Source organism: Echiichthys vipera (assembly GCF_963691815.1).
Source record: "Echiichthys vipera genome assembly, chromosome: 14".
NCBI lineage: Eukaryota > Metazoa > Chordata > Actinopteri > Perciformes > Trachinidae > Echiichthys > Echiichthys vipera.
The window spans coordinates 13,280,173-13,424,351 of record NC_139839.1 but is presented as its reverse complement, the minus strand read 5'-3'; the positions used below and the strand labels follow the sequence as shown (position 1 = coordinate 13,424,351).

General features: G+C 40.6%; 9 protein-coding genes across 12 annotated transcripts in view; 3 read left to right on the top strand and 6 right to left on the bottom strand.

Annotated features, from left to right (window-relative positions):
- Positions 1 to 5,827: 5,827 nt before the first annotated feature.
- On the bottom strand, positions 5,828 to 7,885 carry LOC310956899 (UDP-glucuronosyltransferase 2C1-like; the record flags this gene model as incomplete). The annotated part of the gene is made up of 4 exons (XM_083927274.1): positions 5,828 to 6,412; positions 6,573 to 7,286; positions 7,392 to 7,684; positions 7,882 to 7,885. 4 exons carry the CDS (start codon positions 7,883 to 7,885, stop codon positions 5,828 to 5,830), a joined length of 1,596 nt encoding a protein of 531 aa, XP_083783400.1.
- Positions 7,886 to 11,734: 3,849 nt separating this feature from the next.
- On the bottom strand, positions 11,735 to 14,231 carry LOC310956484 (UDP-glucuronosyltransferase 2C1-like; the record flags this gene model as incomplete). Its single annotated transcript, XM_083926714.1, has 3 exons — positions 13,950 to 14,231; positions 13,130 to 13,846; positions 11,735 to 12,319 (listed from the first exon to the last, which is right to left on the bottom strand). The coding sequence occupies exons 1-3, from the start codon at positions 14,118 to 14,120 to the stop codon at positions 11,735 to 11,737; spliced, it is 1,473 nt and encodes a 490-aa protein (XP_083782840.1). The 5' UTR covers positions 14,121 to 14,231.
- A 28,800-nt stretch (positions 14,232 to 43,031) lies between these two features.
- On the top strand, positions 43,032 to 57,796 carry supt20 (SPT20 homolog, SAGA complex component; the record flags this gene model as incomplete). 2 transcript variants are annotated; one of them, XM_083927479.1, is made up of 24 exons in its annotated part: positions 43,032 to 43,136; positions 43,651 to 43,746; positions 43,919 to 43,954; positions 44,077 to 44,202; positions 44,619 to 44,745; positions 44,855 to 44,958; positions 45,198 to 45,314; positions 45,487 to 45,540; positions 45,746 to 45,885; positions 46,092 to 46,248; positions 46,689 to 46,745; positions 46,885 to 46,962; positions 47,727 to 47,896; positions 47,993 to 48,025; positions 48,108 to 48,219; positions 48,633 to 48,738; positions 49,725 to 49,880; positions 50,447 to 50,759; positions 50,844 to 50,959; positions 53,775 to 53,830; positions 54,297 to 54,407; positions 55,427 to 55,517; positions 56,230 to 56,318; positions 57,650 to 57,796. In XM_083927479.1, exons 2-24 carry the CDS (start codon positions 43,744 to 43,746, stop codon positions 57,794 to 57,796), a joined length of 2,499 nt encoding a protein of 832 aa, XP_083783605.1. In that variant the 5' UTR covers positions 43,032 to 43,136; positions 43,651 to 43,743. The 2 variants fall into 2 exon arrangements, with proteins under 2 accessions (XP_083783605.1, XP_083783606.1); XM_083927480.1 differs by lacking the exon at positions 56,230 to 56,318 and having other exon boundaries at positions 57,650 to 57,793.
- Positions 57,797 to 58,706: 910 nt separating this feature from the next.
- On the bottom strand, positions 58,707 to 61,847 carry exosc8 (exosome component 8). Its single transcript, XM_083927489.1, has 11 exons — positions 61,828 to 61,847; positions 61,511 to 61,547; positions 61,041 to 61,104; positions 60,872 to 60,945; positions 60,737 to 60,782; positions 60,541 to 60,646; positions 60,420 to 60,465; positions 60,237 to 60,333; positions 59,892 to 60,012; positions 59,683 to 59,789; positions 58,707 to 58,848 (listed from the first exon to the last, which is right to left on the bottom strand). Exons 1-11 carry the CDS (start codon positions 61,842 to 61,844, stop codon positions 58,730 to 58,732), a joined length of 834 nt encoding a protein of 277 aa, XP_083783615.1. The 5' UTR covers positions 61,845 to 61,847; the 3' UTR covers positions 58,707 to 58,729.
- A 1,908-nt stretch (positions 61,848 to 63,755) lies between these two features.
- Positions 63,756 to 68,380, top strand: alg5 (ALG5 dolichyl-phosphate beta-glucosyltransferase). Its single transcript, XM_083927488.1, has 10 exons — positions 63,756 to 64,017; positions 64,742 to 64,910; positions 65,349 to 65,395; positions 65,627 to 65,695; positions 65,807 to 65,899; positions 65,998 to 66,111; positions 66,216 to 66,275; positions 66,369 to 66,520; positions 67,321 to 67,406; positions 67,775 to 68,380. The coding sequence occupies exons 1-10, from the start codon at positions 63,955 to 63,957 to the stop codon at positions 67,888 to 67,890; spliced, it is 969 nt and encodes a 322-aa protein (XP_083783614.1). The 5' UTR covers positions 63,756 to 63,954; the 3' UTR covers positions 67,891 to 68,380.
- A 4,690-nt stretch (positions 68,381 to 73,070) lies between these two features.
- smad9 (SMAD family member 9) lies at positions 73,071 to 80,163 on the top strand. Its single transcript, XM_083927487.1, has 8 exons — positions 73,071 to 73,191; positions 75,004 to 75,549; positions 76,463 to 76,678; positions 76,938 to 77,195; positions 77,365 to 77,475; positions 77,731 to 77,952; positions 79,113 to 79,369; positions 79,664 to 80,163. The coding sequence occupies exons 2-8, from the start codon at positions 75,354 to 75,356 to the stop codon at positions 79,805 to 79,807; spliced, it is 1,404 nt and encodes a 467-aa protein (XP_083783613.1). The 5' UTR covers positions 73,071 to 73,191; positions 75,004 to 75,353; the 3' UTR covers positions 79,808 to 80,163.
- A 445-nt stretch (positions 80,164 to 80,608) lies between these two features.
- rfxap (regulatory factor X-associated protein) lies at positions 80,609 to 83,960 on the bottom strand. The gene is made up of 3 exons (XM_083927491.1): positions 83,346 to 83,960; positions 82,640 to 82,750; positions 80,609 to 81,591 (listed from the first exon to the last, which is right to left on the bottom strand). Exons 1-3 carry the CDS (start codon positions 83,772 to 83,774, stop codon positions 81,487 to 81,489), a joined length of 645 nt encoding a protein of 214 aa, XP_083783617.1. The 5' UTR covers positions 83,775 to 83,960; the 3' UTR covers positions 80,609 to 81,486.
- Positions 83,961 to 88,724: 4,764 nt separating this feature from the next.
- On the bottom strand, positions 88,725 to 135,900 carry LOC310957060 (serine/threonine-protein kinase DCLK1-like; the record flags this gene model as incomplete). Of its 3 annotated transcripts, none has more annotated exons than XM_083927482.1 (16): positions 88,958 to 89,015; positions 90,630 to 90,703; positions 90,923 to 91,036; positions 91,128 to 91,208; positions 91,313 to 91,409; positions 91,575 to 91,652; positions 91,817 to 91,950; positions 92,643 to 92,789; positions 94,431 to 94,550; positions 95,025 to 95,197; positions 96,073 to 96,154; positions 104,539 to 104,633; positions 114,849 to 114,956; positions 118,875 to 118,986; positions 134,468 to 134,817; positions 135,540 to 135,900. In XM_083927482.1, the coding sequence occupies 16 exons, from the start codon at positions 135,898 to 135,900 to the stop codon at positions 88,958 to 88,960; spliced, it is 2,184 nt and encodes a 727-aa protein (XP_083783608.1). The 3 variants fall into 3 exon arrangements, with proteins under 3 accessions (XP_083783607.1, XP_083783608.1, XP_083783609.1); XM_083927483.1 differs by having other exon boundaries at positions 118,887 to 118,986; XM_083927481.1 differs by lacking the exon at positions 90,630 to 90,703 and having other exon boundaries at positions 88,725 to 89,015; positions 118,887 to 118,986.
- Positions 135,901 to 141,043: 5,143 nt separating this feature from the next.
- Positions 141,044 to 144,179, bottom strand: part of ccdc169 (coiled-coil domain containing 169) — a gene marked incomplete at its 3' end in the record, with an annotated part of 7,843 nt that continues 4,707 nt past the window's right edge. Inside the window, exons 5-8 of the mRNA XM_083927273.1 lie at positions 143,826 to 143,924; positions 143,229 to 143,282; positions 142,666 to 142,742; positions 141,044 to 141,233 (exon numbers count right to left, since the gene is read on the bottom strand). Coding sequence (XP_083783399.1) covers positions 141,044 to 141,233; positions 142,666 to 142,742; positions 143,229 to 143,282; positions 143,826 to 143,924 — 420 coding nt within the window. The remainder of the gene's footprint in view (positions 141,234 to 142,665; positions 142,743 to 143,228; positions 143,283 to 143,825; positions 143,925 to 144,179) is intronic.

Genomic DNA, 144,179 nt, shown 5'->3' with positions numbered 1-144,179 from the left:
ATACAAAAGACTTATTTACATTTATCGGTTTGGCTTGTTTCACCGTGTCATTAAAATGTGATTTACACTCAAGAAACAATTGCATCAATTCTTCCATTTTATTTCTCCATTCAGTCTTTTTTTTCCAAACGCTGTTTTAGGTACCATTATAGCAATATGCCACACAAAGTCCTTAGAGTATCAAACTCTCACTCCCCCCTAAAAGTCTGAAGTTGGCTGTTAAAAGTTTGTAATTTCCTTCTTGACAGTAAATAGCAGCTGTGGTCATCTTGAATCCATGTTAGTTACAGTGGAAAGAAAATAATCAAACGAACCCGCAGCTTAATAAATAAGTGTGAGTGCGAGTGTGAGTGCGTGTGCGTGTGCGTGTGCGTGTGTGTGCGTGTGTGTGTGTGTGTGTGTGTGTGTGTGTGTGAGTGAGTGAGTGAGTGAGTGTGTGTTATGAAATAAACCTCCAACTAAAGCATGATGGACTCTGCAGCAAGGTTAGCTCTTACACGTTCCAAAGTACACCAGCCCTTTAGCTCATAAAGGCAATACATTATGTAAGAATATGATTTAATTGAGAAGAAAATGAAAGACAATGAGGTATAGTCCCAGTCAACAGCACAGTGAACTGTTTATGCTACTGTACATTAGGTATGTAAACCGACACACACAATTCCTCTGTCTTGATTTCTTCACGTGTATAGCTTTTGAATGTTATATTTAATGTGGTTCCAGGCCTCATAAATCATCTCACTTGGCCTTCACACCTTGGAAAAATGTTCACCGCTTTGCTCCCCTCATCAGTAAGCTCAGGAGTCTCAAGATGGTATTCTGAAGGATAGGATAAAATGTATTTTTGCTTGTCGTTGGATTTACTAAGACAACCTCACTTATCTTATAAATCAAAAACATAAGAGCTTAGAGCTTTAATACCATCCACTGATTGCTTCAATGCATCTGATGTTGGGCTGTTTAGGAGAGAGAAATGGTTTAAATACAGTCTATTATATGAAATTATTGGATTTTCCAGTAATTCTTTAGGTTTGTCTTCTTACTGGCATTGATTTTAGTGTAAAAGATGATGTCATTTATGTGGATTGATATAAATACAAAGAACAACAAGCATGACATAATCTATCTTGAGGTCTGCCATTTAAAACGGATTGCCTCCCGTCCTGGTATAGTGATACAAACATATGTTTTTGATTTACTTGTGTTGTTTCCCATTCTAAACCATACACCACGGGCATCTCAAAGAAAACACTGCATAGTCTTTTGTAATGCATAACAGATCATGTTTATCTGAGCTTTCCCAATGTTTCAACATGCGCATCAGTGCTGCAACTTCCTGAAAGGATGGAATACAGTATGCTTTACCCTCTGGTCCAGTGGAGATTAGGCCTCATGGCTTTAGCAAGCAATGTCAGCTGGGATGTCTAGCATATAGTATCTGAATTGGTTTTAGTCAGAAAATCTTAAAGGGTTTTTGTTACATCTGAAATGGATGGCACCTATTTTAAAGATTGTGATCAGTGTCTGGACAGCGGGTCAATGGCTCCATACATCATCCTTACAGTGGATGTAAAATTACAGAATCATGTTGACAAGAAGATCTGACTAAAATTATTTGTGATCATCTGCATTTTCATAACTGCCCTCACTTCACTGGGTAGTTGGGGGCTGAGCCGCTTCCCTATGCAGACTGCTCCACCTGTCTGGCTCCATGAATGTGCTCCTCCAGAGGGAGCTCAGTAGCAGGTTCTAAATGTGACACTCTGAGACCGGGGGGGGCACCCCCGATGGGTCCAAAGGGTTTAAAATAAAGTCTATGCATTGTAAACAAGGGATAAAGATGACACACATAGCGCCAGAAAACATATGGTGCCTTCAGTATAGAAATTTCTCAAGCAAAAAGTTTAATTTTAATATCAAAAGAGATATCTAATCAACCTGCACACAATTGCTCAATTACACCAACATAAATAGACCTCAGAAAGAATCATACAGCAACAGAATAAGTGAACCTACCTGCTTAACCAGCCTTGGCAGACAGCTAAGCACCTGAAAGGAAGAAGGGGTTAACAAACAAATGCCGCAAACTTACTAAACAGGGACAGGGGAAACCACAGTCCTCAGGGACTCCAGGTACCTGCGCAGAAGTGACAGACTGACTGTTGGGGAGTCCTTAATATTATTGTGATACTTACTTGAGGTAAGTAAGGCAAAGAGTAGGAGGCATGTTCCCCCGAAATGCTAAACAAGCCAAACCTCCCTAGGTCAGCTGCATGACTTTGTTGTTTTGAGGATAGGTCGAAGGATGGCATTAAGGTGAAGACCGTGGTGACGGTCTGAGCGAGGTTAAAATAGATATCTAGAAGCGTCACATTCTGGTTAAAAATCCATCAAGGAATAATTGAAGCAGCAGGTGACTGGTTAGTCTGTTGCAATTGGGCTAGAGGAAACCAAATTTAAGTAATATATCTTCACATGAGATGGAGTAGTACCTAATGATGAGTTCTTGAGTCAACTTCCACACTTTTCTTGTGAAAGTGCAGGTCAAAGTATTGAGTCTGATATGACTTTGCCACCTGCGCAACAGGACACCACACACTCATAAACAAGCAACATGGAACATATGGAATTACTCATTTCCTGCCCTCGATCCAATATAAAGAAATTGCCAAATGCAATTGTGTCGAGTCTTTTGTTAAGCCCCCGTAGATAATCAGTTTCACCATATAACTCACAAAACATAAAGGCTTTCCCCTTATGATTTCAGAAGTCAGCTGGGTGAGGATGAAACCCACTGACAATTTCTTCCATGACAATTTCCATCATCTAGTGGTTTGCCGTTGGAGGAAATACTGTTTTAGGCAGTTTTCCAAGATCTCCCATACAGTAATAGCTGAAAGATGTTGTGACTATAACGGAAAAAGAAAAAAAACACTTATTACTTTTGCTTAAGCTGATTGAAGGATAAATTATTGTGTTCCGAACCATTAAAACACTAAAATATGGGACAACTTGACAGATGCAATCAACACCTCTGTCATTACAAATGACATGCTTTATAAGAATAAAATGATAGCTCAGAAATACTTTGTGTACACTGGTGTTTAACTTGGCCCCTAGGGCATTGAGCAGACATTACAGGAAACATCTCCCCATCAGCGTATATAGTTTGTGTTCCTTATTTTTCCAGGTGCTTCCTTTATTTTGGTGGTTGATTCTCTCCCCGGCTTTATCAAGGAAGGCAAACACACCCTGTACACCAGACCGTAACCTGTTACACAGTAAGTTTGACAGATGTAGTTAATCATCAGCTGTTAAATAATTCACATGAAGCAACTACTTCGAAAATGATTAACAGCTAAATTTAAACAATCAAAATAGCATTAAAGCACAAACCCACTCGCCTACAGAAGTCTGCCCAGTCATATATCTTATGTAACAGCGTAAGTCTGAATAAATAAAAGTTGCCATTACAGTATCAGAAAGTTTATTTTGTTACAGTCTGCTCAAGCCATTTTCATTTTTCAGTGGGGCTCTGGACAGGATAATGGCCATGTGGAAACCCAGGGATGTCTGAATCATGCATCAGTGAGGGGTCTCTGCAGCCCTGCACGTGAAGAATGAGAGAATGGCTTAAAACCAGCGAGCACTCAGATTATTAAAGCAGATGGACAAATGAATGAGAAATTTCTCACCTGCAGTTTGTTTATTCAGCAATTCTCACTTTATCTGAGTTTCAGTTTACCGCTCAGTCTTGCTCTCTATCTTGCATTGGCGAACTACAATTGTGTTTATGAAACCAGTTGGGAGAGTTGTTCAAAGTGATATTGATGAACAATTTGTGTAGTAAAGGTAAATGTAATTAGAAGAAGAATTACTTTATTAATCCCGCAACGGGAACATGCAATTAATGGAGAGATGTTAGAGCGAGGGAGCTGCCAGTGACCGGTGCCCCGAGCAGTTGGGGGTTCGGTGCCTTGCTCAACAGCACCCCGGCAGTGCCCAGGAGATGAACTGGCACCTCTCCAGCCACCAGTCCACGCTCCATTCATGGTCCACACAGGGACTCGAATTGGCGACCCACCTGTTCCCAGCCGAGCAATCTATGGACTGAGCTACTGCCGCCCAATTAGAATCTACCTACATTTTAAATGTATTGTTTGGCTGACAAATATTTAAGTACATTGAAAGGAACATTACATAAAACAACTGTCTATTTGGTCGTGATCTGAAATTTTGAAAAAAATCATGTAAATATTTTTTAATCTGTTTATATAATTGGCACTTTTTTCACAAATATGCTTCATGAATAAAAATTTAATCCAACTTACAAAAAATCACTACACACTGTTATAACAACAAATATATTTACATATCACCTTACAGCAGACAAAGTGATTAAAATATATAAATGTTGTATTCAACAAAATAAGCACACATTTCCCATATCACATAATTATATCACTTTAAACTGTTCAAATAAGATTAATTTCTTCCTGAAACAATGAATGTTGATCATGATTTTGAGATTGTTTAGCCACTGAACAAAAGCTGGATATTAGAGTGAGTGAATAAATGGAAGGGAACAGTAATGCTTCTCCAAAATGTTCTGATCGTAGGGCGAGGATTGGTGAACTCAAAGAACGGAGAGCAACTTTTTTCAGAAACCCCTTCTGAAAAGAACAAAAGCGCACAGAAGCTTACCTGCTTTCAAAGGCTTGGCAGGCAGAAAACTCTGCAGCTCAACAAGTAGAAAAGATGTACAACTTCAAGTGATGTTAAACTGGGATTTTTGCTAAGCATTCGAAATTTGTCAAATCCCACAGCTAAAGGCAAAAATTAATACCAGCAAATTAAGTAATCTAGACTCAAACGTGTAAGACTATTACTTGTAGAAATGTTGAAAACATTTTATCAGGTTTTGTAAGTCCTGTAAAAACGCTCTATGAAATGTAAACTAAATAAAAAGGTTAAATAACTGGTTACATAATTGTTGCTATTACAGATGTATTTCCAGTGAAACCTAGAATAGGCTATGAAAAACAAACTTTCGTTTTTTTTCTGTGTGACTTTAGAGAGTATAATGGACCTGGAATGACAAGAAACAACCCAAATTCTTGTTTCTGGGTTCAATCTGACCAAATGCAGGAGACGTGGCCGCAATGTCATTAGACGCTGAGCCACAATTGGCGCACCAGGCCAATGTAGAGGCAAAATGACAATGTGTGCTGCTATTTCTGAGAACAGAAGGAGCTCAGTTATTCCACACACCCTTTAACACCCAGCTTCTCCTAGCCATTCCAAATGCACTTTATGGCGACCTAATACCAGAGCACGAAAGAAGTTTCATAACACCAGAGTTGCCAAATTATGTCATTGTATGGAATAATGTCAGCTTCCACCGAGCCAACATTGTTAGGGAATAGCTTGCTGCTCATAAAAGGGAACAATTGAGTTCTTCCACCATTCTCCCCATTCTTGAACCCTATTCAGCAAAAAGAGAAAAAACATCTAAACATTTTCAAGACAACTTTTAATGTTGCAGCACTGACCAGTTTACTGGTACAATAAGCAGTACATATTTTGAAGCATGAATATCTTTTGGGTGAGTTACTGGCTTTTCCAGACATGCAAAACAGTTGTGATGTGAGATATTTCTGACAATTGCAGTTAACTTACAGTTAAGAGAATGTAAAGACTGGCTAAATGAATGGTCTTATTGTCATTTTACTCCATTAATAATAAATACATAGAGATATCTTAACATGTATGTTTTTGTCTAAATACAATGTTTTAGAAAACTCATTATAACAGATTTCAACCTTAATCAGTGTTGTTTGGTTTTGGTCGTCCTTCTACCTCTGCAGCATAGGAGCCTCAAAATGGCCAAAGTAGAGAACAGTAGTACAGCTGCTGCAGTCAGCAATAGTAGCAGTACATCTAAACAGTAGTACGAGTACCAGGGCATCTTATAGGCCTCTGTACGCAGATGAGGAGCCCCTTTATGGCGCATCACATATTCCACCCAGAAGGTGGCCTGATCCATTGGTGCCATCGGCTGATCTCTGTGCAAACGTGAAAGTCTTTGCATGTTCTGTCTGTAGCTGTCGTGATGAAGCACTTCATTAATACCTTGCTCAAAACTGTAGCCATTAACTTCAGCGAGCTGAATGATCTTTCCGGCCCCTCTCTCCTGCAGACGTAGAAGGTTGTCAAACTGGTCAAAGAACAAGGGTATGCCAAGCACCGGGACCCCGTGGTAAATGGCTTCCTGGACTCCGTTGGTTCCTCCATGAGCTACAAAGGCTTTGGTCTGCGGGTGGCCTAGGAGGTCCTTCTGTGGCATCCAGTCCACTATCAGGGTGTTGTTGCCCAAAGTAGAGGGACGCTTCCCTTTGTGCCTCCATATCACCTGATCAGAAAATGAAATCATCAGGAATTTACTGTACTTCAGCAGATGTGCAGTTGCTTTTCATTTAATGTATTTCACAATTGTTTAATTGCTGCCTACATAAATGCTACAAAAAGACTTTTAATGTCATCACAAAAGTGAATTAGGAATTATGTGTTACCTTCTGAGGCATCTTGGCAAAAACACTGGCGATTTCATCTGCAACCTCGTCGGGCAAAGCATTCACCAAAGTTCCCAGAGTCATGATGATGACTCCGTGCTCCCCAGCACTCTGAACAAAGTCCTCCAGGTCCGCTGGCAGAGGTTGGGCTGGTTTGCACTGAAACCCTCCTATGTAGATGACATTTGGCATTGTGGGCCGAGGGAAATCAAACACAAAATCTGACCTGAACAGCCAAATGTCTGCTTCCTGAAGAAGTGAGATGATGTCATATCCACCCTCAATGTATTTATCACAAATGGCATCGTAACTAGGCCCCACCATGAATTTCTGCTGGAACAATATAATGCCGTAGAAAAGCATGTTCTTGACCCTCTGGAAGAAATTAATTTTGTCTGTTAAGCCCGATCCTGGCACTGGGATATAGGAGATAGGTGAGGGGGCTATTGCAAAGTGGCCTTCTCCGCTGGTGATCCAGCGAACGTTGAGCACCACGGGCAGTTTGAGATACTTGGCTAGTACAACCCCTGGTGCTATAGCTGGGTCAGTTAGAACAAGATCATATTTGGCATCCTTTAACCTTTTGACCATATTTTCATCTTCAAATATTTGAGTGAGGGCATCAGCCCATAATGAATGAGCCTGAGAAATCATAGACATGAAATCCTTTGTGAGTTTGAGGAAAGTTAGTGCTGAAGCCCCCTCTTTCTGTGCCTGGAAAAAAACAGTTGAAAAGAAGTGGTGAAAAAGTGAACATGTTAATACTTGAATGACTAAATGACCCACGTGGAGCCTAATACACATTTCATAATGACATACCCTCATATGCTCCTGTAGGTACACATCAAAAAAGTTTTCAAAACCTTCATCCATTTCAATAGTGATGGATGTGTAGAGAGGAGACCTTTCTGGGATGTACCAGCTGGTGGAAGCTCTCATCACAGTGATGTTGTGTCCCTTTGCATGAAGCTCTTCCAGCAGGATCTTCATATTGATCCAATGGCTGCCGTCCACAGGGAACACCAGAATGTTTCCTCCATCACAAGGTGGAGTGAAGGATATCAGACATACACTGAGGAATACAAATATTCCACACACACGACGCACAGTTCCTAAAATATAAGAAAAAGATAACATGAGAGACCACAGTTTCAACAAATCATCATGGATTTATGGATTTTATCAGGTAAAACCAATATAAAGATACACTTTCAGGTGGTAAAGCAAGTGTGAATCTACAGGTTTTTACTGTTTACAAAATAATGTATGACACAACAACCACTTGATACTTTTCTTGAAATTGACTTACCCATGCTGAAGAGTGGCATTAGTAATCCTACTCACCCGCAGACTGACAGTTCTGTTTTTGAGTTCAAACTCCAGCCTCAGAGATGATCGGTCCTCGTAGGTAAATGAGTTACTTAACGTGGCATGTGTCACATGAGCATACGGCGCTGCCACAAATGCACTGCATATCACACACAATGAGATTATTTCTTCTTCGTCACATCATTATCTTTTGGTCAAACTGCTGTCAGTGTCCTGTAAAGTGTAGTTCTGTGAATGTGTTTCTCTCTTTCATTCAAGCTTGCAAACTTTGATCTCTTTCATAAGAGTTTTAGAGTGGGTTGTGTAATATAAACCCACAAGAGTTTAATGCATATTATTATAGAATAGTATGGTCCAAAGGTTTAAAGTTAAGGCTCTTATTACTACTCCTAACCTGGAGTGAGCCGACAAAGAAGGAATACAATTTGTGCAACTATAATAAGACATCATAATAGGTTATAAATGCATAAGGAGGAAAATAAATAGATAAAAATGTTTCTTTTTCCACAGGGGTTCCCATGTTGTTATATTAATATATTATATTATTGTCATACTTTCATTATTTTTACATCGTGTCAAACAAAGACATAGTTCACATGAAACTGAAAAAGTATTCAAAGGAGTTCAAATAGGAAACAGCAGAGGACCGTTTACATTTACACCTGAACCCTCATCACATTATTACTAAATATATACTAAATATTGTATAAAAGGATCTTTAATGTTTTTGAGAAGTCGTTGTTTTTCTTTATTAATGTATGTAATCTTTTCAAAAGGTATATTTATGGACAATTCTTTAATCCACTAATGAACTTCCGTTTGCTGATTTTCTCCAAAGAGAGTGAGAAAATTCTTTTGAAAAGCAGTAAACAAAGATTTAAGGCAACAATTTACATATGAGTTATATGCTGTTGATCAGGGACCTAAAGATTTAGGTCAAGTGTTAAATGTAAGCCGAGTATATTCTCCAAAGGTCGTTAAATTTCCCTCCAGAATTCTTTTACTATTTCACATTTCCAAACACAATGAATAAAAGGTCCCTTTCCCCTGTACACACCTAATACACACATCTGGGATAGCGTAATTATACTTGTTTCGTTTTTCTGGTGTCACACACACACACACACACACACACACACACACACACACACACATATATATATATATATATATATCAGCCAATTATATTGCATTGTACTTATGCTACCGCACATGCTGCTTCTCAGTCTACCAAAAGAACATCCTCTTGTACATCATTTCTCCAGGGCATTCAGTTTTAGAAAAGACTTGAAGGATTCCTCAACTAAAAGATTTTATATTTTTTAATTTCACGATGCCGATATCTACAGGATTTCATTAAACTTTAGAAGAATACTTTATCAACTTCTCTTATCAAATTCTTTATCAATTGCAATCTGAAAACTCTTGTTCTGATAAAACATTGACCACGAGACTCTGCAATTACAATAAAATATACACAGAAACAGCTTGGTTTTTGGGTATGCAATTTCACTACGAATATATATATATGCAAAGAATATATTAGGCTATAACATGGTATGACACACATTAAAAAAACACAGAAAATTAATGGATGGTGGCAATAACTATGATACTAAATAGAGCATGCTATTTCATCATACTTTTATTGAAAGGAAAAGTTTGATATCAAATGGCCAGTGTTCACCGGATATGCGTCATCATACCATACCATACAGTGGCACCTCACCATGATGACCAGCTGTGAAGAGGGATCCAGGAGGAAGGGGGGTCGTGTCTCACAGCTCCAGAACAGCTCCACGCAGACGTGCAGAACACCAGGTCTTTCCCCAGTTGCAGGCAGCAGAACCCTTTTGTCGAGGATTCGTTAGAGGCCAAACAGTAGTCCGGCTGTCAAACAGGGTGGCACTCGATCATTTCTTGAGAGGGGATGCTGATACAGCTCCCTTGGCAAAAGGATGTTCAGCTCCCAGACTTTTAATGGTCATTCCAGATAACCAAATCTTCAGCGTTTAGCCACAAAGAGTCTTTCTGGATTCCTCAGCAGGGACAGCTTTTCCAGTTAGGGGAATGAGAGTCAGTTGGGCTCTTTTTGCAAGCTCTTGGCGAATACTGGATTTTCATATAAACTTAGTAATCACAACTTTGCTCTATTGACTGAAGCTTAATTTCTCTGGCTGGAGTAAAAATAAGCTTGGATCAAAACACGAGGACTAAATTAAAAGGTCAAGGCTGATTCATAAAATATTATTAATCAAATAAAACACAGAACTTCTTCAAAACGAAAGTCCGGCAAACTTAGTTACACAGAGAAGGTTACTTGTAAAAGATAAAGATGAAACTAAAATAGATAGAGGAAACAAAAGACAAGAGAGGACTATACAAGATAGTAGACTGAAAACAAGAAGAAAACTGAACTTGCCGAAGACGATAAACTGAGCTTGGCAGCTTGGGTCTGCTATCTTTAAATTCAGTTTCTTCTTGCAGTCTCATCCACAGTTCAGTAACTGTAGTGGGTTTCTTAGCCATTACTTTGTCGCTAAGGATTTTCCAGAGATTCTCTATGGGGTTTAGATCTGGACTCTGGGCTGGACATTTCATTGTTTAAATTGTCTTAGCTTCATGGAACTGCCTAACCTTTTTTGCAGTGTGACAGGGGGCATGTCTTGCATGGAAATTGCAGCTGATTGGGAGACAATTACAGTGGAGGAATTGCATGTTGCCGAAGGAGGTTCATTAACATTTGCATTCACCCTAGCATGTAGCTGTATAAGAAGAGAACTCCTGCTGCAGAAAACATCCCCCAAACCAGGACACTTCCTCTTCCAAATTTAACCAACTTCTTTACACACTTTGAGTTCAGTTTTAAGGTGTGGCCTGAAGGATGAGATGCATTCATTTTTGCGCTTAAACTGGGAGCAAATCCCCTTTTTTTTGTTCTCAAAGAAGAGCATGAGTTTTCATAGCTTTTAATGTCTCTGTTTACTGAAGAGATATTTCTTAGTGATTAAAACTGAAATTAAATGAACATACAAGGACACATTCAGGAGAAAAGCAGACCTTCCAAGACCAAAAATGTGTTAAACAGTTAATAAGTACGGTATGTAAAACAAGGCTTCTTCTATTAAATAAATATTCTGTGGAGGTAATTGTCAGTGACATCAATAACATCAATACATTAATATAGAACAGGATTCAAAATACAGTCATTATTTTAGATTGTACCTTGCTTCATGTTTAAACATTAAAACATTCTGTAGTTTGTCGATATTTGTCGTAGGGAGATCAGAGAAGTTTCAAACAACACATATCTTTCTACAGATTAACAAAATTCACATCATTACACAGTTTATACTTAATTTAGCCGTTATATTAGATCATTCTTAAATGTGTCTCTTCTGTTTTCTCTCTAATCAGATAAGAAGTCACAGGTCTGCTGGAAGAAAGAATGCGGGAGTCTCCAGAGAGCAATAAAACTTGCCTCTCACTCGGGAGAGGAAGAGGATGGTTAATTTCACTTTTTGACAATGTCTGTTTATTCAGACACGTAAATGTTACTCTTTCCGTAAAGGAGTCTAACAAAATCTGTTGTTGACTACCTGAGCAGCCATCTTCTTCACTCTGTAATTAGTTCCAGTAAATTATGTGGGAATTTCCCATTTAACATTTAACAGTTTAGGGTCAAAGGGTCAAGGGAGTTAAGAAGCAGAGGAGGCCATAGCTGGGCCAAGGATATGGACATATGGACTATATGATATGGTAAATTATTTATTTTTGTCTAACTAGAAAAGAGAACTCATTGTAACATATTCCTAAAAAGATCTCAACCTTAATCAGTGTTGTTTGGTTTTGGTCGTCCTTCTACCTCTGCAGCATAGGAGCCTCAAAATGGCCAAAGTAGAGAACAGTAGTACAGCCGCTGCAGTCAGCAATAGTAGCAGTACATCTAAACAGTAGTACGAGTACCAGGGCATCTTATAGGCCTCTGTACGCAGATGAGGAGCCCCTTTATGGCGCATCACATATTCCACCCAGAAGGTGGCCTGATCCATTGGTGCCATCGGCTGATCTCTGTGCAAAAGTGAAAGTCTTTGCATGTTCTGTCTGTAGCTGTCGTGATGAAGCACTTCATTAATACCTTGCTCAAAACTGTAGCCATTAACTTCAGCGAGCTGAATGATCTTTCCGGCCCCTCTCTCCTGCAGACGTAGAAGGTTGTCAAACTGGTCAAAGAACAAGGGTATGCCAAGCACCGGGACCCCGTGGTAAATGGCCTCCTGGACTCCGTTGGTTCCTCCATGAGCTACAAAGGCTTTGGTCTGCGGGTGGCCTAGGAGGTCCTTCTGTGGCATCCAGTCCACTATCAGGGTGTTGTTGCCCAAAGTAGAGGGCCGCTTCCCTTTGTGTTTCCATATCACCTAATCAAAAAAATAAATCATCATGGATTTACTGGAAATGTATACACCAGCAGTCTAACGTTGCAATTGCCATTTTATTATTTACAATAATACGATTTTATATGGAAGCACTTTCCATGATACTTAAAGACACTTTAAATTAAAGAAGATTTAGCATAACTTGTTGAACTTTATGTAGTGTAGTGTAAAGTGTTGCACAAATGGAAACTACTTGGTTAGGTTTCTGGAAAATATAATGGTTTGGGTTAAAATAAGTATAATACGTAACTTAAGTTACATATAAGTTAAGTATGATAGGTGTGTGAGTGTGTAAGTTAAGTACTCTGCGTACATTAACTTGTTTAAGTTAAAATAAGCCTATGTTGACCTTTAGGTTACACACAGGACATGAACTGTCTGGAAGTCACATGTTTGTTTGACCCATCAACCTCCTCCCTACAAGAACTTTGACTGCACACTAGAAAACCATATTTGTGATATATAAAAAAAAAGTAACCCAGGACAAAAAACGTCTCCCACAAAATTTAATTGAGAATGAGGTTTAGTTATATGGGAACTTAATTTTTGAAGGAGCTGATCACAGGGTTATAAATCCCGTTTTGACATATTTCTTGTAGGACAGATTTTTAATTAATACCTCTGTCTGTGATAATAAATATTGCCTTTATTTTTATGTTGGATTGATGGATTAATTGCTGTCTTAATATCTGTTAGACTCTCAGGTTTTTTAACAATAAGCATTGAAGGGTACATTGCAGTCATTTCAACATTTCATGTCATTGCAAAAGTGAATTAGTGAGCTTGTGTTACCTTCTGAGGCATCTTGGCAAAAACACTGGCGATTTCATCTGCAACCTCGTCGGGCAAAGCGTTCACCAAAGTTCCCAGAGTCATGATGATGACTCCGTGCTCCCCAGCACTCTGAACAAAGTCCTCCAGGTCCGCTGGCAGAGGTTGGGCTGGTTTGCACTGAAACCCTCCTATGTAGATGACATTTGGCATTGTGGGCCGAGGGAAATCAAACACAAAATCTGACCTGAGCAGCCAAATGTCTGCTTCCTGAAGAAGTGAGATGATGTCACATCCACCCTCGATGTATTTATCACAAATGGCAACGTACTTTGGCCCCACCATGAATTTCTGCTGGAACAATATAATCCCGTAGAAAAGCATGTTCTTGACCCTCTGGAAGAAATTCATTTTGTCTGTTAAGCCCGATCCATGCACTGGGATATAGGAGATAGGTGAGGGGGCTATTGCAAAGTGGCCTTCTCCGCTGGTGATCCAGCGAACGTTGAGCACCACAGGCAGTTTGAGATACTTGGCTAGTACAACCCCTGGTGCTAAAGCTGGGTCAGTAAGAACAAGATCATAATTGGCATCCTTTAACCTTTTGACCATATTTTCATCTTCAAATATTTGAGTGAGGGCATCACCAGCCCACACTGAATGAGCCTGAGAAATCATAGACATGAAATCCTTGGTGAGTTTGAGGAAAGTAAGTGCTGAAGCCCCCTCTTTCTGTGCCTGAAAAAATGGTTGAGAAAAAGTGGTGAAAAAGTGAACATGTTAATACTTGAATGACTAAATGACCCACGTGGAGCCTAATACACAATCCATAATGACATACCCGCATATGGTCCTGTACGTATTCATCAAAAAAGCTCTCTAAATCTTCCTCAATTTTAATAGTGATGGATGTGTAGAGAGGAGACCTTTCTGGGATGTACCAGCTGGTGGAACCTCTCATCACAGTGATGTTGTGTCCCTTTGCATGAAGCTCTTCCAGCAGGATCTTCATATTGATCCAATGGCTGCCGTCCACAGGGAACACCAGAATGTTTCCCCCATCACAAGGTGGAGTGAAGGATATCAGACATACACTGAGGAATACAAATATTCCACTCACACGATGCAATGACACGGTGCCTAAAATGAAAGAGAGATATAACATGAGAGACCACTTCAGTTTCAACATATCGTCAAGGAGAAATGTGCTTAACAAGTTGATTTTATGTTTTATAAAGATTCAGTTTTTGCTGCTAAAGGAAATGTGAAACTTCATGTTATTTCATTTTTTAGAAACAAAATATAGAATCATGCAGCTACAGCAACTTGATACTTTTCCTGAGATTCACTTACCCATGCTGAAGAGTGGAAACAGTAGTGCTCCTCGCCCAGACTGACTGTTTGTTATAGGATAGGATTTGTTGTATATTTGAGTTCAAACTCCAGTCTCAGAGATGATAGGTCCTTTCACAGGCAACGTGTCACATATGGCCCTACAACCGATATTATACAGATTTTTAAAAAGTGATTATTTCTTCTTTGTCTTGTATTCATAATTTCAGTAATTCTTTAAGTGAGGCTGCAGTGTCCTGCATTTTGAACTTTTGTGAATGTGATTCTCTCTTTCACACAAGCTTGCATCAGAAGAACCTCTGACCTCTTTCATAAGAGCTGTGAAGTGGGTTGTGTAATGTTAACCAACATGTATTCAATGCATGTTGTGTTAAAAGTACAAATAAATACCTGGAGAAAATCCAAATGGGTTTTCTTAGATTACTGCTGCTAGTTATTTTTGCGGTTATTTTCTGTAGTCGGGGGAGGGGGGGCAGCCAAATATAGCTTCCAGTTGAATGTAGGTTGCAGGTCTGAGGACTGAACACAGTTGAAAAGTACAGTGCACTAGCAGAACATTATGCATGTCTTGTGTCTAACAAGAAAAAATGAGGAAGTGTTTTTGTTCCACATTAGAAGCACATATCATGCTTCTGTTTGAGTAATTTGAGTAGTGTGTTTCTACACTCTGCTGATATATTTTAAAATAAACTGCAGAGGCTGAGCGTGCTCTTTCTCAACTTGAGTTCACTCTTGATTCTTTGGTTCCACTGGTTATCTGAAACAAATCAATCACCCACTTTTCTCACCAGGAGAAAAAAAAAAAAACATATTGCACTCTGCTTGGTCGTAATGCCTGCCCTTTTCTACTGTATCTCATAGCAGGCACACGGTGCCCCCACCACAAAGCTACAAAGTACTTTCTGATAGGTTTAAGATAAATACATAGAAGCGACACATTCTAGCTAAAAATCCATCATTCTCTTACATTGAACAATTGAAGCAGCGCTTGATTGTTTAGTCTGTGTCAATGTGGTTGGTGTAAACCAAATTTTAACTATATATCTCCACATGAGGTCGAGTAGGTGTCCGTACTGCAGTCTGGTATGTGCAGTGCTTCACCAATAAACATTTCCTTAAATGTTAATTTAACCTACCAATGATTTATTGCATTGGTTGGGAGGCAGGAAGGGTTTTTGTAGACATCATCAATCTAAACATCAACACTTCTTGTTGTGAAAGTGCACAGCAAAACACCACACACACGTAAACAAGCCATATGGAACATCATTTCCTCCCCATCATACTCGACAACTTCTCACTCGGGGGGAGGGGGGGGTGAATAGGACAGAAGGGAAGGAGTGGGAGCCACTCACTGTGCAGTTATATAATAATCTACTCTTACATACCTGGAAACTTGCAATAACTTAATCCACCACTTAAGTGCTATGATTTAATGTTACTGCTCATTCCTGTCATATACAGTCATAAATATTTTTATCGTATCCGCTTTCTCTACACTTAACTTGTCTGATTTCATTTTCCATTAATTTTATTTGACCTGTATTCATATCTCTACTTTATATATTCAACTAAGAGTTTATTGCTTATCTTATACTGTATTTTTTTTATACCTCCCTTGTGTTTTTTTGTAAGCTGCTGGAAACTCAATTTCCTTGCGGGAGTCATCCCAAAGGAATCAATAAAGAGAAGTATAAGTCTAATTGGTTACTTCCAGTTAAATCTGGATTTTTTAAAAGTCCCAATAGAAAATCAGTGTCTCCATACAGCTTATTAAACTTTCTCCATTTATGATTTACGTAAGTGCTTGCATGTCAACTGGAAGAGGCTGAGACCCCAGGACAATTTCTGACACCCAAGTTATTCATTATCTGTTAAAAAAGATCACCTACCAAACTAAATGATTCATCATTGAATGGACTGTTGTCTATTTGTTTTATGACTGGGGGGGATACCTTTGGGGAAACTCCATTGGAAAATCACGTAGTGGCCCTTTAAAGTGCCCACTATGGATCACATAAACCTAGTTATAGTCACATTCCTCTGATTGAGAGGGAGCAGGTTTACACTTGCCAAATGACTCTCCCATTATGGTGACATCCTCTGTGTGTGTGTGTGTGTGTGTGTGTGTGTGTGTGTGTGTGTGTGTGTGTGTGTGTGTGTGTGTGTGTGTGTGTGTGTGTGTGTGTGTGTGTGTGTGTGTGTGTGTGTGTGTGTGTGTGTGTGTGTGTGTGTGTGTGTGTGTGTGTGTGTGTGTGTGTGTGTGCGTGCGTGCGTGCGTGCGTGCGTGCGTGCGTGCGTGCGTGCGTGGAATAGAGCCGTTCAAGTTTCCTTGGGGTGGAGATGATGATGATCTCAGTGCGTTATAGCAAGATCCTTCAGCTGACAGATGAAAACCTTAAAAAACAAACACAACTGCAAGAAACACCCTGATGAAGTGTCTCTCATGTGCTAACCTGCTCGAGGTAGAAATGTATCACACATGCAATCTCAGTGTGTAAGTGATGGATAGTTTCTCAGGAAAATATGTCAAATTCTTTGTCCTTTGTGAACAAAGACTCTCGTAGTAGATGACCTTGGTTTGGTTATTCATACAAGAGGACTTAGTTTGTTAGTCATATGCGTCCCTACAAATACACACAAGCAAATTGACCTTTCATTTTTCTAGCTTCCTATATAAAGCCTGAATTAAAGGACAGATAAGTCCTCAGAGACAAAATATAAAGCTGATTGCAGGCTCCATCTCAGCCAACTGCCTTTGATTTGTCCTCTCTTTGTTTTAGATGTTTATTTCAATTACACCTTGCAGGCTGACTTCACAGATACAACTTAAGAGTCTGTTTCATTATGAAATCACAAGGGATTACCCCAGCTAACCACATAGATTCAATGACATCTGTCACTGAACCTAAACAGACAATTTAGAAAATGTCATGAATTAGTTTTACAATGAGGTGCACAGCAAAAACTTTCCTCCTTAAGATTCAGCACTTTATTTCCAAATAGCATTCACAGAAGTCATTCGTCTTAGAAGATCCAGTCTTGAAAGCTAGATAGACAATGACAAGAGACAAGTGCTCTTAAATCAGCCTTTTTCATTGTTGTCATTGTTGCTGGATAATGAAGTTGCAAATAGGGATTGTTTTAAAAAAAATACTTTCTTCTTAAAGAGAGTGCAATATTTGAAAGTTATCCATCTAAAATTAACTCCAATACAAAGCTGAGATATTAGAAATCAATCCCAGAAGACAAAAAATAGACACACACAGACATCGTGAAAATAATTGATTTAATTTAATCTCTTGTATTTTTTAATGTTTTTTCCTGCAAGCCTTTTGTCACACCAACAGGAGCTTTTAAATACTCTTTAATTGTAGCTACGTAGCAGAATTTGGGAAGCAGGACTACACCTCAACTATGTTGTCGCCTTATGCATTTCCCATACCAGCCTAACCCACCCCTCCTGTTCTGCTTTCGTATTCTGCACGCCTCCCTAATAATTCTTCAAACACATCTTGTTGATGCGGTAGCCCTTGCTAGTGAATCTGATAAAGACAAACTTGTCTCACCCAGTCTACAATCTATGGTGCTAGCATCATTCACAAAAACGACAGTAAACAGTGTGAATCTTTAGACTGTTTATATATAAAGACCCCACACAGCAATGGAGCCTGTTGTATCATTTACAGTCTATGGGTTGTCACTAATGTGTGTAATTCACTGATAAAAAAGCAAGATCTGTGTTGTTTTTGGCTCACTTACATGTAGCATATTTGACTGATGCGTTTAAAGTGTATTTCAGTTGCAAATATTCACAGATAAGTGCAATGTTCAAGCAGTATTAGCATTAACTATGAAAACATAATGGCATCCACTCCATTTTCAACAAGGTCCAATGTTTAGCAGCCTTTGACGTTCATAGTTTTACTTTCTACACCGTGGAGTCAGTTCAATCATCTGGGAGAGATCAAAAACTCCTCAAGGTCCATGATTTCATCCTATTTGGCCATCTTCATCAACTGGACATGATTCAGCACAGGGCCCTATTACCAGCCCCTGCACGTGTGCACACAAATACATGAGTTGCATGCACGTGTGAATATGGTGATTATTTTCCCATCCATAACCCTCAATCTGTCTTCCCTTCTGGACATGGAGAGCGTCACTGTAGCACTGACAGCTCTCTGGAGAGGGCACTTGAGTAATGGCTCATGCATTCCAATTTATGATATCTGATTCTTATAATTCAACAGGTTCTTTATTTTTCTTGAGAAGCTAATTGGACAGAAGTTTTGTCTAGCATGTGCAGGTTGTTAGCTCCACACTGGGAAGTCCTGATCTCTCTCTTGAGTGAGAGGGTTGACTGAAAGAATAGTGTTCTTTTGAGTTACAACAGTATTTTGTATGGATATACCTCATTTTGCAAATTAAAAATGTGCATTCACTGAATATTTTTTTGTCACAGTGTTTGCACTAAGAGACAGAAATATAATATACGTTGATGAAAAGGACAACACAAAATAGTAAACGCCTAATGGTGGATTAACAAATGGTCTTTGTTCAAGGGAAGTCTGTTCATTGTGCTTTCTTATGCAAAGAAATAATGTTTCTGGGTGTGGTAGAAGTCAAACATTGACATTTTAAAAAACAACAAGGTTGTTGTAAGGCAATAAAACTTTAAAGCTGATCAGACAAACAGCCCTCACAATCCCATTCAAAGAAAAGGAATCTGGGCAGGTTGTTATTTTGTACCATAATCTTCACAGACAACATTGACCTCTGTGGCCAACATTGCTGGCTAACAAAGAGCATACACTGGTAGATGAAAGGGCATGTCTGCTGTGCGTCATTCCACATGGGAATAACTTTTGCTCTTACTGCTAAAATTCCACTTTGTTGAAACACTTTAATCACTTAACTGCATCCTTTTCTGAAAAACTGAAGGCCAAATTTGAAACTCTGCAGCGTTGCAGCTGTCAAACCTGTTTAAACCCTAAATGTTGCATTATGCATTGCGCCCAACGGTAAGTTGTGTGGGTTGTTATACCTCTACTGACTGCTGTGCTTTTAGCTCTTTTTTTCCACTGTTTGTGGATGAGGATTCTTGTGAAGTTGTCCTACTTCATCTCTACTATGCCATTATTTTATTCATGGGCTGTAAATGTGATGCAAAAGCTCTCTGAATGTGTTTCCTATGACATAACAGACTGTGTTCAGAGTTCGACCGAGTGTATGTGAGAGGGCATGCGCTCTTATCAAAGAGGGATAGCTGATATCCATTTCCTGAGCTTACAGCCTGAAGAAAGACTGATAGTATTTTGTTTACTGAATATAACATACACAGAAAGAAAGATTTATAGACCCATTAACAACCATTTAGGCACAAACCAAACAATACTGGCACCACATAGGACTTTACAACATGGGAATCTAACTGGCAAAAAAATCATATATGGTGTGTATGAGAAAAAAGGCACAAGAAGGTCAAGTCGGTTTACAAAATCCACAGTTATAGTCAGAAGTGTTTTGCATAAAACAGGCCTGTGTTTAGGTATGAGGACCTCGTGCAGAACACAGAATAGTTCAGTCACACCTAGTTCAAAGATCTACGTAACTTCCTAAGGCTTAACGTTTACACTGGAGAGTCTTTTGTAAATATCTATAAACAGTGAAAAGGTTAAAGTCACAACGTGATGTAAGCAGTGGAGGACTCAACTCACCATCACCACCACACACACACACACACAGACACACAAACTGCCACAACTACCCCACAATAGGCAGCAAAAAAATATATTTTAATTGCGGTGTTTCAAAAAGTGAAAATGTAATCAGTAATCAGTAAAAAAAAAATTAAAATCACTGTCAGCTCAACAACTAGATAGATTGCTATACAATTTGCCAAATACCTTCAAGTCCCCCTCAGGGTAAATTGTAATCACTTTGTTGACCCCTGACTTTTAATCTAGCACCACCATCAGGTCAAAATTTGCAATACCTCGGTTGAACACCAAATTCTTGCAAAAGTAATAATATTCCAATCAGCCTCAGCTGTTCTTTTTAGTGCCAATTAGCAAATGTTAGAATGCTAACAAAATAAACTGAGAGTGATGCTGATAATAATATAATTATACCAGCCTCTTTTTTATTTTCACTGCTGAAATGTTTGCATGTAGATGTAAGGGGACCGGGGAACATAGGACCCATTTTTAAGAAAAAGGTTTGATGTTCCCTGCTTCTCACAAAAGGGTCCTATTTTCCCCGGTCTGTTATTTTTCCACAATCAGTGCTGAATTCCCTGGCAAATAGGCCTATGTAGACCCTAACACTACCCCCTAACCCTGACCCTAACCGTAACCCCTAACCCTAACAAAATGCTGAATTAAATTAGCAAAGACATAGGCTTATGCGACCAGGGAACATCAGACCCTTTTGGTGAAAAAGGGGGACCTAGGAATGATGTGAGCATTTAGCTCAAACCACAGCCTCACTGCTGCTAGCATGGCTGTAGACACTTTTCACTGTATGGTACAGCTCGACTTCATCCTACTGTACTTGACTTGCTCTTTTTTGGTTTCCATTAGCCAAAGTTGTGTTTAGTGACAGTACCTTTTACTTTTTTGGTACCACCTTAGTCGAGGTTACAAGTGAGCTAAGCCGATACTAAAAGATGAAAGTTAAAACACTGTAGACTATGTGATTGATCACAAAGAATCTTCACTAGTGCAACATGGGACACCCTGCACAAACCCATCCTTTTTAAATAACAAAGCTACAGTCAGTAGCAACCATACATTTTCTCTCAACTCAACCCAAGGTTTTAAAAAAACTGGCAGCCCGCAAAACTACACTGTATACGACACTGTGCAATTGACATGTGCATACATTCCTTTGTTAGGTTGTCGATGAAAGGATTCAGCACATGTCGCATTGAAGATGAAGTCACATCAGTTTTACGTCGCGTCGCTATGGCAATCAGCAAAATGAAAAGAGACTGGTACCAGAAAAGTGAGTTAAGTTAAACAGAGCTGTACCACTGAGTTCATACAAATGAACTGCTGAGTAGTTTAACACAAAGCCAGTCTGAGAAACATATACTACACTACCTTTGCCCTGCATTCGCCCACCCTAAAATCCCACTCAGTTTATGTAATTACATCCCCAGGGCACAGACACAGACCTGGTCCTCCCACCCCCAGTGTCGTCCATAAAGTATCAAAGGCTGGACACCAGTCCAACGCCTTTTAACTTTCCAGCCCCAAAGTAGAGCCAAATATCTGTCTCCCACTCAAAAGGAGTCTCAACTCCTTCCTCAGAGTACTATACCTCCCCTGTAACCACAGACCTAATATGCCATATGGAATGTGCAAACAGAGATCAATGTATTCATTCTCAAATTATTTTCCAGACAGTCCGCACAACTTCCCACACTACAGAAACAGAAACCAGGGCAGAGGAGTTTCTTAAAGGCCATACATTTAATCTGGATTTTCACAACTTTGATATCAAACCTGGAGTCTTCATTATTTCAAAATAACTTAAAGCTCTTATGCAATCTTGTTTTTCAGGTGTTTCCTTTAAAAACGACAAGACAAGTCAAAGAAGTTCATCAGGATTGTGCACAACTGCTTTCAAATTGCTGGACTGTTTTTCTCCATCTCATAGAATAAAGCCTAAACCTAAACCTAAATTTGGAAGAAAAAACAATAGATGCTGGCCCGTCTCTCAAATACACAATGTGTAGCAAATTATTTAGTCCACATTTAGAAAAGAGCACTTCTGCCTTGTCTTCATCTTTGCTTCCACAGTCAGTTCCAGTTTTGATAAGATATTTCTTTTAATGGAAAAAAAGTTAGGAAAACTTGTATTAAAATGATTATACAACTCCCTGCCTTCCTCTGTATGTGTGTATGTGCAAGTAGTGGTGCATTCATTCATGGCAGCGTTTACTTCAACCACACATGGTCCAGTGTGTGATCATTATTTTTGCTCTCAGTACGTCAGTACGGAAAAGCAAAGAAAGGTAAATTCCAAAATCATGTCTACATCCATTCACTCATATTCAATAAAATTCATGTTGCGTCTCACACAGCTGGCTTTCATTTCTCTTTTGTCTTCTCTTTGGTCCCAGAGTTTGTTTTAAGAAGCCCACCTCACAGCTCAGGAAACCGAATAAAACCTGCTCACATAAGTGACCCACCACTAATAAAAATAGTCTGATGTGCCAATTCACGTTCAAACACATATGAAAATATGCATGCACACACTTTAATGTAAGAGCATCACGTACAATAATTATGAGATTTGAGGTCTGGTGTACAGACTCAATCATACAGACAAAGGGGTGAGCTGAATCTCTGTTTCCAGAGGGGAAGTGCTGTTTTTGTGGCTGTGATTGACACATTGGACTTTTTCCTTGACGCAGACCAGACTGAGGAAGTGACACCTTATCTCATCCACAGTGACTTCAAGTACTCTTACTCAACTTGAAACAACTAGCATCAACATTTCAAATAAGGGAGCACAGTTGTTCCTATCCCCGCGGCACTATTCTCTTTTTGTTGTCAATAAATGTCTTTTTCTAATAAAAACAAACCACCAGTCTCTTAAGTCTATGAGATTTCTCTCTCTCTCTGTCTCTCTCTCTCTCTCTCTTTCAATTAATGCCATGAAACAGGTTTGAATTATATCTTATATGCCATATAGAATGTGCAAACAGAGATCTGTGAAACGGTGGTTGGAAGTGGATCACAATGGTAAGGCAAAAAAAGGGTACAGTTTGGGTAGGGCATCAAAGTATCTTGGTAAGGGTTATTGAATATGTTGTGGTATGGCTTAGTTCTTCCAGGACACGAACAACACCAGAATACTGGTTCTGCAGGTGAACGTTTCTGTGTGTTTATGGGTCCGTTTTTCCAGCATCCCCTCTATTTTCAGTACAATACTTGAGTAAATGTACTTAGTTACTTGGCAACACTGCCTCTGACTCTGTCTACCAATTTGTCGCTATTTATCATTTGTCTTTAATAAGACAAATGTATTCTCTTCAGAAGGAGAGCCAGACATCAAATAGACCCATTGTTCTTATTCACTGGCATCCTTCGGTGCATGAATTCATTGAGGTTTCTAGTCATCTATCAAATAACCAAGGCTGGTTTATGTGGTCAGTCAGTCTGAATTAGCAGCCAACAGACTGAAAAACCCATGAAATCATCCTGACCTGCAGTTTTAGGAATATTATTCTGTCTGCAGACAGAATAATCAGACATCGACACTCCATTCGAACAGGCATCGTCAGTGATGTCATTGTACAGATGCACACCACGATAATGCACAACCCTCCCCTTGTTCTATCTTTTGTGACTTATCCTCTTTCTTAGTTTTTCCAGCATCCCATCTATTTGGCAGTTCTGTTGAGTGATTTCAAGGTAAGGAATTCACAATTAATCCAGCCATCATCAGTGTTGGGGTAGCAATAAAATCAACGGATTGACAGCTCTTTAGGTTCCTTCAGGGGGCTGGTTTGAAACGCTTGACACGCTGACGATTCAAAACCTGGCACCTGGTAAAAATCTTTAGAGTAGCGTCACTTTATACCCACACCCACACTCAGCACCATCCCCTGTGATAATACCAAAAGCAACAAGTTTTCCACCCATATGTCATGCTTCAGCTTATGGATACAGCAGCACAATGTATATACTGGTCGGGGCTCTTTAACAACCTTCACCTTTTTCATCACTGTACCATGTAACTGTCAAACCAACCCCTAGTGAGGTACCAACTGGCTACTGGCCAATGCATTGCATATCCCACCTCTGCTGTGTTGACAGACACATATGTATTTCCAGGACTTACAGAAGCAGTGACAGAATGTGCAAGTTTATTTTTACTGTGGAGGGTCGACGGCTGTAATGCGGCATGAATCCATCACTGTTTTTATTACTTTTCAAATCATATACTTTTCTACTGTTGAGTATTTTTTACAAGCCGGAAAGTTTGAATACAACTGTTTAATTCCTTGCATCCAAGGTACATTACAATACTCAATCCATTTAAAAATTCATTGGTTAATCTGAAAACAATGCATTGTCATAATGCTGCTAACAGTTTTTTTTATCTCATGAAAAGATGACATTTTACATGGTTTTCATAGGACAGTGACTTTTTTTTTTTGCTTTACTTTAATCATCTTTTTCATTATGGATGAACATCCCAACAAACTTAAAACATAAAAGGGATTCTCACATTTATATGACAGTAACATAATAAACTTTTAACCTATATATTATTACAGTTACTCATATAATAACACATAACACACGAAGGAATGACGGCGTTAATTATCAAACATACCAATGTAAACATATTAAACTCAAGTTCACTTATCATGAGCAGTGTTTATGATGTTCATGATAACTGTGTATGTTGAGGTATGTAATAAGTAGCCGTAGAGTTTGCGCTGAGAGACAGATTGACAGATGATGTCTCCATAACAAAATGAAAACATGACACGTGATGTTTGGGGCTGAGGAGCTTCCATCAGACACGCTACAGGCTGTTTTTATTATTTCTGTTATGTCAGTGTTGGATACTGTCTTGCGCAGTGGAGCAAGTTCTCAGCATGACAAACATTCTGTAAAAATCAGATGGAAAGATAGTGTAATAGTGAATTTTTTTGTTATGCACACTGAAAGAACATCTGCATAGATGGACTGTATATACTCAGATATGTTTACAAAACCCAACCAAGCGTTTTACAATGTACTGTAACTCCACACTCACTTGTTTGAGGGAGAAAAAACTTCTGATTGGAGATGCAATACACTTAATAATACACGGAATAAAAAGGGCCTGACTTTTGTTTTCAGCTGGCAGATAAATTAATGCCTTAAATTCTAATCTCATGTGCAGAAAAACACCAAGAGCAAAGTGGTCTCCAGTAAAATTACTTTGATTTTAAATGAAGTGTTGCTGAAATATACTGTGTGAACGAGTTTATTCAAGAAGACAGAGGCCAACTGTGAGAGTGAGAAGTGACAGTGACAAGGGGAACTGGCTGCTTTAACAAGAAGTGTATTCAGATAAATTTAATCACCGTTCTTATTTTCTTTTCTGACACAGAATTGTGGATTTGCATCCAAAAAACTATCTGTATTCATATTGTAATTTGATCAAATCAACTCTGTCAAATACCGAATTAAAAAATCCCCTTCAGACGTACAAAATACCTCAGGAATACGGCTTAAAATAATAATGTGGTATACATTTAATTTCTTCATTTTAAAAGAATCTTAAAATTGCATCTACGTATTCTACCTCATTGAAAAATCGTGAATTTATGTGAATATGCAAATATTGTTCATTTCAAAACTTAAACTGCTAGACTCAAGAAGTCTGCAACTTCATTAAAAGGTCCATTGTCAGTGTTTGTGCACAGGAGACTTCAAGTTTCCACATCACACTTGTTTAATTTTGCACGCTGGACGACTGGCTTCCAAACTCATGATGTCACAAACCCGGCTCGTATGTACACGTGTTAAACTCAGACTTGAGAAGAGTACAGAGAAACTTTGCCCCTTCAGCAGATGAATAAAACCAGTCTTCTGGTGGTTTGCTGCACATAATATCATTCTACACAGAGAAGGTCAAACATCAAAGTGAAGTAGCAAAAGCAAAACAAATTTCACAAAACTTGTGGTTTCAGCTGTGGCCAGTGGAGGGACCACTACTCTCGAGTGAATAACTTCTCAAATTGAGCAGCGTCCAAGCATCGAATTTAATAAAAATAAAAATAAACACTCCATTGTGGTGTGGTGGCTCCCGGCTAATATCTCAGGATACACTCTTTTCTTTCTTCCTCTCTTGAGAATCCGTTGGTCGATTGCTTACTGCCGTCCCCTGTTTTCTTTGTCAGTGGCTCTTAAACTGTGTGCCATGGCACACTGGTGTCCCTTGAAATTAGTCTTATTTATAATGATTTATATGGAATCATACGTAAACGTGTGCTCCAGAAATACTTCATAACTCACTCACTCTTCATAAATGGTGTGCATTGTGACAAGAACCACTGTTTTGTGTCTGTGGTCTGTTTTTGACTTGAAGACTGACTCCCATTGGATACATGGTTATGTAAGGCAAAGGGGCCACAGCACACAAGGCCAGAACAAACTGGCCAAGACCAAACTTCAACTGCTGGGCCCGCTTAGCATCATTACTCATTTATTCTGAATGATGAAGCAGAAAGGAGGAACCATAAGTTTACATCTGGAGAACAACCAAAGCATTTGGCCACATCTGATGTTACATTTTCAGCTTTCTTACCATACTGATTTAAGTATTCGGTTTTAAAACACAGTTGTACTAGGCTGACACCACTAATGATGGGAAGAATATCCACGTAAACCTTACCTCCGAGGGTAAAGTGACAAACGACTTTTAAATGATTCACATATTAAGCTTGAGACAGTGATTTAGTGGACGGTAATGTGTCTTAGTGTAAACCCTTAAATCTAGGTGAGGTATAATATGCACCGCAACATCGGCTCTGATTTAAGAGTGCTGATAAATTGCTTTTAAATGAGTCATAAATGACAGCTTTACAGACTTTAGGCGTTTAAGTAGGAACATGATATTGCTACAAACATTCAGAGGGGTATTAAAAGCTGATTAAATGGGTCATTGCACTATAATAACAGAGAAAAGTAATATTTTCTCACTAAACCCAGCCAGTTTCTAGAAATGCAGACAATTTCTGCTAAGGTTATGAGATTTCTGCTGCCGACCCAATATAGCCGAGGTTAATGGAATTTTGTTTGCGGTTGTCACAGCAATTGAAACATTTCTTGGTTAGGACAAAGGTCAGCGGCTCGCTGTATAACAATTTTCATTGGACTACCTTTCTTTCACTGCCGGCACTGAGGTCTGGGGTTTCTCCAAAATAACGAGGACATTGTTTGTGGAAAGAAACTTTACTGTTGAATTTTTAAAACTAGGGTTGACGTGGGTGAACTGACCCTTTTATCAATCCATGTTGAAGCTTAATGTCCCATTTCAAAATGACTTATTGGTGAACTACAGTTTATTCAGTACATTCATTGCCGTTTACATCTAACAACCTTGAACCAGCACAACACAAAGTTCATCCCTGTTTGAGCTCTGGGGTAATACCGGCTCTGACCAGCCAAACACTGAAAATGACACCTCATTTGCTTCATGAGCAAATATGCAAATGCCAGAAATCATACTCCATCCCTGTCACGCTGGGTTTTGTTGCAGGTAGTGTGGCTAAGATCATGGCATTTTTGGCCAGTGAGGTCATGTGACAGCAGCAGTAAAGTGTATATGAGGGAGTCAAGATTTATTTACTGTGAAAACAGAGCTTTCTCATTACTCGAGCATGTTTTCACTGTTTGATCTAGTGAGCTGCGCCACACACAAAGTAAACATATGTGTGACAAACACGTACACGCACACGCAGACGCACACACACTCACACACACACACACACACACACACATACACACACACACACACACACACACACACACACACACACACACACACACACAACACAGAAACCCCTCTGTTTTTTCTTAATTTATCAGCATACTGCTTTGATTGCTTTCTTGAATTCTTTTTTGTTTGTTTATTGCTTAGAGGTCTTTTATCTAGGCTATTCTATTTCTTTTTCCTCTGTGCCCACAAATATTTCTTTTTTTCCTTAATCAAAATGCCACCCCTGGTTAGAAAACTTATGATGAAATTAATGTGTTACGGTATAAGCACCGTGTGCAAAGTCCTCACGCCACCCAACCAAAGTTGAAAACTTCACAAAAGAGAGGCTCGTTGTGGTAAACCTAAACCTTAACATACACACGCACACACTCACACACACACACACACACACACACACACACACAGATGCAGACACCTGCATGTCTGAGCCTGCATGTCAAACACAAACCTGTGAGGATTTAAGTTTGGCAAAACTAGAGGAGAGATGTAATGTCAAGTCAAGATCATAATGTAGAGTCACTGAGTTCAAGTGATAAAGTGTGTGTGTGTGTGTGTGTGTGTGTGTGTGCGTGTGCGTGTTCGTGTGATAGCACATGTTTCTCAAATGAAAGCTGTGTCTAATTATGGCAATCAATGACACTATTAGCATTATCATCATTACTCCATATAATTAATTTTCACACCCCACAACAGCAACATCAAGCACCACATGGGGCTGTTTTACTGACTGCACTATACATGTGTGCCAGTTTTCTTTGTTTTTTATCTCCCAAATATAACCAAACCAGATGAGAAACAATTAAGTGTCTAACTGGGAAGAAGAAGGGTAAGGGAGATGCTGAGTATACGATGGGAAAAGCCTTGACGTCAGCTCATTGTAATGTTAAATTGCAACACCAGAGCTCTGGAGACAATCAAACACATCACTGCATTCAAGTCCATAATAGCTTTCTTGCCAAATTATTATTACTTTGTTGTAAGGTTCACATATAATAATAATAATTACTATCTCAACTGTGAATTTTGCTCCCACTTTAAATGCAGATCAAATCAATCAGTTCTGCCTTTAGCTCAGCATGGACTCACAATTACACTTTTTAGAACCTGGGATTTATCCAGACCAGTGGTGTGGTTTTGCAAAACCGACAGTCATTGTGAGGAAAAAGCCTCCATGCTAGCAGGCTGTCTATGAACAACAAAGAGTCTCTTTCCCAGCACTATTCTCTCCCATACCCTGATCTTTGTGGAGGGAGCAACCAAAAAAAAGACAAATTTCTCCCTTGGCGATTAGTGGAGCACCACAAAATCTAAGCTCCAGCAACATACAGCACCAAAGCATCCTGCTTTTCAATTTCAATAAGAAAATGCTTTGGATATGTACTTATGCACTAAGGTTTTTGCATCCCTGCTGTCACTCTCATCCTCTCTAAGGCACTGGAGCCCACTGGAGCCCACCAGAGCCCACTGGAGCCCACTGGAGCCCACTGTACGCGATTATGCAAGACAAGGGGAGCAATATAAACATGTCAGCCACTGAACACCAGAGTCAGTATAAGGTATCAGAATTGGTACTGGAAGAGAAAAACTTGGATCTGTGCATCTCCAGTCTCCACTCTTTATCTCTTGATTTTGACCTTTTATTTAAGCAATGGAGGGACAGCAGAGTCCAACAGAATCTCTGATTCATGCAAAATGGCAAAATCTCAGAAGTTAGAGGCTATTGGGAAATGTAGCGTATTGAGTGCATTGAGGTTTGCCAGATCAGCTAATCATTATTTTTTGAGACAGGGGGCATATTTTCCTCATTTTCAGCTTCATTGTTGTATTTTGGGTTTCTACTAAAACATGTTTACATGCTTTAATGTTGAAAAAACAAATCACGTTTCCTATACTGTCTTTCTAAATATACCTCTGTCTGAAATTTAGCTCTTTAAGCACCCTTACTGAAAAAGCCCAGTCTGCTCTGGTTGGTCAGCGTTTACAGCATCTGCCAAATGGTCCATTTAAACACTTTTGGTGTCTGTGCACCCTCACTACGGCCAGGGAATGACTATAACGGCGCTGTGACATCACAAATGTACAGTAGGCCTGATGGCTGGTTTAAAGGCTAATATTCTGAAATTTGTATAGCACCTTGACCTGCTCACTTTTTACAATATATGACCTAAATGAACTACACTACCATTGTGAGCTTACTGTTTGTTTTGAATGTAAACCCTTATTCTATAAATGTGCAGCATTTCCCACGCATTCCTGATTAACCCTTGTATGGTCTTCTCTCTTCTGTCAAATTGACCCAGAAGATATTGTGGTTTTAAGTCTGACACAAAATTTTACTTTATAAACAATAAACATATATTGTCTTTATCCCAACTTCAAACAATAGACATAACATGTATGTTTAATAATTGCAAGCAAGTTTCTACTACTACTACTACTAATACTACTACTATCTACTACTTCTATCTACTACTGTAAAATTGTCTTTATTCTCATCATCTCAGGAGGATGCCAAAGCTTGAACAAATACATATGAACAAGTGATACATCATGTATCTTTACGTCATTCAAACTATATGTGACCCTTACATGTGACACATGGCTCAGAGGTTAAGATATAACAGGCTCATTTACCCTTGAAATGTAATCATAATCTAGGAGATCTCACTGAAAGCTCTTTCCATTCTCCAGTTTCTGTTTCTTTCCCGCAAGTATTTAAAGGTATTTCATTGTTTATGCCAGTAAAATCACTTAATTTCCAAATCGCGAAGAGCTCTTTCCATGCAGGGTAGCAGTCAATTCATGACACTGGCGTGTGAGTGCAACTGTGGACAGACCATGAGACTGGGTCATCTCAGCATTTAAAAAAAAATTTCTGAGGTAGTAGTTATTATTGTGATGAGAGGAGTTCAACACCAAAACACATTTAACACACCGGCAATTTGGCTTCCACATTGCCATCACCACATCGTGAATAGAAATTATACCAAACCATAAAATAAAATGAGAGTATAATTGATTTATGGTCATGTACGACTTGGCTCAGTCTGGTTTTGACAGTGTGGTTCCATGATTGGCTGAGCTTTTACCCACATTAACTCTCAGGGTATTTTGTCTTGCATTGATTAATGGTATTAAGGTTAACATTTACATAACACAGTCCAAGCCAAAGGCAAATAGAGGGATTAAACATAGGATTTTCTTGTTTATTTCAAAAGAAAATCTAGTCTCAAATTCAAACTCAAATAACAGTTGGTCTGCTTCTAATAGTTTACAGCAAATTTTCCCTCTAAATGAATGTCATATTTAGTAACCAGATACCATAATAATATACGTATGTTTACCCTGATGTAATTCAACACAATGCTGTCAAAACTTACTGTACATGCTCCCTCTGATCCCCATCACAGAGCAGTAAATCAGTAGGTCGGCAGTATTCTTGGACAAGACATTAAAGCAACATTTTATGACTCGAGTGTCAAAGCAGTAATTTGACAGAGCAGAGAATTATGCAGTTTGGGTGGGAGGCAAGGCCTGGCTTCCATTCTCCACAGGCAGCTGTAGATCAGTCTCACAACAAGATCTGACCTATAAGGCAGACAGGCCGAGGAAACACTAAAATCTCCAGCTGTCTAGATGTTTGACAGGTATTGAAGTTCTTACCAGCTTTATCAAGAGTTTTTATTTAACCTTAAACCTTGAGCTGTTTGCAAAGACTCAGCCAAAATGCTCCACTGCATGATATATGAGTTTTGTTAGGTCAGTTTTTTTGTGAAACATCAACTGAATCACTGAAACCTCAACTAAGTTTAGTCATTGTTTTGTTTTCATCCAAGCATTTATTGCCAAGTATGCACATTTTGATTAAAATGTATCTATTTTGTGTGTGTGTGTGGGGGGGGGGCATAAATACTAACATCCATCCCGTCTCACATGCTGGACGTTAGCTAGGCCCCCTCTGTTCTGTCATCTCTGTTAGAAAAGGGCACTGTTGCTGCCTCGGGGCTTAGCGCCTCCTGAAACGATTGCGACAGGGTTAAAGAAACACGGAAAAGACCACAGCGTTTTTTCTTCGATCTAAGAAGGATAATCTGGTGAAGCAATGAGATCACAAATGAGAAGACTGGTTCTTTTAAATAACCCGCTATTTAAGATACAGTTCAGAGAACATTATAGATCCAAGGAAAAATTGGAGAAAATAGAGAAAAGGGTGTTATTCCAAATCTGCCTGCTACTTCAGCATTACGGACAGGGCCACGGATTGATCAGCGACTGATATATCAGAGCCATGGTTTGGGCCAGAGATTCTAACTTCAGTCAGATTAAGGATCAATGAGATAGGCAGACTAGACAAACATATTCAACTAAACAACCCCAACTAAGCAGTCTCTCTGCTATTGGGGGGTGGAGATGGGGAACAGCTGGTTAACAAGGAGCATGCATTTTCAGCATTTCAAGAGGGGAATGGCATCACTCCTCACTGCCCTCAAATCACCTACTGCCATAAAAACAACAACTTCAAACAAGTTGATAACAGGTAGCTTTCAATGTGCAAACACTGCTTCAGTAGAGTGCTGAGAAAAGTCCTGTATTTAATGCTACACAGTCACCACATTGACTACAGCAGATTATATTTTTTCTGCACCATGCGTGACTTTGTGGGGCAGGAAAGATGGAGACGAATGTACAAAGTGAATTGCAGTTTATTCAACATGCTGAAACAGGATATTAAAAGTTGATGTTGATTTTGAGTCACTTACTGTAAGACTGTCAACTTCTTTTACACAAGCAATGGAAACTGGCACATTCAGCATTGAGTAGGTCAGAGAGGATAAAACAGTACAAAGAAGTTCATACAAATTTGGAAGTCATGATTTGGCACAAACTGTGATTTAGCAGTTTAAAACAACATCTGAGGGTGAGGATAGCACTTGTTGCTACATGTATCTAATATATGTTTAAAGGGTAAATTTGTCTCTGACTAAAGAAGAGCACACTACATGTTTTTTATTCTCAGAAACCTTCTTAATCAAAGAGTTCCTACAGCATTGTGTCTAGATTCCTCAAAACAGTGTTAATTGTCAAACCATCAAAAGCTGGAATCACGTCAAAATTAATATTATAATATAATTACTTCGATAAACTCTTCAACTCTTCAACCTGTAGGCAACTAAATCGAATAAATCTAAATGTTTATTTTCTCCCAAATGTTGAAACATAAACTAAAATAAGTCTCGTCTGAAATAAAATAAGAAACGTCTGAAGTCGGCGGACCCAACTAATGTCAGTAGCTTTAACTGTATGGAGCCATTTAGTCTGTGTGTGTTTTGGCCAACCTCACACCACTTTTGCCAGCACTGATTGAATTATGAAAGACATTTAGAATAACACAACTCAACTATTGGTGCCATGAAATAGTTGTGCAGAAATGTACATGTTCTGCACAGGGGATCTGCATTTTCAGGCTGCTGTTCAGCTAAATCACTTCGTATAATCAATGAATATTTCACTTTATGGAGTCAAAATGCAACGCCATAGATTAGATGCACAGCTCTGAACCTGCGTCTTTAAAGGTGTTAATAATTATCTGAGCTTTCTGGACCATATTACAAGACCCTCTGTGAGGCATAATAGTCCTGCCCTCGTTTTTCTTTTAGTTACATGACAGCACTTTCCTTTAGTTGAATTCAAGGCAGTTGTTCTACAACTGTGTTTCCCGAATGTCCAGTTAATCTGCTCAGACAATTGTAGTAGGAAAGTGGGCAGAGTGGTAATGGAGTAAACTTGTCACTGCATTGGAAAATAGAGGACATGTGTTCACTTGTTGGCTTGCTGCGTGTTTTCCTTGGCCAAGACCTCATGCTGTGTTGTCCCATCAGGCCAGTCCTGTCTGAAATGATTCCTGGCTTTCTGTGTGTTTCTCTCTCTCTCTCTCTCTCTCTCTCTCTCTCTCTCTCTCTCTCTCTCTCTCTCTCTCTCTCTCTCTCTCTCTCTCTCTCTCTCTCTCTCATTCACACACACACTCACACACACACACACACACACACGTCCACACACAAACAAGTACATTATCAAACACAACACTGCTCTTTTTCCAGGCTTGTAATGCTACAATGTGTTGACACAAAATCTGAGATTTACCCTCACAGAGATACAATCAGTTATGGTGAAATTTCTAATTAAAATGCTCGCCTTATAAGTATTTACAGTACAGATAGAATTATAAACTATATTAGATATAAAAACATATAAAGTATCCGTGAGAACAGCGGACATGCAAAGAGATGTACCGTTCTGCCAAATGTTGACCTGAGGGGAACCAAGAACAAACCATTGAGTCATTTCCACAAGAGCACATTATAATAGTAATCAGCTCTCACATGAGAGTGACTCACTGATAACTAGCCAAGTCTGGCATTCACACATAAAGGCCTGCACACCTGTTTAGCTGTAATTTATTATAATAGCAATGCCTGAAACCTTTGAGACCTGTTCCAAACACTTTTTGATAGGATTTGAAGGGTGAAATATTGCTGTTGCCAGAGCTTGAGCTGGATTGATTTTCCTTCCCTAAGGTGAGAAACTACCTGGTTTGCCTAGACTTGTATTTACAGCTTTTACAGCATCTTTTTTTGATCATTTGTTTCATAAATCACTTCAGGATGTATTTATCATAATAGAACGTTATCACGACTCACATCTTGCGTTTCAGCACACTGCTGTTTTTGGTTGTGTGATGTATAACTACTTCATTAGATAATTCTCTCTAAGTCAGTTTTGGTTGGGAACAGCTAATAAATTGTAATAAATTGAAATAGTTTGTCATCCTCTTTTAACACTAAACAAACTTGTTTGTAATACACCGAGGAATTCCCCTACTCTCTCCTCTTTGACTCCTGTCACTCTTCATGTCCTCTCCACCTTTCACAGACACTGTACTGTAAATGACTCATCAGACTGATGCTAGGGAGAACTTTTTTTTCCCTCTGCAGCAGTTATTACACTGAGGTTATGGAAATCAAAAACATCATAAAAAGGCTGATGATGAGCAATTGTTGTTGACTTCTCTTGAATACTCACCAATTCCATTTCTCGTTGGCGTAGTTATTTTTGTGTCCATAACACTGAAATAAATAGAGACGGTGCTGTAAATGGAAGTAATTAGAAGCAAACGCAAGCTTTGCAAACAAGTTCTTTAAAAGTAAATGGTCATAAGGAGGTAACACTTGAAAGCAGCTGTTGCTGTTTTGGTCCACATCCGTTTTTGGTTGGATATGTGTCTTCACTTCATAATGATTGAAGGAATCCTATTAGATTGTATCATTCATTCAAAAAGTACAGTAATAATGAAGAAGTAACTAAATCACAGTTAAGTCTATTGAGCTACACCTATACCAGCGTAACTGTGTGTCCTTTAATGTGTTCCCACCATGGCCGGATGTTTATGCATGCATGTGAATCTTAGTTCAGTGGTGGCTTTCCAGTGGGATGCTGGGATGCTGGCGGGGTTAGAGGCCAGTTAATCCCTGCTCCAACCCAAACACCCATCCAGCTGCTTATCTGAGAGAAAAAAACAGGAGCTCTGAGTTCTGTTTGCACCCTACAAAGGGGAGAAAGAGTGAGTCATGCAGTTCCAGAGAAAGACAGTGACCCGTCGCTCTTTTGCCTGTGCATGCATTCACACATCCATGTGTCTGCAGGCAACATGTTGTCAGTTAAAACTGAACTGGACCACTCCTTACAAAGATAATTAACATACAGTTCTGTTATAGCAATAATGAGAGTGGAGAAAAAAATGTATCCGATCATTTCCTGGAGATGTCTTTGTGGGCAGTTAATTCTCTCTAGAGGTTTACTCAGTTCACCAGGGCTCATTTTTCATGTGAAGGGAGAGGAGCTGCCTACAGCTCAATTTCAACTTGTTGATTTGATCATTTGAATAAGAGGAAGACGTAGGTAGAAGTTCAGTCAGTGGTGCCAGGTTAGAAGTTTTCAACCATATGTTTCCTTCTCTCTCCATATAACACCATGTGTTTCAATATTTATAGTATTTCTGATTCACTAAAGTGTTCTCAACACCCTGTAGTTTCTCTCTAATCACAGATTCGGGAGTCTATAACTCTGAGAAATTAAAACCATCAGGATGATAAGTGGTGCGGTTAGACAACTCTGGATATCTTTTAATTGCAAAAAATATATACAGTGAGTGAAATAAACAAGGAAAAAAGAAAGGCCTGCTGCTCCTTTAGCCAGTGAAGTCCTCATTATGCAGTAAATAAATCAAGACTATTGTTTATAGCTCCACAGGGGAAATACATCCAATACTAATAACCACACTATGCTAACCTACTGAAAATGAGACCCACTGAAAGTGTTTGTTGGTTTGGACCGCCATATCCATTGCTCAACCCCTCCCCCTGGATCCTTCCTGCTGTTTTGGGATGATGTCCAACACTGACGTTCACTCTCACTCACTCAGCAGCCCTTGTGTCGCTTCCCTGGGAGTGGATCACCCCTTTTTTTGGCACAGAAACCACTCATCTCTGGTACACAAAGCTGCCATTAACCTCAGAGAGTGCCAAAGAGACACAAAAGGTCACATTATCGAAATGTAGACACACAGTCTGCTAAGAAGGAGGGCAGCTGCCAGCTCTTCGGGTCTTAAATCCAATTTTATTCTCTTTATAAAGAGTTAATCAGTGAAACTTCATATGGTTGTTCTTATCATTCCCAAAAATTCAGAGGTCAGGCCCTTAGCTCCCGCTCAGTCTCCAGCACCAGTACGACCCAAAGCCTCACAGATAAACACAAACACATCACCCACATAACTGTGTGAAAGAACAATTTGGGTCTTCCTTTTGTAGTCATCGGTTGATGTACAGTGTAATTGCTAGCATCAATCAGACTTATAGTGAACACGCCAACCGTTTAGCCAGATTATTTTAGTGTACAATTAAAGTGTCAGATTAAATCCCTAATTGTAATGGAAAATGGTGCGTGGTTTACAGTATATTTCTGTAAAGTTGCCTTTGTTTTCACCTCCATATAACCTGTTTCTTTTTGGTGCTATCTTCTTTACATGAACTTTATGCAGGATCTTTCATTAACCTCGAATTCTGATTCAAAAACATGTTTTTAGATTTAGTAAGTACAGGTTACAAGACAGGTCCAGCTGTGATCTCTCAGAGGGACTGAATCCTGACCATGACAACCTCCAAATATCCTGATTTTACCCCGAGCAAATGTAATACGGAGACCTTTGGAATTCTTGTGAGCCTTAAGGGAAGTGTAAGGCTGAATTTGAGCAAATTTTTCTCTCTCTGACCTTATGTCTCCCTCTCTCTCCTTCTTAGCACTGCCTCTTATTTGTGATGGATGATGTCATCTTAGACCTCACAGAAAGTAAGACTGCTGCTGCTGAAGAAAAACTGAATTTGCCTCTGTACGTGTTTAGAGAATGTCACAGGAACAGAGGCCTTTGTGCTGACGATCAATCGCATAATTGGAGACAGCCTTTAGAAAACCTGTTCTTTTCTCTGTTTCATCATATGGTAATTATAACTTACCAACACTACTTTCCTCGAGTCATACCAAATTTGCATGAATACACAATTTAAACAGTAGTGTGGAAACTGTCAACACATTCGTACTCTTGGTCAGGGCCCCTTGGCATCAGTTTTTTAAAGCTGCAGTTGGTAAAAAGCAAAAAAGAAATGTATGTTGCCAACTCATTCAATGAATCAATCAATCAACTAATCAATTAATCACATCAAGCTGCCGACTGCTTGACTCGTGCATGTGTGTGTGTGTGTTTGAGAGAGAGAGAGAGAGATATCATATACGAGATATTATATACGGTATATTTCATATATATATATATATATATATATATATATATTGGCAACAATAAATTATATAATTTAAACATTGTCTTAAGCCTGACTACAGCAGGACAAAATGACAGCAAATGATAGACTTAATACTTTTATTTCTCTGTCTGTAAGATCTGTAATGGCATCCATTTAGTTACTGCTTCTACAGTCATTTTATTGGACTGGCAGTTGGAGAGATTAAGAGGTGGTCCATCTGTACCTGCCAAGATTTGCTTCTGATGAGTCATAACACCTTTAATTAAAATCTTTGTAACAGTAAAAAAAAACAAAAGGCCATTGTTAACATTGTATATTAGTCATGAAAAGAAAACTCAGGGGGAAAAAGAATCAGATGACTTTCCAAATCCCTGACATGTGGCAGGCTTTCTAGACTGAGCTGTTGGAGGCTTTCAAATCCAAAAAAGTGTTGAGGCGAAAAAAAATCATTCACCATTTTTAAAAAAAAAACGTTCACAATAAAAGCCATGTTGTTTTGTTTGCGAAAGGATGAACAGGCTTTATCCAGATGCAGTCATTATTTTGCTGTGGTCACATTTTTTCCAGTCTTGGGTGAGTGAAATAAACACATGCACACAACATGACATAATTGAAACATTAGGATGTCTGTGTGGCATAGACAAACTTCCAGTGGGAATGGCAGGAAAAAGCTCTTCGACACAATGATGACATACAATTGGCAGAATCTTAGATATATTGTACCTACTCTTACTTCCATCCACTCTTCGCTTCTTTCACCTTGATGGATTTGAGACCTGGAAACAGTGGGAGAGAAGACTTTTCCATCTCTGTCTGTTTTTTCTCTTGACTGAAGAAATGAGGACGGCAGATGTGCGAGAGTTCACCTCAACCTCAAGTGAAGATGATGATTTTCCAAGTCCAAAACTTTCAAAAGCAGATTGTAAGGTAACATAATACTCTGGAGGATGTCACATTTCAAAGTATATGGTGCAAAAGTAAATGAACTAAAAATTTACAATGTGTCACTGACCCGTTAACAAAATAACCAAAATCCCCTCTTATCATAAATTATCTATCTCAATGCTATTTCATATTGAAGAGACTAAACTTTGACCAAATGTCATTCCACCTCTTTAACAGTGCACACAATACATATAGGGATAATATCTTCAGTCTGTCAGCCCATTCCACATGTTGTTATTGTGTGTGGTGTGAAAATCTGTGTTGAAGGCCACTACTTGCTATAGTTTATAGGGTCCAGTAGAGGTCTTGAGGGGATTAAAGCTGCATATCTGCACTGTGCACTATGAGCGTATGACTCAACTGTTGTTCCAAACAATGAGCTACTTTGCCGTGATTACAGTGCTGAAAAAAAAAATCTTGGGATTGCACATGGGGAGAGGAGCAAAAAGACCCACAGAGAGTTGGCCGGTAGCTGCAATGAGACAAATGGCCTTCTCTTTATATATCTGGTTGAAACACAGATTATATCTTATACGTGTGGTTAGAAAAACAGAACAGCAGTTTTAGTTCATTGTCTAACTTGATTTACAATGTTAAGCGGAAACCAGGCAAATCTGCAAGGTTGTATTTCATTTGCTCCGGCACATCCTCCCCCCTCCTGTTAAGACCGATTTCCAGCTGGCCAGGTCCTAAGCTGACCCAATCACAACCATTTTATTTCATATAGGGCAAGATGAGAGGAGCATCATGCTTGCATGTAGTTACCGATTGTAGTTACTGAACAGAACTGGCGTTCTCTGTGCAGCACAAAGCAATGGGCTCACACACAAAACAACAATGGTGGCTCCTGAAGAGGTTCTCTATTAACACATGCCCATACAAACTAAAATAGACATATCCAGTTCCCCTGAGGTCTTGACTCTGGATGTACTTATGAAAACCTGGAGGCATTTACATTGCAACCAAAATGCTGTTTACATGGATGTCTCAGACAGTAAGCCATCAGCACTGGCCACTTGCCGCCTCTACCTTTCTGGAGCTAAATAATTGCGTGCAGGTCCTAATTTGCACAAAAGCTTACTTTAAATCCTCAAATCCAGTATCTTTTTCCACATGGCTGCAATGCAGGATTTAAGGGTTTGTAACTCAACTGTGTGTATTTTTAATCTGTCAGAACAGCAGCATCAATATGGTATTACATCATTTGTCCAGATCACCTTCATTTTTACCCTTTGCTTTTTCAATAGTTGTCTTAAATGGTGCCATTTCTGTTGTTGATGAGGTTGTTAAATGAAGTTAAGGAATGACATTTTAAAAAATCAAAGGGAAATATAAATAAATGGCTGAATTTATAAAGCGCTTTTATCAAAAGCCACCCTCACACACTGATGGATACTGCCATGTACTTTATACTCACATAACCTTTCTCCATTATGGTTTTCTTTAATTCAATGCCCAATTCTCCAGCTGTTTAGTATTATATCCTTTATTCATTCCAAGTTCCAACCATGTACAATCTTCCCTGGTGAGGACATAAAGAATAAATGATTGGTCCGATGTATGTCAGTTCAACACCACAGAAGTTAAAAAGCAGCACAGATGGTGCTTAGTGGCCAACATGAAACTGACTTTTTTTGTTGTGATGTTTTCTTCTTTATTTATACACATAAATAGTCAAACACCCAGCAGCTTAATTATGGGATTTCTTTAAATCACTGAAGTGGTTGTGGTTGTAACCAACTTGGATTAAACCCGGTGATGACTCATTCCTGCTCAATTTGTCGCTTAATAAAGCACGTTCTGGGTTCTGAGTCAACTAAGAAAACTTGCAATAATGAGGAAATCCAAACCATTTTAGTTTGACAAATTCATTAGTAAGGACACAAGTGGATTCAAACTAACTGTGGTCACATGAAATCCTGTTCTATGTGCACAGAAGAAGCTCTTACATGCTCATATTTTGAAATGTGACTGACCCTAAGCAAGCCCTGTCATGCGTGTGAACTCTTAGCTCTTGAAAGAAAGGCTGTGTGTGTGTGTGTGTGTCCTCAAAGCAATTTCTGTTTGTGTGTGTGTGTGTGTGTGTGTGTGTGTGTGTGTGTGCGCAGCAGGTGAGGACTGGTCCTAACTGAGCCCCACCCAGAACCTTTCTGCCCTCATAATGGACCTGTTGAGACGACGTTGGTGTTGAAAGAGCACTTTTCAAGACAGACAGCAGCAAGAGAAAGCACAACTGCTCACTGATGCTTAAACCAACAATGGTTACAATACATCTGTAACTTGTAAATTTTCTTCGAAATCCACATGCTTATAATGGTCAGTGGTGTTTATTTTCCATGCTTTAGAGCAGATAAAAAGAGACGCCAGGGCTCTTAGTCTAAGCTAAGATTCTGAAATGTTTAAAGTGAGTAGCAAATGTTTTTAAGCTACACTTATTCTCTGCTCTGTGGATATATTATACAAACTTTTATGAGGGAAAATATTTATTTTCTCATCCCTATATGTGTAACTGTAAAGATTAAATAGTAAAACTACAGCTGTCCTTTACGTTGGGGCTTGTTTTACTGCTCCACTGTGGCATTCAGCCTAATGATTCTGCTATCCTGCTCTTCCCCCTACTGTACATTTATGGGATTTCAACCTACCAATATATGTATGTATATGTACTGAATATGTTTTGGGGCTGAAGTTTGATGTAAATAGTTTTAATTGGTGGTTTTCATCTTCTTTTAAACCTGCCAAAACTTGGAATATCCTCCACCATTCAGAAGAATAGTCTTGTTTTGATCTCAACTCAAATGGACAAACTTTTGAATAAGAAAACTTAGCCTACATATTGAAAAAATAGTAACACGTTGTAACAATGACTATCCCTGCTCACTCCTCAGTTACTTGTTTAGCTGACATGGTTACTTCAAGAAAGGGTAAGCATGGAGTCCAATTAGTCTCTAATTATTTGTACAATGATCATTATATATGGTCAACGGTGAATCCAGTATGTCAAACGAGAGAGCTTCCAAACAGAGTATTGTATTGTGTATTGTAGGCTACTTCCTCAAGCAAGCTACCTGATGTTTTGAATTCCAGTCGCTATTATTGTGTTTTAAGGTCAAGCATGAGCAGATTTCTGCAGCCCTGGGGCAACAGATAAACTGCTGGAGATCAATATGTATCTCGCACCTAGAATTGTTTTTAAATATTTTATTATTTTTAAAGGTTGAATATGGAGAATGAGCAGAACACCGCCATCTAGTGTCTCAAGATTGTCATCGCAACAACAGAAAATAATTCCACCACTCAGGTTGCCAGGTTCGTCAGACCCAGCCTAGTAGCCTACAGGAGACCAGAGTCTGTTTGAACCCATCCCCTCCGGCAAATCGCACCATAAAAACAAGTATTGCAGAGGAGTTTGACTGACAGTTCCTGTTAGCCGTTACAGCTCAGTAAACATGAAAGTTAGCTTACCAATCAAGGAGAAATGTAGCCATTTCTGCATGTGTTTTAATGCCGTTGGACTCCTTTATCTCACTCCATCCAGTGAATGCTTGGCCGTAATACCGTCTCCGGTCACTCAGCTGCTGGGACAAATAAGCAGCTGCAGGATTGGAAAACTCCATTTCACCCAGTGCCAGCCTACAGAAGCTGCTCCAAACAACGGACAACCCTGGCAACCCCGCAATGCTGGCCGCTATTGGCTGGTACAATGTAAAAAGAACGTGACAGAAAGTCATTGTCAAACCAGTAAAAAAAAATATATATATGTACTTATATTAATTCAGACTTAATATATTTTTTTATGGAAAAGCAATACTTTCATTCTGTACTCCCCAAAGCGATCCATGGGTGTGTTTTTTAAATATATAGCTTTTAATGAAGATTCTAAATATCCAACCTTTAAGACCATGTCATGTTTGAATATAATTTCTAAATTTTAAAATTCTATTTTAAATTGTTGTATTCAAGGTTTCTTTTTAGTCCATTTTAAAAGGTTCAAAATATACATTTTTTTTACAATTAAAGTCCTTTTTGTCATCAAAAAATAAAATAGCTCTTTTTCCTAATAATATATCTGAACCAGTAAATGTCTTAAAAAATATTCCCTGTCTAATAATCTAATGTGCAGAAAGTTGTCTATTTTGCAGCAAAAGAAAGCAGCAGTTGTAAAGTAAGCGCTTTGAGTTTGGCCCCGCCCACCGCTGACCAAACCGGAAGTTTAGCTGTTGTTGTCACACTGGAAGAAAATGGCTGCCGCTCCGACTTTTTTTCAATGAAGACACCGATATTTCAATTTAATTTCGTTTTCTCGCATTGGAGCTACAGTCGACCGCTATGCAATCTAGAAGGTAAGTCCACCCTGTCCGTTGAGATTGACGTCGCTTTACCGGTTTGTGTCTCAGACGACGTGACATCATTAGCGTAGCTTTGTAACTTACAGCTTTGCCCACTAGGAACAGGGCTAGCATGCTAACGTTAGCCGCGTTAGCCTCAACGGTCAGTCAGGCATCAACGAGCTTGTTGCTATTCAGCCACTCTGTTGACTGGGCTCACAGCCATGAGAGTTCACAAACCTGAGTTATTCTTTTTTATCGACTCTTGAGACATAACGTGCATGTATGTTTCTGTGCTGGAGCATTTTAAAGTGTATAACTAATATGAAACAGTTTCGTTCGTCCAGTCTTCTCTCTGTGGCATCCGATTGGGTGTCAGTCAGGTTATTTGGCATCGTTGACGTCACTGTCCTAATAAAACTGCCAGCCACATCGAGCGTAACGTTATACCTGTTTTAAATGCATCTATTATCTGCGTTTAGTTGACCGTGCTTCGCGCACAACGTCCCTATTCTGTGTTGCTGTGCAGGGTGTGAATGGTCACTTTAGGAAGGTGACAGTGTGGGGCAGAAAGGACAGCACCGTCTACCGTCACTCGCCTTGCAGCTGGCGGTGGACCACAATGGTAAGTGTCATCTCTCGTGTTATTTATCCTCTATATATTCAGTGGAAGATCCTCAATGATGTTTTATACCTAAAGCATCCCATCAGAAACCTCCATCAGGACATGCACACCTTGTTCTATTCTCTACTAATTTGTGACTGATCTATTCATTTTTACTCTTATTTCCCCAAAGCAACAAATTTTGGAATATGCATTGGATCGAGCTGAGGTAAGATAAATAGGTTACACTCACATGTATCCCTGTGCACCCGTTACATGCACTGTGTACTGCCCATGTTAGTCAGGCTTTCCCATCATTCATTAATAAGGTGTTTGTTATCTGTTATTCAGTACATTGTTGAAAGTGCTCGACAACGACCAGCCAAAAGAAGAATTTCATCCGGCGGGAGGAAGAGTTTGTATCAGAAGCTCTATGAGCTGTACATAGAGGAATGTGAGAAAGAGCCAGAACTAAGGGTTTGTATTATGCAACTTGACTTGACTAGATTATTATGGGCATGCATTTAACCACGCTCGTTCCAATCTGTAGGGAATGATGGAGAAAAAAAAATTGATTATTGAGACATTAAACTTTGTTGATAGTCATTTCTTAAGATGTATACCAGGTATGTCAATTGCTTGATAAGTGATAAATCATCATGCTACAAAATATCTACATTAGTAAACACATGTCATGTATCTAACATTATAAAAACTATACAGTTTCAGTCCTTCTTTTACAAAAGCATATACAACCACTTCTTAACCGCTTAGACTCGAGGAAAATGTGGGTGGAAAGCGATAACATTTTTTTTCACATTGATATAGCATGGTTATAACCTTGTGAGTATTTTGTGGCTAATGTGTGTATTTTGTTTGTTGTCTTTCTGAAGAATTTGAGGAGAAATGTGAATCTACTGGAGAAGCTGGTGTCTCAGGAGTCCGTATCATGTCTGGTGGTCAACTTGTACCCTGGGAATGAAGGCTATTCTTTAATGCTCAGGGGCAAAAATGGATCTGGTATGAAAAAGCCAATGGAGGAAATACCTAAGTCCATCCAGTTGTGTTTTTCTGATCTGTGCACCACAATCTTCTCATCTGTAATATTCATGTTTGTGTTGCTTTCTAGATTCTGAAACAATCCGTCTGCCATATGAAGAAGGAGAACTCCTGGAGTACCTAGATGCTGAGGAATTGCCTCCTATTCTGGTGGATCTGTTGGAGAAATCACAGGTTTGCACAAATGTACATAGCATTAAGTTAAAAATGACGTGAATGTGAGGTTACATTAATGTAGGTATTGGGAAGTACTCCAATACTCCAATGCTTCAAATATGGTTTATATTTATGTCTTAAATGTATAAAGAGACCCGAGCTAATCTGTATATCTTTTAATAGTTTCTTGTTGCTTCTGTCTCATTCATGTTGGTATCATCTGTTGGTTGACATCCACGGTGCGCAATTTGTCTCAGGTGAACATCTTCCACTGTGGCTGTGTAATAGTAGAGGTGAGAGACTACAGGCAGTCTGGTAATACCAAGATGCCCACCTATCAAAGCAGACACATCCTGCTGCGGCCGACAATGCAGGTAAACCAATAGAATACATGTTAATCTTCTCTCGCATATGCCAAAACAAACTGCAGAACAAATGCTCTAATACTGTTTGATTATGACCCTGAATGAGTGCAAAATAAAAAACTTACTATTAACCATTGACATAGAAAAACTGAATTGTTTATATTTGTCTTTTGCCCTGCAGACTCTGATCTGTGATGTCCATGCCATGACCAGTGACCACCACAAGTGGACACAGGTAAAGTGTCATGTTTACTATCTCAATGAGAAACAAACTCATCCTGTCTCAGCTGACACCTCACTGTCTTGATTTGCCCTTTGCCTAAGCTTATACATATGTACTTTACTATAATAGTAGGTAATCCTACCGTGTGTATTGAGTCTTTTAAGCATCAGCACATTGCACAGGTGTTTTCTGTAGCATCTATTTTTCTCTGCTTCAGGATGACAAATTACAGCTGGAGAGCCAGTTGATTTTGGCCACAGCTGAGCCTCTGTGCCTGGACCCCTCCATTTCTGTCACCTGCACAGCCAACCGCCTGCTCTACAATAAACAGAAAATGAACACTCGCTCCATGAAACGGTACTGTCTGCACTCACACACGCTCCAGCTCCCTTTTGAATTCAGTCACGCCAGGAAAGAAATAGGCTAATTTGTGAATGTTTTTCTTTTTGAAATGCAAGGCATACAAATATAAGATCTGTGATCTGTGAAAGGAAAAAGTCAGTAATTGAAGCAAAAGCCTCGATCATTTTAAGAGACACACTTTTCGTTCGACTGCATCATAGGTGTTTCAAGAGGCACTCTAGAGCTGCACTGAACAGGCAGCAGGAGCTTTCCCATCTGCCCATGCCACCACAGCTACGACTCTACGACTACCTGCAGAGGAGGAAGGAGAGGAAACCTGCTCCTGTCATAGATCTGAAGATCTCAAAGATCGGAAACGTATGTACTCAAAATATCCACTACTTGACAAGCATGTAAACACTGGGTACTTACACAGATAAGATGATGTTGAAGAAGGCTGTTTATGATTTGGTAGATCTTCTCCCACGTGATGAAGGTTACTACCTGATATTCCACCCACTAGTCTGTCTATCACAACACTAATCACATGTAAAGGAAACTTAAGGGAAATGTTGCTTCCCATGATTGTGGTTAGCCATGTTAATTCAACAATCTGTAATTTCCCAAGGGAGTCGCTAAAGTAATTGCTGGCAACAAGCTGATGTTTCAGTTCTGCCCCTCTTCTGTTTATTGTTTACTGCTGTTGAGAACATTCAGTTAGCCTACTTTAGCAATGGTCAATGCATTCTGTCATAGTGCTTTCTTAGGTTTTTTTTGCTCATACCTTTGTTTTTCTTTGCGGCTGTCATCATGTGCAGTGTGTTGACATGTGGAAACAGAGCAACTGCCAACTAACTGTACCGAAGGAAATTGATGTAAGTAGCTCAATGGTCCTCTTTATCACTGTCACTTACACATTTGAGCGAACACTACTTAAAAGCCACTAATCTCATAGTCGGGCAGTTATAATGTAGGACATAACAACCAGATGGGTGTGTTGGTGTGTTGCTCTAGGTGGAAAAGTATGCTGTGGTTGAGAAATCTCTACAACTGGAGGACTCTCAGCCTACTACGGTAATCTGGCCTGCTGAGGTAAGAAGAATTAACTCTCATTAACACATGGTACAGATCAATGCTGGCTGTTTGTTGTTAATAATAAGCAGGGAGTAGTTGTGCGTATAACATTGTGCGAAATTACCACACAGCCACTTGGTTTTGTACCCTAAAAGGCCTTTGTTTAGTGTAAACAATGACAAAAGTGTGAACTCAGAAATTATAGCTCCCGGGTGGGTGAACAACCTTACACAGAATCCTTTTTAATGAACCATAAAACGACCACAAAACGGCAGTAAATGTGGAACAGTTCTTTCACACATGCTTCTGCTATTCTGGAAAAATAAGGCTATACTGGACTGCAGTTAAACCATGTCAGAGACATCGTTTCTGTCCATAAATTGTGCTGGACTCTTTTTCAAATATTTCCAACATATTTGGCCTCTTATGTAAGTCATATTTTCTAGGTGCTGGCCCCTAAAACAGGTGATGCAAAGCAGAGGCAGAGTTGCTTGCCAGAATATACAATATTTGTGACTACACATCACATAGTTCACTTCTCTCTGTACAGTTACTATTTACCCTGCTTGTTTTTTCCCCCTTCTCTGCTTTCTGTTTTAAAATAGTGTCATTAATGTTAGATAAAGCCAAAAATATTCACAGAAACCAAGTCAACAATACTAAATCAAACATCTTTATTGTGCTCAGTCATCCCAGTCTCTCTTACTAGCACAGTTCTATAACATGTCCATGGCTCATACAAACCTTTTTTATTAAGTTGTCTGTCTGCTTTCTCTACACAGGAAGTTGTAGATGACTACACGTTTGAGTGTGAAGTTGGGGGCCAACCCCAGAGGACCAAAGTGTCTATCTTCCAGTCGATGGGCGACCCACTGGTGTATGGGAAGATCTACTGCGCTAAAGAACCAAAAGCAGAGGAGGACAGCACAGACCTAAAGCTCATACACCCCCCGTAAGGACAGTTTATGAGACAAATTCAGTATACATGACTGAATTTGAAATGCCACTCTGAATTCACTCATCTTCATGTTCTTTGTCTCACTCACAGCTTCCTCATAGGCTCCAAGATAGACGCAGACAGGTGAGTCACCATGTGAGCTTTGGTTGAGAAGCTATGCTGTCGGAAAGCATGGTATACATTTTGTGTTTTGTATGTTTCACAGGTTTCTTACTCAGTACAAAGGAGTGTATGAGAAAGATGTGAAGTGTCAGGTGAAGATGTCCCATAACTCAGGCAGCGTTGGACAGGGGCCTCCTTCCCCCAGCAAAGATGAGGTAAGTACATCTTTCTTGGATGCAGGAAAAAGTTTTAGGTTTGTGGAATTTACTCTTCCTTTTTAAATAGAGTTTGAAAGGAATTGACACCTCAAATGATTGAGCTAACAGGGGCTTCTTCTTACCTTATCTGGTGTGTTTTTTTTGTTGAATCAAGAACGATTATCTCATCTCATCTTCATCCGCTTATCCGGGGTCGGGTCGCGAAGAAAGATTATAATATTTCTTAATAATAAATTAATGAACTTTTATTTTTAGAGTAAAAACACTTGTATTTATGAAGTATATTGAGTCTAATGTGCACTCTGACTTAATGATTGCCTGTGCTGTAGTGATTTGCAGTTCGCATTGGTGAGAAAATGACTTTTGTGTAACTGTTGTGATGCACTGACTGGTTTAAATGTTATCTTCAGGGTGATGGTATTTCTCCATTGGTCCAGACGTCTGTTTTAGGAAAAGGGGTGAAGCACAGACCCCCACCCATCAAACTGCCTTCAGGATCAGGCAGCAGCTCCTCAGGTACATCTGCTAATTCTGACAAAGATAAAGCGCAAACATGTGCTGGCCCTACATAATTCTTAGAGCAGTGTGTGTTTATACTATGCCTCCGTGAGTACCGTAGGCTACACCACGGCTAACACAAGTACTATGCAAAGGCATCCGCAGCACCACCACAGCTCTCTGCTAAAATCAAGCACCCTGCAAAGGAAATACTGAAATTTTAAAATAGTGTTAAAATATTGACGCATCTCGTGGACTTTATATCGTTTATTGTCTCGTCACACCCCTTATTCTGATCTATTTTTTTTTTAATATTGTAGCTACTGTCATGACAGTGATTGTGCTGTCGGTTTACCTTCTATGTTTTCTATGTCTTCAAAGGTGCACAATAAAAATGTGAAACTGAATTTGAAACAGCACATTGTAATTTCTGCATCTATTATTGATTAACGGTGTATGCCCCTTAAAGTTCTGGTTGCACCCCTAAAATTTTCAGTAGGGGGCCACAGTGTTCCTAGTGAAAAAAGTTAGTCTGGAGCCCTGAAATAGTTCAGAATTGTACCGACCAAATCCATGCCCTATCCTGCGGGGTTAGCAGAATACAATTCTGGAAGTTGTATAAAATTAGAAACCAGAGTACACAAGACAGCTTGGTGGAAAAAGGTTGCAAGCAAACCTTAAATGGTAACAAACAAAAAAATCTGGATAGCATCAAGCATCATAGTTTTATGAACTGTAGCAGCACAGAAATGTCAGTGGTGGATTTTCTCTCATGGTTAGCATTAAGACTGCTGGGTGAAACTGAGGTCAGGTGTTAAAGGGGACTGACGCCTCTGATCAAGGGAAGCCCAAGGGAATACATTGTCTAATCTTTGCTTTTCACTTCACTGTGGAGCACAAAAAGCATAAATTCGAACTCAGACAAGACTATAAGGTTCTGAAATATAAAGTTACACAGTCATAAGGTTCTAAAGTTATATTCTCGATTCCTCTTATTTCCTCAGGTAATCCATATAGTTCACAAACCACCAGTGGTCAACTCAAGTGTCCTACGCCACCTCCAGCCAAAAGCCAGTCTCTGAACAGGAAACACTCCATGGAGCTGAGCCAGGTGGGCCTGCTGTCACCCGCCTCCCTCTCCCCGATGGGCTCTACACAGAGTGAGTACAGCCAAGTCTAAATCACTTTTTGGCTGCTTGCTTTCATCAGTCACAGTTGTGTGAATTAGTTGTGCTGAATGTCTTACATCAGCTCTTTTGAAGCCTCCCAAGTTTTCCTACGATGGATTGTTTTTTGACAAAATTATGAAAAATGAACTTGACAAGGTTCCAAGTGTTAACAATATATGGAAGAGCACAGAAAAGTGTAAAACTACAGGGACCCATCTGATACTTGCAAAGCACAAGGACTCTTGCATCAGTACACTCACTATAATAGGTTATTATATATTCTGACTAAAACCAGCTGCTAAGCAAATATACGGAAAAAAAAGAGGTGAAGTTTTAACATGAGTCTCATTATTTAAATGTAAATCTTCACCAGAAAGATTACATTCCATTTAGACAAGTGGTCATTGATGTTAAATTGCCAAAAAATAATAATATTAACAAGCACTGAATTGATTTGTATAATTTTATCATGTTAAACTCATGTTAAATTTATCACCTGCTGAAAATTATGCCAATCTGTCTCCATCATTGTTACATCTGTTTTGACCCACTTTTAGGATCGGGCACCCCCAAGCCATCCACCCCCACACCCACCAACACGCCTTGCTCGACCCCACACCCGACCGACTCCCTCTCTGCCCCTCTCTCGCTGACCCCTACCCCTTCAGACCCTCCCATGCTTCAGAGCCAGTCGCAGCCATCCCTCCTCACACCGTTTGCCCAGCAGCAACTGGCTCTAAGCCAGCCGCTGCCCGTCATGACCATTCCCCTGCCCACCATGGGTACATCCATCACCACGGGAACCACCTCGTCGCAGGTCATGGCCAACCCAGCAGGGCTCAATTTCATCAACGTAGTCAGCTCCGTCTGGTAGGAAATAAATAGTCTCTGATGCATCTCTGTCCCTCGCTAGTCACTGTCGCTTTTCATGACGACCCTGTACTGTTTGTGTAGTAGTCCTCAGACCTTGATGAGTGGCTCCAACCCCATGCTGGGTCCAGGCCTTAACCTAAGCGGAATCCTGCCACCTGGAGGGTTGATGCCCACCATGCAGTCTGCAGCACAGACGGGTAAGAGATTTCAATGCCACGTCCCCTTAAGTATAAGTAGAATGGATAATGAGCAGTCGACCTCCATAAGACCCGCAGACAAACACACTATGGTGGAGACAACGCTCAAAATGTACAGATCTCACTGTAGAGGGAAACCCTAGGACCCCACTTTACCAAACAGGATCACACAGCAATTTGCTACCAGGAAGAAATTATGATTTACTATTTTGTTCAAGGATATTTTTAGAGGGTTGAATTGACTGCTCTAGGTATTAAACAAGGTACTTCTATATATCAAGGCAGTCTACCACATATATCCTTTAAGTGTATCAGAAAGCATCACAGGGCCTAAACAACAAGACCCAGCCCACCTTCTTCAAGGAAAAATCATCCAAAAAGTCTTATTATATAAAAGAGCTATTGAAAGAAGCCTTGGAAGAAGTAATTCAAAGAGAAATCCCCCTTCATTGACTTGCAAAAGAGTCACAAGTGATGAACACGTCCAGAGATAATTCAATTCAATTCAATTCAATTCAATTTTATTTATAGTGTCAAATCATAACAAAAGTTATCTCAGGACACTTTACAGAGTAGGTAAAGACCACACTCAATGACTTATTTATGATTTACATAGACCCAACAATTCCTCTGTAGAGTACAGTGGCAACGAAAACCTTCCCTATAACAGGCAGGAACGTCAGACAGACCCAGCTCTGTGGAGGACGGCCATCTGTCTTGACCGGTTGGGGAGGAAGAAAAGGAGAGAGAAAGAGAGAAAAGACACACAGATGGACAGGGAGAGACAGACAGACACACTTCCAGAGATGCAAGCAAAGCCTAACAGTAACTATAATATTTATAGTAATGTGAATATGACGTATATGTTAAGGCAGTTAATACAACAGAATAGTAGAAACAAGCACAGCTAAAGTGACAGAATATGAAAATGATAATAATTATGGTGGCAAACATGATCAATGATGAGTAGTGGCAATAGCAGCTACAATACAGCTACAAATTTTATAGTTTATTAAACTAGTGATAGTATATATGAGTAACAGTGACAATAGCAGCAGGAAGCGTCATGTAGGACCACGGCAGCAAGCACCACCACGATCAGCAGGGACCTGCGAGACGACAAAGCACAAACAGCTCCGGGGAAGAAGCTGAATCAGTAACATGCATTGATGGGACATGAATGATTCAGACAGAGAGGAGAGAAGCTCAGAGTATCAGGAAAAGTATTATCCCCCGGCAAACTAGGCCTATAGCAGCATAATTAAGCAGAATAAAGTCTCATCGTAAGCCCTAGCTGTAAGCTTTATCAAAAAGGAAAGTTTTAAGTTTACTCTTAAATAAGGGGACAGTGTCTGCCTCCCGAATAACATTTGGGAGTTGGTTCCACAGGAGAGGAGCTTGGTAGCTGAAGGCTCTGCCTCCCATTCTACTTTTGGAGACTCTAGGAACGACGAGTAGCCCTGCATTCTCAGAGCGCAGAGATCTAGTTGGGTGATACGGTACTATGAGCTCTTTAAGATACGACGGAGCCTGACCAATAAGAGCTTTGTACGTAAGGAGAAGGATTTTAAATTCTATTCTAGATTTTACAGGTAGCCAGTGCAGAGAAGCTAATACAGGAGAAATATGTTCTCTTCTATTTGTTTTAGTTAGTACACGAGCTGCAGCATTTTGGACTAACTGGAGACTCTTAACAGACTTATTGGAGCAGCCTGATAATAAGGAATTGCAATAGTCCAGCCTAGAAGTAACAAATGCATGAACAAGTTTCTCTGCATCTTTCTGAGACACAATGTTCCTAATTTTTGCAATATTACGCAGGTGAAAATATGCAGTCCTTGTTGTTAGTTTTATGTGAGAATCGAAGGACATATCCTGATCAAAAATAACACCCAGATTCCTTACTGTGGTGCTGGAGGACAACACAACATCATCCAGAGTAACAATGTCTTTAGCTATTGAGTTTCGGAGGCCTTTGGGGCCAAGTACAATAATTTCAGTTTTGTCTGAGTTTAACATCAGGAAATTGCAGGTCATCCAGCTTTTTATTTCCTTAATGCACATTTGAAGTTTATCTAACTGATGGGTTTCTTCTGGTTTGATCGACAAATATAATTGTGTATCATCAGCATAACAATGAAAGTTAATGGAGTGCTTCCTTATAATATTTCCTAAGGGAAGCATATATAAGGTGAAAAGAATCGGTCCAAGGACAGAACCCTGTGGGACTCCGTGACTAACTTTAGTGTGCATGGAGGATTTGTCATTAACATGTACAAACTGAGATCTATCTGATAAATATGACTTAAACCAGCTCAGTGCGGTTCCTTTAATGCCGATCAGATGCTCTAGTCTGTGTAGCAGGATGTGATGGTCAATAGTGTCGAAGGCAGCACTAAGATCTAGTAAGACAAGTACAGAGACAAGTCCTTTGTCTGAAGCTATTAGAAGGTCGTTAGTAATTTTCACCAGTGCTGTCTCAGTGCTATGATTTGCTCTAAATCCTGACTGGAAATCCTCAAATAACTCATTATTATGTAAAAAGTCGCACAACTGATTGGCAACTAATTTCTCGAGGATCTTAGAGAGAAAAGGAAGGTTAGATATAGGTCTATAGTTGGCTAGTACCTCAGGATCAAGACTGGGCTTTTTAAGAAGAGGTTTAATTACAGCTACTTTAAAAGACTGTGGCACATAACCTGCTGATAAAGACATGTTAATCATATCTAATACAGGAGAGAGATAAGAAGATATAGGCAGGGTCCGACTGTCTGTACTGTTCTGTCTGGTGAATGTAGGTCTTATTTGTGTTCAGGGAGTCCTTTTGGCCTAAACAGCAGTGCCGGGTTGAGACCACTGAATCTGCTGCAGGTATGACTCAGTCTAACACTGTTAGTAGCATGCACTAAATATTTGTCGGACATTGCAACTGCCCTGATTTTGCACTTCTGTTACCACACCTGAAATAATGATGAGCTTTTTGTGTGAATCAAGAGTACGGCTCAATTCCCTCACACTTTTCCTGCACCTCACTGCATATGTCATGTAGTGAAACCCTTTATCAAACTGTTCTAGTTCTGATATTCTGATAGTGGTGATGGTCTAGTTACCCTGTGTTGTTTGATTGCTTTGTTAATTATCCCATTTCCCTCTGCTATTGTCCCTTTTTGCCTACATGTGCATCTTTTCCTTTCCCTCCGCCTCTCCTCTCTCCATCTCCATCCCTTCCTTCATCCTCATCTCCCCATTTGTTACTCCCCTACTTTTTGTGCGTGCGTGCGTGCCTGTCTCTCTGTCTGTCTGTCTGTCTGTGTGGGTGTGTGTTACACATCTCCAGATCCCCACTGGCCCTCTCATCTTTAACTCTCTGCAGCAGCAGCAGCTGTCTCAGTTCTCCCCACAGCAGAGTCAGTCCGCTACCTCCAGCCCTCAACAGCAGGGGGACACGGTAAGACACAGAGTTAAATTTGTATGCAATCAAAGAGACACGCACACGGTCAACACAACTGTATTAATTGCATAAATGGAATATTGCAAATTGTGTGTGAAAGATTTAGTGTCCATGTTTGCACACATTTAATCTGGGTACAACATTAATAGCATGTCAAACTAGAAACCTAGCTATGAAATGTTCATCAATTCAACAAAACTGAGCAGAGTGGCCAGAAGTCCAAAAGGAAGCTACTCCGAAAAGATAGAGGGGCAAGGGTGTATGGTCCAAGAAGACAATGACCAAAGTGTATTGATAGTTGTGACTGTAGAACAAGAATTTGAAAATGTGACCTAGCCGAAGCCCAGTCTTGAGTTATAACGGAAAATCTGTGGAATGACCTCATGACAGCTGTCCAGAGTTCGTAACAAACCTGCAAGGAATAATGGGAGAAAAGCCCAGAACCCAGCAGTGCCGAGGTGATACTGACATTATCAAGAAAATGCTGTAGGAGAAGCTGTAAGCACTGCCAAAACACCCCTTAATCACCAAATGAGTGGTGGTTCTGGACACTCAGGAGGACTATCAAAATCAATATCATCTTATAAAACTTTTGGATGTGTGTTATTTGTCTATGGCTTTCCTTTTGTTCTTTTAAACAATGTTTCAACAATATGTTGATGTGTAAAGTGCTCTGAAAATGTGAGTAAAACAGTATGTTGTGTTGTGCTCAAAGCGAATGTGAAATGTGCTCGTCCATATATAGGAGCAGGAAAAACGTGGAAGTTAGAATTTAAAGCGTTTTATTAAAACTTTTTCAGAACTTTGTTTTAAGAATTCTAAGTGAGTTTGTTTTTTTGTATTTTTCTATTTCAAAGTTCTATAAAAATACACTATAAAACAAGTGTTGTGGTGAGGCATTGTACACATACTGCTCAAGTCTTGCTAGTCCAATGGTTTTGTGACAGCTGTTAACAGGTTTTGGTTGCAATTGCAATAACCTCACTTTCTGTGTTACCTTTGACTGTTTTTTGCAGGGTGACCAGGGGCCAGATCAAAGTTTAGGAAACCAGCAAACAGCGGTCATCAACCTGGGAGTCGGAGGCTTCATGTCTCCACAGGCAGCAGGTATGTCCCACCATACAAACATTAAGAAAACACACACACACTGTCCTCTCAAACATTTCTCTTGTTCAGTCCATTAACCTGTTTCAAAACAAATCCACACCATGCCACTAACTAGTACTAATAAGATCCGATTTACTAATGTATTCATTATTGTAATTACTGTACATTAGGACTCAGTGTCTGTAACTAAACATGATCATTTTACTGGAGTTAGCCATTGTTCCTCTCAGATGAGCATGTAACAACTGACAGGAGAGACTCAACTTCCCCCTCTTCTCTGCTACATTCTCCTCCCTCACCCCCCACCCTTATTTCCTTCCCTCCTGCACTGTTGTCCCGTCCTCTTCCTTAACCTGCCCTGCTCGCTCACACCTTTCTGGCTCATCCCATTCTTGCTATTGTCCCATAATCCCCATAAAAATGTCCATGCACACTGTCATTTACAATTGCTGCCTACCTGCAACTTTCCCTCTTTTTGTCTTCGCTTTCTTTCATTTCTCATCTCTTTCCTCATGTGTGGTGATGCATTACTGACCCCCCAAACTCAACCCCATGTTGTCTGTATGTGCATTTTCTCTCTTCATACTTTACTCTATTCCTTCTCCTGCTTCTCTCCCTCTTGCCGTGACATCCTTTTCCTCTGGGGTTCCCTCTGGGGTTCCCTCTGGGGTTCCCTCTCTCCATCCTCCCCCCCACCCCCCACCCCCCTTAGTGCTGTCCCAGTTGGGCTGTGGGCTGGACGGGTCTGGGCCCCCGCTGCCTTCTCCAAGGCTTCAGCAGCAGCACCAGCCACAGATCCAAGTAATACAGCAACTTTAACATCTATATACACATATACATGTTTGTAAGAACACTAAGACTAGATTCATGAGCCAACTCTCCATGCCTTTATGCAGCAGGCAGGTATATGTTGTGCGACACTATAAACTCTCAGGGAATTAGGCCAATTATCTTGATGCTCTGCATTAAAGTCTAAAAAAGACAAGAATGTCTTAATCTTTCTTTACACACATTATTTTCATCAGACCTGGTGTACGAACCCTGAATGAAATAATTATTTGCAACTAACCGTGCACTGCATGTTAGAGAATAAAAAAACATTTATAGCCCGTAGGAAGCTTGATATAAATTTTTGGAAAAAAATGGTATAACCAACCATTTAAGACTAACGGAAACTTATTTGAATATTACTATTTTCTTAAAGTGTCTTTTTGTATACAGTAAGAAAATTTTAAACAATCACTGGGAATACATTCTTCATGCTTTTTTTTGTTATTTTATTTAAAGGTTGTAGTTCAAACAGTATCATCCCAGGTCTGATTTTTCATCCAGATTTCTCTGTCGTAGAACCACACCATTCACTCCATCTTGTGTTGTATGTTTGGTTAATATGTTGTTTGACAAAGATTACAGCAGTCCCAGTACTCCCAGCAACCCACACAACAGAGCTCGTGGCACTTCCAATGGCAGCAACTAACAGCGTGTCGAACTGGGAGGCATGTTCATAATAAGCATTTTAGTGAAATATTGTCACTGGGTACATACTGTTGAAATGTTGCTGACTGCATCATGACAGATTAGAGAGGATTGGCTGTTACATTGTAAGCATGAATCGTAAGGTGTTTAAAATAAAAAAAAATATGCCCAGTTGAAGTTGCTGACTTACTCCAAGCAGAAAGCGCAGATGCTAAGCTGCATGTCTGTTTTTTGCCATGGCCACAGGCAATAATTTGTCTCCAGAACGCCACTGGTGCTGCTTGACTGTATCCTGCCTCACTCCCCCCCAACACACCCCAACCGGTACCCCCTCTTTCTTCTCCCTCCCCTCTGCAACCCATTAACCACTCTTCTGTGTTTCTCAGCACACTCCTCTTTGTATGTCCTACCAGGCTTTAGTACAGCTTCACTAACCCATGCCACTTTAGACATCTGTGACACAAAGCATTCTGATGGTAGTATAAGATATCATTTGAGGGAATCTGCTCAACTCTGGTGCCAGTGAATGTTTTTTAACCATGCCGCAGATGCTTACACATATCCTAGATCCACTGACGAAATTGTGCATCATGTTGCATACTGAAATCTCCTCTGAAGTTTGCTTGTCTTTCATCTTTTTTTCTGCACTGGTACAGTTGCAATTCTTGCAGCACCAAATGCAGCAGCAGCAAATGGCTATGGGAGCAGCAGCTCCTCAGGGGGGAGCACCACGGCAACATACCGCCAGCCAACCAAGAAGTAAGAGGAAGAGGAGCATGCCACAGCCCCTCTCGAAGTCTTGACAGACTGAAATCACACTAAAGAAAACCTTCCCCGAGGACGTGAATGATCCATACTGTGCTCTTTGTCTGCCTCACTGTGGAGACTGCAGACAAAAAAAGACAAGACTTTTTTTTTATGTCCTTTCTGTGTCTTTTTCTAGCTGACAAATTTGTATGTAATGGTTGTCAGAGGTTTTGGAGAACCAAAACGGTGTCCACCATAGAGGATGGGGTTTTTATAGCGGGGAGCCCTACACTTAGAGGAACCTTAGTGATATTTTTTTGAGATGAAACAGAATAAGATGGTTCTCGTAGGTGGCGGGCTTTCACAATAACACATCGCCCCTTCAGGAAGACTTTTCTCTATGGGGGCCTTGGGACTGAAAGGATTATGAATGCACATTGTCAGAGGATCCCTCTTGAGCCTGCCTGATTCTTCTGCCTTTGCTTGGTTGACTCCGGTAGAAACTGCCCTTTAAGCACGGATCCCAGTGAGCTTATCGACACCAAATCCTCCATATAACCATTACATGTGAAAATGCAAATCTGATCTTGGAGTAGTGCCTGGGGGCAGCTCTCTACCTCTCAGTCTGTTAGAAGTCTTTCTTCTGTTAGCCATCCAGGCACAGGGCTCAACCGAGGACTCAAGATGAACATGCAAGACTGTGTACCTGCTTTTGTACAGCACATTTTGAAAAGGCATCTCCTTTTAATTAGTCCAGGAGCCATGAGCGTATTCTTACGAAACATCAACTAAGTGTGTGTTTGTGTTTGTGTGAGTGTGTGTCAGCGCGCGTGTGTGTGTGTGAGAGAGAGAGAGAGAGAGACATTTCTGGACACTGAGAAATAATTTTTTAAGCAGTCTTTGTCAGCAGTTTTATTGTTATTAAAAAAGAATATATATTGACAGTGGAAAATACAGCTTTTAGATAAAAAAAAAAAAAGCGTCTGTCTTTATTGTGCCGTCTTCACACTGCGTATGACTTTGTCAATGAGTTTCTGGATCTCTCTTTGTCGCGCTGTTGCTCTGCTAATACACTCCTGCAGCTTCTCTCCTGACAGTGACGTCCCACCTAAGCGAGGGGATACAGTTTATATTATTACTTTTGGTGCCCACGTATTGCAGGAGCTTTATTCATGCACTGTCTGGCGGTTTTACATTTGTGAGAGGACTTAACACTATAGCAGCAGACTGTCTCACTAAACTCATCATACAAGTCGAAGCTAGCTAAATGTATGATACCAACACTGATTGTAAAGTTTTAGTTGAGGTAAACCTGGAACCTCAGTTACATTAAACCGAAACAACACCGGTTTACAACAACTACACAACTCAACTAAATTCATTACATTTACATTACTGATTAGGTACAAGTGAAAAACAAGAGTAGAAGATGAATGATGCTTGCTCACACTGCTACCTCCAAAACTGAAGTCTTGGGAGTATGTTTTTTTTTTAATGTTGAATTTGCATCACATGACTACAGAAATGACAATCAGAAACGTGGTGGTAGAGGTAATCTAGTCTATGAAAGCTTTCAATATATTTAATATACTTTTTAATTGATTCTAATTATTGAAAGTGGAAGACTAATAAAACAGAAGCTTTACTTTAGCTTTTTAACCTGTTTTGGTCACTATTTATCTTTTTTTTAAATATATTTTCTGACTAAAAATATTAATGATGTGCATATTAAATTCCAGGACGAACTAGACTAGTTGTAATGAAAATGTAACCTTTGTATTCTTAAAAGAAAAAACTAGGGTAGATCAGCTTCTGCAGCCCTGCATTTCTAACAATAGGGAGTTCCTGCAGTTTTTCCTTTATGTAGTCAATACGAGATTGGATTCACACTGAGCATAAAGTGCACAGGGAGAGACGAATCGTTACAGACTTTGGTTCTGACCTGGTTTGTGAACAATGCAGAGTCGCTCTTCCTCATCCGTCACCACAGTGAGGTGAGCGGTCGACAGACTCTCCTCCTCTGCTGTGGGGTCTACGATCAGTATGGAGCTGCGCAGGCGGAGAACAGCGGGTCAGGATTACAAAAGTCACAAACACAGAATAGAGGTTTTTTTTATCCAGGCTGAACAAACTGAAAAATCATCCACTTACTCATCGAAGACACAAAAAGAGGCACCGACTGGATGTTTGTGAATATGCAGCCCACGTTTCGTTTCTAAATTCACCTCTGGTGTACCAGTCTCCGTGTTGATGGTGACCTCTGGGAGTTTTGCTGTGGGGAGCAGGGAAACAAAGAGTACAAAACAAAGATGTACTGTAAGTTGGAGGCAGGATGTGTGTGAGGATGTTCTGGAATAATACTACGCTACACACAAATACTAACACTACATGACAGGAACAGATTACTAATCACGGACAAAGTACTATACATACAGTTCAACACTTAAAAATGTTTTTCTCTGTATTTACAGTAACGGTGAACTTTACTGCACATACTGTTCTTTAGGGCAGCCAGCAGGGCAATGATACAAGCATCCAACACGTTTCCATCGTAGTCGAGACACATCATGTCACAGTAGAGCACCCAGCAGAGCTACAACAAGAATCAGCAGAATTAGGACTCAATATTTACAACAATCACAGAGACTGACGAGCACCGGTGTACGTGCACGGATTTACCTTTCCTCTTTCAATACACAAGTCCTCTGTGTGTATCACCTCAGAGCTGCAATACAAAACAATTAGTAAAAGCAGTAAGAGAGTTAGCAGACGCTAAAATGTGCGTTCAAGTCTGTCACACCTTTCGATTACATCAGCGATGAACTGGCTGGCAGCCTGCGCCTGCTCTCCCGGTGGACCTGGGCGGAACCGAGAGGAACAAAGCGGCGGCAGGTCCACGTTGGGCACTAAGAAGGACGTAAAGATGTGTTTATTTGGATTACTCTTTAGTATATTTGACCTGAAATCAACTCATGTCACCTCCGTACTGTACTTACCGATGAAACCTTTACCTGGGGCCTCCACTACTGGGTTTGTCAGCTCCTGTGGGTGAAGAAACAAGAAATCAGTGAATGTTTGGGTCACCTGTCAGTGAGATTAGGTTTATAGCTGCTGTGTTCATGATCATTTACCGCTTTGATCCCACAGATCACTGTGGTGTTTCCAACCTTCACCAGGGCTGAGCCATCTGCTGTGGATATGGACCCTAAAGGGACAGTCAGACAGAGAAAACCATCCTGATGTTAAAAAAAGAACAAAGTAATACATAATATACATTAAAGATAACATTACGTGTCTTACCTATGTTTAGTGTTGTGGTTCTGAATTCTGACAGCTCGCGTCCATCAGGTCGACAGTTTTCTTTCTGAAATGGGAACATTTAAATGACACATGATTTCTGACAACCACTATTAAATCAGTTTGATATTCAACATTCATTTGATATTCAGAATAAAGAACTATTATGCATTCAAACCATTTCAGTGAATTATGTCAAACCCCTTGTGCAACATAAAGACTAATATTCCTCATGTATCACAAGGCTTGTTTTTGCATATTAGTCTTTATGTTGCACAAGTGGAATGACATAATTCAATGAAATGGCTGACATTCATATTAGTTCTTTATTCTGAATATCAAATGAATGTTGCATATCAAACTGACTTTCTTCGGACACTGACATTAAAAATAAACAGAAAAGCATAACCTGCCACTCTGCAGAACAAGCAAAATGTCACCTATGGGCTGAATGTATTGTGACAACAACTGACCAGAAAACTCCTGTGGTACTCCAGAGGCTCAGCAGTCCTGCAGGTGTACAAGAAAGAGAAGGTAGACGTTTGCTCACAGAGACAGAAACTGTTAGAAACACATGTATGCGCAGTGACACATCTGCTTATTCGCCTGTAATTCACACTACTATGTGACGGATGAACTCCTGTGATCAGTCCCATGACAACAGGACAGTGAGAAATGCCTCATAAAATTCAGACATACGTACACTGACCGTTCATATGTCTACTGCAGCACTAATTATCAGAACAGGACACATAAAACATATATAAAGCGCCGCTTTCTCTTTACTCACTTGAAACCAGCCGCCATGTTTTGATTAACCACGTGGGTTCAGTGGATGACGTACTACGGTAGCCGGTGGGAGAAAGCACGCGATTTTAGTGTCAATAAACTCCCACTACATTTGTCCGATTTCAGAGAGCAGGCTCTTTTACGTTGGTTTATTCTTCACAAACATGATGTTTCTCCCCTTCTTCAAAATAATCTGCGTTTTTTAAGTTTTTTCATTAATGTGAAACATGAATCTTCTCTCCTTGTTGAACCTTCTTGGTGGGAATTGCTTTGTAATTAAAACAAACAAAAAAAATGTTTGTTATTCTGGTTTGATGGCAGTCAAAAATTAATCCGTTTGGAGTTTTTTTCATTTGTTACTGAATGATTAATTTTCTATAAGCACAGCGATGTGAGTTACATGTGTATCACACTGATATGCAGTGGCAGATTAAGGTGATCGGGGGCCCCTGGGCTACTGTTTGTTTGGGCCCCCACATTATTAATCATGCTTTTACTAGAAAAAAGAAAAGAGTCCACAACCTTGAAAAATTCTGTTAATTTAGGATTTTTTAAGTAGATCTTGGTTCCGTTGTTCTTTCAGTCGTTGTGCTTTTCTTTTTCCGTGCTCCACTATCACATTTCCTTTCTGACATGTTGCCGCTATACTTCCTAGTAACAGTAAGTGACGTATCATTTAACAACAAAACTGACCTTATGAGCCCGACCACATGATGGCAGATGATTGGATAAAAGTGTCCCATATCTATCCAATCAGTGGCTTAATTTTTTTAATGTTTCTAAGGGCCCAAATGAGAGTCAAGTTTTTTTCTCAGTGAGGTAAATTTAAAAAAAAAATTAAAATAGTCTGGCCAATCCGGGGCCCCTGCACACCTGGGGCTGCAACCTAGGCCAGCCTGTGCATTAATCCACCTCTGCTTAAAGAAAGAAAGAAAGCCTGCCTTTATAAGTCCTGCAAGGGAAAAATTCACGTTTGTTGTAGTTGTTGTGTTTTTTTTCAAACACACACACAGGCCTCAAATATGTACGCATGCACAAACAGGTCCTGTACACGTGCATTAATGGAGAGGTGTCAGAGCGAGAGGGCTGCCCTGTGAGAAGCGCCCAGAGCAATTTTTGGTATGACTCCTTTAACCAGGAGAAACATAATTATGAATTAATGTTAGAAATTCCACCTGATTCACATTCATGCTTGTGTATAATATGAAGGAACCTGAACTCTATTAATTCCAAATGGCTTTATTACACTCACCGGCCACTTTATTAGGTGCACCTGTCCAACTGCTCGTTTACGCAAATTTCTAATCAGTCAATCATATGGCAGCAACCACATGCATTCAGGCATGTAGACATGGTCATGACGACCTGCTGCAGTTCAAACCGAGCATCAGAACGGGGAAGAAAGGTGATTTGACTTTGAACGTGTCATGGTTGTTGGTGCCAGGTGGGCTGGTCTGAGTATTTCAGAAACTGCTGATCTACAGGGTTTTTCACGCACAACCATCTTTACAGAGAATGGTCAGAAAAAGAGAAAATGACCAGTGAGCGGCACTTCTGTGGGCACAAACGCCTTGTTGATGCCAGAGGTCAGAGGAGAATGGCCAGACTGGCTCGAGCCGATAGAAAGGCAACAGTACCTCAAATAACCACTGGTTAAACAGAGGAATGCAGGAGAGCATCTGTAAACACACAACACAACCTACTTTCTAGCAGATAGGTAACAGCAGTGACCACACTGACACTTTATTAAGCACCAGGTGCACCTAATAAAGTGGCCGGGGAGTGTATAAACTCATCATTGGGTCCTTGCAGGCGTTCCCACTCCTGGCCTCCAGGTGTCAGTGTGTGCGTCACTGCAGGCTGCGCTAACTGATGATGTGTCGAGAATTACCTGTCACTTCCGCGTCGCCGCTGTGTTCAGTTGTGATTGGAAGTGGAGTTCACTGAACATCCTCACAGAGCAATGGAAATATAGCGCCTCCACCTTCAGAACAATCTCGCATGCTTGTAGTTTCCTTTGTATCCTGGGAAGTCACGGTACCGGCTACAAGACACGAAGCAAAGCGAGGAGGAAGCAGAGCCTCTTTGACTGGAGGTCTGTCAGTGGCTGCAGGCAAACTCATGGAAAATGGATTTCCTCTGTGAAATAGTTCAAGCCCTGGTCGCATTAGCAGCTCTGGGCATTATTGTGGTGAGTAGCTGTACTGTTGTGTTGACAGGTCGTTTGTAGCTTGTTTTGTGTGAAGCAAAAGCTGTTTTACCCTCTGATTGACAGCATCAGTGACAAATGTGGATATCCACACTGATTTGTAAGAAGTCACTGAGCAAAATATTCACCCTGTACCGCCTGCGTTTGACTATCAACACTAGAATTACCTCGTTCATTCTGAGGAAGTCATGACTTTAATGCTCCATATCAGCAGAAAAAAGTAGTTCACTTAAAAGAAGAAAACAAAATTGTCAAAAGTAGTAAAAACCTAGCTTTAAAGAACATAATAAAAAGACAAACATTGGATTTTATTCTATACTCCAACAACATATGCAATTATAAAATGTGTCGAAGAAAACCAAAATTCAAAAACACTGATTAAATCCAACGTGATATGTAAATGCAAAGACAACAAATTAAACCAATTAAATCACATAAAGGAAGCCATAAATAGCATTTAACAAAAAGAGGGTGGACCCAGGATAAAAACACTAAAAGTAGATCAGACTCACGGCAACAACAAGGAATGTGCCTCTGCAACATTACAGTTCTGACATGCAGATTTAGTTATCCTAGTTATTAGTTATCAAACCAATATTGTTCTAAATTATTGAATACATTCACACACACACCTTTTTTTTACACTTGTATTTGAAAAACCTGCAAGAGTAGAAGGAGTGCCGTTCTCATGTTTCTCGCTTTTTAGGTGCTCCTGATATCACATGTCACTGGCGGGATGGTGAACCTCACACGCCATGAGAAGGAAAAATACTTCCTCACTGCGACGGGAGAGAAGGAGCTTTTCCCCAGCCTGCACGATCCCAGTTCCAGGGAGCTGTCCGTGGTGATCCCGGCCTACAACGAAGAACTCCGTAGTGAGTGATGGAGGGGTGGGGGTTTAACTTGAATATGGACACCCCACAGGCTGTAAAAAGCGATGTCAACCCAATAGCTATGTCATTGCGCTACCCTGCACATTGATAAGATTCATATAGAATTTATAGGATCGAGCACAATACAAGTCTGTGTTGTAAGGATCCTGTATTTGTTTGCTGATTCAAAGTTCCTCCAGTTTAAAGAGACTTAGATTTCTCTTTATTGATCCCTTTGGGATGACTCCCGCAAGGAAATTGAGTTTCCAGCAGCTTACAAAGACACGGAGGTATTAAAAAAAATACAGTATGGAATAACCAATAAACTCTTAGTTAAATATATATATATATATATATATATGAAGTAGATGTAAGAATACTGTTCTCTCAAGCTTCATTATAGGTGCTAATATGTGTGTGTGTGAATGTGTGTAATTACAGTGCCTGTGATGTTGGATGAAGCTACAGAGTACTTGGAAAACAGACAGGTAAGTGGTCAGCCTCATGTGGGCGGTGTTGAACTATAGCTTAATCATAATGTTACTGCAGTTTGATAAACACACCTTCATCCACTATTATTCCCTAAAAGGTGAGGTAGTCTCAACAATAAAAGCTCTTATTGCTGCATCTGTTATTCTCAAATTGGCCAGCAGGTGGCAGCATTCAATTGTAAAGTGTTTGTTTTGAAATAAATTCCTCATGTTGTCTCCTTGCTGCAGAAACAGCACCCTTCTTTCACCTATGAGGTCATTGTGGTCGACGATGGCAGCAAAGACAAAACCACGGAGGTGATCATTTAAAATCTTTTTTTGTGAGAATATGTAACCCAGAGTTCTATTTTTCAGCTTAGCCAAACATTTCATTTTTTTAAAAAAAATTCTGTCATGCTGTCCCGCCAGGTTGCTTTGCGTTACAGTAGGAAGTATGGTGCTGATAAAGTGCGGGTCCTGACGCTGGTGAAGAACAGGGGGAAAGGGGGAGCTGTGCGGATGGTGAGGCTGTAGATATTAAACTATAACTTCAGCATAAAAGCAACAGTACAGATTTGACTTTGTGTTGATTTTACCATGTCGTGTTGTTTCTCTTAAAGGGAACTCTGAGCTCCAGAGGAAAAGTCATTCTGATGGCAGATGCTGACGGAGCCACAAAGTTTGCAGACATTGAGAAAGTGGAGGCCGGACTTAACAACCTCAGCCCTAAACCGGTGTGTTGGCGTTCTGTTTTTGTTGTTGTTGTTGTTGTTTGCTGTCTCACATACCTGTATTAAGAGTGGGGTCATCCTAAAAAAATGGCTTTCTGTACATTTAGGAGAACATGGCAATTGCCTGTGGTTCAAGAGCTCACCTGGAGCAAGATTCAGTAGCTCAGGTAATTGTCCGTCTTTTTTTTAGTGTGTGTCTATCATTTCAAACTGTGTCCGTCAAACCATTAAGATAACCCCTGTTGTGTTCTCTGCCACAGCGATCTGTCTTTCGTACGTTTCTTATGTATGGCTTCCACTTCCTGGTGTGGTTCTTTTGCGTGAGAGGGATCAAGGACACGCAGTGCGGCTTCAAGCTTTTCACACGCGAGGCTGCGCTCAAGACCTTCTCTTCTCTCCACGTAGAGCGATGGTGAGCACTCGCACGCCCCCATGCACGCGTTATTACTTAGCGCAGTGATGCGATAACGGCTGTCTTGTGCCTTTTGTGTTGAACGAGTATACCATTTTGTGATGGATATTTGGAAACAATAGTGTTTATTACCAATTAATGTGTCAGTTATTTTGCATCCCTCAAGCAAGTATGACATTAAAAGTAATAACCTGTGATGGTATTAAAGTGCTGACTTTAGCCCTATTTCCAGGGGACCTCATGGGATTTAAAATTTAGGGCTAACGGAAAATTGTTCCCCTCCACCATCATGGATGATCTTGCAATCTCTTAAATGCACCTCGAGGAGACTTCTGGAGGAGCTTAGCGTGAGGAAACACAGGTGCATCCTTCCTTGAAGCGGTGTAACGTATAAAGGTCACACACTCCACATGACGGAGACAGCTGTGCAGCACCTCAAAAGTTACTGACGTCACTTTAGAGTGATGCTGTGGAACCAAGGAATTCTCTTTTGGCGTCCCCACCTCGCATCTCTCTCTTACAGTCTTGCCGGGAGGAGCTAAGATGTGAGTGAGGGAAGCGAGGAGACACGTCACCATAATGAATAGCACCCAGCAGGGAGTCAGCATGCAGAACACCAGCACCCTGAACAAGCGCACCTTAATGGAACGCAGCCGTTTTAAATGGCATCAATTCCACCTGTGCTTTTCCTACTGCAACGAGCCAGTTATGTCCGCAGTGAAAAAAGGTCTGTTGATTGAACGTGAATTTTTACGCAGCTGCTGAACATCTGTTGTGCACTTTCCTCTTTCATCTCACAGGGCTTTTGATGTGGAGCTCCTGTACATTGCCCAGTGTTTTAAAATCCCCATAGCAGAGGTGGCAGTCAACTGGACTGAAATAGAAGGTAGGATTTTCACGGCAACTGTGGACCTCCCACTGTGCTGTCTATCGTTGCTCTATAAATATCTCTGCTTTTAAAAGTCTGTGATTGGCTGATTTTTTTTATGTCTTCTGTTATGATTGCCTATTTTAGTTTTTTTTTTTTTTTTACCCTTACCCTTGACATTTACTGTGCAAGTGTCATTTTCCTGATGCGTCACTCAAGTTATAAAACATCTTTTTAATACTTTTCTAAGCCTACTTATTACAGCTGCGATTAAGTCTTTTGTGACAGAGTTGTCGCATGGCCTATCAGCAGTAAATGTCAACAAACTATATTTTCTATAAAAGTAATCACTTGAAAATGAAGTGCCCATGCGTTTGCTCTGCCAGGGTCCAAGCTGGTCCCGTTTTGGAGCTGGCTGCAGATGGGACGAGACCTGATTTTCATTCGCCTACGCTACTTCACTGGAGCCTGGAAGCTGCAGTCACCACATAAAACTGACTAGCCAAGCAGACAATGCCAGCCTTATAAAAGGTCCATCCAACGGATGAGGTGGGATCAACAACTGTGTCAATCATTCGCTGTAATTAACAACAGACTGCAGTAGATCGCATATTTTCCTCTACGGACATCATTGGATGTGAAGTAACGACACAGTTGCGAGTTCTTCACGACCCTGCCTTTTTTTTTATTTGGATTTCGGCTTGTGATGGCCGCCGTTACACGCACATTTCTGTTGCCGGGTCTTACAGAATGTCTGTATGACTGATCCGTGTACTAGGTTACTTGATGTTTATTTTGGGGCCTCTCAGCTGTTAAATGAGAGAGACTTGTAGTGAAATGTGGAGGACCTGATAATCAGTGTGTCACGATCCAAACGGGTAGATTGAATGTTACTTTATGAGATTTAAAAAAGGGAGGGATCGTATTTTTGAGGAAACGTGATGGGGGTTGATTGGCTAGATGACTTGAACCAAAATAAAAAATAAATAAAAAGTCAATGATTTATGATTTGATCATTTTATAAGATGTAGTCAAATAATCAACAACATGGTTCCTATTCTTTTCTAAAGATCATGTTTGCAAGACTTTTCCAAGACAATATCAGGGATGATCCAGCTTGTACAACAGACAGGGACTAAACACTGATTTGTTGACGTGTGTTACATTAACGCACATCTTTAGGACTGTCCGTACATTGCTTTTTCTGTTTAAACTTCCTACTGTGAAAAAAAACAGTAAAAAGGTACTGTTATTGGGTATTCCCATTCATTATCTTGACACCGGCTTCACATACACTGTCCAGCATGCCCAACATACATTTGAAACCATATTGCTCCATAGACAGAGACATTTGTGGACAAAACAAGCCAGGGAGCACATCGACTTTGACTGAACTAAACATGCTAAGCAATTAAACATGATTCAGCTATTTTAAACAAGTTGTAAAGAGAGCAAATTTCATCTATAAACCTAATAAAAACCACCACATGAACCCGCCAGCAGTGACTAATACTTATATTCGAGGACTCATTCTAAGCTAACAAAAACCCAACCAATCTTAGTTTCAGTGATTACACACTAATAAAAACGTATCCCCTAATCCTACACACTTTTTCAGTCCTTTTTTTAAATTGTAGCGTCATTCAGCTTGTATGTGCTTTCATGTGACGTGACTTGTGGGTGTGTTCCCCAACCTAACTGTGTATTCAAAATAATGAAAATGTGGAAATAATGTTCCAGGAAAACAAGATTTTGGAGGACTTTTTCTTTCCCTCTCTTTACTTTTTTGATGTTTTCCTTGACTAGAAAACCTGTTTCCTCATTTCCCAGGAAACATGGGAATGTTGAATTAGTAGGTCAACAAAAAATTTAATTATAACTATTAAGATAATTAGTTGTTTAAATATTTTTATTGCAAAAAAGAAATTGTTGATTCCGGGGTCTCAAATGTTAGAATATGCTACTTTTTTGGTTGCTTTAAAATGTAGATTTGGGGGGTTGATTAGACAAAACAAGACATTTGATGTTGTCACCATTATCAATAATCATTGCAGTCCTAATACATACAGTTTAAAAACAACAACATTTACATTGTACTTTTTGTAACAGGATTTACAGTGTGCTTGACAAGAGGAAGAAAAGATATAGGGGAAAAATTAAATTGCACAAATGTTATGCTTATGCTTTGTGGAAGACTCGGAGTTATGGAACAGCAAAAGCACTATTACCTAAAGTTCCACCTTTTATCTATAAACCTGAGATTCACCATAATGTGACAGGAAGACAATAGAGATGAGCTTAAACTGGTGTAAGTGTGTGATCTGCATTTTTATTTGTTCAAAGCCTGGCTGCAGAGTTCTGGACCAAGATCTGACGTCTTCTTTTTTTTTTTTTCTCCAAATCTTTAAGCTAAAGGAGTCACTTGTCGTGGTACTTGTTTGCAAAAGAAGCAGGACTGAAACAGGACTTTCTTCGCTCTGTCACACACAAAGCCCGTCGTTAATCTTTCTTGAAGAATTTGATACCTTGCAGTATATTAACACACAGGGTGCACACTGCGCTGGTCGCTGGTTCCAACAATTGGGAGCAGGGTCTCTGCAGGCATCCTTCAGAGGGAACTGAACGCAGGGACATATCTGTTAAATACTATTATAGGAAATCTGCATGAACTGACAACATTTGCAGTTTATTTCATTTGGTATCCAATTAGATATAACAGCTCAAATCCTCAAATTAGGTTACCTATGATCGGCTATATGAAATACTGTGGGGAACGTAGTTAGCTACACCATCATGAGTTTGGCCTTTCCTTGACATGAAAGAGAGGGAACCCCTGGATTACATTATTTATCTCACAAAGTCATCCCTGTGAACATCTTCTTTGGAAAGCATCCAGCAAGCGTTTTTGTGGTCTGACTGAATCAACTTCTTCATAGTGCTGTTTTCTTATGCAAGACTGAGGTCTATAGTCTTGGCTCTGACATGGATGTCTCTGGGGCCCTCTGAGCCCCGGGGACAGCATCCTGTTTGTGCCTCGCCTGCCTGTCTGTCTGCCCTCTGTGACCAGACAAGACAGAGAGCCAATGAAGCATAATCTGGCTGCTCTTTTCTAGTTTCCTGCCTCATGAGTCAGCACTTTAGTGATAATGTGACAATTGTACAGCCTACATGAGGAGGGCAGACCATTGATCTACCTCTAGAGTCCTGCTGGTTCACTGTGATGCCAAAAAACAACCATTCATTGTAAAACTTGAACTAAAATCAGTCAGTCTGAGAGCACATTTATTGCTAGACATGACTCCCACATGTTTTTCTTCTTATGCTCATGTATTATGCTCATGTCTAAAGCATGAACAAATACCTCATGTATTGTGTTCCTCGTTTTGCCCTCGCGTCTTCCCTGGGGTCCACGGACCAGAGTTTGGAAGTCACTGGCTTTGATAGACACACCACTTATTTGTGGCACACGGCAGTTTATCCTGGAGGTGCATTGTGATGATCCACCTGGGGGGAAAAAATCATCAGCTTTTTTTTTTTTTTTGGACAGGATCCCCAGAGCTTTCACTTCGTGTTGGGAGTATTGTTACGTTCCGCAGCAGTTGCTGTAAACTGGAAATGTCAAACTTGTAGACTCACTGTCGCCAGCCGGGCTTGCGTCATTAACTGGACTAGTCACGGCACTCCCAATAAAGGATCGTATCCATCCGCAATGAGAAAGATCTGTGTGGCTCCCAACAATAGATAATGAAACAACTTCCATTATGAGAAGAGGGGGAGAAAACAAGAAGCTTGATTTCTCAGCACGATTGAATTTGCGCAGATGAGTGCGAATTGTCGCTCCTTTGTTTACACTTTTTTAGGCTACAGGTGCAGTGTGCGCAAGTAGTAATAGCGGTTATTTAATAGTAGTATGTGGCCTTAGAGTCCCAGCTGGACTTGCTACGTTACCTCACACATATATAAAAGTTACACAAATTGTGATTTTAAAGTAATTACACCATTGACAAGCAGATGCAACCTGTCGGCTGAATGGAAAAGATTATAATATGGGTGTCACTTCCATCATAAATGCTTGATCCTTCACATCAATCCCTAGTATTTACGCTAGGCCTGTGTATGAGTACACAAATAATTATAGGCTACGAAAGAACCCCCTAAATTATATACAGGTATCTCACACACACCGTGTAACACTGTAAGACTAAAGCTACTGCAGCCTGTGTCTGTCCATCCGTTCATTACAATAGTCTGGAAAGGAACAGGTGTGATTGTTTTTGTTCCTGACCTCCGTTAGTTAGAGCCAAAAATGACTGGGACACTGGGCATGGCTCAGGTGGGGCACCATGCACGCGCGCACATGGATGCAGCTGAGGGACCTGAATCTGAAATCCCTGAAATCCTGGGAAAGTTCCAGGAGGGGGAGGGCGGAGGGATCTTGCATGCAGGCGCTGCGGTTCCAGCCAGGCTGACGCCGCCGAGGCTGTGTGGCGCTCGGCTGGGGCTGCTGGAGGAGCGGAGGCTCCGGGCTCTTCAGACCTGCGTCAATACAACCGCAGACTGCCAATACAATACCGGAACACAGTGTGACTGTACCTTCACAATAAAAGCGGGGTTCCGTTTGTAGTTGTACTGTGAGCGATAGGGCTGTCAGCTGTCAGAAGTCTGCCACTGGGGGAAAAATGGAAGTGGTGAGTTATATATTAATGAATTGGTAAATACAACTTTGTTACAGAATTAATTAAAATAAAGTAGAGTTTTACTATGATTCCCTTTAAACCATTAATGTCATGTATTGACCTTTAAATTAAAGCAGAAATGTTAGTTTTGCTCCATAAACAAAAAAATACTTATGTTTGAAAAATTGCAATAACTAAAATATTATATATTATGAACAATAGGCTTAGGCCATTTGTGTAAGCTTGTTACAATTGGCTATCATATTTAAGTTTGCTATTAAAATAATGTTGATCTTTTTTATGAAGCTAGATTTGGTCTTTGCCATCTAGTGTGGGGTTGGTCTACGTTGTAACACCATAGGTTAATAGCCTATGGGCGGCAGTGGCTCAGTCCATAGGGACTTAGCTTGGGAACCGAGGGGTCGCCGGTTAAAGTCCCCATACAGACCAAGAGAGGAGGGTGGAATGATGGCTGGAGAGGTGTCATTTCCCCCCCTGGGCACTGCCGAGGTGCCCTTGAGCAAGGCTGTGAACCCTAAAAGTGCTCTTGGCGCTTCTCATGGTGCAGCCCTCTCCCTTTGACATCTCTCCATTAATGCGTGTGTGCATATTTAAGGCCTGTTTGTGTGTTTAAAAAAACAACACAATATTGAAAAGTGAATAGAATTGAATAAAGGCATGCTTTCTTTCTTTCAATAACATTAAATAGGCTCTAGCCCACACACCTCTCTTATTTTCTTTTTGGTGGGTAACCTATTTGGTATCGACCTAGGCTATATGGTGGGCTACCACACATTTTCGTGTTGATCGCTACTAGACTTAAATACTTATTTTCGTTTTCGACTGACACATTGGATCACATGGCCTACGTTTAGTCAACAATGCTTTTATTCTGAAACGTGCAACTGGATGCAATGATTATTGAGGTTGACTTGGCGCTTCAACGTCAACACACGCTATCACACACACACACACACACACACACACACACACACACACACACACACACACGCACACACACATACAAACAGACACACACCTTCGCTATTGCTGGCTCGACCTACTACAGACAGGGAAGTCTCCACACGCACAAGGCTGTCTGCGCTGCACTTGTTATTACAACAGAGGTGAGGACATAAAAAGACATTTTACATTCTTTACTTTTTTACATTTTGTACTTTATGCCATATAGACTTTATGTTGTGGATTTGATGCTAATTTGAATATTTAAGATGGTTGTTGTTAAGTACTCAATAATGTGCTCACGACTTTTTGCGGGTTAAATATTCTATAATGTTTCACACCGGCTAACTGACATAACTGGGTTTAGACAAATATGATGTTATAAAGATGCATAATAAATAGATTGGTCTGTAGCCTACAGTTTGAGCCTGTTATTGTTGTTTGATAGCACTTGAGTGACTGACATGAACGTCACTTACTATAGTGACTGGGTAGTGACATGTTATCGAACTAGTATGGGTTTGGGTGCCAAGCTTCTCATCAAATAGTGTCCCTTCAGGTGTGTTAGAAGTTATAGGGCAGATCCTGGCTGTAGCAGCGGCAAAGTGACTGGCTGTGGTCGTAGTAAAGGAAGCTGGCGTGTTTACTTTTTTGGGAAGGGGTGTCCTAGTGATAAAGCATTAGTAATTAGCCTATCTGAGCCTGCAGACTGAGTGACGCCAGGCTCCATAAAGCAGAAGCAGACTGATGCCGCATTGAGCTCGTGCGCTTTTGCTGTCATTGTAAAAAAAAAAAAAAAAAAAATGTCTTGTTTGTCTTCGGGAAACCAGAGATGGTCACAGAGGCGCAGGCTATAATGCTGATCCACACATACTTATTACCTGTGTGTATTTTGAGATCCATCTTACTGGGAAGCCACAAACTCTTAGATTCAAGTGGAAACTCTAATGTGATCCTGTTTTGTTTATTTTAGAACAATAAAAATAGCTTACAATTTGCCTTTCATAAACCTGCCTAGAGGGGGGTTTTCTGTCTTCAATGTGCATAAACAAATAGGTGTGCATGAAGAGCAGAAGGAGCAGTTATAATCTGTTATGTAAACATTTCAACTTTGGGTCAAACATGATGCCACAGGACGTCCTGGGAGAGCACTATAATAAACTTACTATTGAGCCCAGTCATGCTTTACTGTATGAACATTTGGGAAAAGTTTGAGTGATTTATCAGTAAGATGCAGCTGGAGTGATGCGTACTAAAAGGTTCAGTGGTTTTCATTGGGACCCAAGAAGGTCACCCAAATATAGTGGAAAAGACTAAATACTTAGCCTACATACTTTGTCTTGTTCTGTCCATCTAAGAATTAGTAGGTATCAAAGAAATAAACACAAAAACAGGGAGAGGTCCTTCTCTCTCTCTCTCTCTCTCTCTCTCTCTCTCTCTCTCTCTCTCTCTCTCTCTCTCTCTCTCCCTCCCTCTCTCTCTCCCTCTCCCTCTCTCCCTCCCTCCCTTTACCCCTCCTGTCCTGTGATGTGTTCTGGCCAGACAGTATGGCTCCTGGGCGTCAGTGGCATGATCATAGAAACAGAGGCCAGAAAGGACATTCCTCATTGTTGGTGAATCTAGAAATGAGCTTGGCCCATCTTTCCCTGCTCTTTCTCAAACAGTGTTTCATTTTTCCACAGAGAATAAGGACCTTGTTGTGCGGCTTATTTGAGATCATTCTGATCGTCTCACCTCATAGCCTCATACCCAAGCCAAATATGAGTAGATTTGTCTCATATGGTGTGGAGTCTTCGATTTCACTCTGGCTCTTCACTCCAGTCCAGACCTTATCACCTCAGTGACTTTGGCTAAATGCCCCTTACAATTAAATCCCACGGTCTCTTATCTTACCTAACCACTGAACTCTTTCTCCAAACCGTGCATCTGTTTCAGCTAAATTAGCAGCTAATACTGTCTCTCTCTTCTCTTGCCAGATGATTGAAACTTGACCTGGATTTCTGGCTGTGTGAGGAATAACCTTCGCTGCAGGAGGCTTTGAATCCAGAGTTGCCGGATCCTTTTTGTGCCAACACAGAGAGGGGGATTCAGAGTATTCCCTGCACTGGGGGGTGTTTAACTCCTCCACCAGCGCTGTTAGGAAGTAACAGCAGAATACAAAAAAAAAAGCAGCCTCTGTTTACACAGAATCATCGGGCTACCTCTTTTATCTTTACCTCCGTCCTGGCTTCTCATTATTTGCCTCCTTGCTCCTGTTCTCAGGGGAACTGTTATCCCCTTAACAGCATACATCACCTCATCTGGCCAACCATTTATTCATCTCATAATGAACTCAACCGCCTCCATTACATCCCTATTCTCCTTCACTAGCCCGGCAGTGAAGCGTCTGCTCGGCTGGAAACAAGGGGATGAGGAGGAGAAGTGGGCGGAGAAGGCTGTGGATTCTCTAGTGAAGAAACTAAAGAAGAAGAAAGGGGCAATGGAGGAGCTGGAGAGAGCCCTCAGCTGTCCTGGGCAGCCCAGTGAGTATCATAGTGTCAGACATTCGGTAGACTAGTAAAACAGTTCCCATCTGGAAATGGTCCATCGAGAGGGTCACAAGAGAAACATGAGGGGTCTTAATATGATTTACATGCAGGAAAGAGGACAAAACATGCTCCTGTTTTTGTATATATATATATATATATATATATATATATATATATATATATATATATATATAATTTTCTTTTTTTTTTTTTAACTTCTCCACAAAAATATTCAACTAAAACAATATCAAAGAGAAAAAAAAATCACTCATTGGACTCACATCTAATTACCATCTCGTGCAACATGCATCTAATGTTTTATTTTAGGGGTCATGAGATAAAATGGTTAGGAGCCATTGGTATAGTCAGTAAAGAGGATGTTTCATACCTGTGAAGTCCCAACAGACTTGTTCACAACAGATGCCAACTGTCAATGTGTTGCACAAGACCACTATTTTGAGCTGCTCTGGAGAAATTCGTATTACTATCACCCTGAAACGGAAGGTTATACTAGTCTGATTATCATTTATTCTTAAAATTTAATTTAAAAAAAAAGGATGACTTACACTGCAACACCATTAGTGGAAGTGCAGATAAACATTTGGTATTAGTAGATCTTCTCAGTTATTAGCTGAACTGAAGTAAAGCAGAGTTTCTGTTGGAATGAGAAGCTTTCGATGATCTTCTTGCACCTTGTAGACTTTCAGTTTCAAAGTGTATGAGAGGTAGTAACTGCATTAGAAATACTTTTCATACTCTATAGACTAAGTGACGAGGCCTTCTTCCCTTCTAATCACCATGGTAAAGAAATATGTCTCCTCCCGATTAAGGCTTTAAACAACAGAAATTTAAACAGCCAACTTTCAAGCTGTACTGAGGTCTGTGCTGTTTGATTGGAATCCTTCAGGCAAGTGTGTGACGATTCCTCGGTCGCTGGACGGGAGGTTGCAGGTGTCCCACAGGAAGGGACTGCCCCATGTCATCTACTGCAGGGTGTGGCGCTGGCCAGACCTGCAGTCCCACCACGAGCTGAAAGCACTGGAGTGCTGCGAGTTCGCTTTCGGCTCTAAGCAGAAGGACATCTGTGTCAACCCTTACCACTACAGGCGTGTGGAGACTCCAGGTACACACATTTATCTGAGAACATCTTTTTATTTGCTGTAAAAACAAATAAGATCAGTGTCAAATATGAATATCCCGACCGTAAAGCTTTTTTGGATTCCCGAACACAGACAGGACATTTGATCTAATGCAATGTTCCCGAGTCAAAAGGATTTACAGTAATGGGATCTTTTATAACAGCATCTGGCTCTTGCTCTGGGCGCCTTTGTCTCTGTTCGCTCTCTCTCTACCTTTGTCTGTTCTCTCTTTTCCACTCTCAGTGCTGCCACCCGTTCTGGTCCCACGCCACAGCGAGTTCAACCCTCAACACAGTTTACTGGCGAAGTTCAGGAACACCTCCCTGCACAACGAGCCTCTGATGCCCCAGAACGCCACTTACCCAGACTCCTTCCCTGCGCTGCCCTGCTCTTCCTTCTCCTCCTCCCCGTCATCGTCCCTCGTGCAGACTCCCACCTCACAGAGTTACCCCAACTCCCCCAACAGCCCTGCAGAGCCCGGCAGCCCATATCACATCACAGGTAGGAATCAAAAAGGCAAGCTGTTACTTTAGGTGTTACAGGCTACGGGAAAGGGCAGGGAGATACTTGTCACGCCAGCAGGTTCCTGACTTTATTCATGATCTCAAGTTTCTGATGGGTGCACATTAATTACCTTTCCCACTTACCCTCTACTTATGTGCTTTTCCAGCTGATACTCCCCCGCCTCCGTACAGCATGATGGAGACGAGCCCTCACGAGGATGTTAAGCCCACCAACTCCACAGAGACCCTTAAACTCACATTTTCCGCTCCCCACACAGGTAACTTTAGTTGACACAAGAAGAGATATGTAAAAATAGAAATGAAAACGATATAAGTAGTATTTCTGCATTTTAAGTAACAAGCAATACACACCATGACATGACTGAACCGTGTGTACGGATAGAGATGTTTATACTGAGGCAACAATATCTGTAGTTGTCTTTTTACCACTGCAGATAATTTTGCAAATGTTTGCATCAATGTGATAAAGTATTTTAAATTAAATATGCTCGTCCTTGCGTGTTCCTTTTTAGATTTACGGCCCGTATGTTACGAGGAGCCAGAGTACTGGTGTTCAGTAGCTTACTACGAGCTCAACAACCGGGTCGGGGAGACTTTCCATGCATCGTCCCGCAGCGTCTTGGTGGACGGCTTTACAGACCCGTCCAACAACAAGAACCGCTTCTGCCTCGGCCTGCTGTCAAACGTCAACCGCAACTCCACCATCGAACACACACGCAGGCACATAGGCAAAGGTAATGGTGTGTGTGTGTGTGTGTGTGTGTGTGTGTGTGTGTGTGTGTGTGTGTGTGTGTGTGTGTGTGTGTGTGTGTGTGTGTGTGTGTGTGTGTGTGTGTGTGTGTGTGTGTGTGTGTGTGTGTGTGTGTGTGTGTGTGTTTGTGTGTGTGTGTGTGTGTGTGTGTGTGCGTGTGGGTCTGTGGGTCTATGTGTGGGTCTGTGTGTCTGTGTCTGTGTGTGTGTGTCTGTGTGTCTTTGTAAGCAATCACATCACTCAGGCTTTACATTCCACTAGTGTTCTTGTGCTGAATCCTTCTGGCCAAATGTTGTTTATCTTATGGTAAAAGAGTTTAGAAAGCTTGCCTTTGTTGGACAGACATACACCCTCTATGGGTTACAGTCAACTGTGCACTCTGTGGTTTTAAATGATAGGGGTGACACAAAGGGTTGAAGGAAGTTGGTCCCCTACTCACAGACACTTCTCAGACATTCCTCATTTTTCTCAGACATTACTCATTACAAGCTTAGATGCCCTTGTGGGTTTCCTCTGGCAGTATATGAGAAAAACACAGCATTTGCAGTACATATATAATGAAGTGATTGAATATGTACATCTTTTGATTAGGGATGGACCGATACGTTTTTTTCAGGGACGATACCAATACCAGTTATTAGTCATCAAGGAGACAGACAACCAATAAAATGATGTATTGCAAACTGCTTTCTTGTTGTTGGTTGACTGAAATAGTTTTCTTTAGTGCATCCATCTGGAGGGTTTAGAGAAAGAGACAACAAGAGTTCAAAAAAAGAAAGTAAATGCTTCATTTTTACAGCAAAACATTGGGAAACCTTTAGTTGGTTGAATACATATATATATATATATATATACACACATGTACATATATTACATGTAATAGCGGATGGCCTGACAATCAAAGCTCGTCCACTTGATTACCAGTGAACATTATAACTGAATATTTACTTTTTTTATTCTTTATTATCAATAGGAAGTGACTATTAATCTCTGACAAATGTAAAGAAACTATGCAGACCATGTATGGATTATCAGTGTTGCACCACAGTAAAAGCAGCTTGTTTTTGTAAAGCTCAGAACATTCAAGTTGTTAATTCACTTGATCTTTTTATCATTTAAGACTATTTAATTCCCTCCTCTCAGGTTTACACTTGTACTATGTGGGCGGTGAAGTGTACGCAGAGTGTCTGAGCGACAGCAGTATCTTTGTCCAGAGCCGCAACTGTAATTTCCAGCATGGCTTCCACGCCACCACTGTGTGTAAGATCCCCAGCGGCTGCAGCCTCAAGATCTTCAACAACCAGCTGTTTGCCCAGCTCCTCGCCCAGTCTGTCAACCACGGCTTTGAGGTTGTCTATGAGCTCACCAAGATGTGCACCATCCGCATGAGCTTCGTCAAGGTACTGTATTTTATCTTGTGTAAAATGTAGTTGGGAATTTGCGACATGTAGCCATAGCAATGCAGATGGTATCCATGCTTTTTTTCCCCAAGTTCCGCTTGATATGTCTTAATACTTTTCTCAGTTTAACTTGTAACTTACCGTTATTTTGGATTTAATGTGCTGTCAAGCATGTCAAATCATAAAGTACACAAGGTGGTATTACACTTGTTCACTTAGCATCCATTACCTTTTAACAGTTAACTGAACTGTCAACGTGAGGTGCAAAGATTTATAGTTGTGTCCTCTCCTCAGGGCTGGGGTGCTGAATACCACCGTCAAGATGTGACCAGCACACCCTGCTGGATCGAGGTACATCTGCACGGGCCCCTGCAGTGGCTGGACAAGGTCCTCACTCAGATGGGCTCCCCGCACAACCCTATTTCTTCTGTGTCGTAACACAGAAACTTGTCGGCTGTCAGCCCTTTCCACAGGTAGTCATGATTCTGTGTGTTCTGCTTTTCTCTCGGCATCTCAAAACAAAATTACCAAAAATATGTTACCCGCAATTTCTGCCACATCATGCCGCAGAACTGAAATATATGAGTGACTGAATTTCATTTGGCTCATTTACAACTCATGTAGTGAAATGATCAAGTGTTCCTTAATTTCACTGAGACTATGTTAATGTATTTATCATCTCTCTCTATTTTCATTGGGACATTGACTGCACTCCAAGACAAGAAAAATAGGATATATATGTGGGTACTCAAAGACTTACTTGTTGTAATGTTATAACAGTTGAATGTACTGTATTTCCCATGTGTTGACTTCATGTACTGTTTGCTTTTTACTCGTTCCATTAAAGTTGTTTTTTCTTTAAGAATCAAGAATGAATTTATACAGCTAATTTTCTTATGATAAACAGGGTTTCTTACAGCATTTCCAGAGTCAAATCCAAGCATTTCAAGATGTATTTTCATGCTTTTCCAACACCTTACAGCTGTGGTAAACTACATATTTGTGTACAATACAATACTCAGTATTCAACATAATTATTGCACTTGTTTATCACATTAAATTAGATGTTTTTGTCCTCTAAACAACCAACATGTTTTGAGCCAGCTTTCTACAGAAGTATAATATAATCAACTATATTTCATGCAAAAATGTCAGAAAATGTTGTTTTCAGTCTCAGATATGGAGATCTTTTTTCTCTGTGTTATATATTCAATCCTATATAACACAAGATTTCAAGCACTTTCAAGCAACTTTATTCAAAAATCCAAGCACTTTTCAAACCTTGTTTTTAAGGTTTTCCTGCACCCGTACGATCCCTGAATAAAGAACAACTCATCAGATTTCAATACAAGCATTCAGTCCAAGAAATTTCTCAATATCATAATTTTACTTTCATATTCACAGCAGGACATACACTTCAACATAAATCATAGGAACAGCATAGAGTATAGTACATCAGAGCTAGCACGACCAATAGTCATCCCACCAAACATAATTTTTGTATGCAAATCTTTTAGATAAAATGGGGATATAAAATCTTGTGGTAAAAACAAGTCCTGAAAGCCCCACATGACTAAACACATTGCACAATCGATTGTCACAACACTTCATACTGAAGAGAAGACATTAAAAACAAAGTGATCAATAATTTATTAAAGAAAGAGAATGGACTGAAAGATATCACAAAGGGGACATTTAAACACACAAAGACAGTATTGTTTTTCCAGCAATGGAAAAGAAGGATCAAACTGAGCACACAGGACTATTTGGTGGGAGAACTGAGGCTTCAACATACAAATATAAATTACAATCCAATGCCTTACTTTTGTCACATTGAGAAATATAATTAACAGAAAGAATGGGAACTCAAAAGTAAATTCACAATAAGTAAACCTGGAAAAAGTAGCACCAGACATGGTTAGAAATTCACACCTTTTGAAGGATTTAGATCAGTTCATCGCATTCAGTCCACCAGTCTAACAAGGCATGGTTGTCTTGGCTGGGGAAATTCATGTTTACAGTGTAGGTTACTATCCCATTAACGCATGACATGCCAGTGTTTCTGAAGTGCTCTCTGTGAATCACAAATACTAGGATAAAACACTGATCGACCGACGTCAACAGCCCTGGAACTGCTGCTGTGATTGGCTGCGGCTCTGTGTGGCCAGGAGCTGCTGCTGCTGCTGCAGGAAGCTGATCACCTCTGGACTTCTGAGCAGTGACTGGCGGAAAACACAACACATGCAGATTTCAGAGCAAAAATACAGGAAAAACTAACATTTCTTTACAATAAAAACTACGGCTGAGTGGAAGAACACAAGAAAACCCAATGGCTGTCAAACCCGTTCACTCAGATGCAGGCAAATAATCTGGATAAAGTGTTAAGTAATGCTTTGCAACTTGCTGCTGATCAATAAAGGTTCCCATACAACAAGACAAAGACAGGTATGACAGTGAGATTAAGGACAGTCATATAGAGATGGATGGTATACTAAAAAAATCTGAATAAATAAGGGAAAAAATAAGCAAAAGCAGATGTCCATAGCATGGCTTGGGTCCAATCCCCTTAAAGGAATAGGTTCACTGAAAAGACTGATGAGTATGGACATTTTGGTGGAATCCTGACTTACTGCATGAGTGTGTGGCTTGCCAGCTGCACAGTGGCTGACCGGAAAGCCCTCCAAAGGGTTGTTAACATAGCCCAAAAGATCATTGGTTGCTCACTCCCCACCCTGGAAGAACTGTACAGCTCTTGCTGTCTTAGGAGGGCTAAAAACATTCTAAGGTATCCGTTCCACCCAGGCCACCAACACTTTGAATTATTGCAGACGTTTCAGGTCTCTAAATGCTCAGACTAATACACTTAAGAACAGTTTTTATCCAAAAGCTATAACAGTGCTTAACACCGCAAATACCTTTACCTATGGTGGTAATATGCTCAGGGTCTCTGCAATCTACTGTTTTTGTCTCCTTAAGCTGCTACGATGTGTGTGTGTGTGTCCGTGTTGGTGTGTAAGCTTGTGTCTTTAAAAGGTCTAGCCTATTCTTTTTGATGCTTTTAATATTAAATTATTTCTGCACTTTAAGGGATTGTACTGGTACAATGGCAATAAAGACAATTCAATTCAATTTAAATGATATGCCAAAAAAACAAACTGTTCTGGAGGCGTGTGGTGGCCCTTTCAAAGAAGATTAATGTTTTGTTTTTCTTCTGTTGCCCATTTTTTGATTGCATCATGGCACAATCTGTCTGCTGCTGCTATGACTTACCAGTCTTTTCTGGTTGAGGACCTGCTCTATCAGGGAGGGTCTGGCAGGCCGGTCCCCCATGGCACCCAGACGCTGTTTGTTCACAGACACAGGCCGCTCCTCTGAGTTTTCCTGATTAACACGCACACACACAGAGAGACACACACACACACACACACACACAGAGAGAGACACACACACACACACACAGAGACACACACAGACACACACACACACAGAGACACACACACACACACACACACACACACAGAGAGAGAGAGAGACACACACACACACACACACACAGAGACACACACACACACACACACACACACACACACACACACACACACACACACACACACACACACACACACACACACACACACACACACACACACACACACACACAGACACAGAGACACACACACACACACACACACACACACACACACACAGAGTAAAGACAAAAACAAGCTATTAACTGGGATTTTGTTTGTATTGTGGTTCAGCAAAGTCTGGAAAACCCACAAAGAACAACATACGACTTCAGCCCTGGTAATATAAACCGCACTGTAAGCTGAGTTTACTTACACCTCTTAAATGCCTTTCCTCTTCAGTCATGCTTATGTGTAGACATGGGTTGTAGTAAAAAAATCTACTTTATATGGTTTGTATGGACAGCACCACTAAATGAGTGCACCCGGGTATGAACGCTAAATCTTACATCGAGTTTTCCACTGGACATGGCCTGGTCACTCTTCTTCTTCTTGTACTTGTCTTTGTACATCTTGTTGCGGTGTTTTTTGCACATCCACGGTTTCCTCTGCTTGGCCACCTGCGTCGTGGTCTCCGTGCATCCTTCGTAAGTGCACTGTTTGGGAGCGTTGTCGCCCTCCGAGGTCTCCTCGTCGTTGAGTTCCTCCGGGCTGGCGGCGCTGTCTCTGGGATCCGAAGTGTCCAGGACGTCGCTCTCCTCGTCAGGGTCATCCATGTCATAGGAGGAGACGTTGTTCTCCGGTTCGTGCGGAGTTATCACATTTCTGCTGTCAACTACTCCGCTCTTACTCACGTAGTACCGTTGTCCGTCTTTAGTGAGCAGCAGAGTCGAGTCTTTGTCTTTGTTTGTTGATGCTGAAGTGTCATCTTCACTCATGATCGCGGGTACAGTAGCTAGCTCAGTTAGCTAACACAGCTGCCCACCCGGATCGCTAGATAAGTGGGCGGGGTGGACTGAGATAAGCGTACGGCTTTGAGAAGGCGATATTTCTTAAATACACCATGAACAGGGGATCGTTTGACTTCTAGGCACCTACCATGATACTTAAGTTAGGTTGTTAGCCTGTCACTGCTGTCGCTGCACATCCCTAACAAGCATTCTCTTCTTCGCTGCATTGGTTCCGTGTGTTGGAGAGCGCCCCCTGGTGGTCAACGTGAAACTGCGTAATGCTCTGACAGGAGACACTATTTCAACATACTATACTATGACTCTTTTTTTTTTTACTTTTTTGGTATACCATACTATGACTTTTTAAAAATTGTCTTTCAACGTACTATACGCTGACTTTTTTTTTATTATGACTCTTTTTTATTATGACTCTTTTTTATTATGACTCTTTTTTATTATGACTCTCTTTTATTATGACTCTTTTTTATTATGACTCTCTTTTTTCTTTTTTTGGTATACCATACTATGACTTTTTTTTTTAAATATATTTTTCAACATACCATACTATGACTTTTTTTTTTAAATATATTTTTCAACATACCATACTATGAATTTTTTTTTAAATATATTTTTCAACATACTATACTATGACTTTTTAAAAATATATATTTTTCAACATACTATACTATGACTTTTTAAAAATATATATTTTTCAACATACTATACTATGACTTTTTAAAAATATATATTTTTCAACATACTATACTATGACTTTTTAAAAATATATATTTTTCAACATACTATACTATGACTTTTTAAAAATATATATATTTTTCAACATACTATAATATGACTTTTTTTTTAAAAACTACTTTTTAAAAGTTATTTTTCATCATACTATACTATGATTTTTTTGTTTGTTTAATTTTTCAACATACTATACTATGATTTTTTTGTTTGTTTAATTTTTCAACATACTATACTATGATTTGTTTAAAACTTTTATCCAACATGTCACATTATGACTTTTTTATGGTTTCTTGACAAACTATCCTCTGAATTTTTTTTTTTTACTTTTTCAACATTCTATAATATGATTTTTTTTTTACTCTTTTGATAAACCTTACATGACTATTTTATGATTTTTGACATACTTTACTGTTACTGTTTAAAACTTTTTTCAATATACCATACTATAACCTTCTTAGGATTTTTTACATACTATACTATGATTTTTTTGAACATTTTTTTTTCTTCCATTTTTTCAATATGCTATACAGTATATCACTTTTTTCACTTTTTTTCTACATAGTGTGTCAAAAGTCATAAAAAGGTCATAGTATAGTATGCTGAAAAAACGTATAGTATAGTATGATTAATGACATTTCTATACTATAGTATGACTTGACAATACTGTGTAGGCTACTATGAAAAGTACAGCATTTGAGAAAGCTGAAAGTTTAGAAAAGTGGACAGCTTTTCTGGAGGCAGAGATACTTTACAGTTACCAAAGTGTCACAGAAAGTGCAATGTCTCTACTTGGTACAGTGTTCCTGCAGGTGAGAATATGGCTGGCAAGATCATAGGGAAAGCACAGAGGCAGCTGTCTGAGAGCTCTGTAACAGGCACATAAAGCACACAGTGAAAAGTTCCTTCAATTTTTTCATTAGACTTGCAAGCTGTCATCTGGCTGGGAATATAATATCTGGAGACAAAAACATTTTATTGTTATGTTTATCTGTTCAACTTCAAATATTATCTTTATCTTTCCTTACCGTAGGTATGTCTGAGTTTTTTTATGCAACTGTGCCAAAATAAATGTTCAAAAATAAAAGGTCTGAAAAAGTTCCATCTATCTGTGCTTCAACGGTTGTGGGATTCATAACTATTTCAAATAGGCTACCCCTCTAGTCAAGTGCCCCTCTTAACAATAGCAGGGGGGGAAACACCTTAGTGGGAGGATGTGCATTTATTTGACAGGACGCATTTACAATTAAATAAATCTGTATGCAGGAAAACAGAGGTTTGGGGATCCTCTGTGGTCCATCACAACAGGAATTATGTACTGCATGTCTGTATTTAAGTAGTCTCGCATAGCCAGGTCTTTCTCCACAGCACAGTAGTATGGTCTGGTCCAGGGGTAGGCAATTCCGGTCCTGGAGAGCCACTGTCCTGCATGTTTTAGGTTTCTCTCTGCTCTAACACACCCGATTTTAATGATTTGCTCGTTATCAAGCAGCTGATGCTTGTCACAGTTATTATTGTTAGACTCAGGTGTCTTAGGGTAGGGAGAAACCTAAAACATGCAGGACAGTGGCTCTCCAGGACCAGAATTGCCTACCCCTGGCTGGTCACACCGGCTTATCATTCTGTGATAGGGGGAAAACGCTCTGGCTTAATTGTATTTCTTTAATCACAATTGTCTTTGGCGTCACTAGACTCGGCTGCAGGAAGGGTGCGCATGCGAAATAGATGGCAGACATTGCGGAAGAGGTAGTGTCTAGACTTGCAAAAGTCTTGCAAGATGGTTAAAGTTAGGTATTGATCTTGAAGGGTTAAGGTTAGTATATGAAGTTGAAAACAAAGTCTCCCAAGAGTTTAGAATTTTTACAAATCTAGGGTTACCATCTAGACACGATCACTTTAAGAGGCCTAAAATTGTTGACTTTATCCCAACACTGTACATCTGGTAAGCTAGACTAGTTTTTAAAGTTTTAAAACTAAAAGTTTAAAACATATTAAAGCGCTCCAAAACACAAAGACAATTTGTTTTTGAAACATATTTTAATTATTACTATTATTATTGATAGACCATTGTTGAACAGAGGTACATGTATTGGTATTGCAACCGTTGTAATACTGTGGTGCAGCAGGGAGAGCACTTTGGTAAACCACAGGTGCCCATGTGCTGGAGAGAGTGGATTTCAACAGCACAACAAATTCATACTGATCTGGTCAATATGGCGGCACATTACTGTTATATGTGTGATGATGAGAGTAAATACAGAAACTTACAGACAAGTGTGACGACTGCAGGGAGATCATTTGTAAAAAATTTAAAAAGGAAATCGCTCTGCACTTCTCTCACTCCTCTGGCTTCTCCTCACTGTTATCTCACATCAGTTACTGGAAATCCGTTTAAAGAAAGTGACATCATTCCCAGTGTCTGACAAGAAGTCGTCCTCTCTAGATTTGTCCATACATCCAGGTGTGACGTCAGATCGAAATGGTCTTCTTAAACTGATCTGTTTTGTTTCATTCCGACCTGATCTCCTCTAGGTTTTCTTTTTTTTTTTTGCTGACTGACTAATACACATGTATGACTGTTTTTTTTTTTTTACAGGTCTCGTAGAAGTATTACTAGTAAAGAAATATACTGTGAACTATCAAAATAAATGAAATTATGTTATTTACATAACATATGAACAATACTTCATCACAAAACCGTTTTGTTTTATAAGAATAGGCTACTGTATGTCTGTCATGCTTTCATCTGAATAAATGAAGCCATGAATGAGGTTGTACAGAGCTGAAACAAATCCTCTTCTGTCTCTTTTTAACTGTACTGCATTTCCGAGAGTGCTGCTGGTTCTCTGGCATCCATACCTTCTCTCTCTGTTTGACTGCACCTAGACTGCAGTACTTTGTGCAAATAGGCAGCCCTCATAAACGGCTAATTGTGTACATTTACCACCTAAAACATTACTCCAAACCCATAAAAGTGGTACACCTGGGCTGCACCAGTTATAACTTTCTTTACTGCTGGATTATGTGGATGAAATATGCCTTTACTGTTGGAAAATCATGTAAACAAGGCTTCATAATGTGTCAATGAGCATCAACAAATATCAAGATTAATATGATATCAATTCAGAATGAGTATGAAACTTTGCACGATGAGGAAAAATGGCAAGTTTGCTACACAAGCACCAGAATGCTGCTGAATTGTGTGTGTCGAGATTCCATGAATGAAAATAGTTAACAAAATTACAAGGAGGGATCAAATGCACCATTATTCTCTTAATAGCAGTCTGTGTAAAATGTAAACTGTAATACTGCAATCCAACATTACAGGAAGGCAACGCACAGAATTATAGCACAAGTGCTGTCTTTGATGTGTCATTCATCTTCTTCTATATACAGTATCTATCTATAACACTGTATTTGACACATTTGTAAGAAAATCTCCTTTCTCTACACACGGCAGCTCTTATTTCCCCCACATTAGTCTACTTCAACATTTCTGAGCTCTACATCTATGCACTTTTCATTATTTTCCTTCCACCGAGCCAACAAAAACCTATCCTTTATGAAAAAGGGAGATACATATAAAAATGCAGTGAATAAAGAATGAATAAATAAGGTTCAATAAAACATGAACATTGGTCCATATTCTCATATTGCCTTGTAGAGCTGCTCCACCATGAGGAAGTTTCCATGTTGAGCCCGGATCATCACTAAAGGGGGAACCAATAACGTCGCCCTTTCTCGCTCCTTGAGCTCTACAACATGTGCTCAGATGAGAGAACGTTAAAGATCAATAAATAAAAAGTATTTCGCCTCGTTTCACTTTTTCACTCTTCCTCGTGTTTCTTGTTGCCTCTTAAGTCATTCTCCTAGCCTCTCTTCCCTCTTTTCCCTCCATCCACCCTTTGATCAATCTCTCCTCCAGGTTTGGAAAGATGGATTCAGGGAAGCTAAAAGTTCTCTCTGATTTTTTGTTGTTGTTTGTTTTTCCTTCCACAGTTTTCCCATGTTTACCCCCAGCCTTAGATTTTAAAAAAAGACCGTGGGGAAGCTGACATCTCCTCCTCCTCCTCCTCCTCCTCCTCCTCCTCCTCATCCTCCTCCTCCTCCTCCTCCTCCTCCTCCATATAGAGGGAGGAGCGGGATAAGGATTTGCCATTCTCACTTTTCCTTCTTCCTCCTCCTCCCCCCCTAGAAGGGTGAGTTGGGGGAGTAGACGATACTGGCGGAGCTGATGGAGATGTCATCAGAGTCAGATGGGAGACTGGGGTTCGGGGAAAGGTCAGAGCAAGTGTCAGGGGTCAGAGAGGGAGGGGCCATGGGCAGGCCAGGGAGGCAACTGGGAGGCTCCGCCCCTGGTGTTTTTGTTGTTGATGTTGTTACTGATGTTGTCATCGTCGGCATCATCTGCAAAGGCAGTAGCTTCACATCCGGGTGGCGTCCTCGTCTGAAAACCTGCCCCTCCTTATCAAGAGAGGTGGCCTGAATGAGGATAAAACAGGAGAATATTATGATTAGATCCTCTAATGCAGGGGTCCAGTGGCACAGTAATCCAGTATGGAAGACCAGGAGAGCCTTGTACATGTACATCCGGTCATTAACTGATCTTTAATTGGACAGTCAAAAGAGGGATAAACAAAAGCATTTAGTCAAATTGGTGAATTGATAAAGAGATCTATTCACAACTAAATAAAACTGATCAATGAAAATATCAATTAAACTATATTTATTAATACCTAAATTAAAAGCTCTGCATCACCAAACTTCTTAAAGGTCCCATATTCTGCTCATTTTCAGGTTCATACTTGTATTTCGGGTTTCTACTAGAACATGTTTACATGCTTTTATGATGAAAAAAACAAAGTCTTTTTTTAATACTGTCTCTCTGAATATACCTGTATTCACCTTCTGTCTGAAACGCTCTGATTTAGCGCCTGCCTCTTTCAGACCCTCTCCCGAAAAAGCCCAGTCTACTCTGATTGGTCAGCATTTTGGGGTCCTATACATCTTAGCTCCCTGCACCATCATTGCAGCCAGGGAATGACTGTAATGGCACTGTAACAGCACTTTCTACCTATATATAGTATAGTTGTGACATCACAACTGTACAGAAGTCCTGACGGCTCGTTTAAAGTTTCATTATTTATTAAATGACATTTGCATTTCTCCGTGGATTGAGTGTTTTGATACTTACAAAGTATGAATATACAGTAGCACCCTGGCCTGCTCAATAATAAAAGAAAATACATGGAAATATCACTTTTTGCAATATGGGACCTATAAATATTTTTAAGGGGCATTTTCAGCTAGATTTTGTTTATTAATGTATTGATTTGTTATTCATTTATTCAAGCCTATTGTTGATTCTTCTTGTCAGTGTCTGATTACTGTTAATATCAACCAGTCAAACTATAAACCTTTATAACCATGAACCTCTAGGTCCTCCCTATATCAATGATGGCTAAAGTCACACAACAGGAGCTGGGCAATGAATAGCAATGTCAGGTATTCGTAAGAGGCAGCTTGGTAGGAAGCATGACATCAATCAAAACAAACACTGAAACTGACTGTGACAAACAAGGGACAGGGTTATTTTCTTTGGAAAGCGGCATTCACAAAGAAATGGTGAAAATAGAAAGTGACTGTCACTCAACCTCAGTTTGTTTACTTTGAACATGTACCACAAAACCAAAGAAATGTGGTTTTGTGGTACATGTTCAACAGCGACGTTTAGGAGAAACATCCACAAGGGGAATTTTAAGGTTGACTTGCACTTCCTTATTCACACACTCAGAAATCCAGGGGACACTAATACACACTGACAACATAGGGGGCAAGGCAAAAGACAGAAAAATCAGCGATGCATATGCGTGTGTTTACAGCTAGCGAGGGAAGAAAGGGAAGAAGCAAAAAGCCAAGCACAAAGACCAAGGAGCAGGGACGACACGAAGCCATCAAAGCAGTGCTGTGGCAGCCGGCCAGCAGGACTGCACACAGGGAGGAAGGGAGTTTCAGAGACACTATTTCGCTTTGTTTGGACTTCTCGCTGGTTTGTGACCATCTATCTGGTTGTGTCTCTATGGAAACCTGGCGTACCTTATCCAGTACATGGCCGGGTGCTGGTAGAAATCCAACGACCCAGATCTCTGCATAGAAAAGCTGTCATCCAACTGAACACAAAGAGAAACCAGCACAATCAATCTAAACACCAGTTCACTTGTAAACAGCAAACTTCACTCAGAAAGTGTGATCCGTCTTACGAAGGCGGAACAAATCGAATTAAAAAGATGACGCCTGTGTAAACCATTTCAAGTACAACTTTAGTTAGCCTAACAATCTGTCAGACCAGTTGGTTTATGGGTATTGTAGTTTGTAGTGTGGTGACTTACAGAAATGACTGACACTCCTGCAGTGGTATCGTTGCCCTTTGGACTGGTGTTGAAGTGCTTCTTTATCTTCCCTGCTACGGACAACTGATGCTCGTTCTCACATAAACCCTCATCCTGTTTAGAGCCAGGGAAGAGAAGGGGGGGAAATTCATACGGGAAGATATTGCGACTCAATAGATGTGAGCTCAATAAACGTTGTACTTACGGTGACCCAAGGGTGCTCTAGCACCTGGAGGGCAGTGTATCTCTGATCCACCTCCACCTCCAGCATGGATCGAATCAGCTCCTTCAGCAGTAAACAAACACTGGTGAGTCAAGTCAATTTCCTCCAACGTGCTGATTTGTTCAAACACACACAAAGATCACATCCTCACTAACATAGATATTCACCTTGGCTGTCTCCGACACATTGTCCCAGTACGGGAGAGGAAATTCTAGCTGTCCCATTAGGATCTGATCAAAAAGCACTTCCTGATCTTCACTGCTCCTGCAAACAAAAACGTTTTCACGTGATTGCGTCTATATGAAGAAAACACTGCTCTGATTGTTCACAGGAGTAAAAATTCCCATACGCAACTCTGTGTGTGACATTATTAGATTAAATGTGATAGTGGAATTTCACTTGGTGCAGTAGCTCTTTCTGTCAGCTTACCCTCGAAAGGGTGGGAAACCACACAGAAGGATGTAGGTGATGACTCCAGCTGCCCAGATGTCCACCTTAAGGCCATACCTGCACAAAGACAAAGAGATTTAATGACTTCAAGGCAAAGATAAAGAATCATCTTTAAGCTGCAGCCTAACCGCATTAAGACGTGACTCATACATTGACTGCGGTCTGTGTGTCATTCCTCTGATTTGTCCCTGTAACCTCGACTCTTCCAAAGATGCTCTTACCCTGTCTCTGCGATGATTTCAGGTGCTACATATGTCGGGGTCCCGCAGACAGTGTAGAGGGGTCCGTCCACTACAGTCGCCAAACCAAAGTCTCCCAGTTTCAGGCTTTTGCTGCCGTCCGCATGCTCATACACCTAAGCACATACAAGAATATATAACATATACAACACATTTTGTTAAAACTTGTATGCAATTATGTGTGTTATATTTGTGTTTGGGGGGTGGCGGTGTGCTTCTGTCTGCTACAGTGTCCTTTTTGATAGTACCACTGGGGGGCGCCAACATCTGATATTTTCAATTCCCACACATATTGTGAAGTACACACGTTCAGTGGCTAAACTGGTGAAGAAGTAGTTCAATGCGCTGTACGTGTTTGTGTTTGTAATAAGGGGTGGACCAATAATAGTAGCACCTTAAGGCTGCAATAATCAATTTATTTTATTAAAATGTTGGTCAGACGTTTCCGTATCCATCAACTCATTGCGCTGGGTTCATGGCTTTCCACAAGTCTAAGAAGTAATTTTGGGTGGTAGACGGGGCAAAGGAGGGAATGAAAAACAGAAGTTGATGGACGAGGATGGAGAGACAACGACGAGGTCGACAGAAGGGAGAAGGAGGGAGGGGAAGACACATAAGAAGGAGGCTGGAGAAGGAGTGTGCGGGAGGTGTGAGGGCAGCAGGGATGACTCATCTCTCTCCTTTGTGAGAGTCTGGAGTGAGTGATATTACTTCAGCATTCATTCAGAAAGGAGGGAGTCTTCACTGCGGCAAGTTATACGAGCATGTACTGAGCAAAGACGCGTGCAAGCACTCAGTGTGAACTCACCAGCAGGTTTTCTGGTTTGATGTCTCTGTGCACAATGTTGAGGCTGTGGAGGTATTTGATGGCGTTAGCCAGATTGTAGAGCATGCCGCTGGCGTCTCTCTCTGTGTACCTGTTGGCAGAGGTGATGGCGTCGAAGAGATCTCCCCCCTGCGGACAGATCGTGATGGGCGGGTCGTCAGTAATAGGAACAATCTGACCAGATTTTTTTCACACAGAAACTGACAGGTTCACTTCATAGCTGTTACTTTTTTTTCTGCTGAGGAGAGTTTTCAGCTAGAAAGTAGACTCAATTGCGAGGTTTTTTGTTTGCTCAGCAGCTGGAGGGGTAAACTGTGTCCTCATTCCTCAACCAGGTTGAAACATCTCCTCCTCCCGCTGTCTTTAATATTTCCCTTTCATTAGATTTTCCCTCTTTAATTGAACCTTTTCTTGTTTTCTTGCAGGATTTTTCTCAGTTATCATATGTTTCATTCTGTATGAATCCCCCCCCGACCCCCCCCCCCCCCCCCCTCCTCTCTCTCTCTCTGTCTCTCTGAGTGGACTAAGTGGAACAGAGGCTTAAAATAAGGCTGAATCTCTCCAACTCTCTCTCCCAGCACAGGCTTGGACAAACTGTCAGCACCCGGCTTGCACAGCGACAGTTATTTAAGCATGAGTGCTGTCAGCCTCGAACCAATTTGCACTTTTCTGCCTCCACTGTATGGCCATAAGTATGCGGACACTCATACATTACACTTACTGTATATGTGACTGTTGAACATCTCACTTCCAAAAAGCATAGACATAAATATTCTATGTTATTCATGGGAGGCAAGATTTTGGAACCTGGCTGCAGGAAACGTTCTCACATTCTGCTACAAGAGCGTCAGTGAGGTCGGCTACGGGTGTTGGGCGATAAAGCCTGGCTCACTGGCAGCATCCCAAAGGTGTTAGATGGGATCGAGGTCAGGCCTCTGTATGAGCCAGTTAAGTTCTTCCATGCAATATCAAAAAACTTTTTTATTTATGAGCCTTGTTTTGTCATGTTGAAACCAAAGCTGTTGCCAAAAAGCTAGAAGCACACTATTTCAAGTTTTCCCTTAGTTTAAACAAAGGGCCTGGCCCAAAACAGCACCAGGCAAAAGTGTGTTTATACCCTACATTCAGCTATATTTTGTATCATCATCATCTCTCTCTCTCTCTCTCTCTCTTCTCTCTCTCTCTCTCTTTAGCTGCTCTTTCGATCCGCCAACCCTTTCAATGCATCCATCTGTCTCTCTCCCTCTCTAAGTCCCTACCACTCTCCACCTCATTCATCCACAGCCTCCTCTCGATCCGCCTACTTTGGACACACTCACACGTACACACACTTCTTCCACAGATTGCCTCTCATCTATATTCTGTAGTACTCTACACCACAACACGAACAGATGGATCACATTCCCGGCTCCTGAATTATGCACAAACATTTCTTGACTCAGAGAACCAGAGAGAATAAAGAATGTGAACACACGAGCGCTCCGGGCCAATGACCGATTCTCTCAATCCCACAGTGTGCGACTGGTTGCAATTCATTATTTGCTTCACCGGCTGAATGTCACAGTTTGGTCTCTGTTGCCGTTTCCGCCTCCCTGCTCCTCTCTGTCGCACTCAAGTTGGAGATAATGATCACCATCATACGTAGAGAACAAATCATCCATTATCTTTGTTTGGTCAAACATTCCAGTCTGCCCATAACCAAAGTGGCTGACAAAAACATACAAATAAACATGTCATCAACATAAGCAATAAACGAACATGGCCACACACCTTGACCAGCTCCATGACCAGATAGAGTTCGCTGTAAGTGTCCATCTCTTCTATAAGCAGGACAATGTTTGGATGTTTGACCCTGCGGAGAATGTCCACCTCGTTCTGGATCATGTGCTCCTAGAAATAAGAATTGAAATTGATGTTATAGCCAGTTGAAACTAATTTATAAAAGGAAAAAAGAGTATCTCAGCACCAGGCCCTCTGTTGGTGTGACAGTGTGGTGAGAAGTGTAACCTTACACCCAACAGTGATGTCACGGTATACCGACAACACTGAAGTACATTTCTCCATCACTACAACAAGGTGACGAGTTAAACCACTGGAGTTCAATGAAAACAGGATTGTTAGATGGTGTTTAATGGCTTTTTGAGACAAAGATTAAACTGATCAACCTAAAAATGTAGATGAAGGGATTTTCTATTCTCCTGTTATAATAATCCTGCATAGAAATTGTGTGCACTGTTGAATTGCAATCTGTTTTTCTTTGCTGTTTCTTAGTTTTATTGACATTCTTTTTCTACAATAGGAACATTTATGCCAAGCAGCATTAGCCTTGTAAAGTACTCTCCTGCCTTCAGAGTCATAGTTTACCTTGCCTCTGCATTTGCCCTTGTTGATGATCTTCAGAGCATACTCCCGTCCTGTGGAGTGCTCCACACATTCCCGGACGACAGCAAAGTTCCCATCGCCTAACATGCGTCCCACCTTGTAGCGGTCGGATATGTAGGACGGCACAGCTGGAACCTCATCGACTAGAACCTCAGCTGCAGGGAGGAAGGACGAGGTTTAGAGCAGCTGAGGGACTCAAGTTTACACTTCACACACAAAGGTTATTAGAGAGGACCTAAAGAACCTTTATTAAATGCTATAGTATTAATAGCTAATAACAATTCAATCATTAATATTTAACAGGTTAAAAAAGTTAGGATTAGTAAACTTGCAAATGCAAAATAAACAATACATTTACGAGATCAAACTATGCAGAAAATAAATAAAATATTAAATAAACAAATACAGATAACACATATACTTCAATATATATATATATATATTCCTATAATCAAAAGTAGATCAATTATAAATTATTTTGACCATGAATTTATCAAATTGAGTTTCAGAGCCAATGAGGGCTCTATTTACATCCGACGGTTGACATTTTGTTACACTAGGGCTCTGCAGAGAGCCCTGCAAATGGCAATCAAGCTGGCAAATGGAAAAGTAAATACGGAACTAAATTAAAATTAAATGGCAAATATATGCAATCAGCTTTCAATTGAATTGATGAATGGATTTATAACATTTGAGAAGGTCATCTAATCAATGATGAAAATGTCAGAGATCCGTGACTCAACTTATGTGGTTTTTTTAATACATTCCTGGTATAAACTGTACAAAATTTACCCGCATACTATTGTTTGTAGTGTCACAGAGTTTTATGGAGTCAGAGAGGTGAAAAAAGACACCAAAGGAGGGGGGGAGTATGAGAAAGTGAGGTGATGAGAACAGGATGTGCAACACAGAGACAGGAATGATGCATCAGAGGTCATGAATGATTCAGACACGCATGATATTTGCAAGTACAACGCCTTTGCCCACTGACAGACAGATGGGACATTCTTGTAACAATGATTCCCCTCACCTTCAGGAACAGGGCCATCCCCGTCTTCCACTGAGCTGGAAACTTTAGTAGAAGACAGAGAGGTGGAAGAACCCTGGGACCCCTGCAGAGAGGCGGAGAGGGAGACAGAGAGCAGAGGTAATTATTTTAATCTGCATTATCACCCAAAATAGATTGTAATCCACTCCACACACACACACACACACACACACACACACACACACACACACACACACACACAACAAAACACCATTAAGCAGTCCCTTCTGCTACAAACCCAGTCGAAACAAAAATGGCCGTCCAAAAATAGACAAAGGGACATTGTGCGACTCGTCTCATCCTCAGAACATCCTTAAGTCTGTCTTTGTGTTTGCATGTCCGTCTGTTGTGTTGTGCTGCCCTGTGCTGCATGTACACTGTGCTCACAAAAAGAGCCAGAACAGATTTACTTAAGCCACTGAGCTGAATATAAACTGGTTGCTTATTTAGCAAAGCACCTCTGGGTGTCCATTTTGGACAGACAATTGCATCCTAAATAGCTGCTTTCATTCACATAACTTTAAAGCCATTCGTATCCATGTGGACCTTCGTTTTACACCTAAATACTTTTAATACCTTTAATAACACGTAAAAACACAGGTTTTTGGTGACAATAAGGGTGGATGAATACTGCATTTCAAGTGGCTGGTGAGTGGTAGGTCATTAAGGGGAAAGATGTGCGGCGTCTGCATCTATCTAAAGACAAAAACTCATTACGCCCTCCACCTCGTGACCTTCTGTCTGGTTGTCATGGAAGCAACGAGGAGCGCGGATCTAGTCGGGACTGTAAATGAGAATCTACTCCTCTCCTGTCGTTCCTCCACTCCTGTCCATCTTTCTGTTCTCATCTCCTCCATTTGGACAATTTGATTATGCTTCACTTGTCCCTTCATTTGCAAGATGAACATTTTTCTCACTTTCCGTAGCCTCCTCTCTCTTGCCGCACAGTCAGTCTTGTGGTGGCCAGTGATGGACGTGGACGCCCTCGTAATTCTTCTAAAATATAAACTGGCCGATGTGAATTATTAACAAGTGCAGTTTGTACTGTAAGTGATCTTCACTCTGTGTGTGTGTCTGCGTGTGCGTGTGTGCGTGTGTGTGCGTGTGTGTGTTTGTGTGTGTGTGTGCGTGCTCGCGTGCGTTTGTGTGTGTGTATGTGTGTGTGTCTGTGATGCATGAGCCTATCTGCGTGAGAGCAGTTTGTTGGTAACTAATGTTGTCTCTGATCATTTCAGTGCAGGTGTAGTATTTTTTTAGCCCTCTCATGGGAATTCATACCACATAGTATTATTCACACATGAATCAGTCCTGGCTCCTATGAAGAGATGAGATCTAAAAAAAAAAAGTGTTGCTGAATTAATGGATGCTGCCCATTGTTATGATAATAACCCAGCAAGCATTTGTAACAAGGTGACGCATAAAAGGAGGACAACTTTGGCATCAACAAATTTTAATATGGCATTGTAAAAGCCAGGAAGAAATATTTAAAGCTTTGAGTAAAAGTAGTATTACTACATTGTAAAAAATAATGGTACAAGTCATAGTTGTGCATTCAAAATCGGAAAAAAATACTGTAGATTTGGCATCAATGTACACTTAAAGTACCAAAAAAGAAAGTACACATTATGCATTATTACAGGATTAAAGACCTTTTTAATGGAATTCCATTGCTAGGCAACAGCCTTGGTCCTGGTTAACTTCCTGTGAGCTGATGTCATTCACATTCACTACAACAGGAAATAAACTGGGACACATTTAGAATGTTTATGTTTACAACTTTAAAAAAGGTCTATAATTACTGATGCTTTACTGTATACATCATATTATCATTGATTGTTTTTTTTATATTTAGTATTCATAAAAAGTATCTAAAGTTGACATATAATAGAGGGGTAAAGAGTATAATATTTGTCTCTGAGATGTATGAAGTAGAAATAAGAAGTTGCAAAAAATAGAAATACTCAAGTACTTTAGCACAGTATTTGAGTAAATGTACTTAGTTACATTCCACCGCTGTTAAAAGCTCAATGCAAACTGTGACTCTGTGTAAAATCATATCAGATTTTCTGATTTTCCAACACTGCAGATCAACATATAATTCATGTAAAATGCTTGCTGGGAACTAGAATTTCTTGTCTTATTTCTACGGTATCCAGTCAGACTGTGATACAGCCTGGGGAGTTTGCAGTCATGGCAAAAAAAGAGGAAAAGGCCACCCATCAAAAAAATGTCTTAGGTCTGAAAATTACTCTGAGCTGAGCTCAAGTCACTGTCAGCTCATTTACTCATCCCTACTGCTGTGACCTAAAAGCCACAGGTGAATGTAACTGTGAGTCAGGCTGGATTTGATTTATGTAATGTTGTTTTTGCTCGGGCACTCATCCCGGAACAAGAAAACCCACTTAATACCCATAAAGCCAATGACTCTCCTGTGCTTTATCTACAAAGCATCCTTCTTCTGTTTTTTTATTCCCTTTTCCTGACTCGTATATTTACCTCTCCTGTGCCCTTATCTCACATCCAGCCCTGTCCTTTACTCGCTTTCTCATTTTAAACTCCTATCCATCTCTCTCTCTTCCTGTCACCGAGGGAAACAAAATACTGTTGCTATGGAAACTGCTCACAGAGAGGAGAGGCAGCCTTTCAGACTTCCAGTGTGGAGACAGAAGCCTATATATGGCCATTTCCTGTCCGCCGGCTGGGAGGTATGGTTCAACCTCACATGAACATTGTGTCTCTCCGTCCTGTGTGAAAAACTACGAGACAGATGGAGTGACAGTCACAGTGAGAAAGACAAGAAACAAAGAGGAAGGAAGAAAGATGTATGGAGTTTGGTCTGGCTGATATTGATCATTACATCTGTCTTGTTATTGTTAGACCATCCAGCTTTCTCCCCGTTGCACAACACAGCATATACTATTCCTAGCTCTACATCTCTACTCTTTTGCTTTGGCTATGACTCACACCACAAAAAAAAGAAAAACACACCGACAAACCTTTTACATCATGGCAGGAGACATTGCTCTTCAAACCCGCAAGGGCAACACCGAGCGACTGAATACTAATCGGCGCATAAATGTGAATTAAACAGTATGTCAGAGATTGACCTTAAACGTGGAGCATCATCTCATGTTTGTAGCAGCAGAAATAATGAGAAGGCACTCTGTCAACTGCAGAATTCAGCATAAAAATGCACCGCAAGTTTACAAAACGACTTAAGAGTAATGCTCGCCCTGTCCTTGATGACCCCGTTTGAATCCGATTACGAAACACATCCTAAAGCCGACTTTCTCTTTCGTCCCTCAGGCAGAGAGAGAGCCAAACCTCCTCTCAAGCTGCATTTCTCGTCACTTTCACTGTCACGCAACATTCAGCAGAAGCAGGATTTATTGGTGTTTGCTTCTGCGGAACAGAAATCTAATAAGATTTGATAGAAACATAGTGCTTTGTTTTGTCCCAAGTTCCCACTCTGTGTCTCATAAGGACACAAGGTACAGCAGATAATATTTCTTGGCTCTTATTTTGGTGTCTAGACAGACAAGAAACATAATCTATTTGGCTCTCATCTAAAGAGCTCAACAGTGTTTGGGGATTCTGACTTTCTGCTCTGCCAGTTGGACACAGAGACATTTTCTAATCACGATCCGTATGGACCGCAATCCTGGGGAATCACAGGAACGTGATTAAATGCTTCAGGGAAAATTAAAAAATGGGAGACTTGGGCTGCCCATAAGCTAGAAAAAAAAACATCCAGAACGGAAGCAGTGGGACAGGGGAGATGAATGCACCACTGGGATTGAGTCAGTGTTGTAATCTCTTCTTTGCTCGGCTGAATACAGACGTAAGTTTAATAAAGGGGAACATCATCATCCTCCATCTACTGGAAATGATCTGTCTGTTTTTGTATCTAATGAGAATGATGACATGCGAACCAACACAAATGAAGAAAAACACATGATGAAAATGAAACGACAATGAATTTAATGATGACATCAACAAAAGGAAATGAATACACGAAGCAAAGAAAATACAAACAGAAACAAATGAGCCAAGAAGAGCTGGCAGCCTTACATGACAAAAATACAAAGTGTAAATGATGGGTCAGGTTATCAAATATAATTTGCCTGTGATAGAGCACACAGAAAATGTTCATTTTTACATACACGTATGTAAATGGCAGTGCAAAAAAAACGAAAACATCCTGAAGCCCTCTGGAAAATGTCATGTTGCCAATTTAAGATATGTTAAAAATGAGCCGTATTTGAATAATTCATGAACAATTTCAAGGAAATAAAATGTTCATTTAGAGCTTTAAAAATTCAAAATCTTCCAGTTTTCATCATGTGCTGCAGCCAGTCTTTTTGGCAGATGGGAACAAAAAAAATTGGACAAGCCGTCTAATGACATCAACACGACATGAAATAAGAAATATAATACAACCAAATAACAAATACAATCTTTAGTAACAACACACTCACATGGATGAGACAAGAATTGACAACTTCATAATACACACCTTCAGTCTGCTCTCTCTCTCTCTCTCTCTCTCTCTCACACACACACACACACACACACACACACACACACACACACACACACACACACACACACACACACACACACACACACACACACACGCTCACACACGTACACACATAATTTAATGATGAATCACCCAACATAAAAATATGGACAGTAATGAGAGATGGAGCATGCAATTCAACGGATTACAGATGTAAATGACTCAATGGTGAGAGGAGGGTGTAGGTGATATTCTACGGTTGACAATTAGCACTTTTTTTTCTCTCATATGCTCACAGAAACAGCTACCTCTATCACCTGGCTATATTGGCAGCACAGACCTTCTGTTTCTCTTTTGTTCAACCTGCTAGTCACTGGGTATTGTCTTTGTTTTAATGATTTATTTCCCTGTCTGTGTTTTTTACATTCAATGCAGGAAACAGATTGGGAAAAGCTGGGACCTCGCCAGCTCATTCGATTCATCTGCACGCGCTTCACAGTAGATATTAAGAGAAAACAAATCCAGGGTGTGTGTGTGTCTCTGTGGATGCGTGTGTCTGTAGGTTTCATATAACATATTGAATATGGAAAGCTTGGGTGCTCAAAGTGAGGCAAGTGACCCTGAAAGGACTCTAAGAAGCAAAAGGAGAAGAAAGGAATGGGTGGCATCATGATTGCAGACCAGTCTTTCATGCCTCTGTTGCTAATTCATCAAAATAGGTCATACTAGCGTGTATGTATAAAACATGTTCAAGTGTGCATTGAGCTGTTGTCTGCCGCCTGTGCACAAATGGAGGTTTCATGTATACATATATACAGTGTCATTTTTCTGAAACATACATAAACGTATAAGTGATTCTGTGCGCTTTGCCATGAAGACGTGTGCTTGCAACTATGCATGTGTAAAAGGGGGAAAGGGAAAAGCCATAGTGCAATGCTATGTCTGTGTATTCTGCTCGGGGAAATAGGTTAGGATTATTTGAGCTGTGCGAGCAACCTACATCAGACAGCAAAGTGCCTCTTAGTGTTTAAATGCAGGGTCCAGCGGGGTGAACTATTTAAATGCTACACTCGTAGTAGGTCACTGAGGCTCTGCGGCTGCTGAGGAAATGGATTTATGGTAGCTCTGAATGCTTTAAAGTCATTCTTTTAGCTCTTGATGTACTTTTATGAACACAAATATTAAATACAGGAGGGTTTTTTTTTTATCTCTGAGTCATGGTTTGGTTAGATTGAGTTTAGTTTTTCAGGCGTAAGGGTGAGAATGTTACTCGCTTGCTATTATTATACAGCAAGCATAACAATAAAATTATTTTTGTGTGTGTGTGTGTGTGTGTGTGTGTGTGTGTGTGTGTGTGTATACTCTACATTTGTGATTATCCTTGCCTGTTTACACAGGGGTGACATAGAGGGAGAGGAAATGTGCAAATATAGTGTCAGAAACTTGGCGCCTACTTCTCACAGAAGCTTAGAATTAATCTACAAGGGAAATGATGGAATATAATTTCTGCCTGTGAAGTTAATACCCTTTCATATGGAGAAGTGAGAGAGTGTGTGTGTGTGTGGGGAGAGGAGGGGGGACTGGCTGGGTGGTGGGGAAGTGAGAATGGGTGAGAGATGGTGAAATTAGAAACTGTCAGGGAGGGAAGGGACAGAGGGAGAATTGCTAACAGGATGGATAGAAAAAGTAAGAAGTGGGGGAAGAGAATTACACCATCATATAGCTGAAGCGTGTGAAGCTGCTGAGTGCAGGGGAGAGATAATGGGCTGCGAGGCATCCCTTCCTTCCTTCTAGCCAAGCCATTCGCAGGCTTAGTACTGAGTGTCAGCGAGCACAAAGACCCAAATAATCTCTTGTCGAGAAATACAACGCTTGTGAAACTATAAATTTAATGGCGGCATCACCAAGGTCAGGATTGTGCTGCGAAAACTAATTTGCGATGGCTAATGTCCGATGACAAAAGTGGACGGAAGCGAAAAGGCAGGCGATGTAGTTAAATGTGCAGAGGGGTGGGACAACATCTGGTTAGCCCTCCTTGACCTCTCTAATTAGGACTTTTCTGGATCTCTTTCTGAAACTGTGTTAAATGATCCGGAGGAGAAAAGGACAAAGCAGAAGGAACTGGACACTGTGATGGTACTGTATATGTGAGAAGTAGACAAAAAGGAAGAGAGAGGTTATAAATGTGTGCCCTCGCCAACCTCTTTCCCTTCCAACACTGAAATCAATGTTGACCCGCTTCCATTATAATACAGAAAAACTGTGGAAGTTTCAGGGCACCTGGCTGTTCTGATGCAAATCTGATGTGTTTATGATGTGTCCTTTGCTGACCTTCATATTGCATCAATATAACTTCATCACTGATGGATTCAGAAGCCTACGGGCCAGACTCTCCACCATCCATTAATTCTCCCTGGCACATTGAATGCAGCACGAGACCACAGCTACTGAGCCCAAGACATTCATTCTTTATGCTAAGCTGATTTTAGCTTAGATGGTACACACTAATTTATGTACTGAAATAATTCACAAACCATTACATTTTCTGTGCGATATTAACAAATGTCCCTGCTGGGGATTAATAAAGGAGTATCTTATCTTATCCTAAAACATACCAGCTTGACTCCAACCACATACCGCTCCGATATATCTAAATAATGCTCAGTGCGCTTGAGAAAAACACAAGACACACACACACAGGGGGGAGCCCATATGAATACATGACAGGTTCACATTTACTGTTGTGTCTGTGCGTGAATGTAAGAGAGTGAGGTGAACCCAGCGTGCGAGTGTTTGCCGAAATGCGTAAAGGAACTAAAATCAGCAGCAAGCTTAGAGTTCCCGCAAATTAAAGAGCTGCTACGAGAAAACAGAGTCTGATTAGGATTTCAAGCTGATATTAAAAGCTCGTCATCGTCACTGTAAGAGACTGGATTACCAAATACTTTGATCTCAAACACGTGCACGCACACAAACACACAACACCCCGCACATGAACCCTCTAATGTGGAATTCAAGGTTTGTTCTTCCGTTAGAGCTGCATGCTCCCTCTCTGCACAACAGTGTCTTCTCTACAGTGACTAGCGTTACAGTGTACAGTACATGTGTTTGCATCTCAGATCTGTTAGCTACAGAGCACATATGATTCTTAGGTTTCTTATCAGGGATTTCTCTTAAACCCAGGTCAATGACAGAATACATGATAAAAAGATGACTTACATAATCTGATTTACTAGTATAAAATGTGTTTCTATGTTCTTTCCACAAAAGGACATGTACAAAATGAAATGACTTGATTAAAAAAAAAGGAATCCTAGATCAGCAGTCGGTACTGGCTCTTTTTTTTTCTTTTTTTTAACTGCTTGGTGGCTAACAGATGTTGCAAATTTCACAGAATAAAAACAGACATGAAGATCGGAGCAGGGCGCTCACAAAGCCAACCGCCGGTATCACTTTTAGATCAGATATTGCACAATTTACGGACTGACCGACATCTAAAAGTCAGTGATAACATCATTCATTGTTTAGCTACCAAAGGCAGACAGAGTTCACGGCAGGGAACGTAGAGCTATGGGGTCAGTATGGGTGGGAACGTGACAGAAAAACAGCTTGAAATGAGGAGTTGCCTTTGAAAAAAATCTATTAACATTGGATAAGAGTTGTAACATTGGAGGATCCTAACATGAGCCAAGCCATTCTTGGAATCCCAGAGCAGCACTGCGTGAGGTCAAAGGTGAACGCCCTGCCCCTTCTGAGACACTAAAGATGTTGGGATGTTGTGGTTTCTTCGTATGCCTAGCGACTCTAAGATGTTGTCGGCCTATGCTCAGTCACAGATTTGTCCTTTTCCTGAGAACATAGAGGGAATGTGTTATAAATATAGTGTCACTAAATGTTATGGGTGACTGTCGCGTGTATTGTCTTACCTGGCGTCGGCTGAGGCTGCCCGGGCTGGTCAGGGAGGGGCTGGGAGACTTTCCCGAATGAGGAGTGGACAGCTGACTGGCCGGCGTCCCGTTCACTGCAAAGAGGAAACGAGATAGCAAAAGCGAAGGTGAGAAATATTGACATAAAAATGTATTCTGGAGCGGTTTTATCACGAGTGTCTAGCGGCAGCCGCAGCCCACACTTCCGCCCTCAGCTTCTCTCCATTCACATGAATGACGCGGAGGAGGAGGAGGAGGAGGACAAGAGGGGAGTAAGAGAGAAAGGAAAAGAGCACTCAAGTCCACACACTGCTCTTTTTCTTTTTTTTTACTTCAGCAAAAATACAAATCCAGAGAGAAGCCAGTCAACCTTATATGTTCACTGAATAATTACAGCATGTTCCAGGCTTCAAGTGCATGGCTGGAAGACATCCACACAACAGCAGGCTGTCCTCGTTTTTTTTTTATCTGGTGCACTTGGGAGTGACCTCAGCTCGGTCTACTTTGTCCAGCTGCAGCACAGCCCAAAGAAACCCAGCGGCATCACCTCATTAAACAAGAACACTGGATTCATCAACGACGTGCTCGAATCCTGTGTGTGGTCAAGAAAAAGGCAGATTCCAAAAAAAGGCTGACAGCATCATTAATCTGAACATATGAATATGAGCCTGTTTTCGGTCTGACTTAGAAACATGGGTTATTGTCTCTTGGCAACAAGACACTGCTTCACCTCAAGTCAACTTAGGCTGCCCTATAGGTTTATGAAACTGGAGTAATTGGAGAATGCAAAGATGGTAACAGAGTCAATTGCTTATTCCTTGACATAGTGAGTCAAACTGGAGGTAGGTAAGCTTCTGGTGCTTGTAGGAGGGCCAATCAGGAGCTCTGAAAATCAGTGTTGATGGTCCTTGTGATTGAACTTCAACACATATAAATAATGTGACTTCCATGGCCAATGATGTAACTCCTCCATAGCATTTAGAGAGAAAAAATTTAAATTTAAACGCCAAGAATGAAAAAAAAAAATCAGCAGATTCTTTATTTTATGCCATGTTTTTTTTTAAATAAAACAAAACAAAAAAAAAAACAATAATCTCATCAATTAATGCCCTTTCCGATGCATGTCTGACACTCATCATGCAGTAGAGAGGAGTGAAACATCTGGGAGCAAAGTGGTCCAACCTTCACCGTATAATAGCGTTTATTCCCCTGCCGAGATCAAAGAACTTTCTGAATTATTCAAGACAAAGAAGAAAAAGCCCACAACGGACTGAAATAGCACCGGCTGCCACTGCGTTGCTATTGTTATTTTCGAAACGTGGTGCCATGCAAAAAAAAAATTGACATAAAGAAACTGCTTTTGTTCAATTCCTGGACATCTTCATTGATGAAATTCAGCATCAGCGTTACGCACACGGACAGGCACTCCCCCCGGTTACACAACGGTGAGCCTTAACATTTAAAGACATCTCTCATTGGCCTCATACTATTTTTATTTTTATAAGTCAATTGCAAATTTAAAGTCACATCCGTGGAGAAAACAACCCGACATAATTTTAACATATAGTCCGAGCAGGACATTACAAACACAAAAGCCAATCAAAAATGGTGTTTAGGGTTCCTACCTTCCACTTCCAGCATGATGAAAAACACAGTGATAATCCAAAGTGGGGTAAAGAGAAGAAGAAGAACAGCACCTCTGTACCTACGTGCTCCGTCGTCCGAGTGTGATAGTAAACTGGTGAATGAGAGAGACGGAGCAGAGCTGTACTACACGGAGAGGCGGAGAGGCTGCTTGCGCAACTCTGACGCGCACCAGAGAGAGAGAGAGAGAAAGAGAGAGATAAAGAGAGAGGGGGGGGGGTAGAGAGATAAAGAGAGAGAGAGAGAGGGGGGGATAGAGAGATAAAGAGAGAGAGGGGGGGTAGAGAGATAAAGAGAGAGAGAGACAGAGAGAGAGAGAGAGAGAGAGAAAGAGAGAGATAAAGAGAGAGGGGGGGGTAGAGAGATAAAGAGAGAGAGAGAGAGAGAGGGGGATAGAGAGATAAAGAGAGAGAGGGGGGGTAGAGAGATAAAGAGAGAGAGAGAGAGAGAGAGAGAGAGAGAGAGAGAGAGAGAGAGAGAGAGAGAGAGAGAGAGAGAGAATAGAAGTAAAAAAATGACAGCTATAATTTGGATATTTTGGCTTCTTTTTCTTTCATGTGCAGACTTTGAGCTGGTAGAATTGCATGCAAGAGAGAATATAGAGTCATTCAAGGAGACTGGATGGTCAGGTGAGGCAGCCTGTGTATTCTGAAGGCTTTATTGTTCTTTGTCGAACATCCTTGAGGGAAAAAATGAGGCTATATTTGAACTGAAAGGCAAATGCATGCTCTGTATGTCTAACCTGACTCCGGCAGATGGATTGATTGCATTTGCTCAGCATATCCACTGGGAACTCTTGTTTGGAGATATTTCGGGAAGGGGCGAAAATACTGGTTGCTGATTGGAAAAAAACAGCTGTCTATCACCAACATATGGGCCAAATCAACCAATCAGATCAATGAAGCGTATCATGTGCTAACAGCTTCGAGGCAAAGCTCAGAAAGTAAACAACATGTCTGTAAAGGATATTTGCCGTTTGTGTAACGCAAATTTATAGATAAAAGGCCCAATATCAGGTGCCCGGTCCATATTCAAACAGAAGGATCCAAGAGAAAAAAGCGTAAGCGAGTGGCTTGCTCGATAGCTGTGCTCATCTCATCTGTGGAAGTGGCTTCTTGTTTTGTCACACTTAAATCCGCCTCAAAACCAACGCTGATTGGTTCAGTTGCTTGACAAACTTCTCCAAATTTTCTCTGCCGCACGTTACCAGACTGATCTGCGAGTAAAATACAATGGAGCAGGCTACTGTATGTCAGGGTTTTTCTTATTCCTGCAGTTATCTGGCCAGGGCATAAGACGTTTTATTTATTTATTTATGGTTTATTTGATAGTAGGGCTGCGGATAACGATTATTTTCATTGTCAATTAAATCTGATGATTATATTGTTTCCCAGAGTGATGACGTCCTCAAATGTCTTGTTTTGTCCCCAACTCAAATATATTCAGTTTACTGTCGTAAAGGAGTAAAGAAACCAGAAAACTTTCACCTTAAGAAGCTGGAATCAGAAAATGTTTGCCTTTTTTTTAATTAAAAAATTAATCAAACCGATTAATTGATTATCAGAATAGTTGGTGATTCATTAGTTTACAACTTATCAATTAATCTTTGCAGCTCTGTTTGATAGGGACAAATACAATATATAGACAGACTGAAAACAGTTATTCAATGCAAGTAGTGTTTAGCGGATGCTAGTTTGCAACAAGTGGCAATTTCCAGAGCTGAAAATTGAAGCTAAATTGCCAAAAAAACTGCAGTTTCTTGCATGACCACTTGAGGCTGGCTCCAGAAGCGAGTCAATCCGCGTAGACCCCCATGTTGAAACTTTACAGCAGAAATAAACTGTTTTGGTCTCTAAAGCTAATTTCCCCATTTATGACAACTGTACAGGGATACATTTTTAGACAACTTGTGTATTTTAATTATATTAATATTAAGGCTTAAATTAGGGCTTGCCGCTTTTAGTGACAGGTTGTTGCTGTGACAGGCAGGTTAGCAGTGGGGTCCGCCCACTCTGAGCTTCATTTTGGCTCTATAGAAACCTATGGGTGACGTCCAGGAGAGTCCATATTTTATACAGTCTATGGTTTGCAACACAAACCGTCCTGAAGGGCTTATGAAACTAAGGGATTAGAACGGCAAGGAAGAAGAAGGCAAAAACTGATTACAGCAAGATATAACAAAGGACACTCAGCGACGAGGCAGTCAAACTATAGGACGAGTGAGAATATAATTAAATTTACAGCAAGGCACAGTCAGATGTCAAACAATATCTTATCATCTTAGAAGCAGCTGAGGTAAACCTTCATCATTTTACAAATCTTTCTAGCTTTTCAAATTGAACTGAGAATGTGAAGTCGTGTTGAGGTATTTGAAGAGCAGCTCGAAGGTTGAATGCAGAAAGATAATCTGAAGACATCAGAAGTGATGCGTGTTTTATAAAAGATCAATCACCAAGAGTTTGAAGCCGCTCAGATAGAGCTGGTCGGCCATTTAATCGTAGAGTAATGCTTTATTTCTAGATTCTTCTTGCATCAACAGTCAACACTAGTACACACGGAGAGATCAGTTGATCAGACCAATTTGACCAAAATGCAATGCAGCCACAAAAGATGGTGTTTTTGTTGTCTTATTTCTTCTTCTCTCCTGCTCTGTTAAACAATATGGCTGCACAAAACTTAACAAGGAACATGCACCCTATGGAAAATGACCTAATCCATCTCCAGCTGTGTCATGTACTAGATCACGTAATGTGGCACGAATTTCAGAAAGCAGTGATTGCAGAATATACAGACATAGATATGCGGCTATGATGACATGTAATGGATTAATGGGTCTTAATCACGTTCTTCCCTGTACTTTGCTTATCTGCTTGTGCCACAACTATACAGTATATTATCACACTTTTATTTTAAAGGTCCCATATTCTGCTCATTTTCAGGTTCATACTTGTAATCTGTGTTTCTACTAGAACATGTTTACGTGCTTTAATGTTCAAAAAATACATTTGTTCATACTGTCTTTCTGAATATACCTGTATTAACTCTTTGTCTAAAACGCTCCATTTTAGGGCCTGTCTCTATAAGACCCCCTCCCAAAAAAACCTAGTCTGCTCTGATTGGTCAGCGTTTCTGGGTCTTACTCATCTGTGCTCTAGGCATCTCAGACCTGTCTTTGCAGCCGGGGAATGACTGGATTGGCACTGTAGCGGTACTTTCTACCTATAGTGGTATAGTTGTTACATCACAACCGTACAGAAGTCCTGACGGCTCGCTTAAAGTCACAGTTTCTGAATACGAGCTGTGTCTGTTTGTCTGTGGATTGAGCATTTTGATACTTTCATAATATTTATACATCACCTCGACCTGCTTTATAATAAGAAAAAAAACAATCTCTCACGTTTTACAATATGGGACCTTTAAGAATTACACCTCATCATACACATACTTAGTAAAAATGGAGCATGTACAATGAAAAACATGTGTGTTTCTTTATATAAACATATGATAATTTATGGAAGTTTGTGCATGGTCAATGAGGGCTGTCCAAAGGTATTCGGGGAAAAGTTTAGCAGAACTATCCCTCATGATACGTTTGGGGCAATTGCTTCTTGTGTTTCATAAACACAAAGCTGCATGTCATTATCTTGCTTTTAGTGCAAATATTAATACCAGATTATTTTCCCTTGCAGCCTGTTATTTGTTACGCTGCTTATCTGTTTTCAGAAAGTACATTTGTAACCTTCATGAGTGGAAGCCGGCAGCCCGGAGCGTCGCAGCCAGCAGAAGCTAATCCTAGATACACTGGATTTATTTGTGGGGTCGGCTGCCCTGCACACTTCACCATAGAGTATCTCCCATCATGTGGAGTTGCTTATGACAGAAAGAGAAAGGTGAGATCATGAAGTATCAGAAGTGATGCTCGCTGACACCCTCTGCACTTCTCTGTTAATTTTAGCTGACATGAGGCATCAGAGGAGGAGACAGATGGCGAGACAGGGAGTATGTATGAGTGCAAATTGTTTTCTCACATTATTTTGAGGCTGTCTAGGCACTCAGCTGGGGCTGTGACATCAGAGTGAAGCTCGAATGATGACAATGTCAAGCTGATACGCAGCAACCTGCCCACACACACACACACACACACACAAACGACATCAAACCCTCCACAATATGATTGTTCATACCTGAGAGATTTCTTTGTTGCCTTAATTGCAAGGTGACTGAAATAACACAGTTGAAAGTGAATCAGTCGTAATCATCGGAGATCGGTCAGATTATTTGAATACTGTGTACAGCCCTAGATAAAGACATATGATTCATGGACTACATTAGACATTAGACCTACAGTATGATTCACCCACCGAACATACCAACAACACATGAGTCAATAAGAACAAGAGTTTCAGCTGTATCTGTGCTAAGAAGCTGCCTGATAAGTTGTTTGTTGTTATTGCATTTCTAAATTGATTCATATTTTTCAGCAGCTTGGAACAGACTAGACAAGACAAAGTGTTTGTCTACTCTGATAAAGCAACACTAAAGATAAAACACATAGACTTAATAGTTCCACGGCCCTATTCGTTCCATCATCTGACGGTTTATGAGTTATATCCCCAATTTACAACAGAAATGTTTTCCTTTATTGTATACCTTTTTCCTCTCAAATTTGGAAATATATGTTAAGCTTTACACTATTTTTTTAATACATTTGTCAATGAGCGATGCAGTAACTGAGTTATTCACACACTGAACACATTAAGCGACTGTGATCGCTTAGTTTCATAAAAGAAAACCTTAGTTAGGTAAAACGTGACGCTTGTTTTGTTTTTAGGTTAAATATTTTAACATTTTTAAACTATTTTTCAGAGCGTAAAGAGGCTTTCGCATCTCCGCGCCGTCACTCACCACCTCCAGTCATTTTAATGAAGGAAGGGAAGCGGTTTCGATCACAGCAGTAAGGGTATGAAGCTGTTGCTGCCCACACGAACATGCACAGATTTTGCTTCAATGCAGTAACCGCTTTTAAAGGTTCATTTAAAAGTGCTTTTAAAAACCCAAGAAATGTGCTAATGGTTGAAATTGTTGACTTTTAATTAAAGTCTCTTGTCAAAAGCTAACAATTTATTGTGAAGTTGATACTGTAACTCTAAACAAAGACGGGCCCATACAACGCCTATAAACTCCAAATTTAACACGTGACTTTTGAAACCAATTGGCTGCACCATTGACGATTCAGGTGTGTCCTCTTAAATGAATACTTATGCAAACATTTTTAACTTGCAAGGGGGTGAATACATTTTGTAGGCACTGTATAGTATGTTATAATTTTACCATATTATCTTAAAGTCTGTCTTCTTTGTGCGTTTCTATACGACCGTCTCCCCAGTCTGTTTGTTCTTCCCTTCCACACTTCTGATCCGCAGTGGTGTCAAGTTCTAAGCTTCAGACACACAGAAGACACCAGGTGGTGTTCCACAGCACGTGTTGTGTTACATGCTCTCTAACATGCTCTCATACTCCCCCCGTCTCTCTTTCTCTATCTCTGGCAAAATTCACGTTTCACATCTTCTCTGTGCGGGTCCAGATCATTAGATGTGATAAGGAATGTTATTAAAGTCTGTGCTGGCTGAATGGAAAATTAATATGGGCTTTCAAGGCTGTTTTTACAAACACCTGAAGGCCTGCAGAAAGGTTTAAAATGAATGGCCTTCTCTATTTTGCTCTCTCCGAGTGTAGATGAGAAATAATAAAAATCTCTAAATATCAACAGATACAGAAGCTTTCGTGTGTGGCGTTCATAGTTTCATTGCCATAATCTCAAATAAAAAGGTTTTGGGTGACCTGCAATTAAATAACTGACTGCTGCAACATAACATTTTGAATAATTCATTCAATTAAATCCATTATTCTGCAGAGTTCATGGACTTTAAATCCTACATAATTATTACATTTAATAAAATGAATACAGTGATGCAAATCAGGCTGCACTGTTTTAGATGAAGATTAGATTGGAGTGTGATCAATTACGTTTCATATATTTCTTGTCTGCAAAAGATTAGCTGTTGTTAGTGTGCTGTAAGGGGCATTAGACAATATTAAAGGGATTGCATGAAGTACATATTCATAGTTAGTGGATAGCTATGAGTAGATGGAGGTCTGCAGTGTTTTTAAAGGTTCTTTCGGATTCATTGAAGTCACACCAAAACACAAACTAACTAACCAATCGAGGCGGCGGTAGACCAGCAACACTCGTGTTCTGCATCAACAAAATCAGTTATTACCGATGAATCTAGTAATTATCTTTCTGATTAACTGAATAACTTTTAAGTCTATAAGCCTATAAGTCTATAAGAAGTTCAAATCGCCGTGAAACAAACAAACCGAAACAAGAAAAGCAGCAAATCCTCACTTTTGAGAAGATAAAGTCATCAATGTCGGCAGCTTTGCGTGATTTATTAATGAATGATCAAAATGTTTATACATTTCTGTCATTCAGGTGATTATTATTATTATCGCAATGTTTTGATTTGATACAGTCCATGGGTTTAATCATTCAACTTTTATTTGATAATACATTACAAATAAATCACAAATGTAAATGTAATACCCTGATCATAATAAAAAACTGTAATATAGTGGATCTGAATGAATGAATTTTGTAATTCTGTATCAACACAAATGTGTCATTTCTTTCTCACATCATACTCGTCTGTGGAGGGACTAGACTTATTGAGGCTTTCTTCTAACACACGGAACAACAGAATGAGCATCTTTATATGCACAAAGTGTCCGCTGTTGTTGACTATTAGCATGACTCTAGGACAAACTGTCCTGAAGGGGGGCATGTTGTGTTTATAAGATGACACTGACTGTTAAGATTAAAGCAGAAAAGCAGAGCGTCAGTCCAGCAGATCAATCAAATATTTGTTATTTCCTCCCTGACGCTCCGCTCTGACCTCTTCATGTACCAAAGTGATGATGTTTTTCGAGGATGAATACAGCAACAGCGCACTTGGAACATCTGATGATGTTAAGTAGTGGAAGCAGCGCCAGAAGGGGAACATTTCTCACAAGTGAAAACGTCGGGACGGTCTGACTCAGGGATCCAGCGAGGACCGAGCGTCAGTCAGCTCCGTTCTCCACTGCAGGCCATTTCACAGGAAGTCACTGCCATATATGGCTGCCACAGACTATTGTGTCTGTAGCTACATGCTCCTACTGTGCTATGTTTCCATGGCAACCAAGACAAGTCAGTATTTTTTCTCCCCCCTCCTCTCTCTCTCTCTCTCTCTCTCTCTCTCTCTCTCTCTCTCTCTCTCTCTCACGCACACACACACTCTCTGTACACACCTTCATTCCAGACTTGCTTCATCCAACAAGATCAGATAGGTATGACTCACTCTCATAACCTTTTTCCCCAAAAGTTTTCAGGCATCAGCATCCAGAAACTTTCTCTGTTCACCCCAGTTGTTTCTCTCCTCCCCTCCGCTTTTTCCTCCGCCTCACCTTTTGCTCCACAGCTCGAAATAAAACATACAAACATGTTGCTGTTTTTCATTCTGCATTGCTGCATGCATTGGTGTGTGTCCGTGCGCCCGTGCGCTTCAACAGCAGGTGGAATGACTTCCTCTTGGGGAGTTTCTGTATGTTGCATCAGCTATAGAATCATCCCCAAACCCCCCAAAAGGTCCCTGCACACTCAAATCACAAAATAATAACAGTGACGATGAAAAAGGCAAGTGTGCTGTGAATAACTAGGTGTTTAAAATACAGCCAAAGCTCAAGCTTTTCAATCAAAAAACAAAAAACAAATCCTCACCAGCTTTGAGCAACACACACACACACACACACACACACACACGCACACACACACACACACACACACACACACACACACACACACACACACACACACACACACACTGGTGCATTCATGAAAACCGCATTCAGTTGTTAGACTTAATAGTATTTTCTTTTTAGTCCATATTTGATCTTTGCTGTTGGATCAAAAGGAGTGTGTTTGCTATTTTTTTGAAGACATTCATAACAGTATCACTATCAGGCACAATAATGCAGCAGGTTGCAATGCAAACTCTCTCCGTTTATTACATTTCATTAGTATGTCAGGTGAAGAACGGCTTGTGGGGAGCTGCAGGATTGAGTCACCAACCCCTTTCCTTTTCATCCTCACTCCTCCTCTTCTTTTTTTTACCTTTCTCATTCATATATGCCTTTTTCTCCACTCCCTTGTGAAATCATTGTCATTTGAATTCATAGTCTGCAAGCAGTGAGACGCAGCTTTGGCACACACACACACACACACACACACACACACACACACACGCACACACACACACACACACACAGTAAACACAGCAAGACACTCCGCAGATCTCTGATATCATTGCAGTGTTTACTCATACTGTTTTCATTTGCTGCAATGCTGATTAAGTAATGAGGTAGAAAATACTAAGCAATCAGATGAGGAAGTATTAGGATAAAAACAACTCCCAGCTGTGTCCATCAGGTCTGAGACACTTCGCATGCCCCTCATGCACAATCACACAGATGCAAGGATACTTAAAGGACGATGACACTGTGCCAAATTCCATTAACAAATGAGTTCCTTGAGAGGAAGAGGAGACAAGAGGAAGAAAGAAACTTACCGGATGCAGGGGACTTGCTGCGTTGTGATTGGATGACGGTCCTGGGGGAGCCTCGGCTCAGAGAGGCAGACATCTTCCCATAGGTCACAGACTTCATCATACGGCACTCTGCAACCACAAAAAGAAGACTATTTGGAAACTACAAATTCCTTCACATTTATTTATTCATCCACTCAAATACTCCCCAAAACCTGTACATTTTTCAGTCTGTGAATAGTGTTTGAATGCAAATTGAATCTAGGCACCCACTGAACTGCTACAAGTGAGGGAAAAGAAAACTGCTGCACTCTTGCTGTTAGCACACACAAAAAATGATGTGCTGAATATTAAGTGTGACACTGTGACATGACATTTTTTTGACAAACGTGCCTAAATGAAAAGCTTTCACACACAACTGAAACACGTCACTCCTGTGACAGCAAATACACATTTTAAGGATTTCTAACCAACTATTGTTTTCATATTTTTTATTGATTTTTTTTACCTTCAGTCATGCAAGAAAACACCAAACCTCTAATGTTTTAACGCAGCTGCAATTAGTTTTACCTTCAGATCTCCTGCAAAAATGAGCATCACTGGGCTCGCATTGCAAACACAACAATCGTGGTGTTTCAGGAGTTACAGGTCTAACTCACGGAGGTCTGATATTTTACAGACACACACATCCTGATAAATGAGCCATGTGATGGTACTCACACACTCTCCCTGCCTCCTTCATCCCCAAAACTTTGCTCCTCTCCTGTTCATTAACCCAGCCCCATTATAGCTCATTACCATTTTAGACCAGCGGGAAAGGGAAATTATACATACTGCTGTGTGTGTGTGTGTGTGTGTGTGTGTGTGTGTGTGTGTGTGTGTGTCCATGTGTGTGTGTGTGTGTGTGTCTTTGTCTGTGTCTGTGTCTGTGACTGTGTGTTATGTGGTGGCGTGGCAGTCGCTGTGGCCCAGTGATTTATGTACAATGCAGAGTGTTAACATGATGACAGTGTGGCAGAGCCTAGGCAGAGGCGATAATTATAGTGATGCTGAGGGGAGGCGAAGTTGTCTGCAGCTCTGACTCTGACTGTCTCTCTGTCTGTTGCGTTTGTCGCTCTGCTTTTCCTGCCTTTTGCCATCTGTCTCCCAGGGCATGAGGAGGTGTCATATTGTGTTCTGTGTTCTGGGACAGAGACAAAAATGATAACGTGTGTGTGTGTGTGTGTGTGTGTGTGTGTGTGTGTGTGTGTGTGTGTGTGTGTGTGTGTGTGTGTGTGTGTGTGTGTGTGTGTGTGTGTGTGTGTGTGTGTGTGTGTGTGTGTGTGTGTGTGTTTGTATTAATGGTAATGTTAATTTTATACACTGTATGGAAAAAAAAAAGACCTCATAAGGATAAGTACTTAGCTTAAGGTTAGCTTTTGGTGAAGGTTATGGTTAAAGGTGGGGCTTTTAGAGGTTGCGGGTGAGGTAAAGGTACCTTCCAGTGAATTAGAGAAGCGATTTAAGTCTATAAAACAGCATCAATGTAAGAAAATCAAATATAAGTTATTTCTTAGGAAACAAAAGAAATATACCATATGTGGCATCAAGGCAGAGCTGATTTTTGTTTTTTTTAAGTACAGATATCTTTTATAGCCTTCTGTTTTAAAAAGCCAATGCCATGTAGTTAAATCAAACTCAGTTTCTGCATAATAAAGACTTTCATATCCTTTTTAATTAAATAAGCAGAGCGGGGTCATATCTAATGTCACCATCTGTATTAAATTGCCTCCAGACATCTCAGTTTTTCCATCAGTATTTAAGTGTAAATCACCCATCGAGAAAACATCTGAGCCTACAACCTGGACCGATCTGCAAACTATGAGGAGTGTTTGGAGGTTGCCGCTCACTCGCAACATCTTAAAACCTCTGAACTCTCTACTTCACCTAGGTAACTAATTAAAAACAAAGCATGTTTTAGTAACTGCACGCCATATTTTGAGCCTGAAGCCAAATACAGAGCAAAAAACTGCAATGTATTACAGTGGATTACGGGAAACAGACCATAGAAGATACACTGGTTGTCTCCTCTGACGTCAGAAAGAAGAATGCCAGCCTCATGTGCAAGAGCCTTTGAGATGGGACAGGCTCTGCCAACCAGTTATGATGTATTCTGCATCAAAATCTCTAATATCCTCCCAAAGTACACAAACGCAAACTGCAGAGAAAACAGTGGACGTGCTTGTGGTACTCTTTCGGATTCACATGTGCAGTCTGCACATCCTGTCCTCACCGACATGGGCAGATAATGAAATATAGGTCACACAAAGCAACCAGGCAACACAAACAGGAAATCAGACACTAGTGAAAATGCAGATACCCTGGAAACGCGGTCTTTAAACGCTTTGTTGCATGTAGGGATGTTTGTTCTCAAGAGGGAATGAGGTCACTAAAAAGAAACTAATTGAAGCAGCTCTCCATTATAATTTGCAAATGAAAGAAGAGTAGTGGGAAGGGAGAATAAAAGGGGGAAGAGGTGGGAAACCCAGGTGGGACAGATATTATTTATTTAATGGATGAAGGGACACAGGGGGAACAAATGAATTGAATAAACCTTTAAACAAAAGCCAGAGCACACTCATTCATGAAGGAGACAGGAAGCAAGATGAGAGGGTGAGAATACAGATGAGCACTAAATGGCAGGAGTCTACAGACATCGATGCAGAGGCAGGAGACAGACAGTGAAACACGCAGATGGGTGATGTGAGGCCAGGACGTATCCTCAGCAGACCTTGGTGGGTCGGGGAGACAGGCAGAGAAGAGGAGGAAGGACAATGAGGTTGGACGATGGCTTAAGTGCAGCAGAGGAGAAAAGAGGAGGGAAGGAGCGGAGAGAGACAATGGCGCATAATGAAATGGACAGCCTGCAGACCTCTACCACCTGAACCAGGAGGTAGAGGAGGACTGTGCAACTGAAAAGGCATGAGTGGGGAGAAACACAGAGATCACAAAGACAAAGAAACGTATAGTATAGTATGTGAGTATGGAAAATTTAAAATGTGTAAAATGACTAAATTAATGTGCATTATTCTCTCTCTCTCTCTCTCTCTCTCTCTCTCTCTCTCTCTCTATATATATATATATATATATATATATATATATATATATATATATATATATATATATGTGTGTGTGTAAGTTTATGCAGAAAATGGAAATCTATATAGCAATATGTATGTCTATTCCACTTTATTCTTTATTTATTAGTTAAATTTGTTTTCATTGAAGCATTTAAAATCATCCATAAGAGATAACCACATTGACTAATAAACAGGAAGTAGAACATCAATGATTTGGCCTTGATATATGTGTACTGCGTTTTTGGGGGTTGACAGTTTTGGTGTTGATTTGTTTTGCAGATTAGAGAGACGAAAGACAACTATTTCCAATATTCTCATTGTATTTATCGTTTGCAGGAATAACAGTTATCTTCCATTCAAATATTTGATTATATATGAAATCAACAAATGTTCTTTCAAAAGCAAAAGTGTTTCTCAGCCTACCTACTAAACCTGACCTCAAAGATTATGGTTCGCCCACGAACATTACATTTTCGCCTCCACATGCCATCGTCAATGATCTCCACACTGTATTCTTGCCTCTTCTGTTACACTTAGTTCACACATGCAAACCCGGATGCAGTTTGTGTAATGAGCAGTTCTTTTTCTTTTTGACTCACTTCATTTTTTTTACAGTTTGGTTTTGCATCCCTAAGATAAGATAAAATAAGATAGGACATTCCTTTATTAGTCCCACAAAGGGGGAATTTCCTTTACACAGCAGCAAAGTGATTAGCAAACATAGAAGAAGTATCACTAGTAAATAATAAATTGTAGAAAATATAGAAAAAATATGAACAATATAAACACAGGGAAACATAAAAAAAAAATGCTAGAAAATTGCACACAAAAAAAACACTGTGTAACCAATCAGAAAACATAACTGGGGGGAGGGAAGACACACTCAACAGTCAAATGTGAAATGTCAACATGGAAATGTTAGAGGACCTACTAGTCCCCTCACCACTCTCGTCCAACATCAGGTCGTCTTGGTAGCGGAACTTCTCCGGTCCACACGCCACAAAAACGTCCTCATCTCCAAAGAAGTCTTGCAGACACGACACCTGGAGACAAAGACACGAAGAAGAGATCAATTACTATTTATTATCATCCAGGTTGAGCACACTTTCACTTTCATTCACCCCGCATTACCATTAGGAACTGAATGTCTTGTTCAACGGCACCTCAACTATTGAAAGGAGAGGTTCTTACAACAGTAATTTCCCAGCTGGTCGGCAGATTTATAAATAACAACACTCCAGTCAGATGTCTATCTTCCTTACTTATAGGGTATTGGTACGGTGTGCACACACATACACTGCAGAAAATGGACTTTCCTTCCTGTGCCTATGTAAAAAAAAAGGCTGATGCACTGAGCCCTAGGACACAGATAAGGAACCGCAGGGGAGTCTGTTTGTGCGTGCTTGTTTTTGTTTGCACGCACACCCATCGGTGTCTGGGAATATCTGTGCGCATACCTCACATGTCCCTGAGCTCCAGCGTGGTGTTGTTTTTGCAGTTTATCAGTCTATCAGTGGTTATAATGAGACCTTGCTGACTCACTAATTTGCTGATGCACTGCAGCATGTGCACCGGACATCCAGAGCAAACAAGTGAAAGGGTCTGTTCCCTGAGGACTCACATCTTATGCATGGTAATGAGTCACAAAGAGAGGGCGAGAGATGGAGAGTGCATTTACAGAGAGATGAAAAAGTGACACAAGAGAGAGGACCTGAGGCAAAGAGAAGTATTAAGATTAGAGAGTATAGAGAAATTAGAGCTTACTGGTGTTAAATAAGTAGAGAGCTGAATCATGGAAGAAATACTCTCTCATATCTCAATGAGTCGCTGTCATTCTTTGACAGACGTCATACTGTGAAGCTAATACCAGACCTACAGTGACATACTGCCAGGCACAGACTTAAATCACAGGCCACTAAATGCAACAAAACAGGAACTGGATCACTAAAAAGGGTTTCTGGTAAGAAGGTGTGCACAATTTTAATCATTTTTGTCTAATTAAAACATTCATAAATCAACCTAAGCTACAGCACAAATGTTATTTGCGTTTTCTAATTTATAAACGCATCGCGGCAATATGGTGTTTATTATGACAAAGAGAAGAAGAGACACGCTGCTCTTCCCTGTTTTCTATTTGATTTAGTCGACAGCTAACTCCATATCTGATCCAAACTGCATGATTTACTAAAACAACTTTAATTACACCCCAAAGGCAACCATCACTGTTCAATTCAAAGCCATCAATATTCCAAATGATATTTCATAATAGGCACTGGTACTGTCAGAAAGGGATTTACGGCAAGACAATTCATCCCACCAAAAACCTATTAAGAGCCATTATAATTTAAGCTGCACGCATGTCTAGCACCGCCTGGAGTTAACACACAAACACAAAGCTACTTCTATTGCATTTCCATGGCAATTAACATCCAAGAATCCATTTAGATTCCCATTAGCCACCGATCAACAGCCCAAAAGAAAGTCACAGCTGATATAACAGCTTTATCAACGAAATACCCAATAAACAGCTCAGAGGCCATTCTGTGCGTGTGTGTGTGTGTGTGTGTGTGTGTTCGTGCGTGCGTGCGTGCGTGCGTGTTTGCGTGCATGCGTGTGTGTGTGTGTGTGTGTGTGGAGATGTGAGTCATCCTGCTTTACCCCCCACAGACTCTAAATGGGCCGACAGGGAGAAAAAAAACAAGTTAAATCTCAAAAACGGACTCTCTGCGGAGAATGTCGTTTTCGTTTAACTTTTCAAATCAAGGCTCAGCTTATGTGTGTGTCTGTGTGTGTTTGTGTGTGTGTGTGTCTGTTTCCGTGTACATTCGCATCACATATGGTGGGGAGGGGATATTGTTCTAGTTTAATAACAGAGTGCATATTGCTTTGTTCCTGCATCCCCTGACAGGGTGTTGGGGATTATTTCAGGGGCGAGCGACCACTTCATAACAAGATGGCTGCGATACAGATGCTGGAGCTGTTTACATTTCCCCAGTGTGTCAGTACTGATGGTTAGCCTTGGACACTTATACCTCTAATTGTGCTGGGATTCTTTTTCTCAATTTCACTGTATTTTCAAATTATTTTCATCTTTATTTATTCATTAATGGTTTATTTGATACGGAAATACAGTAAGTCGTGTTTATAGTGGATGCAAGTTTGACACCTAGAAGGGAACGGTGAGGTAAAAAGCAGTTAAACAGGATACAGCAAAGATACGATAAAGCACTAGACATGTGTACAAGTGTGTTGCCGAAATAACCAGGATTACTTTGAAGTGATCAGGTAGCGAGTTCAAGGACTTTGTCACTTTCACAGTGTTGTTCGCGCAATAGATGTTTTGCAGGATGGAGCCTTATAATTGCCACTCGAAGCTTCTCTGGTAGATCTGATGAAGCTCTGTAATCTCACCTGAATGTACGTATTTTCAGAAAGGCTGAGGAGCAAGTCCACTTAAAGCAGCTGTACTCAACATTCAGAGCATTAATATAGCAGAAAACACATATTTGGATAGACATAATGGAGTAATGGCGTCCTGAGCAGTCCGTTTCTCTGTTTGTTTTTATAACCTGTCCAGGCTGCTCATTTAAAAATGTAAACACAGGGCGGCTGAAGGTCCTCGAGGTAGCGGCTGCAGGTTCGACTCCTGTGGCCCTTGTTGCGTGTCTCCCCCTCTCTCTCTCATCCTAATTCCTGTGTGCCCTATATAATAAAAGGCTTGAAAAACTGCCAACAAAAATAATCTTTAAAAAAAAAATGTAAACGCAAGCTTTACAAAACGGAAAAAAAAAAAATGTTTCCAAAACTTTAAATCTTGCTTTTACATAAACGTTATATGGCTTGCTGTTACGAAGTATTTGTTTTGTCCAGGACATCACAGTTAACACAACACTTGGAAAAGCTGGTTCTAAATACAGTACGCACTATACCTGTATATGTGGAACCACTGTTTGTGTATGTGAATTGGTTGTTGTTTTAAGGTTTTGTGTTTTTCTGTTGTTTGTTCATGTAGACTACTGTTGACCCATACCTCTATGACCCAGTTTTACAAAAATCAGTGATTCTTTTTTCAATTAGTCAATTAACTGTTTATTTCATGAAATGTCAGTCATTTTTATTTATTTCTGGGTTTTTTCTTTTATTTTATGTTGCATTTGTTGTTATGTTAATAAAAAAGAAAGAAAAAAAAACGTGAACATCAAAACTCCCCCATGATGATGGCTACATTAATCAATTATCAGATTTTCAGTTGATCTGACTAACTGATTACTCAACAAGACGTTTCAGCTCTAATGGAATGACGATTGTTTCCAAAAAACAACTTTTACTTTATTTATACACTGCAGGATACAATCCATCCATTTTAAACTTGTGATTTTTTTATTCACAGCAGGATGTGTTTGCTGCTCTGAGTCAGTCTGACCACGTCCTCAGGCCACGACTGCTGCTGCTGCTGCTGCTGCTGAAGCGAGCCAGGAGGAGTTTGCTGAAATGAGGCCCTTTGAAGCCGCTCACCCCAAGATAGAAACTGTAGCACACCAGAAATGTCTGGTAAACAGGGAGGAGAGAACACATGCAGAATGTAATCACAGAAAGATGGAAAGTGCAGTGAAACAGGGGCAGTCTGCTTTAAGCTGAGGACAAACTAATATCTGGTGTGTGCTGTAACTTTCCTGTGCTTTTATTGTATTATGTAGAGTAATCAGGGAATCCTTGTAAAACAGAGCTTGCTCTCAAAGGCCTTCACTGTTTAAATAATGGTTTCAATCAATAAGGAGCAACTCACGAACACATAGCCTACTGTATAGTGAGAGGGGTGTGAGAAGTATGGTTGCCATGGTGATAATGCCCTCTAGGCATTGGTGCATGGCTGGTGCGTGCCACTGGCTCCACGATGTGCACAGTGTGATAGAGCGCTCCATCATTCATATTTCATCTACTATTGGCACGATACTCTACAGAAGTGTGTCATTCACACAAATCCACACACAAACATGGCACATGGCCTGGTTGATTTAATATATAATGTTGTGCAATGTCTCCTGTTCGAAAAAGATGATGTTGCGAAGAAGAAAAGCTCTCCGGAAATGCAGGCCGTGGACCAACGAATGACAGAGAGGGAGCTGGTAAAGGTGAACAAAACAAAGTTTAAAAAAAGTAAAACAAAAACAGTCAGAGATGAAACCCAACTAGCCAAATCCCCCGAGTGAGAAAGGCAACAAACAGAGAGAGAGAAACGAGCAACCGAGGAGGATCTATTCCTGACTGCTGCTCTGAGCCCTTCTCTGAGCCCAATGACAAAACAAGACGCTTTGATGTCTCTGGTGCGGCTTTCTCACAGAGAGCCAGTGCGGTTACACAACATCCACCGCTGCTAAAACAAGGACAGGAAGAAACAAACACAGGGAAAGAGGGACTAAAATAGGATGCAGAGAAAAAAGCAGAGGAGTGTGGAAATTGGCAATTTCATAACCCTGGCATCACCTCTCACAAATCTTTATGAAAGTACGAAATGGGCTCCGAGACTGGGTCAGGATGATCGAAGCACTTCCCCGCACTAAAAAAAGATCCCTAATCCATTTGTTCAAGCATTTTTTTTTTGTATAAAGCAAAAGAGAATTAAGACTGTATAGGAGCACGGCAGGTGTTTGGCAGGTTTATGAAGTGTGCAACACATCACACACACCTAACAAACACTCATGGTCATGGTGGCAGTGGACAATACCATGACTCACTGACCATCTACTGTGTCATGGTCATGGTGCTTTAACTAACAAAAAGGCAAACGGATATTTGTTGGATATTTAGCAAGTTACAACAACAGAAAAACAAGAATTACATAGAGGCTTGTACAAGAAGATGGTGATGACTATGACTTCTTACAAATGTGACCATCATCTCCTCCTCATGCCTTTTACAACAAATGATTGTTCACTATGATTGTTTTTCAGTGAACCCATTTATGTTCTAACTACGCCACCTAGTGTAGAGTCACCAAAGAACTACTAGAGTGCCTGTTCCTCTCTCTCCATCATTTGTTTGTTTTGTTTTGATTAAATACAAATCAAATCTAAGAGACCAGCTGGTTTTGGGCAGATACACTGTACAAGTCACAGTATTAGAAATGAATGCAAAGCTGGAGCACATACTGAGTCAGGTAATCACTGCCGCCACTTGGTGGCACTGTTTAACAACCACATAGTGTGAAGAGATTTACAGGCACATCACAACACAAATTCAAATACAGTGCCATCAGAAAAGCAGGCTGACTAACAACTCATAATGGCGTAGCAGACGCACTAACCGATGGGATTTTAAGTCAAGGTCATGTTAAAGAGATAACTTCTGACTCGATCCACATACAAGCACATGGCCATACATTCAAACACATGTTATGTTGTAAGGACATGCTCAAATGTCCATACAGCTACACACACACACACACACACACACACACACACACACACACACACACACACACACACACACACACACACACACACACACACACACACACACACACACACACACACACACACACACACACACACACACACACACACACACACACACACACACACACACACACAGTGCAGTCTTAGCCTTTTGTGTCTCGTTCAGTCTGTCTCGTTCTCACCAGCAGCTCCTGTGAATCAGCTGCTGGGAACAAATGATCAGTGACAACACTGCTCACTCTGCTCATTTAGATCAGTCTATTTCTGTCTCCCTGTCAAATTTCAGCTCTTCTCGAGGGCTCGTCTGTCACTTTCTTTTCAGTGGAAGTTTCTGATGTGCCGCTGTGTGAAGGCCTTAAGAATAAGGCCTCAAATAAGTAATAGTTACAGTAAGTGCTGAATCTATTAATTGATCAGTTGATCAACAGAAAATGATTTGTCAGCTGTTTTAATAATAGACTGTTCTAACAATTCAAGTCGTTTATTAAAGTAAATTACCAAATATTTCCTGCTTCCAGCTTCTCAGATGTGAGGATTTTCTGTTTTTCTGTGTTAGAATGTGTATCTAAGATATTTGTAGACATTACCACTGACATTGGGAATTTAAGTCGGAAATCTTGCACCATTTTCTAACATTTCATATACTAAAGAACTTTATAATTATCTGCAACCCTGGTTACAATACAATAAAAACAATACACTGCTCATTCTTCCTCTGATTAGAAACAGAAGCAGGGAAGAATTCTCTGAGACGTCTACAGAGCCAGAAAAAAAGATTGGAGACTCAACCGCTAATCTCCTGTGCCACCGTAGACTCACCGTGGTTACACAGAGGACACAGGGAGGTCAACATTATCCTTCCCACAGAAAGACCACATTTTGGAGGGACAAGCTGTTGCTGCACTCTGCTGGGGGAGATAAGCTCAGTGGAGCTGTCCACGGTGCTGAATCAATTGCAGCTGGCCAGCAGGGTAAGTTGTGCTGCTCTGAAACACTAACCGCAGAAAGACCGTAGAGACACACAGATACTGAAAGACAGAGAGTAACAGATGGGTGTATTGCTACAAGATAAAGGGAGACAGAAAGGAAAAGCATTTGTCACATGAGCCTCTGAGGTGAAGGACTAAAAAGTGCAAAGGAATGACAATGCTTTGATATTTACACAGCACTGTGCTGAAGCTGCAACAGACATCACCAGTGTTTCAGAACTGTGTGCAGCACGTGGCCTAGGGGTAGGACCATAATCGATATAACTACATGGGTTTGACATTCAGTTGCAAAGAACAGGACACTGTATGGTGCAGTTAAACATATTCTCTACTGACTTAAAATCAAAGTAATCTTGTAGAAATCAGCAGTGATTTGTTAGTTTTCAGGTCAATGTATCAGGGCAATTTATCTAGATTTACAAGTCATTGAAATACTGTATGTTCACTGTATGATTATACTGTCTCTGATATAAGTGAAATTAATGGAACATGCCCATTTTTGATTATAGACATTCACTGACATCCATGGAGCCATAGACCAAACTGACCCCAGTACAGCATTTACAGGGGACATATTATGCTTGTGCTCACGTTGATACTTGTATAATTATTTTCTATTACATTCTATTAACATGTTTACATGATTTAATGTTCAAAAACCACATTATTTTCCTCATACTATCTGTCTGAACATACCTGTATTCACCCTCTGTCTGAAATGCTCCAATTTAGCAGCTGTCTATTTAAGACCCCCTCCTGAAAAAGCCCAGTCTGCTCTGACTGGTCAGCCTTTCCAGTTCTTCCACATCTGCAATCTTGATGTCACTGCATCATCATTACAGCTGGACACCGAACAAATAGCACTGAAGTGGCATATTCTATAATTGTATAGTACAGTATAGTTGTGACATCCGGCTCGTTTAAAGTTTCTGAACACGGGCTGTGTTCATTCCTCTGTGGATTGAACAGTTTGATACTTTCACAGTATTTACATAGAACCTTGACACTTTTACAATATGGGACCTTTAAAATATGCTGTCAGCTGCAACTGAAGGTTCTGTATGGATAGCATGGAACACATCCTTTGTCACTGTTAGGAATATATATAGCATCGTCAAATATCAGCAGAAAAACTCTCAATCTCACTCTCAAAATGAAACTGACAAAATGAAGTTCTTTACTCTCCAGGGAAATTTAAATAATCTCCTCTCAGGCTGAAAGAAGACACACAGACACAGGCAGCCAAAGAGCCACGCCGGCTGACAAGAGGACAGACATTGATCCAAAAGAGAAAAGAGAAAAAGAGGGAAGAATAAAACCATCTGTACCCGTGAGGGGGAATTCACATGCCACATGACCTCTGCCTCAATCAGCACACTGCTCAAACACAATTTACAGGGGGTGGGATATGACAGGAAGGGTCGAGAAACAAGGGAAACAACAAGTCAGGAAGAGTTTAAAAACAAATAGATGAAAAGAGTGCAGTGGTGATGTGAGGCCAATTAACTGCAGCGGGGCTGAGCTGGCACTGGTGTTACTGCGTTTGCCTCAAACTAGCACAGCAGACTGGCTGCTCTGTTACATAATGACTTATGTAACTTCTGCTCTCCACAGGAGAAGAGAAACTTTCTTTTGGAGCTGTATATGTGTTAGTAAGATTTCCTGTCTTTCATGTGTCAAGGGAGCCAATCATAAAAAGCATAAAAAATAAGGAATTATGCAGCGCAGTTTTCAGAAGGACATAAATCGGACGCAATATGGAACCAGCCTCAACTTCCCTTCCTTCTTCCAAGCCTTTTCTCTCCGGTGTTTTAGGGTCTCCTCAGCTTAACCTCATCTCTCTTGTCTTGTCATGCTCTCTTGCTTTTATCCCACTCTCTCTCTCCTCTAACCTAATTCCTTCACTAGTTTCTTTTACCCCCCCCCCCCCCCCCCCCCCTTATTGATCTCTCTCTCCCCCCGTCAGTCTGTTGGCTTAAATCCATTTCCAAGGATGAGTGTGCATGCGTGTGTGTGCATACAGATCGTGCTGAATTAAGGAGCTGAACGTGCAAGTACACAGGGTGCTAGAGGGAGGAGACAGTGGGAGGGTGGGCTGGGTGAGCTTATGTCTTTCTTGCTTAGTTTAGTTACCTCTGACGGTCGAAATATGTCGGCCACACTTTCTAAGCAACTTAAAAGCAAAAAGAAGGGACACAATCTTTCAAATGCATATTGGGTTGAGAGAGATTAGAGAGTGAGTGAGTCAGGAAGTACATGAGTCAGACAGTGTGTGTGATGAAATTGTGCTGTGAGCGGGTTCTCAACAGTCTGCCAGTGCTGGAAATGTCTGCCATCGATCCTGATTTGGCAGCAGGTCCTCTGACTGCAGACAGCCCTGCAATCTGCCACAGTCACTCTGTGCTGGTAAACAGACACACGGCTATCTGACTGAAACAGAGACCCACAGACAGACAGACAGTCAGACAGACAGACAGAAAGACAGACAGAAAGACCGACAGACGGATAGACAGAAAACTAGTCTGAAACAACACCACCTAAAGAACCTGTTTATACACTAAAACAGCTGTTCACTCTGAAGATTTCTGCTGAGGAATACAAACATGATCAATGTAATGATGTTAACTGCAAATACACTGTATTGGCAATAACAAATGCAATGTATACTAGGTGCATGACACACATTCGCAACACTGCCCCACCACACGCACACACCATGCTGCGCTGAGTAGCTGTGACTCAGCAGATCAGCAGGAGCAAATGGACTTTGCTTCCCACAATCCTCCTCTGCAGAACAAAAAGTGACATCATCAACACAATCCATCAAATACAGATTTAAAAGGAGCTGTCTGTTATTAATTAGGGATGCACGATATATATTCATCAAGTATTGTCAGATAATGGGAATTTGTTATTATTATGTATTATGGCAATAATGAAGCCAAATTGCTTTCATTGGCTTAAGTGTAGCATCTACACACTCCAATACAGTAGGTGGCGGCATGCACCTTTAACGTTGGCTTGTGATTCACCACTAAACATGTGTTCAGTATAAATTCACATGTCTGAATTGACAGATTATGTCAAAATGTTTAATTAGAATTTTTAGGCATTTATTTGATGCACTTTACTAGATAAAATGAATGAACATTTGCAGACTCAGAACTGTTTTGTCTTTTGTCAATCATCCATCTCTGCTGGCTACATCCTAGCCTTTCTAATGCTCAGGTGGGCAAAAACTACTAGTTATGAACTTCTTTTTAAAATACAAAAAAAATGAAATATTTGGTTATCTTATCGGTATCGACCATGAGAAGCAGGTATCTGTTTTTGTATTTTGTGTATGAGCAGAACATAATCCCTGCACTTCATAATATGCAATGTTTTTTTGTGACGTTGCCGTAGCGCCCTCTCTAAAGTCCCTGCAGAGCTGGATACAGGCCAATGGCGAGAATGGAGACAGGGTGGGAACAAAACTAGGAAAAAAGCGAGAGACAAAACTGAGCAAAAAAAGTGAAGCTGGGATAGTGTGGCATGGAGACACACAGTGAGAAAGAGAGGAGGGTAGGGGGAGGAGAGAGGGAGAGACAGAGTGGAGGGGAGAGAGAGCGATGCCATATGTTGCAGCTCTACATGTAGGATTTGGGGGTGCATGCCAAGTGTGCTAATTAAATGAGGACTAAATAGCCTGTAAAAACAATGGCATGATGACAGCAAGAGAGAAAGAGAGAAAAATGAAGAAAAGGAATGTGAGAGAGGAAGCGTGGACGGCGGATTGATGGAAAGAGAGTAAATGTGTTGATAGGAGGAAAAGTAAACATTACATAAGAGCAGACATAGTGATGCAGATAGAGAAGCAGAAACAGTAATGGGTGGAGACATAATGAAAAGAAAATTAGAGACACAGAGAAGGAGGAGGCTGCAGAGAAAAAATAAGATAAAAAGACATTTAAAGCTCTTCAGCCTTGCCAACAAGGAGAAGAACAGGCCAACAATGCAGTTTGAGAAGTGAGAGCTGCACTGCAGATAGTGAACAGGTGGTCCATCTACACTCTCATACATATAACCTTTATTTCACATGCACCATTTAATTGGTGTGAAAACATGCCACATTCTTTGGGTGCTATATATAAAAGGGGTGGTAAAAAAATAACTTTATTCTGAGGTAACTTGTTTACAATTAGGAATGTTGCTAAGAGGACTGATCATATCATGTTGAATGTAGCAACATACACAAAGAGAGTAAGCACTAGCCAATAAGGTGCATTAGTCCAGGAAAAAAAAAAAAATATATATATATTTGTCCATAGTAGAAGTCTCAAAGCGTATGTGCACAAAAAAAACTAGCTAACTTGTGAGGCTGTACTTAAGTCTTAGAGCTAAATACCAGCATCAGTATGCTAAAAATGACAATGCTAACATTCTAAAGTTGAGAAGGTATAATGTTCAACATCTGAGTTTACCATGTTAGCATTCTAGCATTTTCTAACTAGCACTAAACACAAAGCAGAGCTGAGGCTGATGGATTGAAAACCATCAAAACCATTGAGGCCCTGAATTTTGAAATCACATCTGTTTTCTTGTGTGTCCCCTAACTTTATGGAAGTGTAATACTAAATTGTTTAAGTACCCCCTTAAATATGATTTGGCAACAAAAACTGGGCAAACAAAACCCAAATTATAGCATTATATTTTTAGCATGTCAGAGTAGTAATGGTACCTCTTGCCAATGATAAACCCACAAGGTACACTCAAGGAAAAAAACTGAATGCAGTCAACCTTAGCAATGACTAAGTGGCATCACTTCATGCACTGGTTGATAATCGTCTACAGTTAATGGCTAGTGATGCATGAGTAGAAATCTACATGAGTCCATTAAAAAGAGTGTGTGTCACTATCCGTGCCTAAGTGTGCGTGAGCTTGCAAGACCCAATGCTGGCAGCTGGAGTGTGTGTGTGTGTGTGTGTGTGTGTGTGTGTGTGTGTGTGTGTGTGTGTGTGTGTGTGTGTGTGTGTGTGTGTGTGTGTGTGTGTGTGTGTGAGTGCGTGTGCATGTCTGTGTCTGTGTCTGTGTCTGTGTGAGTAAACACAGCTTACATGTATTAATAGGCCAGCCATATCCGCGTTCTAAGCCACTTACAGATCGTCTATCTTCGCGATCAGACCAATGCAGCTACGGCATCAAGTTGTGCTACTGTATGACATCACAGCAGATTGGCCAGTTCCTAGGCAACTGGATCACATCATCATAGAACCTGACTAAGGTGATGAGCTTGCCAAGAAATGTGAGGTTGTGGTAAACCTAAAGGAGAATGGACGGAGCTTAAACTATCACCTATCAGATACAGTGAGACCTGAGACAGTGGCAGAACAAATATAGCGGTGGAGGTAGAAATTGATATATTCTTTCTCACTCAGTCGCTCGTATTACACCCTGAAACAGGATCTCCAAAATGATCACAGTAGAGTAAGCTCCCAGTAGGCAAAAACAGGCAGAGCGAGTATCAAATGCTCAGAGAGACTTGTTCACAGCCTGTCATATGTTGTCCTCTCTAGCTTCTCCCAAATAGGAAATGCTGTAACAATGATAACAAACATCAAAACCTTTTTATAACAACCATACAGACCAACCGACTAAAACGTGCTCGTAGCAACAATCATGTGTCGAAAGCGTAGCAACAATCATGTCGAAAGGTGGCATTGAATGCTCGACAAGACAATATATCATTTTGCTAGTTACATTCTGCATTTCATTTGGGCAAAGTTCTTGTCTGGCTGCTTTTTTTTGAAGGAATATACACCTCAAAGCAAGGTGTCAGAAACAGTATTGTTTTAGTAACAAAACTGAAACTCAGTAATTGGCAATTGAAAAGCCCTGGTACACACTCACTAATGCAGATAAGCACACATAAATGAAAGGGCATAACGAGAGGACTGGCAGCAGCAACTGCAGCTGAGAACAGCCTCTCAATTGAACTTTAAATGCTCGAAACATATTCCATTATTCATCGCATCCCAGTTTTGCTGCAGTATTTTTAACTGAACGTCAACGAACGACAAAAGTGTTGAAAAAGAATGAAATAAATCTAAAGAGATTATGTAAAAAATAACCCATGTATAGCAGACTGCTGCAATCCTTAAGAACAATTGGAAACAAAGAGAAGGAAAAGAAGAATAGGGCTTTGGGGATGTACATACACATCCTGCCTCACTGTCTCTGGTCTCATTACAGGGGTTAATGAAGGCAAGGAGCCGGAGCTCCAGTGCTCAGATGCTCTCTCTAGGCTCTGTGGTTCTACAGGGACTCAATGTAACTGGCAGTCAGGCCCAGAAACCTACTTCTGCCACAGTTCAGCTGACACCAGCAGCCCACACACAAAAAAACATGTACACGCCTGTGCATGCACCACCTGTGCACACACACAGACACATATGTACTCTACTTGACCCTTAAAGTAACCTTATCCTGGTGCACACTCATGTAATTACCATTAGTGCACTCCTGATATTCAATAATGTATATTCAAGTGTCATTACATGCAGTTTGTTCACTTGCCATCCTATCCCTCTGCCTTTACTCGTACTTTGTTATGAAATGTTTTTATTCAGACATATACTGTATCTCAACATCATTTATGTAATTACTGTGGTATTTTGAGTAATACTAAGCCTGATTCTCCCTCTCAATGTAATTCTCAAGTAACATGGATTAACCGCATTTCATAGGGTGTTTAAATTCGCTACAAGCTTATCCAGTGTTTTCTGAGACCTTTCACCTATTCAGAAACAGGAGGCTGTTCAGAGTTTGTTCAAGAGCCCCTCTTGTGCATGAAACACACATGGATACTATCAATCATAAGCAAAGGTGCTTCAATCCAGTCTCAAAACAGTTTTCTTCATCATTTAATTCCCATCTTGTTTCAGAGTCCCTCATGCTCCCCTTTTCTGCTTTCTCGATAACATCATCACAAACGGTAACTCTCCAACATGCATTAACCCACGCATGCATATACAAAAAAAAGAGGAGCTGCTTCTGTACTCAGCCCCAACCCAGCCAATTTGGCAGTGAGTGTGTTACCATGCCTACAGGCCCAATCAATACTGTGTCTAAAAATAGCACAACCATAATAGTCTTACTTCCAATCGCAAAGGGGTGAACTGGGTAAGAGCAGCATTTATGGTGTAATCTCTAAGATAATTGTAACCGATGTCGACCACAGAGTTAGTGGGCATTGTACAAAAGCGTGACTTTAATCCCCAACAGGAGGTTTCTCAAGGAAAACCTGATCCTGGGATTTTACTGGCTGGCGCTGGGATCGAACAGCAGGTCAGGACAGGAAACAGTGAATAAATTCCTCCTGGGTTAAAGTGGACCAATAAATAGACTGCATGGCTTTCAGAGACAGGGCAATGTGCCAGTGCCAACACATGAAGTTTAATGTTTAGAAGTGGGATAAATGCTAACACAGAATACTTAACTGGCAATGAAGTATGAAAAGCCCATAGGGCAAAGACCATATTCATGAGGACGATGAGTCACAAATTGGCCGTTTAGGAAAGGATTACCACTGTGCGACGCAAAATGGCAGGATGCCCCTCTATGTCAAACACAATCTGTTTCAAAAAAGAGGTGTCGTTCTGATGCTGCTGCCAGGGGACAAGTGGTTCTGTGTCGCTACATTCAAACCTTGGAGCTACAACGTGACCTAGAGAGAGGCAGAGAAAGTGCAGCAGACAGACAGACGGAGAGAAACAATGATGACAGGGGATGGCACGAGAGATGGAGACGTGACATAAAGGCAAACAGGAAGAGACAAATACAACCTCAAACCCTGACATGCCAGCAGAGACACTGTCTTTCTCTCTCTTGCATTTCCCCTCACAAACATGGACATGTGCCAGTACAGAGAAAGTGTGTTTGACCTCGTTCAAATGCAGTGAAGTTCAGTGCCACTACCCCATTCACTTTTGCGCTGTAGTGGAGAATACACACATTAGTCTATGCATATGTACAGTGCTGTTTCAAAGCATGTTCTTTTTATAGTGTCTGCCTACAAATCTGAGATCTGAATAGGTGGGTGGACTGTCAAGGGGGCCGTGACTCTGATTTATTCCTGCAGCGTGGGTGAAATCCCAGACTCCATTCATAGATTTTTTTCATCTTTACCTTCTCTCGACCCCTTTCACTCTCTGTGTCACACTTTTTCTCGCCACAGCTCTAGCTATGAACAGGGACACAAGTGTTCTTAATTTATACTTGGCTCATGGAAGAAAAATGAAAGCGTGGCCATGAAATATTTAGCAGTTTTGATCGTCCTATCAGCCTGTTGATCTATATTCCCCCTCTTCAAGCAACACCAATGCAAAACTGCCACCTTTATGAAAGAAGGATGGCTGTTAGTGGCCAGGATTTTGAATCTCTCTGTTGCACGTAAAAAAATAACATGTCCAGAGCAGCAGTGTCTGGTATATTTCTCATAATGGAACCACTCATTATGTGTGACACTTGCAACAAAACATTAGCTCCCATTGACTGTATGACCAGAGACGACATTTAGGCTGGAAGCTTTGGAAACATTGAGAAACATTGCTACCTTGAATTCAGGTGAACGATCAGCAATGCCAGCCAAAGATACGTCTCGTATCCTCTAATACCACAAAAAGATTTCCCTCGACGACACTTAACAATGAGGGCTGCAGTCAAGAACACCAACTTAATCAACTCCAAGTCAAGTCCAAGACCAGGTGCAGTCCAGAGCAAAATCAAGACCGTAACAGGCAATAGTGTCTTTCTAATGCAAATACAGTGATTAAGGAGTTAGGATGGATCTATAAACAAGATTGATTTTGACATCAAAGGATTTTGGCAGCATTCTGTACAACTGATCCCGAACTAGCAGCCAGGAACAACTGGACCGGTTCTCAATAGCCGAATCCAAGAGAATTCAGAGTCCAAGCCGTCACGAGATCAAGACAAGTGCAACATTTCAAAAAAGTGGTCATGAGACCGAACACTCTGTGTGACACGTTCAGCTCACTTATACCAATCAATCAGTTATTATTTGATCAAAGATTTCTCACCAGCTTGCCCTCCAACGTGAAGATCTTCTTCACCACGCCGGAGTCAAGCTTGATGGCATCAGTGATGTCTGTCAGGACTTGTTCGTAGGAATGGGCTGTTTTCTTGTTCAGCAGGATCCTTACAGCTTTGCGGGGCTTCACTCCGCTCCGCACCACCGTCACAAGCTTCGGACGTATGAACTCCTTGATTTCACGGCTCTCGGGTGCACCGGCCATGGCGCTGCCCAGGGAGGGAGGCCCACGGGAGGACGCAGCCGAGGCTTTGACGTTCACCGACCAGTTGGGGTTCACGTTTTTCGTGTAATCCAACTTTTTGAAAGCTTCGATAGAGCTGCACACATAGCTGTCACCTGTTGGGGTAAGGCAGGAGTACAAAGCAAGAAAATGAGATTTAGAGAGAGCAGAAAATGTTGAACAATATGAGAGAATACAAAGAAGAAAGGTGAAAAAAGGCAGGTAGAAAAGGGTAGCTAGCCTGCTTTGCTCTTTGCAACATCTCTTAACCAAGCAACAGCAAAATTATTCTAGCAGGAGGCAGCATAACACATTACTAAATACACTAAAAAAGTACAGATATGTGATATTTTGCAGCTTGCTATCCTTCATAGGCTAAAGCCGAGGCCTATGTTTCCATATATCAATCAATGATGATGTAGACAACTTGTAGTTCTTGCCATGGTACTTCTTAGAGAGTAAAACAGATCAAGAGAGAGGTAATCTGAGCTGAAACATATGTCACCATATGGCAATCAAATGACTACTATAATCTTAATCACCATAATAATGATAATAACAATAATCCACAGTGTGGTAGCCAGCTTTATAGAGCAGTGTCCATAAAAGATATCTTGCTGAGCCTGGTTTTAAACCTGGAAATTATCGCTCACTTCACATTTTTCACAGTCTTAGGGTTGTTCCTTAACTCTGCACAACAGTTGGGTGAACAGGGAAACAGACCAGGTTCAGTTCTTTAAGAGAGGAAGGTGTACAAACAGACTTGTCCCACTATAGCTTTACATTTAATTATAGATGTTGATAAGACCATGAGTCCCCCCTGGTGCAGGCTACCCACCTTCTACCAGCTGTTCAATAGTGGTGATCTTCTTGAATCCATCCAGGGTGTAGATGGTCCGGACGCCCTGCGGCAAGTTGACGTTGTCGGACAGGGAGCGGGTCAGGTCCGCCAGCAGGGCGTCAAAGGTCCGGAACCTGTCTGAGGAGATGGCGTATACTATCCCGTTGAAGTACCGGTCTCCGTTGCGGTAGAACCGGACCTTCTTAGCTCTCTTCTCCGTGGTCAGAGTCTTCAGGGTGCGGGTCCGGTACAGGCTGCAGTGGGCGCTGTGCGTGGGACTCGGCACCCCGTTCATTCTCGCACTGGACCGGCTATGTCTGTGACCTTTGTCCCGCTCGTCGAAATGCTCCATCTCCATCTCGCTGCCGAGGCTCACGAGTACGGCTGTACTGTCTGGGGTGAAAAGGGACAAACAGGAGGATGATCAGGCTGCGGTAAAAAAAAAAAAAAACTTAATAAATTAAACAAAACTTTTCTCTACCAAATGGAGTAAACAAAAACAAGCGGTGCGCGAAAAAGGGAAGAAACCAACCGAGGGGAGGTTTGGGGCGGCTGGTAAAGTAAGCAAGCCGGTGTCCGTCGCTGGTGCTCTGTCTGAAAATAACCCCCTAATGACAGATTAAGTGCGTTTAAGCCGAGCAGTGGACAGCATGCCTCATGACGACTCACACTGTCGGTCAGAGTGCGCCTGAGTTTCTCTGAGGCGCAGATGGATGGAGAGAGAGAGAGAGAGAGAGAGAGCGGCAGTCACGAATCAATAATAGCCTATTAATGTTCCTCTTTATAAATATTCACGCGCAGCCGGGGGGACCGGGGGCTGCCCAACAAAACACTGCGCAGCCCCAAATAATGATTAAAATATGAACGATATATTTCACTTTATAGTCTTGAGATCAAGAGTCGTGAATCGAGAAGTGTTTTAAGACAATGATGCAAATGACATTATTAATCACTTTTATGTATCAGCTGGTAATGAGCGCGTTGACAGGCTTACCTACGTGGGCGATTAACGCCTCTGTGACGGTCACCTCCAGTGTGACTGATGGTTATATCCCAGTAGATAATAAAAAAAAAAACAGAGTTCAGTGAGCTGGTCGCAGACACTGGATGGTAACGTGTGATCTTCTCCTGGCTGCAGCGAGCTCCCCTGTGCGTCCCTTTGTTGTCCGGTTGACGTGTCCCAGCACCACCACCACCAAACACCAGTGTGCGTGTGTTTATGTGTGTGCGTATTGGTAAGCGAGGAGCTGAGGCTGGGCTGGAAATAACTATGTAGCAGCTGCTTCCCCTCCCATTCTCTTTTCAACCCACCTCCTCCACGTCACTCGCGTCGTGATTTTTCATTCAGCGCCCCCCACCCCTCATTAGGATGTGAAACCACGCTTCCCACTCGTGCTGGGGAGGCTGCCGGTCCCGTAACCAACCCCCCAGCCCCGAGGACTAATTCGCGTTGTCTGTTATTATCCTGCTTTACTCCAAACCACATCACTTTGATGCACGGTTAAGAAGAGCGCACATTGAAACCATAACTTCTTTTTTAATTTTTGTACCTTTTTAGTGACTTAAAAATCAATTTCTGGAGAATTCCCTGGTCATAGAAGTTACCACAATCCTCATTCATACTTTAATGTATCTATGTTGATTTTAAATACTACTTTATCATCTATACATGTGAATGTGAATGACTTTCTAACAAAACTCTGTTTACCTCATAAGAATATTTGCACGTGAGATGTTATGTAACTTACTCCAGGGTCTCAAGGAAGTTAAAACCTAAACCATAAAATTCAAACTAGGCAGGAAAGCTTTCAGTGATCCAAATGCTCCGTGACAAGTATATGTTTTTTTACCCAATCTTACTTCTTTATTTCATGTATGAAGTCTCAGTTGAGATTACTAAATTGAGTTGGGATGTCTAAATAATTTCAGCATATGTGCATGACTGCATTAAGCGACATGCATGGAGAGAGATGCCAGTTGGAGAGGATGCTGCTGTGTCATTATCATATGCTTGTTTCTTCCAATAAGCTCTGAAGTTTGTTTGTATGTGACAGCAGGACATAGTCTCTCCAAGCAATGGAAGAAATAAAGACCACTGACCTACATCCTGGCCTCCAGAGACCACCCAATTCTGTTCCATCATCACAACTCCCTGATTAACTATTTGTATGTGTGTGTAACCCAGCATTTAACTGTGCAAGTAATGGTGGAAGTTGCAGCTCCTGTCCTTCTATTAGTGAATTTACAGGGTGTTAACAGGTGGAGGACATTGCTTTAGGCATTGAACGCGTCGCAGCTTTATCAAGTAAAATGCTTCACTTTCTTTGTATTTCTGTAATATTTGTGACATTTGTTTAATGCTTGGTTTAAAAGGTTATCTGACGTTTTTTATGGTCAATTACAGAATGATGCATCAGTTATGGCTGCTTACGTGCGCACACCGGCTTTGCTCGACTATATGCACATCATGGATGCATCAGAATGTGAGACTGTGATAGAAAGAAAAAAAAACATTTTCCCCCACATAGATTTTTCTATTTTTGGGGAGATACACTAAAAAGAGGTCAAATTTCGGGGCTGACAAGGTGTTTCATGTCTAAATGACAGAGCACACATGAGGAAATATGTCTTTAGACCAACCAACATCAGTGAAGGACTTAACAGCAGGACCATGGTGTCATTTCCATTCTTAATATCTAAGAATTTGCAAGTCAAATGTGATATTTGTCAGTGTCCAAATGTATTCAAATAACAAGGGGAGACATAAAAATTATTGGATTTAGCATGTAAATATATACATTTGTACCATTTCAGAGGTTAAAGCAAATTCAGTCTTAAGTGTGAGTGAATAAAATATGCAACTTTCCAAGTAATCCAGCACACAAAATATAACTGTATATTCGTGTTGGCATTTCAGCTGACTAATTACTGACTGGCCAAAATAAACTCAGAATGATATAGGCTTGGAAATATTGCAACCATAAAGGAAATGAAACGGGTGCAGTTTTTTATCGAGGTCATCTCTGCTCCTGGAGCATGACTAGGCAATTTTTCCGAGTTTCAATTGACTAGTATATAAAGAGATGGTGGATTTTTGGCATCTGTGACGATGGCTATCGAAGCACCTTTGCGAGCACATTTAATGTGGATTGGACAGTTTTATGATCTATGTTTCTTTGAAAGGACAGAGATAACTTTGTATGCCAAGACTTTCTCTCAATAACTTGTGACTGCCACTTTCAGACTCGAAAAGTGGTTTCGGACACTAAAAAGTAAAAGGGCGTTTTAGCACATCTCTGCTAATGCATTTCTGTGAAGTAAATGATAATAAACTTAAAGTCTGAACTCATTCAGATGTGGATAGATAAATCATATTGTGGCGAACCCCATCTGGAATCTGTTTTGATTTCACAGCCCTGGAGACATATTAAAAGCACCCACTCAGACTGTCGACAGATGCCACTGTACAAAGATACTCTTTCCATCCTGTCATTAATCACCGCGTCTTTATGCTACAGTTTCACAGTGGCGTGTAAAGATAGGGACGGCTGTGAAAGTCTGTCACTCTGACACAGCTTACAGGTTTGAAGCCTCTCATACACACATATATGATCGTACACATACAGTGATTCTCAACGTTCTCATACAGAGAGAACTGAATTAGCATGGCAGTGTGACTCGTATTTTTCTGACAGATACTGTAGTGATTCGTCACTGTGTTTCACCTGTCAGCAGAAGACATCCAAGTGGTTTCTCTGTGGCTGTGATTCATGGGCCGGATGAAGAGTCGCACCAAAGCTTGTGCATGAAACAGGAGAGGAAAAACACGAGGAGGAGAAAGAGGTAGAGATTGGTGCGCTGTAAATGTGCTCACTCGTTCATAAAGCAACATGGACCAGTCGTCTTTAAATGAAGTAATTAATCAAAGACAAACAACCTGTCACTGCAGCATATTTAGGATCGTACGCCGAGTCAGCCGACCGTCTCAGAAATATGAGTGGACCTGTAAAGGGAAAGTACACACTAAAACAGAATTGACACTGATTTATTCTAATGATTTTAGACAATGATGTCAATACCAGCAAATGCAAAACAAATTGGAAATTACAGCGTTATGATTTGGACTGATGATGTCATCGGGTGATACAGCTTCAATGCAATCTGATGACTTGATCAGCACATTGAAGGGAGTAGTACAATATCACAGGTTCTTGGTTGGACTTCTGCTATCACATACTTTCAACCCATATTAATCAACGTAAGGACATTTTCTTCACAGCGAGCTGAAGGTGGTGGCATGCATTCAGTGTCACATTAAAGGACCGTTCGGCTGGCCTGATGCTTGTTGACACTGGGGGCTTGATCTTTGCCCTTCTAGTAAAAGGCCAGTTCCCCTGTCACTACAACACACAGACATGCCAGTCTTGGATATAGTCGTAGAGTGGGTAATGCATAATTGTCCTTTATGATTGTTTTTTGTGCTCTTTGTCTCAAAACTAATTTTTCTGTGACAAATGTAGAGCTAATTAATCCGATGCCATCAGTCAACAAGGAAACTGCTGTATTCATAAAGCTAAAGGGACAAGACAAAATGATGAATTCATGCTGGTTTTGAGACCATGTCTTTGGAATATGTGATTTGTCAATGTCTGGTGGAAGCCTTGTAATTCCTTATTTTGTCATATTTTTCCTTTTTCTTTAAAAATCAGTGCTTTTGATCACTCTTTTGGTTTTATACAGTTTTAACCGATGAAAAGTATTAAAAATACTAAATCTTGTAACACAATTGGATCCTCAAACTATCATCAAAACCTCACATTCCTGAAAAATTACAGTTTTGGAGATACAAGGTTTCCACTGATAGCAATGTTTTGTTTCAGTTCAGTGTTGCGAGGCTGACAAGAACTGAGCACATCCTCCACACTTCTTCACACACACAAAATGCAACGGCTTCTGGCAATTTCCAGATTCACTACTGAGCATCTCATACAGTTTTCTTACACCTACATTAGTAAAGGTGGTCAGTGGGTGGGACGGGGGTGACTGGTTGCTCTGTGGATGAACTACATGATGAGAGAGTGGTGGTTGTGGTGTTGCTTACGCAATGCACGTCGTAGGAGGTGTTTTTGAAAAGAATTGCAGTGACACAAGAAATGTCAGACTCAGCAGGCTTCTGGCACATTAGGAGATGACCTAACTGCACTCGAAGCCTGTAATATTCCTCCCTCTTAAACATTTCTCCTCAAAGCTACTTCTTTTGTTGAAACAAATAAACATGGAAGGACTTAATTATGCCAGACTTCATTATAAATGTCACATGTTATAACACTGTATTTGCCATCAATTATGAAATAAACACTGAAATACAATACTGACACGGTACATGGGTAGATAACAATCAGCCTTTGAGAAGTATTTGGCAAGTTTCTACTGCAATCATTCCAGCACAACCAGTACTGAAATTACCTCTTTTTTCAAAAGACTATAACCAAATATTTGGGTTAGGAATTGTGTTTCAGGTAGTACTTCAGGGTGGGTAACTTGCTTCCCCTTTCAGATTGCTTCTCTTCTCTTCTCTCTGCTGTCACTCCTCCACCTCCTCCTCCTCCTTTCACACATGCTCCTCCTTCATCTTCTCTCTCTTTTCCTTTCTTAGAATCAGCCTCGGCCTTCCTGCTGGTCTTCCTCCCTCTATGCAATCAGAAAATATAGTTAGTTCAGCAGAAACATGTAACATATACACGTTTGCCATTGAAGTGCTTCAGAGAGACAGAATAACCCTGAATGTCTCAATTCAAATGTTGCAACTATAGTCTAAGAAGATGCTTCTCAAAATTGATTATTTGTATTCATTCTGATATTGTTTGCCCATAATGATTGCTTTATTAGCTATAAATCAAAACAGTCGGTAATGGCAGAATTAAGTTTGATTTTAAAGCAAATCCACTTACAAAAATATATTTATTCACAGTGGTAAAGGTATTTAGAGTCATGAATGTCTATGAACTGATTATAATGTGTCTTTTGTATAAAATGTTAAATATACTGGTTTCTCCTCTATTGTGTGCCCAATTCGGAGGGGATTACCTTTACTTGAAGACGTGGGCTAAAATAATTCTATCTCAGGATGTTTGAAATATAAATGGCCAATTCGCACAGGATTAAGAAATCACTGTATTCTACCAGAAGTGCGGAGGTTACTTGATTTACGCACTACCGTCACCTCCCTGTCGCCATAGATATCCTGTAGTAAGTCGTTTCCTGTGTCTACTACATTGCTTCCTGATCTCTATTATGTTATATAAATATATATATGATATTCTATTTTGCCGACGAAACTGAGTGCTTCTTCAAGCGCCGCCATGCCTGAGGTATTTTTCCGGTCCATTTTACAGAAGGTAAAATCGCTTTAAAAACTTTTACTGACATTCTCTGTAATAACTACTGGCATGGCGCATTTGGATGGGACTAAAAGCTCTGGTAAAAATTACGCTACCCCACGTAAAACTAATCCCGTCCCAATAGGGCCTTTCTCTCCCTTCATTCTGAAGGCATCTCATCTTCTATAACATCTTGTTGCACTGAATTTGACCACAACTCAGTGCAAATTGTTGCATATTTAACATTAACTTAAAAGGCAAATTTAAAAATTTGGTTAAACACAAAAACTCTGCTTTCTACATACTGTATTTAACAAGATTTATACACGTTTTTATTGTACAAGTTATGAAGATGTTTCATCGTGATCTGCCAATGGACTGCAGATACACATTCGCACTTTACAAACTCTAAGACTAAAATACATTAAATGGCAGCATATATTTTGTTTATATTACAGTAATATACACAGTCACTTGGAAATAAATCGAAAATGTTAAACAATCTGGTATCAAATTAAAATAACTTGGTAACTTAAATCAAGCTCATGATGTTCTGCTTTAATTAATTTACACCCAAATGTTCCCAAAGGTGATTTTTTTTTATTTTGGGCACACAAGTTATTATCTTTTTATGATAATAACTTGTATTGGTGCACACAAGAAAAAAAGATCTTTCTGGAGTTAAAGGGCTCCACAGTGTTCACAGTTCTGTGTCCATCACCTGTTAATGTTGTGTCACTGACCTCCTCTGTGTGATCTCTGGCGCCCTTTGTGGCTGGGTGGAGTACTGTCTTCTTTGGGCTTCAAGGGTGGAGGAAAGCTGTGGCAGTGGACAAATTCATGAGTACTGACAGTCCGTGCACTCCAGACACATAAACACTGTGTTTACATGCATGTGTAGCATTTGAGTCTTCACGACGGGCCTGAGCAAGTCACATGCTGTCGCTTCAAATCTAAAGATTTGTCGCCAAAATGTTGAGAGAAATGGTTTCCTTGCAGCTGCATTTCTTTCAGCCCTGAAGGAACCAGTTTTATTGCAACGCAAGGCGGAGAGACCTTGACTCACTTGTTTGGTTGAACAAGAAACTCACCTATTATATAACAGGAGAGAGCACTGGAGATGAATGAGAAATCATAAAGCACCAGTCTGCTCTTTACACTGAATTATCCTGTTGTAGCATTTACCATGGCAGCTATTCTCCAGTGTAGCATATATTTAATTAGTAGTCAATGGGTTTGCTTTAAGAGCTACTTGCTCAACTAGTTATGAGCGCTACGTTCGACATGGATGACAGGGAATGCTTACCTTAGCAATTTCTGAAAGGTATGCCCGCCTCTCATCATTGGTTTTATGAAATGCCTGATATTTGAGAGAAACAGAGGGCCTTATTGTCACATTCTTTTCCATTAATAGACTACACTTGTTCTAACTGTCAGTAATGATCTGTCTGCTCGGAGTGCAGTGCTTGTTAAGTGTTTGCTGCCTGTGTATATTAGAGTGTATTTCAGGAGGTCTTCAGTTTTAATGAGCAAACAGATTAGAACATGGATTACTGGCTGCACATGCTGCGTGTTAAACCTTTATTCAACTAATAACTCGCTGTTTGCTGAGCAGAACAATAAACAAAGAACCAAGTTGCCGAACTAAGAGCATATAGGCCCTAGCAGTATGGGACAAAGGTTACAGTTCAGTTCATCAACAGTTGCTAGAAAACAAGGAATGCAAAACAAAATTATCAGCCAAATCTTTTTCAATCCTTTGCTAATGATGGTAATTTGTTATTTATTACCCGGAAAAATGCAAAGCTGCTTGTCTGAGAAATAATAAAACTGGACCAGCAGACATTGTGACCCTCAACAATACTGAACAGAAAATCCCTCAAACTATCCAAAAGGTCCACACCTTTCCCTCGAGTTCAATTCTGCTATGACAGTCCATCAGCTGACTCTGGAGGTCAGACTTCTCTTCAGTCAGGAGCTTCAGACGCTGTCTCAGTGTTTCCTGCGACAAAGTGTTTCCATAAATTAGCAACATTCATAACAAAGGTTTTGCACTGCTGCTGTCTAATTACAAATCAGTTTGTACTAGAATTACACGGTGTTATCTACTAGGATCAAACAATAACAAAATACTTATTCGGAAAACATGAGCACAAAAATGGATTAGGCACATGCATTATTCATTAACCAAATAAACACATAAGAGCTGAGACATGGCTACGTGAGATTTCTGGGTTTGGATTTCTGGGATTGGAGC

Coding starts and splice junctions, on each gene's coding strand:
- exosc8 (XM_083927489.1), bottom strand. Junction 60,783..60,871: donor TGATCTGTGGGATCAAAGCG/GTAAATGATCAT, acceptor CTTCACCCACAG/GAGCTGACAAACCCAGTAGT. Junction 60,466..60,540: donor ATCGCTGATGTAATCGAAAG/GTGTGACAGACT, acceptor TTTGTATTGCAG/CTCTGAGGTGATACACACAG.
- alg5 (XM_083927488.1), top strand. CDS start 63,955: ATGGATTTCCTCTGTGAAATAGTTCAAGCCCTGGTCGCATTAGCAGCT. Junction 65,900..65,997: donor AAGGGGGAGCTGTGCGGATG/GTGAGGCTGTAG, acceptor TTTCTCTTAAAG/GGAACTCTGAGCTCCAGAGG. Junction 66,276..66,368: donor AGCAAGATTCAGTAGCTCAG/GTAATTGTCCGT, acceptor TCTCTGCCACAG/CGATCTGTCTTTCGTACGTT.
- smad9 (XM_083927487.1), top strand. CDS start 75,354: ATGAACTCAACCGCCTCCATTACATCCCTATTCTCCTTCACTAGCCCG. Junction 76,679..76,937: donor CAGGCGTGTGGAGACTCCAG/GTACACACATTT, acceptor TTCCACTCTCAG/TGCTGCCACCCGTTCTGGTC. Junction 79,370..79,663: donor TCCGCATGAGCTTCGTCAAG/GTACTGTATTTT, acceptor TCCTCTCCTCAG/GGCTGGGGTGCTGAATACCA.
- rfxap (XM_083927491.1), bottom strand. CDS start 83,774: ATGAGTGAAGATGACACTTCAGCATCAACAAACAAAGACAAAGACTCG. Junction 82,751..83,345: donor TGTCCAGTGGAAAACTCGAT/GTAAGATTTAGC, acceptor CGTGTTAATCAG/GAAAACTCAGAGGAGCGGCC. Junction 81,592..82,639: donor TCCTCAACCAGAAAAGACTG/GTAAGTCATAGC, acceptor GTTTTCCGCCAG/TCACTGCTCAGAAGTCCAGA.